General features: G+C 43.8%; 1 protein-coding gene across 3 annotated transcripts; it reads right to left on the reverse strand.

The window, feature by feature from the left end:
• Positions 1–9,251: 9,251 nt before the first annotated feature.
• SBNO2 (strawberry notch homolog 2) lies at positions 9,252–113,792 on the reverse strand. Of its 3 annotated transcripts, XM_088460357.1 has the most exons (32): positions 113,567–113,792; positions 94,185–94,343; positions 87,261–87,349; positions 85,382–85,472; positions 75,449–75,616; positions 61,487–61,573; positions 61,303–61,393; positions 58,938–59,098; positions 58,214–58,347; positions 57,623–57,713; positions 43,670–43,813; positions 40,109–40,226; positions 39,866–39,971; positions 39,489–39,642; positions 32,379–32,555; positions 29,072–29,169; positions 28,283–28,362; positions 27,892–28,080; positions 25,805–25,932; positions 25,596–25,727; positions 24,899–25,034; positions 24,641–24,753; positions 24,482–24,553; positions 24,213–24,321; positions 19,312–19,383; positions 18,927–19,070; positions 18,726–18,820; positions 18,545–18,637; positions 17,874–18,005; positions 13,209–13,285; positions 12,303–12,493; positions 9,252–12,152 (listed from the first exon to the last, which is right to left on the reverse strand). In XM_088460357.1, the coding sequence occupies exons 2-32, from the start codon at positions 94,308–94,310 to the stop codon at positions 11,716–11,718; spliced, it is 4,035 nt and encodes a 1,344-aa protein (XP_088316483.1). In that variant the 5' UTR covers positions 94,311–94,343; positions 113,567–113,792; the 3' UTR covers positions 9,252–11,715. The 3 variants fall into 3 exon arrangements, with proteins under 3 accessions (XP_088316483.1, XP_088316484.1, XP_088316485.1); XM_088460358.1 differs by lacking the exon at positions 75,449–75,616; XM_088460359.1 differs by lacking the exons at positions 85,382–85,472; positions 87,261–87,349; positions 94,185–94,343; positions 113,567–113,792 and adding an exon at positions 80,736–80,841.
• Between the last annotated feature and the right edge of the window lie 30,387 nt (positions 113,793–144,179).

The following is a 144,179-nucleotide window of genomic DNA, read 5'->3' on the forward strand; positions in this document are numbered from 1 at the left end:
GACTTTTTCCCCGTTGATTAAACGTCTGCACCCCGAAGAAGCCACAGTCATCCTGACCTGGCCGTAAAGTACCCCGGTGATCCCGCTAAGAGCAGGAGGCCGTCCAGGTACAGGAGCATTGGGATATACTGAACAGAAGAACTGTCAGAAAATCCAAAACGCTGGTAAACCCCTGTGGGGCTGAGGACAGTCCCAACAGGCAGAGCCCGAAAAATTGTAAGTGTTGCTGTGATACAGCAAACCTCAGCCCATGCTGAGGAAAGGTCTCTGTAAGTACCCGTCCTGTATATCCAGTGATACCCTAAAGTCCCCAGGTTCCAAACATCGTATGATGGAGCATAGGGATTTCCTCCTGAGCCCAGGTAGCTTTAGGAACTGGTTCAGGGAATTGAGACAGAGAATAGGCCAAAGAGGACCATTCAGCCACCGCACCAGAAAGAAAAACAGAACAACCAGTCCCTCACTGAGATAGTGGGGATGGCCTAATTAGCTCCGCTTACCGCAACAACTGCATAGCTTTCTGGATCTGTAAGGCCCTTGTAAAGAGGGCGTACCCTCCTACCCACGTAGCCGCGGCAACTTGACACTAATACCGGGCGAACTGAGAAAATCGGTATCTCCCAGTTGTAGGCCTGTCCCGTCAGACTGAAGAGATATCCGTAGGTTCAGAAGCAGGATCGGCTGGCAGTCCAGGCCTGCTCGGTACTGGATATGTCGGCCCTTGTAGATGCCGACAGTCTACGAAGAAACAGACCTTTAGGCTGACCCAGAGGACAAAAAAGACTTAACAGACTTAGTCTGAGGCCTTGTAGTGGGCATAGCTGAAAGCGGTAAACTTGTCGTTAGTAATACTGCCAATGTTACTACAATCTTGTCAAGGTCAGGACCAAACAATATCAACCCTAAAGATGGTATCTGCACCTCTGCATTCCCAGAGCGCAGCCATAGGGTATTACGGAGGATACAGTCGCAGCCGGAACTCTGAAAGTTAGGAGACTGGTATCCAATATAGGCATTTCCACCTATGACAACAGCATATATTACGTGAGCGACCAAATACATTTGAACCCCCGACGTGTTGGAGGGGAAAAAACGTTACAAATGCATCAACCCAATATGCAATAGTATTAACCAACCATGCTATAGCCATGGTAGGATGGGTAACAACTCCTGAAAGCAAGTATACTGATTTCAGGCAGAGTTACCACCTACGGATCCGAAGAATCCGACCACGCAGGAATGGGAGGCGTAGTAACGTCTGTAATCAGACGAGTAACACGCCCATCCCCCCCAGGAGGGGCTCGTGATGACCCTCAGGGAATTTGGGACAGGAGGCCAAACACTGTTGTAACACCTCCTATCTGGCAACAGCCAGAGTCCCGCTATGCGATCCACCCGCTAGTCAGCAACAGGTAACCCGAAGGCACGCAATACTGAGGGTGTATGATACAGGTGCAGGTCAACATTCACTCTAACCAGAATGGACCTGCTACCAGCCCTAAAGCAGGGATAATAATACCTGAAATAGGCTTCCCCCCGTGTAAGAGGGAAAGAGCCCCGAACAGTACCCAGTTCACGGCAGAGCCAACTGGGAAGTAACCACAGGGCGTCAACCACGCCAATTAGCATTTCGTAGAAAACGACATCCACCCAGGGTGGCTGTTGTGGTAATCCCTGCAAGGGGAATGACAGACTATTGTGGCACCAGGGGGAATTCATATACTGCGAAAAACCCCTGCAGGGAGCGGTAGTCTGTGTCACAGGGGAAGAGTGCAAGAAACTGCGAGATACCCTGAGATGAAAAGGGCAGTATGGTGAAGTAACCCCAAGTGAGGTACAACAATGGGGCCCGCCCGGCGATCCGCAATTGAGAGGATCCCGAGAAAACAAACCGCCCAAGGGGGTCGTGAAAGAGGCCGGCACCAGATGACGCCACATACAGAACCCTTTATGAGTCAAATCCTCCGCACTAACACCTGCAGCACATGACTTGCAGGATAGTAAAAATGGGTGCAGTATAACGCTCTATCTCCTGGTCAGACATATCTGACCAATCTTGGCGGAAATATTAAGCAGCACTATACTGGTCCTGACTGATGCCAAAAATTAGCTGCAGGGACCCATTTTCAGCGTATGCAACACACAGTTCCATCTAAAATATGGCAACGTGCAGCACGCAACAGTATGTGACAAACCACACAAATATTAACAAGTATATAAATGTGAGGTCCCAGAACCACCCTAAGTACAGCTGTATTAGGGCAGATAAAGAAAAGGGATAGATATACACTGACAGGTGAGAGAATAAAGTACAGTCAGCACTAGCATAAGTCACATACAATGCAGATATATACATATATACATAAACATGTCATATAATATACTGCACTATTACACTGCATTCAACTTACCCAGATTCAGTGTCTGGGAAGGCTACAGCGCTGTGTACACTGACCTGATGGTGAGGTACGCAGGGGGACTGGACTCACTGCCATCCTGAGAGATTTCTGCTGCACCACAGAGATAAAATGGCCGCTGGAGACCTCAGAGGAAGCGTGGCCCGCGGAGGAAGCAGCTCAGCGACGCCAGACTATGGATTCTGAAAGGCGCGCTGAGCTGAGGGGAGGAGCTGCTGTAACAGGGAAGGCTGTCTCCCCTGGCCGGCTATTAACCCCCGGGACGCCGGCTCCCTGCACCGATCGTTAAGTCCCTGGTGGTCTAGTGGACACACGGGGTATGGGGGGCCCGCCGCCACTGCCGGCGCCTCCGGTCTGTCCCCTGAGACCGGAGGCACAGGACTGCATTTGAAATGCGCGGATCACCGCAAGCGGTGATCCGCGACCTTACCTGCTCCCCGTGGATCCGGCAGCAGTCCTGGGCGCCCGCAGAGTCCGGCTAGTACAGACTCTGGGGTCCCGCTGAGATCCCCAGATCTGTACTGGCGTCTCAGCGCCAGCGGGGTGACGGAGCGGCAGCTTAGACGTCCTATGGACAGTCCGACGCTGCCGCTCTGAAGAGTCCAAAGTCCATGAAAAAACTTTGTCCCTAAAAAAATAAAATAAGCTTAGGGGCTGCTAATCAGCTCCCCCTGCGCTAACGGTGACCCGACTCCGGCCGGGCACCAACTTAAACTGAGGTGCCTCTGGCTTGGGGGTGGGGTTATAGGGAGAGTGGACCCAGTGCATCCTGGGAGCTAAAAGCTTTAACTGCGTGGTGCCCGGATTTGGTTCCCAACCTATACCCCAAGGTCAACCCTGTGGACCCCCTATGGACCCTGAAGTAGAAATATACATTTTTAAATTTTATTTACAAAGTAAATTTTTATGATTCGTGTGTGTCTTTCCATCTGTGTGCCCGCTCTCGGTCATTTGACCCTGTCTAGATCTAGTCACACCACTGGAAGGACCATACATATCCCTTGCCCCTGCACTATTGTACTGTAGGAGAAATGTCACACTTTACTGAAAATTGACCTCTGGAAAGAGAAACAATAGTAACTGTATTAGGGTTAGGTAAGGGATGCCGTCAGTCAGAAACCCGACACTGGCATCCCATCAGGATTAGGATAGCGACATCTACAGGTTAGTATCCTAACCCTAAACCTAACCTGCTCCCGTAGCCTAAACCTAACACCCCCCCCCCCACACCCCACACACACACACCGCAGTCTAACCCTCCCCCCCTAACCCAAAAACAGTTGGGATGCTGATGCCGGGATTCTGACTGGTGTTTTGATTCAGGCGCCGGCATATAAACTACATCCCCTGTATTAAAGTGAGCTTTGTAAGCATGCTAAGTAGCATTGAAACTAGGTAAAAAGTCAAATAACAAAAATATTAATGTATTATTTATAGCCCCTATACTTATCCACTATTTTGCATCAATATGAAAAACATTGTTACTAAGTGAAATAAAGCTGTATGTAAGCCATTCTTGATCATTGTAATGGATGCAGGTAAGGTCATTAGCCCAGTGACTACCAAGTTACATAGCGAAGTGTAAAACAGCAACCACCATAAATGGCTTTAGCAGCCAAACATTTAAAGCCTAAAGAAATATACTTGGTGAGCCAGCTCTTACAGCATTTTCCACACCAGTGGTTCCCAAAACTGTGCGCTGTGGCTCCTTGGGGTGCCTTGGGACACTTGCAGGGGTGCCTCAGGTTGGTGGTCCTGCACCAAATCAAATTATTTATGGTCAACATAATGTAAATATGTGGACAAACAGAAGCGCAAACTTGTCCACCACCACATAACTGAACCTGAGGATGACAGGTAGCTACTTCACTTTACTAGTTTACTACATTTTTCATGAATTTCTCAATAACAAACTTTTGGCTTAGGGGTGCCATGAAAACAATACTGATACTTTAGGGCTCCGTGGGTTAAAAAAGTTAGGGAACCACTGCTCCACACTCTAAAATTGAGTTAAGGTGTCTTGTGCTTTGTTAATAGCAGCTCATGTAAAATAAATAATAACAAGTGCCAAAATTAGCTCTTAAAAGGATATAATTAGCAGCATAATAATCATACAAACATTAATGAAATAAGAAAGTAATGTTTATAGTCTTTTTTTAGACTAAATGGGAGTAGTGGTTGCAGCAGTATAAAGTCCAGCAGTTAAACCGCATATATCAATAGTCAGTGATGCGGATGCCTTTCCTGATGGTTTCTACTTTATGGAAAGGTATAAAACCCCTTCAGATTTTGTACCTGGAAGTGACATGGACTAAGGGCGGAAGTGCAGTTTCCTAACCATACAGTCCACCAAAAAAAAGAAAGTTAGCCCCTCGTGGACTCGCTTCGCTCACCACGCTTTGGGCTCACTACGCTCACCGCAACATTATATTCCTCCTCTATGCCTACTTGGATGGTAGGGAATGATGTTGGACACTGGCTGATGATATCAGGGTACAAAATCTGCAGAGGATCTATCCATTTCCCCGACCATACTACCTATGGTATGCTGTCGTTCTTCTCCATTAAGTCTCGGCAGTGTTTGGTGGCTGCGGCGCTGGGTGATGACATCAGACGCCGGCCACCTTCACAGACCAAGCGGTGAGTTTACCGCTCAATCGTGTTGGTTGGCAATCCACTCTCCTTGAAAAAGGACCCAAACACGTTGGAGAGTGGCTTGCCAACCAACAAGATAGAGCTGTAAACCCACCGCTAGGTCCGTGAAGGCATCAGTCGTCTGATGTCATCATGCAGCACCGCGGCCACCAGACACTGCTAAATGCTATTCTTCATCACTTTTTCAAAGCCGCTAAACAGCACCTATTGAGACCATTTAAAGACCCAAAATACCTTCAACAGGGCTATTTGGGGGTACCCATAGTGAACCCCCATGTCACAACATCTTTAGGGGGGTGTCAGGCTGATTTCCTCCAAAATTACAGCACTTTTTACTCACTTCGTTTTCGACGGATCCCGTTTTTGCCCATTTGGAATTGAATTCAGAGATACGCGGGGACGAGCGCAATACTTTTCCGCACCCAAAACCTCCGATGTCGGCGAAAAGTCCTGCAACTGACTTTTTGCATCTAATTGAATATGGCTCTTAGTCTAAAAAGACTATAAACATTAAGTTATTTTATTAATGTTTGTATGATTATTATGCTGCAAATTTTATAATTTTAAGCACTAATTTTGGCACTTTTTAGCATTCTCCACAATATATTGATCCAGTGTTTCAAAAGCTTCACAAGCAGGGAAATGATTTTATATTATTCTTAACACCTAATGCATTTGACCCAGTTCAGCACCTAAATTAGGTTTACTTGTCATAAGAAAGAAACAAGAATGGAATTACAGCAATCAAATGAGTCATGGGTACAGATTCTTATTTCCATATTCCTATGGCAGCAAAATAACAAATAAATACCTGTGTCTTGTCTTGCATGTGCAACACTTCACTTTACCTTCATTTTAAGACTGCTACTTTTCTCAGGTTTTTTTTATTCCATTTTCAATAATCTGAAAAACATTTTATTAGCTGCAAGAAGTCTAGATGTGTTGGTTTCTCACTGCAAGAGTTGCAAACAACCTTAAACAAAAAATTAGTTGTCCTTCAAAAAACAGTAAGTCTTTCTGAGAGCCTGGGTTTGGTACAATTGGTTGACTTATCTTGTCAACATGAGAATTTCAACATGTTTGAAGTGTTGACATGCAGCAATCATCATGTCTACGTAGATGAACTGCCGACAAATGGTCACTGGTGGTCTAGTGAGGTCTTACCTTCTCCTAGCTCCAACGTCTTCTGGGTCTTGGCAGTCACAAGGAGATGGTCCAGCGGCAATGTCTCAGCAGCCTCACTCCAGTGAGTATTTTCCCCTTTCCCTCACCCACCCACAAGTGCCTTACATTCCCCTCCCCCTGCAGCCTAACGCTTAACTCTTCCCCCATACAGCCTGTCCTTAACCCTCCCAGCGGCACCATTCCCTTACCATCGTCATGCTCAGCATGTCGACATTACATTTTACATTGTAATATAGCTATTGGGGTATCGACATTGTTACGTTTGGCCTTCTGACTGTATACCTATTATTCACATAAGCAACTGTGATGCTGCACACAAAACAGAAGTTGTAGAAAATTTGGTATGGCATAAGTACCCTTTGAACTTCTTTATAAGGTCTATGCTGGTCACTTAGGGAGCCTCCTTGAATTTGATTTGGCTTAGAGATGGGCCACATGGCATCACAGACATCATCAAAAGCTATTTCAGAACAGTTTGGATAACAATCAATTTCAATGATATTCTGTTCAAAGTCCCACTGGCAACATCTGGATTGAAATTTAGATGGCAAGAATTTGGCAAAACGGTTCCCACTGCACTATATGCCAGCAAAACATTCTGACCCTACCAGATTTGGGTACAGCAATCTATTCTCAATGGGCTGAGAGGAAATTGCTCTAGGGTTCTTCCCATCTAACTTCCAATGTACTAGAACTCTAAAGTATCAATGGAAATTTAAAAAGATGTCCTTTTTGTTCAAGAGTAAGAACCCCTACAGTAGCCAATGCCTGTGTTCCAGAGAAGGAATGTAGTTATGATCCCTGTGCTTGGGATGCCATCGCAGAAATCCCGATACCAGTCACAATCCCGACGCCAGCATCCCGACTGTAAGTATTGAGGTTAGGGGGAGGGCTAGGGCTACAGGTGGAGGGTAAGGTTTAGGGCACTTACCAGTAGCTGTCGGCATTCTAACCCAGTCGGCATCCTGTGCCCAACCCCTTCAGAAGGGCTGTGACAAGGCCATAAATTGAGAAAATGTTTTGCTATTTTCTTGGGGCGAAACATTTGGAAGTAAATTTTGTTGTTCCTGTAATAAATTTGATAAATCTTCAGCGCCTACCAGGGATTTTCACTACTCTTTGATGGTTTAATGAATCACCCTCTTGAGCAAATATTTATTTCAGAAATTTTTTAGAATTAAAAACTGTACTGGTGGCAACTTTCTATCAGTCCAAGTGCTTGCACTGGGCCTTCACTCTACGTGAAAATAAGAATTCTATTTTACTATCGTAAAGAAATTAGTAATCTATTTCAATGCAAGAACCTGAAAAGTTGCAAACTATATGGATAAAGTCAATAATATATAAGTATATACGTCCAATAGTAACCTCACAGAATGTGACACTGTGAATCAGTGTGCTTCCAAAATGCTTCTTGCTATTTAAGCAGAATTTGTTAATTGCGTGTGTTTTACGGAATGTTATTAGATCCAAAATTTGGCAGGAATGTTTCCGGTAGAAAATTATGTATGGTAATTCCATAAATGATGCCTGCAACTCACCAGTTCCTGTTGCCACCAGTAGAATTTTAATTATAAGAAATGTCTGAAATAAATATTCGCTCAAGAGGGTGATTCATTAAACCATCAAAGAGTAGTGAAAATCCCTGGTAGGCGCTGAAGATTTATCAACTTTATTACAGTAACAACAAAATTTACTTCCAAATGTTTCGCCCCAAGAAAATAGCAAAACATTTTCTCAATTTATGGCCTTGTCACAGCCCTTCTGAAGGGGTTGGGTACGGGATGCCGATGCTCACAATCCCGACGCAGGCATCCTGACTGGGTTAGAAGGCCGACAGCTACTCAGAAGGCCGTGAGAAGAAATGTGTCCCCCATGCAGCTTTACTTGTCTGTACAGAGCAACAACTGAATTGCTCTGTCGGGCACCTATTCGTATATAGACGTCCATCAGGGGCGTCTATAAATTGAATCACCCCTAATGAATGACCTTCTGTTAACTTTAATGTACAATGTAAGCCTTGGTCTGAATATATGTTTTAGATAGCAACCCTGGGAGGGACTGAAACTGGATTACTAGGATTTTGTTGAAAGTTACACAATCTCTGGAAAATACAGCTGTATGAATATACAATTTACAATTATGGATTGGAGCATTGATTGAGATTTTTTGTTTTTACCCATCTGGAGCACATTCACAAAGTAGATGACCAACAAGGCCAATCTTCCTAAGAAACGGCTGACAAAGGCCTATGAAACGGATGGTCTGGACTCACCCAGGCTAAAATGAAATCAGAAGCTGCCTGGAGAAAAATAATACAAGGTCTTATACATCTGCATTCTAAGACCGTGCAAAGCGGATGTAGCCTATTTAGAAATCACTCAATAAAATGAGTCATATCATCCTCAACTTTCCCCTTGTACAATGCTATGCATTCCTTGTGGCTCCTTATAAATAAATGCTAATAGCTCCCTATTTGCACTCCCACTGAGTGAAGACAGGTAAATGGGGGTTTCTATATGCACTGCACAATTCGTGGAGCAAAGTTATTTCTAATGCATGCCACACATAGCCTGAAACCATTGTTCGGCCTAGCAACAGTTGGAAGTTTCTGCCAGTTCCAGTAGTGCCTGTCTGTGCGGTTAATGAGCAAATCGACTGATAGGATTATCGATCAGGCTCTGTTTGGTACCACATATGTAATGCCATTATAGAAGGATGTAGGATCAAGCTAGAGAGTCCATTACTATTTTGGTAGCAAGGTAGGATGCTTCCATAAAAATATTATTCCATAGACAAAGGGAATTAAGTATACTCCCTTTGTGGGCTCTGAACCTATGTTTCTAGTAAGCTCACATCTCTATGTTAAGACTGACAATATAGCAAGATGAGTCTTCCAGCCCATGCCAGTGCTTGTAGTAGAATTTCTTTTTACAACACAAAACACTTTCAGATTAAAGGATTAGACTCAGAGATTTGCAGTTACATTGAAAACTTTACTGAGTAGCTGTGAATGCAGCCTTCAGTTACAAATAGAAAATGTAGGAATTAGTTGAAGGCACATATTTCTAAATAAAACTGTATACATATATATATATATTTTTTACAGACTTATAAATATGTGTATAAGACCCGCGTGCGACAGGATGCAGAATCAGTAGCACACGCGCATCAAAATAACTTAATTGTAAAACCTGTCAAACAGATCACAGACATTGGAAAGTGATCTTACTGGGCACACACAAGATTAACTTGACGAGATGGAGGGGGCAGCAGCAGCTCCTCTTGACCCCTTTACTGCCAGAGGGGCATGCACTTAATTCCAGAGAAATGTGTTGCAGAATTCCCTGACAGTAAAAGGGGTTTAAATACCTGAGAAAAAGTTCGGCATTGAGTAAACACATAAAATACATTAAATAAGAGGTGCAGCATTCAGCAGTGGTGTACACAAATTACTCGTGTACAAGAAGAGCAAGGCACTGATTGAAGGACATTGCATAAAATGATTCACCATAGTGGTGTTCATGATACATATTGCTTTGACGTGTCGGCCACAATGACAATGATGAAGTTAGGGTAGAGGCAGAGCACAGACTTTGTCAATGGAGGTATCAGGAGATGTATACGTGAGACACTTTAATCTTTGGTTGATGCTTTCACTGAAGCGTACAATGGTGAAGCAGATGCCTGGAATTAGAAGCCCACTGGCAGACAGAGGGGTTACACAATGTGTCTGGGGAGGTTGGTAGGTCAATACAGGCAGGGCAGTGCTGAAAATGAGCAAACAGAGAAGTTCCAAGAGGACATAGTGAGTCAGTAAGAAATGCCAGCACAACATGCCTCACCCCAGCACCAGCTAAAGCATCACTCAGACATCATTTGTGTTGTGAAATGCAAACCATTGTAGGGAAATGGGAAAAGTGAAGCACTGAAATGCAACCTAAAACATAAACTGACAGAGTACACAAGAGTTCTTCATTGGTGTACAATAGTGATTGTTTACATTCCTATTTTGCCTATATTATTGTATTTTAATGACCATTCACTAACTGGACTAGGAGAAGCAAGTATTAAAGGTCCCACAGTCCAAAGCTTTATCATTACATAACATTCAAGATTTGTATTGCCAGATCTACCTCCACCCCCCAAAAGGACAAAAAAAAATAAATAAAATAAATCTATTCACAATGTAATATTGGTACATAAGGCTCAAATCAGAAAAATATAAATTGCAGACAGTGAGTATTTCCCGCTATTATAAGATCAATATACATTTGGTTCCTCTATTAAATCCAACAATATCTACACTGCAAATCTAATGTAATGTATGTCCTGAATGCAGTGCAGGATTTAAATGGATTTGATTAGTTCTTATAGAGGTAATAGATGTGTAGTATTCTATGCAACCAACCTGCTTCATGTGTCTTTCCATTTGCCCAATGTCAGTGTGCATTTGTCTACAGCTTGGTACTGCTATCGACTACAGAGTCATGCAGCTGTCCCTTTTTACAATTCATTTAATACATGGAATAGCCTATTCATAAGTGTAACCTACCAAACAGAGAGCACAAAATGCACAGACACAAGGAGCTTTGGAAGCTACATTTTCCAGAGACACATATTATGTATATATGTATATATATATATATATATATATATATATATATATATATAAAATTTCTTTGGCTTAAAACTTAAACAGTGCCTGCCTCTGTCTGGCAAACAGTACCCTGCCTGAGATATACAGATATGGATATAAATATATATATATATACACACACAAATATGCCCTGAGCAGACACCAAGGCCCTTTCTATCCACAGGGAGGTGGTCGTGAGGCAGCAAATAGTGCAAAGATTAGCAAGGGTTAAGATAACAATACACAATGAAAACCCAAGTGTGTCTCTCCCAACCTTTCCCCATATATATATTACACTGCTCACACATGCGCTATAGATCTGCCCAAGGCTCTTACAGCTAGCCATTTGTAAAGCTCTGCAGAGAAGACGTTAAAGTGCTGAGGCTGTGAGGAGTCAGCTCATGAACACAGAAAAACCTATATAAACTGGGAATAGAAATCCCATATCTATCCTAGATTGGAAAAGGAACTGAGGACAGAAACACAAAGTGCAGGGTTCCCAGTGCGCATTCTGCAAATTTCAGATCCCAAAAAAACAGGGACAGACTTCAGCGTGCAGAACCTGATGTGTCAGCTAGTCAATAAGTCTGCGTAACGGATGTGTTAGTAAGAAGATGGGCATGCCCCGATGAACATTGGCATGACACTTGGTCCTCTGAATATGATGAACAGTGCACTGCTTACTTCGGTCTGCGAGTCTCTAGATCTCATTTGTCTAATATCTCTGTAGAGCACTGCATATTATGATGGCATCAGACTGCTGGAACAGTGCTGCACGGCAGAGCTGCTGGTCTGATATCAAGGGTAAATCTTCAAACATTAGTCTGTATCCCAGAAGCTGTTGTGTTCTCCACCAAACTGGATGACACTCTGGCGATCTGAAGGAGTTGGATCTGGAGCTTTTAATTTTTGGAGCATCTCTTCTATGATTTCTCGAACATTAAATTGCTGGCTGGGACTAGGATCACTAGGGGAGAGAATGTTCCCTAGGCTGTCAGGGAAAGTATACCCACGCTGTCCCTGTGCACTTGTAAGTGGGGGGCTGTAAGTCAGGTCCAAAACATCACAACCTGGAAAGGGAGGCGGACGGTAAAAAGGTAAGGAGAGGTCCAATGGAGTGGCTGCTGAGGGCAGAGAGGCCATAGAGAGACGTTCAGCATTCTGTCGGGATTCCTCATGTCTGCGCTTGACATTCATGTCCATCTGTTTAAGCTCCTCCTGCACTTTATACACACACGATTCTGGAATTTTTATGCCTGATAGAGAGAGAGAGAGAGTGCAAGAGAGAAATAAATGATGCAGAGTAATACTCATATTCCCAGCACAGTCAGTGGCTACAAGGCAGATCGGTTGAAGAATAAGTATCTGCCTTTCGAGGTGCACTAATGTCAGTGCCAGCTACTTACCCACTTGTTTGTGTTTGTCCTTGGTTTTTAAACGTACGATCTGTAGGTAACTACTGCTGGTAATGTCAGATATCACAGATGCCATTCGACTCCAGACACGCAGCAGAGAACCACACAACATGTAGTAATGTCGAAGACGTAGTCCTTGTACACAGTCCTTACCCTGTTGCACCAACTTGCAGTTCCCATTCCTACACAAAACAAAGTAACGCAAGTGAAGAAAACGCAAGTAAAAAGAATGTAAAAAAAAAAAAAAAAACCAGAAAGGGAGGAGTGTGAAGAGTAAGGAAATTAAGAAAAAAAAAAGTTTGTTAAATTTTGCCTATATTTACTAAGCGACAGCTTTTCAGAGGCGCATGTCATGGTTCTCAATGCAGGATTTAATAGACTTTAATATTAAATGGAAAACACTCCCGGTTTTGCGCAAACTACTAATCAAATCAAATAGTAATTGGGGCCTGATTCAGAGATGTACGTTAATCTGATTATTAATTAAAATCTCTAATGTTGAGGAGTCTGCGCATGTGCAGAACGGGTGCTGCGATCTCGCTCGCAGATGCCCCCAAGCCGCAGCATGACGACATGCTTCTGTGTTTGGGGGCGTGCCTGGTCATCGTTGCACACCAAACTGAATGTATACCATCGGCCAAGGATCTATTATATGAACAGAATACAATACACAGCATGAATACACCATTTTTTTGTCGTCATTTCCATGCTATACATTTCATCACTATCCATATGGACAACATATGTTGCATAGCATAGTATAGCATAGGGATCAATAGATCTCTAAGCCATCTTACCGACAGTATATTTACATCACATTCAGTTTGGAACACAAAGTGCTTTCTGGAAAGAAATTTGTCTGGACAAGCCTTAAGGGATGAAAAACATGTATCTCACCACATGGTGTGGGTGCAATTGCTGAAGGAGAATATATACTGACGTTCCCAATGTTGCTGGGCCTCCTCTGCCGTTACCTGAAATATGCATGTTATTCAGAAAATGTGGTCAGTCACACATAATATTCTCAAATCACAGGTCACATCTAGTAACAGAAATAACACACAATACACTACTGGCCTTGGTACATGCATACTCAGAAAAGAAAAACATTTATAAAAGGTGGCAGGATACATTTGGTCTGTGGACAGTACTCCACCATTACTGTCTATATCTACTGTGCTATACTGTCCACTAAATATTCCCTGAGAAAATCACAGGCTGCAAGTTACACCAAGGTGGCCATTTGCAAAGGTAGTTTCTTGCAGACATAAAAGTTTTCTACATGCATACTTGCACCATAAGGTCCCCGCAGATCAAAGCACCAACTGCCCTTTTTATATTCTTACACTGATCATATGTAATCTGCATAATGACCCCCATGGCAGCTTGATCCATGAGTTATTGCCATATTGTTTATATGCAGGGGCGGATTGGGCGTTAACTTAATCGGGAAGATTCCCGGTGGGCCGACGCAACTGTGGGGCCACCTGACACTGGTGGCCCCGCCCTCAGTAGCACATCATCCGACCATCTTGCATGAGAGGCAGCCCCCGGCGCCTATCATAGCAAGCACTAGAGCGGCCCGCCCGTGGAGGAGCTGACATCGCGAGACTAGTCACTGCAGTAGTCGAGTGACAGTCTCACCAGACAGAACTCCTCCTCCATCACCCGTCCGGAAAGTATGCCTGAGAGACAGAGTGGATCCGCGTCCGGCTGCATGGCTAGTAGTAAGTATTATAGCAAAGCATACTGGCTTGTGGGGGGAGCAGAACGTAGACTGCTTTCTTGGGGGTGGAGGCAGAAAGGAGTCAGCCTTCTCTGTGGGGAGGCAAAACGGATGGTGCATTTGTGGAGAGGGAAGGTGGGCACAATGGAGACTGCCTTTGTGTTGGACCGGGGCTGCCTTCTCTAGTGGTGGTGAGGACCAGTGGTTGCTTTGCCTGGTGCCACATCAGCCAGGTCTCAATCTTGTAGCCATTAAAGTTAAAGGGGGCATGAGGTATTCACTCAGGGAAGGGTGGCTCCTTTCTACTGATGGCCCAGATGAGAGATGCCACAGTATTATTATTATAATTCTTTGACTGTGTACAGAGCTGGATATGTCTCTGGAGAAGGGGAACATATTCTGTAATGATTTACACATGCTTTACATTTGGTACAAAATACATTACACTACAATTAAATGGTCCCTATGTGCCCATGTGAAACTAGCAGCGCCAGTGCATCTATAGTCTAGCCAGGGCCTATGTAGTATACCATTGCCCCTCCTTATTATCCGTGCCATGTCACATAATATATGCCAACCTATGCCCCTAAAGTATAACAGAATCAGGGGACCATACTGTATATTCCACCCAGTGACTTCAGAAAATAGCAGAACCAGTACCTGTAATACTAACCAGTTCCTATGTACTGGTGCCCTCACATGACAATCTGTGTCCCTACAGTGTACTAGTGACTACAGTACATACCAAGCAGTGCTCCCACCATATACCAGCCTATGCTCTCCCATATATAAGTGAATGCTTGCATAGTAACCAGACAAACCTAACTATGCTCCATCATGTTATTCTGGTGATACTTATAATCATGTATCTGCAGACAATATTGTTTTGTTGGAGTTTTATTGCCACCCTTTATGCTTCTCTCCTTTGATGTATGAATCATTGGACCTGATTCAGCACAGATTGCTATTGTGATCGCGGCTGCGTAATTGCACGCAGTTCTGCTGCAAAAATATTCTAATGTTTGCAACTGCTCAGACAGAATAGAGACGTCAACTATTGCTTTCTCACATCCGTAATACCTTGCAGTCCTGCGTACACATCGGTAACATCGGCCCCTCACGCACAATTACAGCTCAGATATTGCATGTCTTGTCGCACGCAGTGAGTACACAAGCTGCATATGCATTCGCAATGGCTAATTTATGCATGCCCGTGCAACAGCGTTCAAATGGACTGGCACGCCTGCGTTTCTCCAACCACTCCCCCGTCACCACCCCAAACACTGACGTACCTTCACTCCCCCTGCTATGGCTTTCTGTGTGTGTGCATGATCGCAGTGCGATCGCAATGGTGCGGCGCACTGCGGTGCATACGCATGCACAGTACGCACCATCGGCCGATCTGTGTACGTGGTTGCAATTGCGATCCATGATGAATCAGGCCCATTGTTTGTTGTTTTAATATCATTTTTGGAGTAGTTATAGCATACTTTCCTCCTACTTTTGAAAAGGCATTTCAGGGAGATTGTGAAAACAGCACCTATGAGCGCACGGTAAAGTGGACGTGTACTGCTACATCTGAGAGGAGTGTCATAAAAATTATTTACAGTTAAATAATGTAAATGAGCCCCAAAGCAGTTAATAAGATCTACTTGTTGATGAAAACACACTGATACTTTTCAAAAAATGCATGTAGCCATAGGGATCATTGTGCTTGGTTTGGTTACTATTGCTTTGTGTGTCTCATGTAATCAATGCTGTAAAATTACAACATGTTCAACATCTTAAAGAAAAAAAAACACTAAGGGGCTTATTTAATAATGCGGTGCTCTATGTGCAGAAGTTACGTAACCCTCAGCAGAATTGAAACAAGTACTTTCACTCTATACAGTAAATTGTAATATAAATATGGCTGAATTTGATTGGCTGCTGTTTATATCACACTAGCTGTAATGCCCAGTGTTGTCTGGCTATTATATATTTTTCTATCTCCATCCCACCCTCTCTCTCTTTACCCCCTGCTACTTTCTCTCTCCCCCCCCCTCCCCCGAAAAAAAATACTGATCAGGTATTGCATTATATGGAACGAACATTACTTGTTTTTAATTGAGTATAGCTTGAAGTAGCTACAATTGCTATAAAAAAAATTTTTTTGAGTGCAGAGGAACAAACGTCACCCCAGTTTAATTTCTTAGAATTTAAAAATATGCTCCGCCTTTTATTGGTGTAACTCTGTCAACCAGGTATTGTAACATAGTTATCCCTACTTTTGGTTTTGGTTCCTCTTACAATTGATTTGGTGCTAGCCACATTGGGCCACTTCTAGAGATTTTTCCAGGGCCACTTTTTGTTCCCAATCCGCCCCTGTTTATATGTAACCCATATAAATAAATAAAAGCACACTGTAAAGTGCACAACAAGACAAGCACTAACTGTTTGGGGTAATAAGGGTGGCTTGAAGGATAATACTGAAATTGTATCTTATGCACATTATTATTAGCACTAAGCAGATGACTCTTCTGTTCTCCCAGTTGTATGCAATCGGGAAGCCGGCGGACGTAAGCCTGACAGCCGGCTTCCCGACTGCTTTATCCCGGCCAAGGTTGAATGACCGGCTTCTAATTCTAGACGCCTGTCATTTTACTGACGCCGGGAGACCAGCGCCCGGCATGCCAATCGAAGTGATGCCGGGCGCCGGTGCGGACAGCCTCGGGGGGGAGAGGGTTAGGTTTAGGGCTCCCGGGGAGGACTTTGGGTTAGGCATCCCCCCGGGAGGTTAGGGTTAGGCTAGGGGGAAGGAGGGTTAGGCACCCCCCGGGGGACTTAGGTGTAGGCGGTGGGGAAGAGGGGGGTGGGTTAGGTTTAGGCACTGGGGGGAAGGTTAAGGTTAGGCACCCGTAAGGAGGGTTAGGGGGGGTTAGGTTAGTTCATACTTACCTGCAGACGATCTGGATTTTCAGCAGTGTTGTCCTGTCGCTGTCGGGACACAAGTCCGGCGGTAATTCGTATGTATTCCCTCCCAGTTCACCCCTCTGAGCATGCAAGCTCTCACAGGCAGGGTTCCTGTGCCTCCCTCAGCACTATCCTAGCTTCCAAAGCTTCTGGTCCCTTGTCTCCTAGTCCATTTCTGTCACTCTGAGTGCTCACCTTTACATGAGTCCAGGCTGAACTGACTTCCCCCTACCAGTGTCTCACCTCTACTTGCGTGTCAAAATACAGCAAGTTACCCTAACCTTGCATCTAATCCACATTCTACCTAGTTTGACAATGTATTGCTCTGTGTTGTTCCAAAAAAAAGCAACAGAACCATTGATATATCATGTAAACCCTGTGCAAAACTGCATAATCTTTGTGGCACCATTAACACAAAAAATAACAACAAAAATTACAGACACATTAATACATTATTGTTCTGGCTATTTTTTTTAAAAGTTAAACCATTCAATTTAGTAGAAATGATTGGCTGCCCCAGGAATAGCTGGTGTGTTGCAGTCAGGATTCCCACAATTTTATTAGCTAACGTGGTGGACACGGGGATTCATTATTAATCTGTACCATTATTGGAGTTCTCCTTGACAGCAGTGAAATAAATCTACAAAACAGTATTATTTTATAAGGGGTTTAAAGTAAAAACAAAGCAAAACCATTCGTAGTCTGTTCCAAATCTGTGTCAAGGTAACTGTAATAAAAACATGGCGGAGCAAAAATATCAGACACTGCTTACATATAACACAATTGGCTGAAAGCACCAAATGAAGGAATCTACCACCAGAAGTATTTCCCTGATCTGAAAGCATCTTGATGGCTATGATGATGTGTAGCAGTATTTGCAGTACCTTGCAGTATTTGCTGAGTAGGCTATCTAGAGTTTCCGGCTGGCTCTGTTTCCCAATGTTCGGTTTATACAGATTAAATGACTTTCCATGTCTATGCTCAGCCAAAACTGCAGAGTACATGTCACCTCGGACCTGAGGATGAAACAAACGTGAAAAACTTGCCAAAATAGTACACAAAATCAAAACGGGATATAGTGAGTTTACCTACGATCGGGATGTCGGCGTTCGAAATCCCAGCACCGAAATCCCGACCCGTGGCCAGAACACCGGCGCCGGAATACAGACAGACATCAGTTGAGATGCCAGAATCCCGTGACATCCCGGGGAGGGGCGGAAGGGGGGTTGGGGTAAGGTTTAGGCTACGGTTGGGGGGAGGTTATGGCTAGGCTGCAGACAGGGGGGGGTTAGGGTTAGACATCACCGGGGGGTTGTTAGGTTTAGGCACTAAGGGGGGACGGTTAGGTTTCAGGGTTGGGAGGGTTAGGATGGAGGAAGGAGGAGTGTTAGGGGGTGAAGGTGAAAGGTTTAGGATACTTACCATCCCCTGTCGGGATTCTGAGCATCGGGATGCCACTGTCGTGTTTTGACAACAGGTACCATGACTGCTGGTCTCCCATACCCAACCGAACCAAAACAAGTCAAACTCCCAACACATATACAGATCCACACACCTTATAAGACAGGTAGAAGCCTTCATTTGAAGCTTGGAGAGGCCGGGATTTTTCCAGAGCTTTTTCCCAACTCATACCACGGTCTACGCTGATCTGTCAAAAGGTAATTGATTGGATCAGTGGTTCAAAGGGGTGCATAAAGGATGTCTGAGAATAAGTCACAGTGCTGCAAAAACATTACCTTGTAGAACACAACTTGTCCATCCTGAGGATGCCCAGGTGTCATAAAAATCTCTTTACTTTCTTGGTATATTTCATCCACTCCAGGAGCCAGGTCTGGGGGAGTTTAATGCAATCATTTCAAAGAAGCCTTAAAGCAAATTAACACTGACAGATTCTAAACTAAAGCTTCCAATATACATATTGGCCATGTAAGCCTTACCTAAAATACCCATGTCATATTTGCCATCCTTCTTGTCCTTCTCAATGAGATAGTCAAAAGTGTCGGAGAAAAACTGAAACAGACTGTTTTGTTTGTGTACTTCCAGGCCGAGCATCCGGTTCAGAAACTTTGTCACAGAACACTCTGAAAGAAGAGCGGAAAATAAATAAGAAAGTGATAGAAGGGGCAAAAATGTACATAAAGCGCCTCATGTAGTGATAATTCCTAGAAAATGACTGCATTCTCATGAACACTGTTTTAGTCACAAAATGGCTGCCAGTGCTGTGTGTAGCCAAAAGGGACTCTCTACCATCAAATGACAAACATGTAACACTGTGGATGCCAGCCCGCAGAGGGGAATTGGTTTTGATAATTTTTTTCATACCTTTATCAACAACAACATTGTACTTGGTCTCTCTACAGCAAATTCCCACAGAGAGTAGACCCATCTTAATATCTGAGGAGAGAGGAGAATAAAGTGAAATCCTGTTACGCTTGTATGAAGAAGAAAAACAAAAGCATAACATTATTCCATGTAGCTAGATTAACAATGGCTCTACGTTCATTCTGAAATGGTGTCTGGTTGTCAAACATATTTCACCACACAAATATGTAGCAAATAGTTTGTGCAGTAAGTATATAAAGCATTTAAACATACACTGAAGAGATGACACACCCACTGACCATCACAAACAGAAACCTTACTTTTCCTAAATGCAGGAGCCACTTTCAGTCTTTTAACCTGCCTGGTACACCTAAGTGAGCCTAGCAAAAATTCAGACTTACAAAGGGACACCCACATATACCCATTTACAGAACAGATATTATTGGGACTGTCCCAAATTCCAGCATCCAAAAAGAATGTGGCCATGCCAGAAACAGGCAGGGTTTCTTTGGATTGGAGGTTGATTTAAATTGTTGGCAGGTATGCGAGGTAAATATCAGAAAATGGGTATAGTGGATATCGTGGGATAGGCGAGTTTTCAGGAAATGCTTGAAGGTGTGGAGACTAGAAGAAAGTCTGATGGGAGGGCATTTCACAGAGTGGGAAGTCCTGTAACCATGAAGGCAGGTAATGCATGTGGATGAGGGAAACAGATCTTGTGCAAAGCGGAGAGGTTAGGCTGGGAGACTAACTTTGCAGCTAGACAAACAAACAAAATAAAAAGAGGGAAAGAATGCTATCCAGTGATTTATGAATACTCCCAGATAGGCTCCCTCCAGACCATACAGCAGTAAGCTGTGCCATGTAGAGGAAGCAAGTTCTGGACCAGTAACTCTACTCTCGCAGATCAACTTCATACTTCCAGTCAAAGGGCACTATGCTGGCTACCTATATCTTACAGCTCTACTGAGCACTTAAGGAAGCCAAGGAGAGAGTATAGCATGCACGGATAATAATCAGGCATGCCAAGGAGAGAGTATAGCATGCACGGATAATAATCAGGCATGCCTGTTACATTACTTACTAGCAGTGCTCAAGTCACTAGGTAGTAAAACAAATAACCACTAGAGGACCTTATGACAGTCCTGTTTTAAGATGTTAATACAGCTCAGTATATCCAGAAAATAACCCAGTAGTGGCATTCTGAATGCTAAATGCTATTATAGTTACGAAAATGTCCAACACATTGTCAATTTAAATAACAGTTTAATTGTATCAATAATAAATTTTTTACATACTTTTTAACCTTCTTTATGGATTTACATATTACAACAATTACTTTATTACTTTACAATAAAGGCTCCTTGTTCTAAAAATATTCAACACTGTACTTCCCACAAAGTAAGGTACCATGGCAGCCTTTAGTCAGTAAAAGCCAAGATAACAGGGAATATGTAAGTCAGCATAAAAAGGAAAAAAAAAAAAAAACACATTTATTGGTCATGGTTACACATACATGACGGTTACCCAGAAAAATGGAGTGCAAGCTTAAGCTGCATATGGCAACACAGCTATTGCCACTGCTGACATTCGCCCTCAGTGCGGAGTCCAGTATTGAGCACTGCCCACTTCCCCCTATTCCCCTGTACTGTATGTGTGCCAGGCCCATCTCAGGAGTGAGAGAAGATATTGTCAATTGCTTGAATTTTGCATTTGCGATAAAACTTACTTTTGTTAACTCTCTTTCTTCGGAGCCCATGGGGTCCACAGGGAGACCTTGGAGTGTAGGTGGTGGTTGAGGACCGAGCACCACAGTTAAAGCTTTCAACTCCCAGGATGCACTGGTCCAACCCCCTATACCCCGCCCCCGAGCCACCTCAGTTCGTGACAAGCCAAAGGCCGGAGGAGGAGAAGAGAGAAGGAATACTGGTACACACAAGAATCACACTCACACGTAAAAGGAGACAGGAAACTGGTGACCAGAAACATGGCCCATATGAAGCCAGGTGCGTCAGAGCGGGTACCCTGTGGACCCGATGGACTTCGAAGAAAGAGTTAACAAAAGGTAAGTTTTAACATAGCTCTCATTTTCTTCTTAAGGGTCCATAGGGCTCCACAGGGAGACCATGGGAATGTCCGAAAGCAGTCATTTAAGGTAGGGGATGCTCCTGTGCAGAGAGGAAAATCCAGCATCCAAATAAAACTTCCTGAGAGGCAAATGTATCAAAGGCATAAAACCTCCGAAATGTATGGACAGAGGACCACGTGGCCGCCTTACAAAGCTGTTCAGCTTAAGTGCCACGGCGAACTGCCCATGAAGGACCCCCACAGCGAGCAGAGTGAGCAGTAACAGTAGCCGGTACAGGAAGGCCTGCCTGCATGTAAGCCTGTGAGATAATCATGCAAAGCCATCCCTTCTAGTGAAATCCATAGAGCACAAATAAAGCGTCTGATCTCCGAAGGGAACTGGTACGGTCCATGTATATCCTGAGGGCACGGATCACATCCAAGGAGGCCTCAGCTGCCGATAGTTCTGGTGATTGAAAGGCTTAGACTACAATTTCCTCATTGGAAACCAGGGCGAGTCCGAAGCACAGCCCTGTCCTGATGGAATATCAGAATTGGAGAGCGACCTTGGAGCGCCCCTAAATCTGACACTCTTCGAGCGGACGCCATAGCCAGAAGAAAAAGGGTCTTCGCTGTTAGCCGCTTGAGATCCACAGAATCCAGGGGTTCAAACGGAGGACACTGGAGGGCATGAAGCACTATTGTGAAATCCCATGGAGCTACTGGAGGGACAAAGGGAGGTTGTATACAGAGGACACCCTGGAGGAAGGTGTGAACATCCGGAAGTGGAGCAAGTCTACGCTGGAACCAAAGGCACAGAGCAGAGACATGTACTTTCAGTGAGGCCAGGTGGAGTCCAAGCTCCAATCCAGCTTGAAGGAAGGCCAGTACTTTGGAAATCCTAAATACTTGGGGGTCGTAGCTTCTGGTATGACACCACTGGAAATATGTATGCCACACTCTGTGGTAGATCAGAGTAGAGGCTGGCTTATGCGCTCTGAGCATAATTTTAACTACAAAGCTAGAGAATCCTTTGGACCTCAGGAGGGATATCTCAAGAGCCACGCCGTCAAAGACAGACGACCCAGGTCCGGGTAAAGGCAAGGACCCTGAGACAACAGGTCCAGTCCTTGAGGCAGCAGGAACGGTGTATCGATGGAGAGACTCCGAAGATCTGAGTACCAATGACGTCTGGGCCAAGCAGGACAGTGCCTCCGTCTTGTTTTAACTTCCGAAGAACTCAAGGAAGAAGGGAGACTGGAGGGAATAGGTATGCAAACTGGAAGGTCCACTTCACTGATAATGCGTCTACAAAAGGTTGCCTCAGCATCTCTTGTTCTGGACCCATACACTGACAGTTTGTGATTGTGTCGGGAGGCCATGAGGCGCACCTCTGGGAGGCCCCATCTGCTCACTAGGAGTTGAAAAACCTCTGGGTGAAGAGACCATTCCCCGTGATGCATGTCGTGACAGCTGAGGAAGTCTGCTTCCCAATTGAGAACTCCCAGAATGAACACCGCAGAGATGGCCAGGAGGTGACCCTCGGCCATGTCACTGCCTGACATCACTGTGACCCTCTGTCATCACTGCCTGACTTAGAGTGCCTCCTTGATGGCTTATATAAGCCACTGTAGTGGCATTGTCGGACTGTACATGTACAGGTTTTCCATGACGTATGTTCTGGACTAGAATGAGAGCCCTATAGACAGCTCGAAGTTCCAATATGTTGAGTGGCAGGGTTGATTTGATCGGTGGACCGGTCACTGCGCCAGCTCCGGAGACTGGCGTCCGTTGCTAGGAGTACCCAGTCCGGGATCCAAAAGGCACGACCCTTAGTTAGATGAGAAGTCTGTAGCCACCAAGAGAGGAACAGACGCACCTCCGGAGAGAGTACCACTATCTGAGCTTTGATCCAATGGGGTAACCCATTCCACCTGGAGAGGATCAGCCTTTGCAAAGGCCTGGAATGGAACGGAGCATACTCCACCATGTCGGAGGTGGACACCATGGATCCCGGAACCTGCATTGCTGAGTGGATAAATACCCGGAGACTGCAGAGACATCTGCGCACTCGTAGTTGAAGTGTGGAGATCCTGTCTGATGTCAGAAAGATTCTCTGATCCTGAGAATCCAGCAGGGCTCCCAGATTAATCATTCTCTGTGAGAGATTCAGGGAGGACTTTTTCCAGTTGATTAACCATCTGTGCTTGTGAAGGAAAGCAATGGTTAGCTGCAGATGGTGGTGATGCCCTCCTCGGCAGATCCTGCTAAGAGCAGGAGGTCGTCCAGATATTGCAACAGTCGGACACCCTGACCACGCAGGCGGGCCTCCATGATTTCGGTAAACACCTGTGAAGCTGTGGATAGTCCAAAGTGCAGAGCCTGAAATTGGAAGTGTTGCTGTAGTATAGCAAACCAGAGATATTGCTGATGAGAGGGCGCTATAGGTACATATAAGGTGTGTACGAAGCTTACGGGTTACAGTATAAAGACCGTGGAGGGATCCAATTACACCATATAGACAAAGGACTGAATCATCACAAAGCTACTTCTACTGGTATTCCATAAGTTACTAGATTTAATTAGAGTGGAGAATAAAGGCCCATAGCATTGCATTAGATATGGTGCCTTGCTGTCTCCCCTGCTCTGGTTCAGTCACAATCACCAATGAGTTGGCCAGACAGATGACAGAGTGCCTATTTAGGCTGTTTCTAATGTAAGGAGAATGGCTAACAGATAATTCTTATACAGAACTGTATGTACATTATGACATGCATGAGCTTGAGAGACCCTATCACCACCATATGGGTGCCTCCCTTGTTATAACTACTCACCCTGGAAGAAGGCAGTAGGACCTCCTGGGTACCCAAGTGGGGGAGGCACATCCCTTTGTGTCTGGTTCAGGATTGCAGATAAGATCTGTTCCAGTGATCTTGAACCATACTATATGGAGGGAAAAAGAATGCTTACTAAACTGCCTGCCTACAAGCATAGCTGTAGACCACTACAAAACATACAACTGAAAGAGAAACACTTCTATGAACTATTTCCACCTTTGGAGAGTAAAAGCACACACTCCTTTCAGAAGGGCAGTCATTCTCACCTTGTTCTCAAAGTTGTACTTGCTGAGATCTCTGGATTCTGTAGCTCTCCTGTCCCCATGAGTAAGTGCGCCCTGTTTGTGCGGACACAGACTGTTAATAATCTGGCACTTGTAAGCAAGAGGAGAAAAAAAGTTTACATTGGCTTAATGTACACTCACCAGGCTCTCCAGTCTCTTGGCTACAATTGAAGCAAATCGCCTCTCTCCTGCTAGCTCTGAGATGAGGAAAAGGTACTCCGGAGCAGAGACCTGATTAGAGCGGTGAGTACGCCCTGGGGAGTAATGTGGTATACACTAAATATGGTAGCAGAGTGAGTACAAACAAGTAATCATAAGTAAGTAGGTTAATGCACAGTGTGAGCAAATGTGAAAGACATGAATCAGAAAAAAAAAAATCCCAAAAGCACAGGAACTTACCAAATTGTTGGATAGCTCTGTCCGCACTCCAGGGTAGTTCCAGTGTCATGTGTACTCGTCTGCGCTGATTTGGCACTCGCCGGTCAGCCTGTAGAGAAATACCTGAACTCGACGCCTCGGAAATAATCGCCACAAGCTTGAAAATGAGATATGTATGGGAGAGTTGTAAGTTGTGATTGGTGAGAGGAAGATATCTAGTTTAATTTCTGTTACAATTCTGAGTATAATATATATAATGCATCTATTTGAGGTATACACAGTAGTTCCAGTGTATGCTTGGTACTGACAAAGATAATGGGACTCCCATCTAGTGCAGTGCCATCAAATCCACAAACCCTAACATACATGAAGTGATACCACAGTGGCACAATGGCTGTCTTGCTTCCGCACAGCACTGAGGTCTTGGGTTAGATTCCCACAAAGGTCCTATCAATGTTGAGTTTGTATGTTCTACACGTGTTTGTATGAGTTTCTCAGGTTACTCCCACAATCCAAAAACAGCAAGTGCTTGTGTACATGTGGTAGGCAATATAAATTGTAAGCTCCACTGAGGCAGGGAGTGATGTGAATGACTAAATATATTCTGTAGAGTCCTGCAGAATGTTTCACAACAGGGTCACTTTGCTAATTCTCCTAAAAAGTCCAGTGTAGAGACATAGAAAGAGCTCTGTGATTGTAATAGGTTCCAAGACCTCACCTTGCTCCCATTCATAAAACGTTCCTTCTCCCGTAAGTTAATATTATCTATGGATAAGTTTTGCTCAGCTCGAGATTCAAACCCCACAGATCCATCACTGCGACGAATCATTCGACCTTTCCTTCCAGTCATCTGGGAAAAAGATATCACCATGACTACTTGGAGAAATCTAGCCTAGGGAAAGATGCAACAACATATAGTCTACATACCTCAGCCACCTTGTCTGGACCGCCAAGCTGGTCTATAAGCACATCTAATGTATTGAGTGGTAACACCTTTCCTAATTCCTCTACCTTGGCCAACAGCTCACTCTTCATGTGCGCCACATGTTCTGGGCCTAATATAAAAAAAACAAAAGTTAAGAAACAAAACTCCTCCTCATTTATGGTGCTTCTAAAACCCCTCCAGCTTACTATTTAAAATTACAGTAGACATGGCTGCAACAATATTTTCACCCTTTGTTTGCTATGAGGAAACAGAAACTGCTGAGCTTCACGGGTTTCCGGCCAAAATATATTAGCAATGCCCTCGGATAAAAGCACAACATTAATATCGTCCTTTTAAGCTACAAAAATAAATTTATAGAGGTAACAAAATAACAGAAAAAGGAAACAATACAGAAAAAGTTTCCTAGTTTTTCTCAATTTACCAAAAACACAGCACTTTTAAAAGGAAGCAGGGTATACACTCACAAAATATCTATAAACGGCATGGTCAGTGCAGTCTCCATTATGCAGAGTGGGAGCCGCAGTGGTCACCGCAGTAAAAAAAAAAACATTGACCCGACAAATGCCGGGTCCAACAAGCTAGTGCTCATATAAAAGAGCAAAATGCTTGCAAAAAGATTACTAGGTTTGTAACACACCGCTATGCTCCAACGTCTCCCTGACTAGTGTAGAGCCATTAACCTGCAGTGGTTGAGGGGTTGATATTCAAAGACTAATACAGTCTCTGCCTTGCCATGAGGCATGTCAGGTGAGGTCCCTCTAAAACAGAGGTTCCCAATCATTTCCCACCTGGCTCCCCCATGGCAGCCCATTTACATTATTTGTACACCACAATTTGCAAAGCAGAACATTTGTAACCAATATAATTGCTATTAGATATAATGTGTACTCACTGACCTTAAAAACAATATAAATGTCAAGAATAGAATAAATTCTACATATATATTTCTCACATATTAGTTTTAGAAAAATGTAAATTGACAAATGTAGTACATATATGCTTCCTTAGTATAATATTTTTTACCTTTAATTATTAGGTTTTTTTTACAACTTAAATTATTTGGAATCAACTAGAAACTGGAAAACATTAACATGCAATATCATAGGCTGATCTTTTTGTCACAAGTTCTGACATTAGGACTTCTGTGACAGAAGTGATCTGGGTTTCACTTAAACCATATAATTTATTTTATGCAGTGATCAGGTCACTGTGTTTTACTGCTTTTTATGAGGATCCTATTGTGATGCAAGGGCTAAAGATCACTATGACACTGCTTACCCTAATTAGCACCTAGATTCAATATTTTGTGTACCCCTGAACTTCACAGCTAGTACACCTGGTGGTGTTTGTACCCAAGGTTGAGATTCACTGCTATGTAGGACTGACTTTTCTTAGCTTTTAAAAGTTCTATGTCCTATATATTTAACTATGAAGTTTTCTGCAATGTTTCTTCAATTAATTAGTATTTTGTTATCTCCAACTTAAAAGATACAGATACCTTGGGATTTATACCATAATACAGTGGTTCCCAAACTGGGTGCCGTGGGGTACTAAGAATTGGTGGTTCAGGACTTAAGGGTCCTATACATCTGCAATGGATTGAGGCAATTCCCTGATCCACAGACGCCAGGGCATCGGTAAAATCCAACGTCGGATTTGCATGATTTGACGATCCCGACCAAAATATAATTGTGATCAGCAAATTAAGAATGTCACAGATTCCAAGATTGAACGGCAATTCCGACCAGCAGATCAGCGGTTCCGGTCTGATTGGGGAAACGGCTGGCAGATGCTTAAATCACTGCCATATTAATTTATGGTTAAAAAAAAAGGTTGTCCTTTACAGTAAAGAAAGATCCAAATATTTTTTTAGGTTTTACACTCCATCAACTGGTGCTTTGAATTCACACTTTCATTGGTTGATTATGCATATTTTTGTTCCATTGACTTTATGGGTTATATTTTTTTAATTAACCATAAAATATAAAACAGAAAAACAGAAAACCAACTTCTTCACTATCATACTGGTAAAATATAACTGGTGAAGTTCATGCAGAGAAGTGCTCACCATGGTCAGGCAGTATTAACCCATTTAATGTGTGTTCTACAAAGATGACATCATCATTGTCCTGTAAGGACTCGGGAGAGGAGTTGAAATCACTGTCCAGCGCGCCTTCAGAATCCGAGCTACTCTCTTCACTGATTTGGATTAATCCATCTAGACGAGACATTTTCCCACTACGTGGCTTTCCACGTCCTGTGGAGTGTAAGGAGAAAGTTCCATAGTACAGAAAGCAATTACATGACAACAGGTGTAGAATAGAAAAGGGTAAAGCGAACACCAGGCCATAGGATTATTGATGCGCCATATGATAAAAGTAGTAATGGAATGAGACACCGGTACAGAAGAGTGAACTTAGATGGAAGGTAGAAAAATTCAGACAAAGAAGGGCACACACTTTTCCTTTTCAGCAAGCCTTTCTCACGTTTCCTCTTGCTTGATGGGAAGTGCTTCAGGATCAGAGACTTGAAGACACCCCTGAAATGTTAAAGTGGTTTAATGTGAAAATTCCACTCTCTCCTCCAAATCCTCCAATGTAGTGACAAATATTACATAATTATCTAACTAAACATAATGCTGCACAACAAGGCCGGATTAAGGCTTGTGAGCGCCCTGTGGTAACCAAGTTGTGGGGGCCCCCACCAAGCCACACAGAGTCTACCCCCCTCGGTTACTTGCCTTCTGCTAAACACACAAATAAATATATATATATATATATATATATATATATATATATATATATACACACACACACATACACAGCAATCTTACATTTTATATATAACGTACACACATATACAGTATACAAAACACATGAACACATACAAAACACTAACACATAGATACACAGTATACATACACTAACACAAATTTAGACATTAACACATACATTCACACACTAACATACTGCATATACAATAACATATATACACACTTACATGCAGGAGCTGCTGGTTACTCATTAGGACGGGTACCTTACATAATAGGCCCCGCCCCTCGTGCCGTAATCCCGCGATTTGCGGGTGATATAGGGGCTTGCCATTTTGGCTATGCCCCCTCTTCGGCAGGTGCACTAGAGGTGGGGTCCCTTCTGTGTGTGGGGGCCCTGGGATGACTGTCTCCAGTTGCGCCCCCCCCCCCCCCCCCTTAATCCGGCCATGCTGTGCGGTTTTATTCTCACACTCACTCTGCAGCTGATACAAAGCGGTCAAGATGCCCATCATTTTCATCCATCACCTCACGCGTTCGAGCTTCTCCAGTAGATTGCAAACCAATAACCACACACTGCAAAGAATAAATATAGTTATTGCTACAATGCAACTTCCCAAAACTTAACATGATGTAAAATGTCCAAGGAGCCACGTGCAGTGACTGAATTGCTATAATGCTCGCACAGAGGTTTCACTTGCAAAATGAATGACAGGTAGTCAGCGTTTGGGGGAGGTAACGGGGTAGTTAGAAAAAAAACGGTGGCGTGTCTGAACATTTAAATGCCGTTTTCAGGGAGTGCATATATTAGCCACTGCGTCGTTGTGGGTCTGGAGACACAGTGTGTCGGGGGCATGTAAGGCTGGGTACACACGTAAAGATTTTCTGTCCAACCATCCACCTAGTTGATTGGTTGGAATGAAAATCTGGTAATGTATGGGAATAAATGATGATCAGCAATTTGCTCCTAAATGCCAGAAAACAGATGAAAATGGTCGTCAGACAAGTTTGTTAAATGTTTGATCTAAACCATTTGTCCAAACAACAGTTTTTGTCCATTTTCCGGCATTTGGGAGCAAATTGCTGATTGTCATTTGCTTTCTTACCTTACCAGATTTTCATTCCAACCAATCAACTAGTTGGATTGTTGGACAGAAAATCTTTACGTGTGTATGCAGCTTTAGACTTTATCCAGAAAGCTGATGGCTGCCTTATCTGCATTTGAGGTTTCAGGTTTTGTGCATAAGCGGCCAATGAGAGATACTTTCAGTGGGTGTCTCAAAACACTGGATGGCAAGTAAGTCATTAGCATACTTTCAAAATTGCGATCCATGAGAGATTGCAGTTGCGACTGCATTAGCGCCTATCTCTGAATCAGGCCCCAAGTCTTTACACAGCACAAAAAGTTTGGCAGTAATCAGCAGTTCAAGAGCTACTATATTATTACTGTCCACCAACAGGGGGAGCTCATTCAACACAATTTATATACAGTAATATACCACACAAAGTATTTGACTAATCATTCTAAAAACACTGCATTGAAAAATTACTTAAATTAAAAAAAACAAACACAATATGGCAGATACCTATGAAAACCATGTACAAAAGGGTATTGAACACAATTAGATGTTTGGTTTCATATTCTTATAGATTGTAAGCTTGCGAGCAGGGCCTTCCTACCTATATATCTGTCTGTTATTACCCAGTTTTGTTCTATTAATGTTCCAATTGTAAAGCGCAACGGAATATACTGCGCTATATAAGAAACTGTCAATAAATAAAATAATATTCAAACGTCTACTGGGAAAACAGATATATACAGTTTAAAGAAGAAAATGTGTTTGTTTGTTGGTGAATATCTTCCACAGCTCTCAAGGTTAAGCTGCCAAATGTTACATAGTTATATAGTATCAGAAAAGTAAGCTATTAGACCACATAGCGACAACGCTCCAAATCTTATATATAAAATTCAATAGTCTGTTTGTCTGTCTGTCTGGTTATGCATTCGGACACCCCTGAACTGATCAAGATGAAACCAATAGCGAGGTGGTCCAGTTGGATCCTGGCCAGGTTTTAAGGGGGGTAAGGGTCCTGGTTGGACCTCCCATTGGTGTAACTTTGACCCCGGGATGCTGGGCAGAACTTTGAACCGGGAGTATTTCAGCTAGTAAACAATAAAATTTAACTACTAAGAGTGTACATTTTTAATGCTTCTAAGCATTAATTATGACTACCTATCCGCGTTGGGTATGGAGTGCCGGAGCTCAGGCAGGAATCCCGGCAGGGTTAGAATACAGACACCTGTCAATCAGTATCCTAACCCTCCCCTTCCCCTAATCCTCTATCCCTGTTGCCTAAACCTAACCTTCCCCGCACCCTCAATCTAACCCTCCCCTTTAGGGCCTAACCCCAGTACTTAACGCCGGGATGTCGGTGTCGGGATTCTGACAGGTGTCGGGATTCCTGCGCCAGCATTCTAAGCGCCAGCATCCCGACTGTTGGTACTATGACCGCATCCCACCTACCCTATATGTGGTCATGTTGAATTTGAGCTTTATTGTTGTGTGTGGTGCTCACTATACGACAACTGGAGTTTAAGAATTATACACAGAGCTCATTTGTTATTCAAATACCATACATATATATTAGATATGTACAAAAAGGAGAAGATGTAACTTCAGCAGAAGGTTGCCCGTGTGGTATAGTAATACATCTAAAATTCATTCACTTGAGTTGATAACAGCAATGTTCAGCTAAACTGAAAACAACCTACTATCTGTGATCGTCTTACAGGAGTTGAAGGTTCTGTTTAATATGAATACATACCAAATGGCTGTTTTTGTAAATACCATACCACCATGCCTTTTACAAATAAGTGTCTAGTATGGAGCATCCAACCGACTTTTCAAAAGCCATCATTTCAAATCCATATTTAATGTAATTAAATGAGATTGGTCACTTAAGCTGGCCACACACTAGACCAACTTACATCCAACTAGTTGATTGGTTGGAATGAAAATCTGGTAAGGGATGAAAGCAAATGACAATCAGCAAATTTGCTCCCAAACGCCAGAAAATGGACAAAAACTTTTGTTTGAACAAATTGTTTTGATCAAACATTTAACAAACTTGTCTGACTGCCATTTTCATCTGTTTCTTGGCATTTAGGAGCAAATTGCTGATCATCAGTTACTTCCATTCCTTACCAGATTTTCATTCCAACCAATCAACTAGTTGGCTGGTTGGATGAAAGTTGATCTAGTGTGTGGCCAGCTTTACTCTATTACCTCACATTGGTATAAAAGTAAGAGAGGTACATCTTCTGGACAGTGGGCCTGATTCAGACTTGGGAATAGAGAGAGATATCTCTCTCAACTGATCATCTTGGTGAAACCATGCTGCACTGCAGGTGGGGCAGATTTAAAATGTGCAGAGAGATTTAGATTTGGGAGGAGTGTTTCCAAACTGACATCTAAATTGTAGAGTGATAATAAAGCTGTGCAGTATTTGTGGGCTACATGCAAAAGCAGCCAGTATTTACCCCACATGTAAAAAAATGTATGTATTTACACCCCTTGCATTGCAATATGGTTTGTTCAGGTTCACAGTTGAGAGAGATATCTTTCTCTATTCCCAACTCTCTCTATTCCCAAGTCTGAATCAGGCCCAGTGTGTCAATGTAATTTCTTTGTCGCTTTCAAAAACACAAGCAAGCTATCAAATACTTCTCATAGTATCATGTATACCCACACAATTCCCATGGTGAAAGATGCAAATTTACTCACCTTGCCCTTGGACAACTCCTGGTTAGCCAAAGTAACCAGCCGCTGGACTTTAGCTGCAATACACAAGTACTTGAAGAATCGTTGATGGGCTGACCAGAACTGACCCCATAGCGATTTGCGAGTCTCCAGCCCTAAACAATCTGCTGCTTTCTGGAAAACAGCCAGTGCTTCAGCCCACTAAGAGGAGTTGATAATAAGGAAAATAATGAGTGCAGAGTGAAAAATTAATTTTGACAGCTTCCATGAACAACACTGATTCCAACGCCCTACCCAAAAATCCTTCAGATTGCCTCAATAAGCAATGTCTCTCTATGCTGTCCACCTGCCAATACAGTATTTTCTCAGACTGTCTCCACCCACCAAAACAATAATTCCCTAGGCTACCATCACACGCCAATACAGCATTTCCTTAGGCTGCCTCCACGAACCAATACAGTATTCCCTATGATGCCTCCTTGTGCCAATACACTCTTCCCTATGATGCCTTCATGAGCCAATACACTCTTCCCTATGATGCCTCAACGAGCCAATACAGACCAGATTCTAAAGTGCACGCAAAAAGGCAACACAGGCAGTGTAATGGTTAGCATTACTGCCTCACAGCACTGAGGTTGTTGGTTCGATTTCCACTACAGCTCTATCTGTGCGGAGTTTGTATATTCTCCCCGTGCTTGCGTGGGTTTCCTCCGAGTGCTCCGGTTTCCTTCCACACTCCAAAAAGATACTGGCAGGTTAATTGGCTCCCAACAAAAATTATACCTAGTGCGTATGTGTGTGAGTGTACATGTGGTAGGGAATATAGATTGTAAGCTCCACTGGGGCAGGGACTGATGTGAATGGCCAAATATTCTCTGTAAAGCACTGCGGAATGTATGCGCTATTCAAATATAGTTATGGTAGACTTACCTAGATAACTCCTTTTCTTCGAGGTCCATAGGGTCCACAAGGATACCATGGGATTATTATGGTTGGAAGACCAGGCACCAAACAGTTAAAACTTTGGCTCCCAGAATGCCCTGGGTCCTCCTCCGTATATACCCCACCCCTAGCCATATCACTTCAGTTTAGTTAACAAGCCTCAAGGTAGGATAAGGAAAGAGCAGAAGGAAGAACAATCGTACACCAGAAACACTCTTACAGAAGATAAGGGAATCTGTGACCGAAAAAAATTCACCCAATGAAACCAGGTGCGTCAGGGTGGGTGCCCTGTGGACCTCGAAGAAAAGGAGTTATCTAGGTAAGTCTACCATAACTTTAAAATTCTTCTTTGGGGTCCATAGGGATCAACAGGGATACCATGGGGATGTCCTAAAGCAGTTCCCCTATGGTGGGGGACGATCTTGAGCGGAAATGAAAACTCATTGCTAAAAGAAGCATTCTGAGAGGCAAAACTATCAAAGGCATAGAACCTAAGAAAAGTGTGGACAGAAGACCACAAGGCAGCCTTGCATAATTGTTCAGCAGAGGCACCATGACTGAATGCCTACGATGGCCCTACAGACCGAGTAGAATGCGCTGTCACAATGCTTGGGAAAGGAAGATCAGCCTGTGTATACACCTGGGAGATAGTCATGCGTAGCCATCTCACCAGAGTATGTTTACCAACTGGCCATCCTCGTTTGTAAAACATATAATACAAAAAAGAGAATCCGATTTTCTAACAGAAGTCGAACGCTCCACATAAATACAGAGAGCATGAACTACATCCAGGGAGGCTTCGCCTACAGAAAGGTCTGGAGCCACAATTTCTTCATTTACATGAAAACAGGACACTATCTTAGGAAGGTAACCCTCCCTAGTACAAACAGCAGCATTATCCTGGTGAAAAATAAAAAATGGGGAATGACAAGAGCGCGCTGCCAAATCAGAGACACTGCAAGCAGAAAAGATAGCAAGAAGAAAAATTGTCTCTGCTGTAAACCACTTCAAATCTGCAGAGTTTAAAGGTTCAAATGGGGAAGCTTGTAACCCCTTAAGAAACAAATCCCACGGTGCTACTGGTGGAACAAAGGGAGACTGAACTCATAGAACTCCTTGGAAAAAAATTCTAGCATCTGGTAATGAAGCAATCTTCTTCTGGAACCAGACTGACAGTGCAGAAAACTCTCAAAGTGGCCAGGTGAGCAGTTACAGCACCTGGTATTCCCAGGTGGTCTCCCATCCAAGTAACAACCGGGTCCAACACTGCACAGCCTCCAAGATCAGACGAGATCTGGCATGTCCAGTGTGGCGTGGCAATAGGTAAATCCTGAACACCCTATGATCATATTCCTTATGGGAACACCATTGAGTAAAAGAATGCCAATCTCTGTAATAGATGCGGGCAGAAGCAGGCTTCCAAGCCCTAACATCATTTGAATTACAAAACTGGAAGACCTTTTGGTCTTAGGATGGATGATTCAAGAGCCAAGTCATCAAAACCAGACAAAGTAAGTCCGGATGTCGACAAGGAGCCTGCGTTAGTCCTATCCTCTTCCTTTATGGAAGAATCTGCTGTCTATGGACAGATTATGTAGGTCAGTGAACTAATGACGTCTGGGCCAAGCCCAAGCCACCAGTATTACCTTTCCGCCTTCCTGTTTGAATTTTCTGAGAACTCCTGGGAGTAGAGAAATCGGAGGCAATAGATACGCCAGCTTGAAATCCCATCCCAGTGCATCCACAAATGCCGCTGATGGGTCTCTAGACCTGGACATGCACTTGGGGACCCTGTGGTTGTGGCGTGATGCCATTAGATCTATCTCTGGTAGAGTCAATTTGTTTACATTGGGCTGAAACACTCCCGGATAGAGAGACCACTCTCTGGCGTGTATGTCCTGGCGACTTAAGAGTCTGCTTCCCAATTTAGCACTCCCGGTATGAATATTGCCAAAATGGCCGGAAGATGAAGTTCTGCCCAACTCAGAACCCTTGTCATTTCCTTCATGTCTACATAACTTCTTGTGCCTCCCTGATGATGGAGGTAGGCCACTGTAGTCGCACTGTGGGACTGGATCTGGACTGGCCTGCCCCTGAGCAGGTCATGTGCCCTGATCAGTGCTCTGTATACTGCTTGCAGTTGCAGAAGGTTTATTGGCAGTTACCTACAGCACCTGGTATTCCAAGGTGGTCTCCCATCCAAGTACTATTCAGGCCCAAAAAAGCATAGCTTCCAAGATGGGGCATGCCCAGTATGGTGTCGCTGTAGGTGGTATGACCCTCTTGATTTGTCCATCTTCCCTGAAAGGTATGATGACCTGTCACTGCCCTCCATCCGCTTAGGCTGACGTCCGTGGTTAGATCCAATTTGGAGTCCAGAACGGGCACCCTTTGTCTAGATGATGCTTTCTCAGCCACCACAGGAGGGAGTGATGAACCTCTGGAGTGAGAAGGATCCTCTGAGACCTTATAAGATGATGCTGTCCGTTCCACCTGGAGAGAATCAATCTTTGTAGAGGTCTGAAATGGAACTGGGCATATTCCACCATGTTGAAGGATGGATCCATGAACCACAGGACCTGCCTAACTGAGTGAATTTAGCCTCTGATTTTGGAGCAATATGCGCACTCGCAATTGTAAAACCTCCGTAGTCTGTCAATATCAGGAGGCCGTCCAAGTATGGCAATATCCTGACTCCTTCTGAGATGAGCAGTCATGACCGCCATTATCTTAGCAAACACCCAAGGGGCTGTGGACAGACCAAAAGGCAATGGTAATGTTGCTGACAAACAGCCAAAGCTCAGAAACCCTTGTTGAATAGTGCAATAGGTACATGCAGATATGATCCTTTATGATCAGGGAACCATGAAATCCCCAGGTTCCATTGCCAGCATAATTGACAGTAGGGTCTCCATACAGAACTTGGGCACACGGATGAACCTGTTGCAAGATTTCAGATTCAGAATAGAGCGATAACTATTTAGCTTCTAAATCAAAACACAAATCTAAGTAATAACTCCTTCCTTGTTAGTTAAAGGAACCGGAATTAACACCCCTGAATTTAGCAGGGTATAAATGGCCTTGATAGGATCTGATGGGAGAGTTGTGAAAACAACCTTCTTGGGTGTAACCCTATAAGAAGGTGTCACGTAAGAATTCCCAGTAGGGAGGGGGATTTCCCACTTAATGCACTCTCTCTGTGGGAGAGGGTAAAAAGATACTAATCATTTTTGGAATCTGAAACAGTCTACCTAGAGTGTTCCATGCTTCTCCTATAACATCAGTGAGCTGTTCAGATTGAGGGAATCCAGCCTAAATCACCTTCTGGTGTCTGAATACCAGGCTTATTATTCTTTAGGAGGCGGAACTTAATCCTCTATAATGAGGATTGAATTAATCGCCCCTCTAGAAAAGAACATCCACTGATGAGTGATGCTCCTCCTCCGAGATAGGCCCAGAGGGAGAAACCTGTGTATCCTCTGCCTCCTCAAATGATATATAAGAATCTGAAAGCAGGATGGACTACACTTGGGGACCCCAATCCATATATATGCTTTGACGGCTGGCGCCTTATTCGCCTGAAACATCTGCAGATAGTTATATGCTAAAAACCAGATTCTGAACTGAGTGGACATAACCCTCCATGCAGGAAAGATGTATGGGAAGAGGAAACATAGCAGGCAGTAATCACTGCGGGTAATCAAAAGTGGGAGCTGACCCCTGAACAGGTGCTGGCGAGGTGGACTGTTGTGGTGTATAACAATCAAACCACAGTCCATCCTGTATGAACTCCTGAGAGGCCATTTACATGAAACTAACACAAGGACAACAGTCTCCTGTTAACCTTTGTCCTGAGACATGGGAAATACTTCCAAGTAACGTACAACCAGTGTAGGGTTAACAATGCAAAGTGACCCTATTCACAGATAAAATTAAATGTGAACTGGTCTCTAACCCCTATACATCAGGTAGGGTTAGGAAACACAACAGAAAAAAAACCTCTTCTTTCCAGCAGTTAGCATAAGTCACATAGAATGCATATATTTGCAAAAGGGCATTAAAATCAACTACCTAAGTAGATAAGTATGGTAGAATCTACATGCCTAAATATTCTGCCTCCTCTACTTACAAGTCGGCACTGAATCAATAAATACAAACACAAAAGTTGGTAGGATTCCAGTGCTATATACCTTGGATGCAGGAGAAAAGGTATACTCAGAGACCAAATCTCCCTCAGCAAACATTTCCATGATGAATTTCAGCTGAGCGTCTCCAAGTAATTAGGAGCGAGGGGGATGGTATCTCAGTCTTCACAAATAAATGTGAAATACAATTTAACCCCTACAAATCTGGTAGATGAGGGTCAAATAGAGCAATAGCAGTGATATTTAGAACTGTCTGAATTCCTGTTTCCCTTTATGCTTAGTATATATACGTATAAAGGTAACAATGCAATGTGACTACCTTCACCAATACCTCTATGTCCTGTGTGGACACATTTGCCGTACATTATTTACATGAGACCAGCAGAGGTGGCTACCCTTCCTGTTTCTCTTTATCTTCTGACATGTTCAAAATAAAGGCTACAATCACAAAGTTTATGTGAGTCTTCACAAATCTAATGAATGTGAAGCACTCAAAGAAATAACAGTAATCGTTATATTGACAGTAGAAATTTGCAAATAGGCACTAAATCGCAATCACATTGGTAGGATAGAAGTGCAATGCAAACAGCAGCTAGCAAAACAGTCACATACAAAACATATGCAATATAATTACAATAGGCTCAAAATCAACTACAGCAATGCAAAATAATAGTAGGATATAGAGCACCGTATACCTTAACCAAAGGAGAGGTATACAGGGAGACTGACCCAGACCCTCCTGAGACCACAGCTACCAGGTGCACTGGACCGTGAGTGTCTCATACACGTGGAGGGTAGGCGAAGAAACCCAGATGTGCGAAACCATTCAGCGGGACTGCATCTGAGTCGGAGCGCCTACCTTCCCTAAGCTGCGTTAACCAGCCGGATACGCTGGCTTCGTGGCAGCAGATTGCGTCTGCTGCGGATCCCCGGTGTCAGACGACAATGCCCCGGCTGGTGTAGTAAGAACGCGGACAATCTCTGGTACTTACAACAGTGGCTTCTGGTGCGTCTCAGACACCAAAATGCCACGCGCGATTCCCCACAAGCGAGGAATCGCCTTACCTGACATCTCAGAGCATCCGATGCAGTCCAGGTCGCAGCATTGCTGCTAAGCTCAGCTGCGACCCACGGAAATCACCAGCACAATTAATGATGTTGCGGCCCGGCGGAGGTAGATGGAGCCGCAGCACATGCGTCCTAATACCGACGCTTAGTACTGCCAACTCAAGAAACAAAGTTAAATAACTCAAAAAATAAAATCTTAGTACTGCCTAAGCAGTCCCCTGTACAAAGGTGCGTCTGAATCCTGCTCCACCAAACGAACAACTAAACTGAAGTCCTATGGCTAGGGGCGGGGTATATATAGGGGAGGACCCAGGCATTCTGGGAGCCAAAGCTTTAACGGTTTGGTGCCTGGTCTTCTAACCATAATATCCCCATGGTATCCCTGTGGATCCCTATGGACCCCGAAGAAGAAATAACTGGTAATAAATAAGTTGCAGTTCCAGCAAACCGAAATCTATGCAAACAGCTGCTTGTATTCCCGTCCTCCGCTTGTGAGTACAGCAGTCATCAGTATTATCTGCATTTGCCTCAGCACAATCCTTGGTCCAGAAGTTCCAACTGATATTGGACAGATCTGTGCACAAGCTCATCTCTGAATAGCCCGCAACTCTTTCTATATGCCATGGGGACACTATGTGTGAATGCCCTGTTGCCACAAGGTAACACGGATTCAACCATAAAAGAGAAGCCAATGTGAAGCGTACAACTCTGTATCACTTAGTGCTCCAAGTTGCATATGCTGCAGGACATGCTCAGTTTGTTAAAGATTGCATCAGGAACTGCATCAGGCCCATAGTAATCCATATGCTGCATCCACTCACAAATACAGTATTCCCAAGGCTGCCTCCAATCCCTGCATTGAGCATAGAGAGAATGCATTCTAGCTCTTAAGCCACTGATGTGCTGTCCTTCAATGCTTATTAGATTCCAAGTTAATTGTGCATTTGCTCCCACAAAAATGTACTCCTACTATTCTCACCAATTGTGCAGCCCTGTTGTACATCTGTTTGAATGGTTCATCCAGGGGAATTTCTTCAATTCGAAAGTTGACACCAGTGAAACTTAGCTGTCTTGCAATGTACATCCCGCTCACCTTCATATCCATGGCAACAATCTCCATAGCACCCACACCTCTGTACAAAGAGGAGGAAATAAAACAAATAATAACCAAGGGAAGACAGGGTAAGGGGTATATACTTAAAAATCCAAAGATATTAATTTAAGATTCTTTGCAGTCTGCTTCCCACACTACTTTGAGCCAATAAATACACAGTTCTCCCATTGAACCCCACAGTCATAGTTCTCTCCATGACACCTGTGACCAAACCAATGTTCCCTACACTGTAAAAGGAGTACCTCTTTTCAATAGCGTGCAAGAACTCGTCAAAAGTGCCAAAAGATGTGCCCTCTCCCCAGATACCCAGCCGACTCATATAGATCATGTTCTTGGGCTCAGATGCACCTGTGATTGAATGAGAAGGAAACTGAATCTAGATGGTGAAATATTTGGTCTTGCCAAAAGAGTGAGACAGACTGCACCTCTGAGAGTGGATAGGAAGGGTCTAGTAAAGCACTAAGTAGTGGTGAAAATAAACTTACCTGTGGCACTGGCATACACCACTCGTGCCAAAGGCAGGTTGTTCTGTAGCTCCAGTACCGCACGACCCATTTTGGTGCACGAAGCATTCTTGGCTTTGTGACATTCGTCAAACACAATCTGTAAAGGTGAAGGGTCAAGGAAATAACCTACACAACAGTAACTACAGTTACCAATGACATTCTCTAATGTAAATATATATATATATATATATATATATATATATATATATATATATATATATATATATACATACATACATACATACATACATACATATACACACACATCGATTGGGTTGCACTAGCTCCTAAAGGCGGTGATAGAGGCCGTACGCTTTTGAGAAGAGAAGCGAAGCAAAATGGATCCACCAGTTGGGCACACTGATGCCAAGGGGCTTAAATGAGGTAAATCCCCTTAACATTTTTTTATGATTTTTGTATGTTTTTTTTATTATAAGGCGGTAATACTCAGTGACCCAAGTCCTTTTAATGACCATAGCACAATGTGATATTTATATGGACCTTTTTTGGACCTGTTGACCAAAATGTATATATTATGTGTATGTTATATGTGGTATGTCTTGGTATGTTGTCAGTCACGTGATCTGGTGATAATTATTATCCTGGGTTGCTGTGGTTACCCGCCTAAGGTTTTGGACAGCCCTTTAAGAAAAGTTGTTACATAAGCAAGTGTATAACCTCCCCTCTAGAGTAGCAGTGCTGGGATTTATTGAATATTCAACAGGTAACCGGTGCTATAAGTTTACTATACTCTGAGTGGCTATGCGTTCCAAAGTATGGAACGCAAGCCTGTGTAACTATAACAGCGAGTGACACCTGTGTAAACGTGACTTCCGGTTTTGCTGAGTCACGTGACCTCTGGCGCTAGCGCTGTCAGTGACACACGTGGCGCTCTTTTGGAAAGGAGCCGCGTGGAGGATGTAAGTGTTTAGATTTAAGTAGGGTGCTCTTGTCATGTGAGTGGAGGTCTGGTGACCGCTAATTAGGATTATAGTGTACCTGGCGCGATCGGCGCCGCCCCAGGGGATGTGTCCAGCCTTGGCTATGGGTACATAAGGCAATGGTGGTGGTGGTTAGCTACTGATTTTCTGCTCTTGGCGGTCATGATAAAGGTCCTACTTTGAGACCGAAACGTCGACCTGTACTATGATATAAGAAATTAAAAGAACTTTTTCCTTTTGGAATACAAGCCTGGTGAGTGCTCTCTTTTATGGACTATGATTGCTTGTTCTAGTTGACATTGGGATTTTTGCACCCCAGCATATGGCCACTGGTGCAGTTTTCTACTTTCATATTATAATATATATCTATATATCTATATATATATATATATATATATCTGTATCTATATATATATATATATATATATATCTATATATAATCCAAAATATCCCGCACTCACATCCTCATAGATCCAACTGTTCAGAACTTTTAAGAGACGAAAGGCTAAGGTATGCAGTGTCTAAGGAAGTGTATTTCTCCTGAAATACTGGGTAGATAACGCAATCTGATGAACTTTGAATGTGGAATGATTGTTGGAGTTTGCTGCAGCAGTGCATTAGCCAAATGGTTGCAATGGTGCATTGTTCAAGTGCGACATTTGATGAAGTGTACCAGCAGACAAAACAGGTCTGAGCACAAGGCTGGTGGTTGGAAAAGGCTACTGTGTGCTCTTAACCATGTTAGATGGGCAAGACCCCTAGTTTAACATTTGTAAGCCAACCCATACCTGGTTGCCACAAATGCTCTAACTGCCTGACATGTCAATACTTAAAGAAAGGTAGTGCATTTTATCATCCATCCACGGGGGAAAAGTTTAAAATTCGACATCTTGCATGCACGAGAAAACTCATAATTTTACTATAACATGCCATTGTGCACAACAGTATGTCGGTAAAACTGAGCGCCAATTTAAGGAGTGCATGGCGCTCCATCGCTTTGCCATCAGAGAACCAATTGCCAAAGGGACTAGTGGTCAACCCATGGCGCAGCATTTTGACCTAGCGAAACATAACCTTTCTAGTATAAGATACTGTATCATACACAAAGTTTCAGCATTACCAAGAAGTGGCGATAGGGGCAAGAAACTTACTTCAACTTGAAACAAGATGGATTGATAGATTGGTCCCATGTGGCCTAAATGAAACTTTGGGCTTACAAAGTTTTTTTATATAAGCCTTAGCCTTTTTATGTATCTCAGTCTACTCTTTCAACACTGCCGTAAATTCGTCATATTTGTCTATTTGCTAGTACTACATTTATTGCAACCTTAGAGAAGTGTCACTCAGAGTGACTAGAATTGTTTTATGTAGCAGTATTGTGTAATATTTATAAACCATTGCTATTTCCACGATGTATCCATTCTGCTAGTACTTTGTGATTGTGTATACACTGTAACTTAGCATTGTCTTAGTTTATATAACAATGAAGGATAGTAATAAACAAAATTAAATATAATTTATAAAAAAAACAGAAAACCAGTTTTATATAGATTGAAATTGAGATGCATCAATTGGCCAATAAACACAATCATATATAAATCTAATTAAAAACTAGCACAAATGCAGTACTAAAGAACAATGCTCAAATTGCATATAAGAGTACATAGTTGATATTATCAGAGGTTGTATCAATTCGTAAAAATGTTTCAACCTTGTTAAGATAAAAAGTCTCAATGTTCCAATTTAGCAAATGTAGCAATGTATCGCTTATATATTTATGAAAAGTCCTACGGCATAATCCGTGAGATCAAGTCTGTGGGTAATCCACTGTGTTTAAAAAGCACACCGTAACATTGATCCAGTATTTATAAATTGAGTATATATATATATATATATATATATATATATATATATATATAGCCATAAATTACCTATAAGGTTAGCGCCTATTGTTTGTGTATTCTGTCTCACAGTTTAACCTGTGTTTGTATTGCCTATATCCTATGTTATTTTTTTCACTTTTTTAGCCGGGTATCCTAGCAACTTGCACACTTCACTCCCCACTGACGTCCAGCGTGACTGGAAACCGGGAACGGCGTCCAGCAAGCATGGTTGATGGGGTATTTAGAGCTGAGTGTTTTGTTATTGTATCATGTATTGTTGTTCCTGATGAAAGTGCATTAAAGTGCTGAAACGTTCAAAACCATAACACAGCTGTGTTATTTATTCATTTATCCAAAGTGCAGCCACTCTCCTGTATCTAATTGTTTAATATATAAAGAGAGGAGTAGTTTGAAGCGCCATGCACGACAAAACAGACACACGGCACTGCAGAAATCTTATACTTCAACGTTTCAGGGCTTCCATGCACAGTCATCAGAAAGACATAAGAATAAGAGATAGATAGATATCAAAATTGTAGGGCAACAATGCAAATATAGTAATATAGTGAAAGTATGTCAAAATTTGTAAAATAATCAATGTTGTTAATGTTTTGTGACTACTCCTGTATACTAATCTCTGTTTATGCAGGCAATATACTAATTTATCTAAATCGTCAATAATGAAACAGAATGTACTAATTTTGAATAAAGGATACAACTCCATCAAAGTTTTCCCCACACCAGTCTATTATTTGTTTAATTCGGGTCCGATGCTGACCTCCAGCCTGACTCTCCCCAATCAGTGCTGAATAAGTGGCAAACAGGACACCTTTAGATGCGGATGTGTCTCCATATTTGATCTGTAAAACGGGAAAGAAAATAAAGTCTGTTAAGTGTTTAGATAAGTGTTTCAATAAGGTCGTGAAGAAAACAGTTTTAATAAAAGCTCATGTAATTGGCATTAGATCATAACCCAGAGCCCACTCTGCAATCATAGTTCCTAAAGACAAAAATGAGAGTTATGGTAAGAACTTACCTTTGTTAACTCTATTTCTTCGAAGTTCATAAGGTCCACAGGGAGACCTTGGGGTGTAGGTTGGATCTGGATCCCGGGCACCACACAGTTAAAGCTTTTGCTCCCAGGATGCACTGGTCCATCCTCCCTATAGCCCGCCCCCGAGGCACCTCAGTTGGTAAGTAGCCAAAGGTCGGAGGAGGATAAGAGAAGGAAGACTGGTACACACAAGAATCACACTCTCACAGAGAAGGAGACGGGAAACCGGTGACCAGAAGTATAGCCCAGGTGCGTCAGGGTGGGTGCCCTGTGGACTTCGAAGAAATAGAGAGAGTTAAAGGTAAGTTCTTACCATAACTCTCATTGTCTTCTTCAGGGTCCATAGGCTCCACAGGGAGACCTTGGGGATGTCCCAAAGCAGTCCTTTAAAGGGTGGGGATGCTCCTGCGCTGAGAGAAGAATCCGGCGCATAAAGGAAGCATCCCGAGAGGCGACGGTATCAAACCTTAGAAAGGTCTTAATAGAAGATCACGTGGGTGCTTTACACAGCTGAACAGCCAAGGCGCCACGGCGAGCTGCCCACGAGGGGCCCACAGACCGAGTAGAATGAGAAGTAACAGAAGCCGGAATCAGCAGGCCTGCCTGTGTGTAAGCCTCCGAGACAGTCATACGAAGCCATCTGGCCAATGTTTGTTTATTGGCTGGCCATCCCTTTTTGTGACATCCATAGACCACACACAAGGAGTCTGATTTCCGAAGGGAACTGGTAGGGTCCACAGAAATCCTGAAACCGCGGACCACATCCAATGAGGCCTCACCAGCCAAGAGATCTGGTGACTGAAAGGCCAGTACTATAATTTCCTGACTTATATGGAAATGAGAAACCACCTTAGGAAGAAACTCAGGGCGAGTGCGGAGCACAGCCCTGTCCTGGTGAAATATCAGAAAGGGGGGGGATGACGACAGGAGAGTGCCCCCAATTCTGACACCCTCCTGGCAGATGCAATAGCCATAAGAAAAAGTCTTCGCTGTGAACCACTTCAGTTCCACAGGATCCAGGGGTTCAAATGGAGGCCCCATGAGGGCACTAAGAACTACTGACAAATCCCATGGAGCCACTGGAGGGACAAAGGTAGGTTGAATCCGGAGGACACCCTGGAGAAAGGTGTGGACATCCGGAAGTGGGGCAAGTTTACGCTGGAAGCAAAGGAATAGAGCAGAGACATGCACTTTCAGTGAAGCAAGGCGAAGTCCAAGGTCCAATCCAGCTTGAAGGAAGGCAAGGAAAGAATAAATACTTGAGGATCGTAGCTTCTGGTACAATGCCATTGGAAATATGTACGCCACACTCTGTGTTAGATCCAACCAGAGGCTGGGCTTACATGATCTGAGCATAGTGATGACTACAGAGCTAGAGAATCCTTTTGACATCAGGGGGATGTCTCAAGAGTCACGCCGTCAAAGACAGACGATAAAGGTCCGGGTAAAGGCAAGGACCTTGAGACAACAGGTCCGGACGTTGAGACAGTAGGAACAGAGTGTCGATTGAGAGACTCCGATCTGAGTACCAGTGATGTCTGGGCCAAGCTGGAGTCACCAGCAGGACAGTGCCTCAGTCTTGTTTGAACTTCCGAAGAACTCGAGGAAGAAGGGGGGACTGGAGGGAAAAGGTACGCAAACTGGAAGGTCCATTTCAATGGTGCATCTACAAAGGTTGCCTCGGCATCACATGTTCTAGACTGTACACTAGCAGTTTGTGATTGTATCGGGCAGCCATGAGGTTCACCTCAGAGGCTCCATCTGTGAGCTAGGAGTTGAAACACCTCTTGGAGAAGCAACCATTGCCTGGGATGCACGTCGTGACAGCTGAGGAAGTCTGCTTCCCAATTGAGAACTCCCGGAATGAACACGGCAGAGATGGCCAGGAGGTGACCCTCGGCCTATGTCAGAATGCATGACACTTCTGTTATTGCTGCCCGACTTAGAGTGCCTCCTTGATGGTCCATGTAAGCCACCTTACATTGGGTGGCATTGTCGGACTGAACCTGTACAGGTTTTCCGTGAAGTATGTGCTGGGCCAGGTTGAGGGCCCTGTAGACAGCTCGAAATTCCAATATGCTGGCTGGCAGGGTTGATTCGACAGATGTCCAACAGTCCTGAAAAGAGCGTGGACCGGCCGCTGTGCCCCAACCCGGGAGACTGGCGTCCGTCGTTAGGATTACCCAGTCCGGGAACCAAAAGAGGTCGTCCAGGTATGGAAACAGTCGGGACACCCTGACCACGCAGGAGGGCCGCCGTGATAGCCATAATTATGGTAAACACCCGTGGAGCTTAGGTACGCGTCCTGAATATCCAGACTGCATAGCTAGGATGATGGAGCGTAGGGGTTACCATCCTGAACTTTGGGACCCTTAGGAATTTGTTCAAGGATCTGAAGTTGAGGATAGGCCGATGAGACCCATTCGGCGTCTGAACGAGAAAGTAGAACAACAACAATAACCAGACCTTCACTGAGATAGTGGGACTGGCACAATTACCCCTGCTTGCAGCTAGGACTGCATAGCTTTCTGGATTTGTAAGGCCTTGTTCGGTTCTGAATGAGGGCCTGTGTAGAAAAACTGGTGGGGAGATCGTCTGAGAAATGAGAGGGCGTACCCCTTTGAGACCACTTCTCTTCCCCACGTATCTGTGATGTTTTGACACCAGTACTGGGCTAACTGAAGAAGTCAGCCTCCCACTCTGGGATATCCCAGAGGGAGGCCCGCCCCATCAGGCTGAGGGTTTATCCTCGGGCTTTGAAGCAGGGCGTCTGGTGTTCCAGGTCCGCTTGGTCTTGGGTTTGGCGGCTCTAGTGGAAGCCGACTGCCTAGGAAAAGACTGACCTTTATGCTTTCCTAGGCCTAGTAGAAGTAAATACAATCTTGTCAAGGTCTGTGCCTAACAAGATCTCTCCATTGTAGGGTACACCTTCTAGGCCTTTCTTGGAATAAACATCAGCCTTCCATGAGCGTAGCCACAGGGTACGGCGGGCAGACACAGCCGCGGCCAAGACTCTGGAGGTTAGGAGATTGGCATCTAATGTCGCTTTCCAAAATAGGCTGCATCTCGTATGTAAGCAACAACAAAAAAACATCTGATCCCTAGAAGCATCTGAGGGAAAAGAGTCTTCAAGCTTTAGCCACCCATGCAATAGCCATGATTGGACGGGCAACAGTCCCTGAAAAAAAAAAAAAAAGTATCGATTTCAGGCAAGCTTCAACTGTCCTATCCGTAGGATCCTTCAAGGAAGTAACTGTAGGAATAGGCAACGTAGCGCTTTTAAATTAAACGCGTAACATGTGAATCCACCGGTCAGTATGAAACCTCTTACCAAGCAACTGCCAGGCTGCAGCCATGAGTTCAGCTAGATGATCCGATAGAGGGAATTCTGCCGGAGCTACTTTCTGTTGTTTAAACAGAAGGTTCTTGGATTTAGGGGCTGGCTCTTCATCTTCTATTAATAAGATGGATCTGACAGCTCGCCCCAAGGCAAGAATATTAATTTATGACCGACTCTCATCCTCCTCTGGAGGGGAGTTAGGGTTAGAGAGAGATGAGCATCTGTCCGTGGACTGTGACGTTAACACAGGACGTGTCAAGGATTTACTGGGTAGAGGTTTCCCACCTTGCAACCTGGTTTGAAAGGCATTAGATGCAGCCATCAGACTCTGTACTGAGTTAGAGAGTACGTCTACTCATGGTGGGGGTACAGGAGGTACCTGTATCGCCTGAACCTGATGTGACAACCCCAAAGGGGGCATTACGTCCTGCTGTGATAACCCCCTCGGGGGATATATTATATATATATATATATATTTATATTAGGGGTGAGCGGGTTCGGATTTCTGAAATCCGAACCCCCCCGAGCCCCCCTGATCCGAGCCCGATCCGAGTCAGGCTCGACTTTTCCCGCCTGACTCGGATTCTGAAATCGAGGCAAAACGTCATCTTCCCGCCTTCCGAGTCTCGCGGGTTTTGGATCCTATATAAGGTACCCACGTCGGCGCCATTTTCTCACTCGGCTGTGGACAGTGAAGAGGGAGGGTGGGAGTTAGGGCTGTGTAGTGTAGTGTAGTGTAGTGCTGCTGTTGTCCACTACTTCAAAGTCCATAGGGGCTGGCTGTGTTGTGCTGTGCTGCTGTTGTTAATAGGGGCTGTGTCCACTACTTCAAAGTCCATAGGGGCTGGCTGGACTGTGTTGTGCAGTCAGTTCTCCATAGGGGCTGTGTCCACTCCAAAGTCCTGTGCAGTGTCCCAGTCCTAAAGAGGTGCTGTAGTGTTGTCCAGGGGGTGCTCTGTCCATCAGGGGTGCTCCCCCCAAGTGCTAAAAAAATAACATATTTTCTGTGTTTGTGAATTGTGTGCGCAGTAGCCGCACGTGCATCAACAAAGTAGTGCCAAGCGTGCGCCTGTGTCATAAGTAAAGGGCCGGCTGGCTTGACCGTTAAAGGGTGCTGTAACCCCCAAAGTACACTCCAGTCCAAACCAAAAAAAAAATTATTTTCTGTGTTTGTGAATTGTGTGCGCAGTAGCCGCACGTGCATCAACAAAGTAGTGCCAAGCGTGCGCCTGTGTCATAAGTAAAGGGCCGGCTGGCTTGACCGTTAAAGGGTGCTGTAACCCCCAAAGTACACTCCAGTCCAAACCAAAAAAAAAATTATTTTCTGTGTTTGTGAATTGTGTGCGCAGTAGCCGCACGTGCATCAACAAAGTAGTGCCAAGCGTGCGCCTGTGTCATAAGTAAAGGGCCGGCTGGCTTGACCGTTAAAGGGTGCTGTAACCCCCAAAGTACACTCCAGTCCAAACCAAAAAAAAAATTATTTTCTGTGTTTGTGAATTGTGTGCGCAGTAGCCGCATGTGCATCAACAAAGTAGTGCCAAGCGTGCGCCTGTGTCATAAGTAAAGGGCCGGCAGGCTTGACCGTTAAAGGGGTCTGTAACCCCCAAAGTACACTCCAAACCAAAAAAATATATATTTTCTGTGTTTGTGACTTGTGTGCACTGTGGCTGCACGTGCATCAACAAAGGAGCAGCGCCAAGCGTGCGCCTGTGTCCCATAAGTAAAGAGCTGGCTGGCTCATTTCTTAAAGGGTGGTGTAACCCACAAAGTGCACTACTCTCCAGCAAAAATAAAAAAATATTTTCTGTGTTTGTGTGCGCTTTAGCCGCACGTATATATATCAATATAACATAAATGGAGGACCAAACTTTCTCCGATAAAAATAAAATAGGGAAAGATCAAGAACCACTTCCTCCTAGTGCTGTTGCTGCTGCTGGGAGTTGTTCATCATCCCAGAGAGGAAGTAGGAACATCACTACTTTTACTAAACAATTGACCCTCCAACAGTCCCTAGCGATGAGGATGAAGTACGACAGCAGTCATCCTGAAGCAAAACGTATAACTGAGGCCTTGACTGCTATGCTGGTGTTAGACGTGCGTCCGGTATCCGACATTAGTGCAGTGGGATTTAGACAATTGATGGAGGTAGTGTGTCCTCGGTTCCAAATCCCGTCTAGATTCCACCTGCATCCTCAAAGCAGCAGCGACAAGCGTGCGTCTGTCTGTTAAAGGGTGGTGACACCCTCAAAGTGTGCTACACAAACAATAAAAATATTCTTCTTCTTTTTTCTGTCTTTGTGAATTGTGTGGGCTGTAGCCGCACCTGCATCCTTAAAGCAGCAGCGACAAGCGTGCATCTGTCTGTTAAAGGGTGGTGACACCCTCAAAGTGTGCTACACAAACAATTAAAATATTGTTCTTTTTTCTGTCTTTGTGAATTGTGTGGGCTGTAGCCGCACCTGCATCCTTAAAGCAGCAGCGACAAGCGTGCGTCTGTCTGTTAAAGGGTGGTGACACCCTCAAAGTGTGCTACACAAACAATAAAAATATTCTTCTTCTTTTTTCTGTCTATGTGAATTGTGTGGGCTGTAGCCGCACCTGCATCCTTAAAGCAGCAGCGACAAGCGTGCGTCTGTCTGTTAAAGGGTGGTGACACCCTCAAAGTGTGCTACACAAACAATAAAAATATTCTTCTTCTTTTTTCTGTCTATGTGAATTGTGTGGGCTGTAGCCGCACTTGAATCCTCAAAGCAGCAGCGACAAGCGTGCGTCTGTCTGTTAAAGGATTACATCGGTGACAGCATCCAAGTAGGCATGTCAGACAGTCCGTACCTGTACTGGCAGGAAAAAGAAGCAATTTGGAGGTCCCTGTACAAACTGGCTCTATTTTACCTGAGTTGCCCCCCCTCCAGTGTGTACTCCGAAAGAGTGTTTAGTGCAGCCGGGAACCTTGTCAGCGAAAGGCGTAGGAGGTTGCTTCCACAAAATGTGGAGAAGATGATGTTCATAAAATGAATTATCAACTCTTCCAGGGAGACCAGCCTCCAGAACGTACAGAGGGACCTGTGGTTCCAGCAGGGACGAATTAATACTCTGTGAGGATGAGGATGTACACACTGAAGAGGGTGAGGAATCGGTGGATGAGGAGGATGAGGATGACATCTTGCCTCCGTAGAGCCAGTTTGTGCAGGGACAGATAAATTGCCAGCTTGTTTTGTGGGGGCCCAAACGAACCAATCATTTCAGCCACAGTTGTGTGGCAGACCCTGGCGCTGAAATGATTGGTTTGTTAAAGTGTGCATGTCCTGTTTATACAACATAAGGGTGGGTGGGAGGGCCCAAGGACAATTCCATCTTGCACCTCTTTTTTTTCTTTGCATTATGTACAGTTTGGGGCCTAGTTTTTCAATGCCATCCTGTCTGCCACTGCAGTTTCACGCCTAGATGGGTCACGTGTTTGTGCCGCCCACTCGTGTCGCTTAGCATAGTCATCCAGCTACCTCGGTGCAACCTTTTGGACATAAAAACACTATTGTGAGGTTTGAGGTATTCAGAATAGACTGGAAATGAGTGGAAATTAAGGTTATTGAGGTTAATAAAAGCATAGGAGCAGAAAAACCTACAAATTCTGTGATTTTAGCTGTTTTTATGCTTTTTTTCAAAAAAATACAGATCCAAAACACAAAACCCAGAACCCAAAACACGGAAGGGTGGTTTTGGCAAAACCAATCCAGATCCAAAACACGAAGAAAGATCCAGATCCAAAACCAAAACACGAAAAGTGGCCGGTGCACACCCCTAATTTATATACCATAACTTGCCTGATAGCAGTATGGGGGCAGATGCCTGTTAATACTCTTGCCTTTGCTAGACATAGCTGCAGAGTAAATCGCACTGGGTATAATGCAACCACTCTGTATGTAGGATACTAGTACAGGTAGTAAGCAATATACTGGTCCTGTCTTATGCCTGGGTAAGATGCAGGAGCACACAGCCCAAATATGGCACAGTGCAACGAATGTAGGTGACAAAACCTCACAGATACTTAGTTCTATAAAGGTGAGGCACAGGAAAACCTCTGAATACACCTGTGTGTTAAGGTAATAGTCCGAGAAAAAACACTGGTCCTGACTGATGCTTGGATAAGCTGCAGGAGCCCACTGCCTAAGTATGCGACACACTGGTCCTGTCTGACACTTTGGTAAGCTGCAGGAGCCCTTTGCCTAAATATGGCACAGCGCAGCAAACAACAGTATGTGTGAGACCTCACAAATATTATCTTTTATATATGCGAGGTAACATAACCACCTTAACTACCCCTGTATTAGGGTAGAGTTAGAGGAAAGGTATAAATATATGCTGACAGTTAGGAAACAAAGACACAGACAAGCAGTGCTAGCATAAGTCACATACAATGCAGAAGTATACTGCAAAGTGGCACTACAATCAACTGCCCAGATTCAGTGTCTGGGAAGGCTATAGTGCTGCATACTCCAAACCAAGGAAGAGGTATGTAGGGGGACTGGACCACACGCTGGCCTGAGAGATCTACGACTGCACCATCCAAGAAAATGGCCGCCGGAGACCTCAGAGGGGGCGTGGCCCGCAGTAGGAAACAGTTTAACAAAGCCAGGCGGCAGTGGAAAGGCGCACTGAGCTGAGGGGTGGAGCTGCTAAACAGGGAAGGCTGCCTCCCCTGGCTGGCAAATAACCCCCGGTACACTGGCTCCCTCACCAACTACAAGTACCTGGTGGTCTAGCCAGCACCTCCGGTCTATCCCCTGAGACCATACATCCGGCTGCAGTCCGGGATGTTCCGCGGGGCCCGGCTAGCACAGTTCGGTACTGGCGTCGCGGCGCCGGCAGGGTGACGGAGCTGCAGCGCAGACGTCCTATGGACAGTCTGCTGCTGCGCGCTTTGATAAAAGAAAAATCTACAAAAAGAATAAAATAAAGTCAGCTTTGGGGCTGCTAAATCATTTCACACAGTGTGTCTCAACTGCTACTACAATTCTAACACATGAGCCGTACGAGTTATCAAGGATTTTTGCTCACACTCCGTAGCAAAAACAAAAAAGCTCAACTCTGACTCAGAATTAGGTTCTCTTTGTATACAGTGCAGGATAATCATATAATATTGGTTATAGAACAAACCATGAGAGTCCATACAAGAGAATGAGGAAACAGGAATATGAAAATATATATACAGTCAGGTCCATAAATATTGGGACATTGACAGAATTTTCATATTTTGGCCTCTATTCACCACCACAATGGCTTTAAAATGAAACAAACAAGATGTGATTTAACTGCAGACTTTCAGATTTAATTTGAGGGTAATTACATCCAAATCAGGTGAACGGTGTAGGAATTACAACGGTTTCTATATGTGCCTCTCACTTTTTAAGGGGCCAAAAGTAATGGGACAAACTAAACAATCCTAAATCTAACTTTCACTTTTTAATACTTTGTTGCAAATCCTTTGCAGGCAATTACAGCCTGAAGTCTGGAACGCATAGACATCACCAGACGATGGGTTTCATCCCTGATGATGCTCTGCCAGGCCTCTACTGCAAATGTCTTCAGTTCCTGCTTGTTCTTGGGGCATTTTCCCTTCAGTTTTGTCTTCATCAAGTGAAATGCATGCTCAATCGGATTCAGGTCAGGGTATTGACTTGGCCATTGCATAACATTCCACTTTTTAGCCTTAAAAAACTCTTTGGTAGCTTTTGCAGTATGCTTCAGGTCACTGTCCATCTGCACTGTGAAGCGCCGTCCAATGAGTTCTGAAGCATTTGACTGAATATGACCATATAATATTGCCCGAAACACTTCAGAATTCATTCTGCTGCTTTTGTCAGCAGTCACATCATCAATAAATACAAGGGAACCAGTTCCATTGGCAGCCATACATGCCCACGCCATGACACTACCACCACCATGCTTCATTGATGAGGTGGTATGTTTTGGATCATGAGCAGTTCCTTTCCTTCTCCATACTCTTCTCTTCCCATCACTGGTACAAGTGGATCTTTGTCTCATCTGTCCATAGGATGTTGTTCCAGAACTGTAATGGCTTTTTTAGATGTTGTTTGGCAAACTCTAATCTGGTCTTCCTGTTTTTGTGGCTCACCAATGGTTTGCATCTTGTGGTGAACCCTCTATATTCACTCTTGTGAAGTCTTCTCTTGATTGTTGACTTTGATACATATACATCTACCTCCTGCAGAGTGTTCTTGATTTGGCCAACTGTTGTGAAGGGGTTTTTCTTCACCAGGGAAATAATTCTTCTGTCATCCACCACAGTTGTTTTCTGTGGTCTTCCGGGTCTTTTGGTGTTGTTGAGCTCTCTGATGCGTTCTTTCTTTTTAAGAATGTTCCAAACAGTTGATTTGGCCACACCTAATGTTTTTGCTATCTCTCTGATGGGTTTGTTTTGATTTTTCAGCCTAATGATGGCTTGCTTCACTGATAGAGACAGCTCTTTGGATCTCATATTGAGAGTCGACATCAACTGATTCCAAATGCAAATGTCACACCTAGAATCAACTCCAGACCTTTTACCTGCTTAATTGATAATGAAATAACGAGGGAATAGCCCACACCTATCCATGAAATAGCTTTTGAGTTGATAGTCCCATTACTTTTGGCCCCTTAAAAAGTGGGAGGCACATATTGAAACCGCTGTAATTCCTACACCGTTCACCCGATTTGGATGTAATTACCCTCAAATTAAATCTGAAAGTCTGCAGTTAAAGCACATCCTGTTTGTTTCATTTCAAAACCATTGTGGTGGTGAACAGAGGCCAAAATCTGAAAATTCTGTCAATGTCCCAATATTTATGGACCTGACTGTGTGTGTGTGTGTGTGTGTGTGTGTGTGTGTGTGTGTGTGTGTGTGTGTGTGTGTGTGTGTGTGTGTGTGTGTGTGTGTATATATATATATATATATATATATATATATTAGTGTCAATTTTATAAACCTTTTTACTTCCATATTTTCAAACAAATCAGTTACAGATATTTAGGAAACTGTTCAATGGAGAAAAATAAACCTTCACCAATGCCTAGCAGACAAGGACAATTCAGTAAGCCTCGCAATAGCGATTACTCACGCAGTCTCACGGTGAAGATATGCTAATGATTGTAATCGTAATGCCATACGCAGCCTAACATAAGGACACCCACTTTACCGTAATACTTAGCAAGACTGTGAGACCATCGAAGCTTCACACACACTTGCACAAGGTCTGACCTTACTCAGGAATTGCTAACCTCATCGTACTCAAGCTGCGTATAGCATTGCTGTGGCTAATATATGCACACCCTTTAACGGCATTCAAATTCACTGGCACACCTCAGTTTCACCCGCCCCCACCCCCAAACAGTACTTCTTGTCAATCACTCTACATATGTCTGCGTAGTCACTGCGATCGCAGTTCCGATCGCAGGAGTCTTTGCACACATGCACTGCGATGCATAGACAACAGTCGTCTGAGTGCGTAATCGCAGTTGTGATCCTTGCTGAATGAGGCCCAAAGATGGCAAACCATCAATAATGAACACAAAACAGAACAAAATAAAAGAAAACAGCCCACACAAGCAGCACATACACTCATTGGCCACTTTATTAGTTACACCTTCTTGCTTATGCAAATACCTAAATCAGCCAATCATGAGGCAGCAACTCAATGCAAAAAACATGCAGACATGGTCAAGAGGTTCAGTTGCTGTTCACACCAATCTCCAGAAAGCGTAAGAAATGCGATCTAAGAATGCAATAACTTTCGATGCTCAAGGGTGCCCGGCTGACAGCAATTATATATTTATGTCATCAAGTGGATTTTTTTCCTGGTTAAGAATTATTTCTTATGTGGATTATTGGGACTTATTCAGAGATGGACGCGTTTGCAAAAATATGCCAATGCCTGCAAGAAGTGGCTGAGGGAAAAAGACACCTCCTACAGACAGCTCAGATCTGATACCTACGTTAAAAGACGCAGCATCGGGTAAAAAATGCAACCATCGGTCGTGATGTTTGCAGTATCAAGGGAGTAAGCTTGCGAGGCCAGTAAATCTGCATCTGAATACATGGACATTGGCCTCGGCACTCCCAGAAACGGGGCCAACACACCCCAGTTTCCTGGAAACGCAGGCAGCCCTGGCTGTATAGGACTGGTAAAGCAACTGGTGATAGGGTGGGAGATTCTGACATTCTCCCATATTTTAATGGGAGCACATGCTGGAAACCCTATTGAATTAATGGGAACAGCGACATGACTCTGGATTACTTGACACATTGGGAAACTCATTCGGATGCGTCCAGTGACAGTGCACCGCAAGTGAACTACATATCAAAAAATATTTTATTCACATGAGTTTTCAGGACAGCTAAACTCTCCAGGTCACAAACGAGTTGTTTAGTAAAGAGTGAAGAACATGCTTTTTTTTCTTTTTTTAATGAGAATGGAGCAAAAAGTTAATTTGCAAATCACCTTTATTTTTTTTTAAACTGGTGAAAAAATTCTTAGCACGAAGAAAAAAATATCCAGAATTCCTGATTACAAAAGTAAATAGTTAACTGTATTATAAATGTAGAAAACACTTTGTGGGCCAAGAAGGAGTTATGTAATTATAAATCAACCACAAAAATCAAATATTCATCACAACTGGAAACATATCATTTATAATTCCACTTTAGCGAATAACTGACTTTTGCAAAAATAACATGACAATTACTTTTTTTTTTTTTTAAACATACACGGGTTGCTTATGAATTATAGATATTTACAGCGTCATACCATATATAAATTATGGCGTCAATTTAATTAGCTCGCTGCTAAGTCACACCAGTGAGTAAGTGAGGCTATATGGTACCACCAGACTTGCAGATTCCGGGGTGACATTGAGCTGTTAAGGGAGTAAGTTGCGGGGCTGTTGGTGGGTTAGGATTCTGCTACAATGGCAAATTGCCTCCTCGCTCCTAATTGAATTGACCCATATATATTTTGAATAAATATCTAAAATCGGGTTTGGCGTTACAAATACCTAAAGGAAACACCATCAAAAGTTTAGCACAAATCCTCAAAGTGTTCCATATGGACAACGGAAATCGTAATATAAAACTATTGTCAAGTAACAGCAGCCAAAGCCAACATGACAGCTGCTTAGTAGGCTCAGGGGAAAGAAAATGATCAGCTCTGTTTTGAACATGTTGGACTTTAGGTTGTGTTAGGACATGTGTAGAAGAAGTGCACAGTGAGAAAAGCAAAGTGAGGGACTTTTATTTAGTGCCTGGAGCTGCATTGTCTAGGACTGAAATGAGAGTCTTGTAGTAGAAAATAAAGCAGCCAGAGATCAGGGCAGGGTCGTTATAGTATTGAGGAGTAGTTTCAGTGAAGATTAGAAGTAGATGTAAAGCTGGATACACAGTAGTAGATGTGTACTCAGCGCGATATCACGGACGACGGGACCTGGCATGCGGCAAGTGTATTCACACTCGATGAGGTCAGGTCAGATGGGGGGGATGGATGTGTCATGCTGCATTTTGCGGGAGTGCGCATATCATGGGTACACACTAGTCGATATACCCAATATGTCGCTCCAATCCGTAGGATCAGACGACATATTGCCTAGCGTGTACCCACCTTTAGGTGTTGCACTGCATATTGATTTGGTGCAGGGGCTGATGGAAATGAGGTTGTGGCTGGAGAGTGCGAAAGACCAGTTGGAGCTACTAGTGGAGCAGAAACCGATGCAGACAAGGTCAATGAAGTGCTCATAACACTGGGTGGGGGTCTACTGAGAGAAACCAAAGGAGAAAATGAAACAAGTTTTATGGCAGCAGGAGGATATCAATGGGAATGTTGAAATCACTTAGCATGAGACAAGGCAAGCCGAAGTATAGGAAAGTAGCGAACCGTGCATCAAAATTGTCAAACAGGAAGAATTGGTGGGTGGTGTGGAGATCAAAGTATGGAGAAGGAGAGAAATGGCTCCAAGGGTATGACACGGAAGGTGCAAGGGAAGTTTGGAGGTGGAATGAGGAGCAAGAGCAGATCGTGCAGTTTGCGCAAAGACCATAGTTGTATGAGATGTCACCAAAAGCCATGAGAAGGAGCAGGGTAAGGAGGAGGACGTGCACAGATGATTTGTGTGAATGAAGCTAGTTTCTGCATAGGCTGACGGGTGCAGGAAAAACTGTTTATGGGTGCAGACAAGCAATGAGTAAAGTAATGAAGGGAAATGGAAAACAATGCAGCAATTAACACTGACCTTGCTGAGAGCATGCACTGGAATACCGCTGGCCTCAATGTCTCGTAAATCTCGCTCTGCATCACAGCGCAGATCATTGGATACACTAAACCTGTAGGAAAATACACATGAAGACCACATTCTAGGAACAGATGATCTAAGAATTCACTGAAAAAGGTTGAAAGGGGGGCAGAGCAACATTTTGAGAAACAGGAATGGGTATATGTCTCCAGACAGGGACTGAAGGTAATTCATTTAGTGCAACCTCTTCAATTAGAGGCCCAGGTCAAACTCTCTACTCAAAGATATGTATATGAAGAAGTTACTGTTCTTGAATAGCAATTTTACTGCTGCTAGTTTTCCTTAGATCTCATTTTCCAGGATGAAAAACTGAATTATATTCGGGTCTCTTTAAGGCAGAAATAGGGGGTCCCTGAAATGGTTAGCTGGGGTCTTCCTAATTTATGGGAAAGCAGAATATCAGAAAGTGTACACATTTAAATTTCTGGCCTGCACAAGTCTTCTGACGGCGAGAAGCCACCAAGTTATCAAATATGACAGAGAGGGGAAAGGGTATCAAATAAAAAAAAAGAAAAATGAATTGGAACTTACCAAAGTGCTTTTTTCCTGTCCTTTAGGATGTTTTCCAGTATAATTCCTGAAACTGTCCGTCCCTTTCCCACACCAGCTCCGTCTCCAATGAGAAATCCTGCCCTTTGTCCACTGGGGAGGATAACTTCATGTTGCTGTATCAGAACAGAGGGCCTGATTCAGCATGGATCGCTATTGCGATAGCAGCTGTGATTACGCACGGAGGTCCGCTGCGAAAATATTCTAATGAATGCAATCGCAAAGCCGTCGCACAGCCAGCTACCGCTATCTCACATCTGTAATACCTTGCAGTCCTGCACATACACCAGGCGCATCGAGTAACATCGGTCCCTCACGCACATTGACAGCAGGTCTGACCTGCCGCAGAACATGCAAGTCTTGTTGAACGCAGTGAGTACACAAGCTGCATATGCCATCTCAGTGGCTAATTTATGCACGCCCATGCAATAGCGTTCAAACAGACACGCATGCGTTTCACTGACCACTCCCCTGTCACCACCCCCACATGCTCACAGCCTGTCACTCACTCTGCGATGGCTTTCATTCTGCTTGAGTGATCGCAATGCTAACTCACGCACGCGCACTGCACTACATATGCAGTACGCAACTTCGATCGATCTGCGTATGCTGATGCAAATGAGATCCATGCTGAATCAGGCCCAGAGTACACATAAAAGATGCACAATCACAACAGTTACATTGTCTTGTTAGTTCCAGCACTCACCTGACAGGCATACACTATGGCTTCAAGCTGCAACGCAGACAGCAGGCCCTTATCAATAATAGAGCTGGGGAGGGAGAGAGAGTAGGTGATGTCTGGAGGAGGAACGCTGGACAGGGTGCTAGTCTCTACTACTCGGTCAGGGTGCTGTATACCCAGTTTAGCTGACATGAGACAGGAAAAAAACAAAACATCAAGTAAGGGATCATACATGCTGGCCATCGGTAGATGCAGATGAGTTCCAATGTATAAGCACTAAGACGTGGTGCAATTACATGTCAGATCATTGTATTTGATCAGGCACTCAAAACAACTGTTTCTAGTCACTAGCCTAATTAAAAAGGATTAGGTTGAGTGTTTTAATTTTGTTTGCAGAGGGCTGACAAGTCTTCACTACTCTTATATGCTAAGGGAACTGCAAGCTGCGATTCTTTGGTACACTCTTGAATGTGTTTTGTTCAAGCCATTAACTGCAGTCTAAAGCTGGACACACATGTTAAAGATCATCATTCCAAACTGACTAGTTGGCTGGTTGGAATGAAAAGCTGGTAATGGATGGAGATGTAGTTTAAATCCCGGCTGTTCGCATGCCTGCGCGCAGAATGCAGACGCCGGAATACCAACACCAGTCAGAATCCTGGCACCAGCATTCCGATGGTAAATATTGGGGTTAGGGGAAGGGTTAGGTTTAGGCTGCGGAAGGGAAGGGTTAGGGTTAGGCTACTTAACGACAGGTGTTAGTTATCCTAACCCTGTCGGGATTCTAATTGCTGGCATTCCGCATCCAACCCAATAGATGGGAGCAAACGACAGTTGGGCACGTGCTCCCAAATGCCGGAATAAAGAAGAAAACGGTTTTCCAGACAAGTTGGTTAAATACATTTGATTTTACCACCTTGTCTGAACGACCATTTTCATCTGTTTTCTGGCATTTGGGAGCAACTGCCCGGATGTCGTTTTCTCCCATACATTCCCAGATTTCTATTCCAAGCAACCAACTAGTTGTTTGGTTAGAATGATACTCTTTCAATGTGTGACCAGCTTTACTTTAGTGAGAAAGAGCTACAATGTTAAATGCCCAACATTTAATTGCTGAAAACACAAGAGTTTAGGATAATAATTTATGCAAAGTACTAAATACTAGACTAACACAACAATCTATCAAATTAATTTAGGGTCTTGTACCAATAACAAACTTGATCAATCTAGATTAAAAAAAAAAAAAGCAACAACTTTTATTGCGATTAAAATCATTAGGACCAATAACTTTAGCATTAATAACCACGTCCCCGGCATAGTTGCATCAGATGCAACCACACCAGACTGTTGCAGACTGTATCATATGCAATGTTGCATATGATACAACCAGTGAGAAATGCCCACTGGGTGGCTGCCAGAAGACAATCTTCCAGCGAGTTGGGTAAAGGATGCCGGCACTTGGGATTCAGGTAGTCAGAATCCTGACGCCGGCATCACGACAGGGTTAGAATACAGACACTTGACGGTAAGTATCCTAACCCTAGCCCTAACACTCCCCGCACCCTAAACCTAACCTTCCCCCCTAGTGCCTAAACATAACCTCCCCCCTAGTGTCTAACCCTAACCCTCCCCCCCTAGCTAACCCGAACACATACTGTCAGTATGCCAGTGCCCCCATGCATGTAACGATAATCAAAGAATATCGATTCGCCGAATATTATTTTAATATCTGTATTAATACAAGCTAATTTCATGCATAATTTTGTTATTCGTCGGACACCAATACTGCTCCATCTAGGGCAAGGAAACATTGGTGGCTGCGGTCTGCGCAGAGTTTAACCATCAATAGCTAAACCATCAATGGTTTTGTAATAATGGTTTAAAGCCATCAGCCATTGATGGTACAGCCATCGGTGGCCATCACTACAGTAAACCATAAACATTTTTTTTTAAATAAAATCATGTTGGATATATATTAAATAGATGTTCTTGTCCTAATTCAATCATAAAAAAACAATAGTTTGAGCGTTTTTTTTTTGTTTTTTTTTTAATATTAGCCAGTTAAGTAGTGAAGTAAGGCCAGTGTCATGCTTTAGAGACTGTACATGTGTAAAGAAAGCAAAGTCACTTTTAATGGTAGTATGTGATTATCCTTTTAGTAGTGACAAGTACAAACAAAGTAATGAAAGCTATATAATCCATGTGCGGTAATATGGCATGTTGTTTAGATTTGCCATTTTGCAACTCATTCTACAGTAAATACATATTCTTTTCTGTACTTGGTTATGATGATATTCTTTGCTTCGATGGTTCTCAAGATTATATTGGTAAATGCAGTTAGTATTAAAAATAATTATTTATTTGTCTGTTACATCTGTGAATTTCTCACATTTAGAAGGCACATAGTCTGCGTAGGTTTCAGTGTGTCCCAGCTCCTCAGCGTCTTCATCATCCACCTCTTCTTCTACTGGATTTGGAGCCTGATTCAAGGGGTATTAGAGAAATAGTTTTAATTTAAGCAGTATAAACAAACAAGCCCTCATTAAATCATTGCCGCAGCCTCTCTGTCTTACCCGCTGCTGTATTGGTGTTGTATTAATTATTGCCTGCAGGTCCTCAAACCTGTCCAGTCCCCGAAATGGACGACTAGCAGAAAAAAGCTAAAAGGAAGAGAAACGATGTAAAATAAATTGTGTTCCTGCAAATTAAAGACTAGCACAAACATATTGGTCTATACTACTATTTAGAAATGTAACAAGTGAGGATATCCAAAGCCAATAAGTGGTGCAGCTGAAATGCGTAGAATGCACACTATACATCAATATTAGGCAATGATCTGTCTCACACACATCCTAATACAAACCCTAGACACTACAGCAGCCCTATTAAACACAAAGTTGTCTCACTTCTCCATCACATAGATACTATTCCCCAACGAACACCACAGGTGGCAGAATTTCTGCCAGAAACTCCTGGCGCTCATGTAGTTAATTAGGAATAGCAGAGAAAAACTAGCAACTAGTGTAAAAAGTTTAGTGCAAAACTTCAACAAGAATAAATTGTAAAACCAGAAAGAACATAAACTGTGCTTAGTCCCTTGCTATAGATGGATTCTAATAGGTGTCTTGAAAAAGTTTCTGTGGCTCAGAGACTAAACGCATTGATGCCATTACCCGCTGTTCTAACCTACCAGCAGTCTGATACCGGTTTTGCCTGGAGACCATCAGGAGATTACATTCCGCTGCACTCAGAGAACGCACGCACGGAGGTGAATTTATTCTCAACAGCACCGCTAGCTTCGAACTATGCCGCATTATTCAAGTTATACCAGCCGTTTGACTAATATTGAGCTCGAGGCACATAGAGCTAAATACAGCAGCAGCGGCACCACGAGCCCGGAATTTACTCCGGTAAACTATTATTCCATCAGCCGCTGGAATTCACACAGATGAAATAATAAGTGAGGTCCCGGGACCTTCTAAGTGCTACTCTGTGTGAGAAATTTGATTCCTATACTGGGACGCCAGCACTGGTACCAGGCTTCACTTCATAAACAGGCACTATTATTCCAAGACTGCTCCTGCTTACTTGTTAAAAACTGACATTTTTGTGGAGATATTTATATCCAGTGCAAATGCACCCAAAAGCACATTTGGAAATCCACACTAGAAGCCTTTTAAATGCCCATTCGCAATTGGAGATCCACATATAGTGCCTAATTAGCACATATAAGAACTCATTACTTTTTTGATATACCAGAAGACCGCTCTCTATTACCACCCAAATTGTATTTTATTTCATTTTATTTCCATTTTTAATGTGAACTGCATTATAGTGGTAGTACCTATTTCTGGTACATTTTATATATATTTCTATCCTATTAGTAATAGTATTTGCCTGTTAAAAATATCACTGTTCATAGTTTTTATTTGCAGTCCATGTTTTACACGCATTTTATGTGTAGATACCCAATGAAATCAACAATTACTTACATGAACACCACATGCAGAAAAAAGAAGAAAATGCAGGTGCACAATCTAAGCACTAAGAATACTGATTGTCAAAACATTTATGACAAACTCTAACATGGAGTTTAAATAAGGTTCTTAGCACGTTTGGCCAAAAATGCATGCCCACCTACCATATCAAGGTGAACCTCATAAGGTGGGTCCCTTAGGCTGGGTACACACTAGAGCAACAAATGCCTGTGAACAGTGATTGTGTGCACACGCTGGATGACTTTAATGAACAACAGAACGATCACATGACGTTATTCATTGACAATACACTTGCCGCTAGCGATATCGCTAGGTTTGATGTGCAGCACATCAAACCTGGGGAACATCAGTAGCAAATGCGGGAGTGTGCAATCATCGGTACACGATGTAGGTGATTAGTCGTTCCAAAACGGCAAATTGGCCCGACATTGCTCCAGTGTGTACCCAGCTTTACATCCCTAATACTGACATTATATAAATGTATCCAGAACTTACCTATAATAGTGCCCATTCCAATGTGTAGTGTGCAATGCAAGGACCTATACTAATTAAAATCACTTAGGGGCAGGTGAGTGGGGTGCAAGCCCAGGCTGAAGGAGTCTTCCCTTCAAGTGTACATTATGTACACACATACAGAGGAAAATAAATAACACCACATGCCCAGCTGAACGTGCATGTCTGCACACTTCTGTCCTGAGCTCTGCCCTGGCATCACATTCTGCCCTTTTCAGTCACCCTTCTGTTCAGTCCCTCCTATCCTCCATGTGCCCAAGAAATGTCCAAGCACAATATAACTGTCAAGATCAGAACACAATTTCCAGGGATATGTTGCTATTGGAAATGTGCATCTTAATACACAGTGCACCCTAAGAATCCCAACCCTATCACAGATTTACTGAACAGGTATATAACTGACCAAACAATAAGGAATAAAATAAAATAAAAACAAATGAATGTTATATAAAGAGCAAGTCACTTTACAACTATCTAGCTGAATGTCTTTACTTGAAGAAAAATAAATGTAGCAGTTTGAGAGAGGTTTTAATATTTATAGTACAATACCCCATCATAGCTATATTAGACAGAGATTAAAGAGCGGAGTGTGTGTGGGGTGAGAGAAAGGGGAGGATGGGAGTCAGATGAAAAGGAAGTGAAAGAGTAGGCAAAAATGGAGAGAAGGGGTTAAAACGTCAACGTAAAAAAACCCATAGCTTCTTAATATAATATATATATATATATATATATATATATATATATATATATACACACATACACACACACACACACACACACACAGTATATCTTCTGCCGATGCCCTCACTATTGGAAGTAATAGGAAACGAAGGGTGCAGCACTCCTGGAATGTTAAGTAAAATTAATTTAACATGCCAGGAGTGTCAGGTGCCAGAAGAAATTGATAATTTATGTGCAGAAAGGAACGGCACTCTGGAACCAGCAGTTCTTCGGGTCTGCTCAGGGCCCTTTAACAAGCCTTACTTGGGTCCTGAGCAGACCTGAAACTGTGCTGTTTCAAGCACTAAATAAATTCAAGTAGTTGATACATTCAAACTGTTTCCAGAGTGCCGTTCCTTTCTATACACACAAACAGCTTTTTTGTGTTGGCACTTTTTTTGATGGCATATTTTGATCTTTTTTTTTTTTTTTTTTTACATACTATATTGATTGATTTAAAAAAAAAAAAATGCATTTGCTATAATCACATGGTGCCGCATCACAATGTGCTAACTGACTTTCTCATTGGAACATTGGAATTGCGAGTTGCAATTTTCTCTGAGAATTCACATTGCGAATTCATTTTGCAATCTAATCAGCAACTCGCATTGAACCAGTCAGAGTACACCCGCATTTTTCCATTCACACCTACCTGATGGTGAGAGATGGTAGGGAAATCTTTATGTTAAGGTTAAAATGTTAGGATACCACGCAGAACACCTTGGACAAAAGTTTGCAGATTGTTTCTAATGCTTGTAAACAAAGTGTCTATTTTAAATTTGATATTATTTCTATCTTCAGACTGTTGCAAGCACCAGAGAAGTTACCATATGCTTCTGGAGATTATGGACGCTTGATATATAACAAATATTGATGTCTTAAGCTGGGTACACACTGGAGCGATGTAGTTCCGATTTGGCCAAATCGTAACGACAAATTGCGCAGTGTGTATGCACGATATGCCGCTCATGCGGTCGCATGCAACATTGTCAGGTTTGATGTGCTGCACATCAAACCAGACGATATCGCATGCAGCCCCATGCATGCTATTATAGGACGGAACGAGTGATCGTTCCCATCCTTCATTAATCGCTGTAGTGTGTACAGGCAATCATGCGACGTCCAGGGTGAAGGCAAATCACTCTGAACATCGTCACGATTGCCCTTAGTCTTAGCGTGTACCCGGCATTACTAAAACTGATTCAGAGTGCCGTGTGTGTTATCTATACTAATATTATAAGAACTTTGTATTTGTCTGTTTGTTCCAAGTTGGCGCAAAAACTACTGAACCGATTTTCATTTAGTATTGGAAACGCGTAGAAATAACCTGCACTTTCTTTCATTTCGATCCGTCAAGTTAAGGCTGAGCAATAAACAAACTTCATTTACTGACAAGAGATAGGTAAGGGGTGGGGAGGAGAGGTGCTTTGGCCCAGCGTTCACTTGAATAGTATAGGCTTCATAGCAGTCGGTGCACAGGGCACACAGTGATATTGGTGCGAGTGATGGGTGAATAGTATAGGCTACATAGCAGTCTGTGCACAGGGCACACAGTGATATTGGTGCGAGTGATGGGTGAATAGTATAGGCTACATAGCAGTCTGTGCACAGGGCACACAGTGATATTGGTGCGAGTGATGGGTGAATAGCATAGGCTACATAGCAGTCTGTGCACAGGGCACACAGTGATATTGGTGCGAGTGATGGGTGAATAGCATAGGCTACATAGCAGTCTGTGCACAGGGCACACAGTGATATTGGTGCGAGTGATGGGTGAATAGTATAGGCTACATAGCAGTCTGTGCACAGGGCACACAGTGACATTGGTGTGAGTGGTGGGTGAATAGCATAGGCTACATAGCAGTCTGTGCACAGGGCACACAGTGACATTGGTGTGAGTGGTGGGTGAATAGCATAGGCTACATAGCAGTCTGTGCACAGGGCACACAGTGACATTGGTGTGAGTGATGGGTGAAGGAGCTGCTGTCAGCAGTCTGTATAGCTCTTCTGGTCACGTGGGCCACTCCCGTGACAGGTCCCCTATTCAAAGCAATACAACAAGAACAGCTCAAATAAGATACAATGTTGGCAGAAGCGATTTCATTGTAATTGCCAGACTTTTAGGATAGATAGGATAGATACCACAGCTATACAAACAAGCAGCGGCACTCGATGTAGTTTCAATATGGAAAATTTGTGTTGATTACGTCAAAATGATATCCGATGTTTCGGGGCTCAGACGCCCCTTTGTCAAGGTGAAGAGGTGATAATTCTCACCTCTTCACCTTGACAAAGGGGTGTCTGAGCCCCGAAACGTCAGATGTCATATTGATGTAATCAACAGAAATTTTCCATATTGAAACTACGAGTGCCGCTGCTTGTTTGTATAGCAGTGGTTTACATTGTGCCAGAAGGCACCAGTAGACATTGGTTTAGCTGTAGGAGTGCCGGACTGTTGGAGATGAGATATATAGATATATATATATATATATATACACACATACACATACATACATACACACATAGATGATTATATATATATATATATATATCAAAGTTATCAGCAGCCAACTGCATAGGAAATACGAAGATGGCCGCAGTTATGAAAAATATGAGATATGGTAAGAACTTACCCTTGTTATCTCTATTTCTACGAAGTCCATAGGGTTCCACAGGATACCTTGGGGTATAGGTGTGACGTCAGTCGCAGGGCACCAAAGAGTTAAGCTTTCAGCCTCCCAGGATGCACTAGGTCCCCCTCCTATACCCCGCCCCCGGGCCAAGGCACCTCAGTTAGTTACCAAGCCATAGGCCGGAGGAGGAGAAGGAAGAGAGAGAACAAAGATCTGGACACATACAAGAATCACATTCTCACCAGAGGGAGACGGAAAACCGGTGACCAGAGCAAAGCCCATCTGCAGCACAGGTGCGACAGGGCGGGAGTCCTGTGGAACCCTATGGACTTCGTAGAAATAGAGATAACAAGGGTAAGTTCTTACCATATCTCATATTTTCTACTTCAGGGTCCATAGGGTATCCACAGGATACCTTGGGGATGTCCCAAAGCAGTATCCTTTAAGGGTGGGGACGCTCCTGTGCAGAAAGGAGAATCCGCCGCCCGAAGGAAGCATCCTGAGAGGCGAAGGTGTCAAACCTGTAATACCTCACGAAGGTATGGACAGAAGACCACGTAGCAGCCTTGCAGATCTGAACTGCCGAGGCACCACGTCGAGCTGCCCACGAAGGACCCACAGACCTAGTGGAATGAGCCTTCAGAGAAGGAGGGACCGGTAGGCCTTCATGAAGATAAGCTTCAGAAATAGCCATACGGATCCAGGCTGCCAAAGTTTGCTTTGAAGCAGGCCAACCCTTTTTACGGAAGCCAAAGAGGACAAACAAAGCGTCCGACTTCCTAAACGAAGAAGTGCGGTCAACATAAGTCCTTAAGGCCCGCACAACATCCAAAGAGGCCTCACCCACGGAAAGACCCGGTGAGTTAAGGGCCGGAACAACTATTTCCTCGTTAATATGAAACTGGGAAACAACTTTGGGAAGAAACTCGGGCCGAGTGCGGAGCACTGCCCTGTTCCCATAAAAAACCAAGAAAGGGGGTCTACAAGAAAGAGCCCCTAACTCAGAAACACGTCTGGCCGAAGCAATGGCCAGAAGGAAAACAGTCTTAGCTGTTAGCCATTTAAGATCCACTGAGCCCAGTGGTTCAAACGGCGGTCCTTGGAGAGCCCTCAGGACCACAGCCAAATCCCAAGGCGCCACAGGTGGAACAAAGGGCGGCTGAATGCGGAGAACACCCTGCATAAAGGTGCGCACATCCGGGATTGTAGCAATCCTACGGTGAAACCAGACAGATAGGGCCGAAACCTGTACCTTCAAAGAAGCAAGGCGAAGCCCATGATCTAGTCCCGCTTGCAGGAAGGCGAGAATCCGAGACAGACGAAACTCCCGCGGTGCATAACCTCTCGGTCGACACCACTGGAAGAACGTATGCCACACGCGATGGTATATCCTCGCGGAAGACGGTTTCCGAGCTCGCAACATGGTACGCACCACAGAGCTGGAAAACCCCCGGGACCTCAGCATGGCCGTCTCAACAGCCACGCCGTCAAAGACAGCCGAGTCAGGTCCGGGTGAAGGCAAGGACCCTGAGACAGAAGGTCCGGTCGTAGCGGCAACCGCAGAGGAATGTCCACGGACAGACCCTGAAGGTCTGAGAACCAGTGCCGTCTGGGCCACGCGGGAGCTATCAACAGGAGCGTCCCTCCTTCCTGTTTGAATTTCCGGATTACCCGTGGAAGAAGGGAGACCGGAGGGAACAGGTATGCGAACCGGAACGTCCACCGGACGGACAGAGCATCCACCAGAGACGCCCCTTCGTCTCTTGTGCGAGACCCGTACACCGGCAACTTGTTGTTGTGCCGGGACGCCATGAGGTCGATTTCTGGAAGACCCCACCTGTCCACCAGTAGTTGAAAAACGTCCGGGTGCAGGGACCATTCCCCCGGATGAACGTCCTGGCGACTTAGAAAGTCCGCCTCCCAATTTAGCACTCCCGGGATGAAGACCGCTGATATGGCCGGAAGATTGCGCTCCGCCCAAACCAGGATCCGAGAGACCTCTACGAGAGCCGCCCGACTGCGAGTTCCTCCTTGCCTGTTTATGTAGGCCACGGTGGTAGCGTTGTCCGACTGGACCTGCACCGGGCGACCCTGGAGAAACCGCTGTGCCTGCTGGAGAGCATTGAAGACCGCACGGAGTTCCAAGATATTTATTGGAAGCTCCGCTTCTGTCGGCGTCCACCTGCCCTGGAACAAGTGTGGACCCGAAACTGCTCCCCAGCCCCGAAGACTGGCGTCCGTTGTCAACAGGACCCAATTTGGAACACAGAACGGACGTCCCTTGTTGAGGTGGGTCGTCTGTAACCACCACGTAAGGGACAGGCGAACCTCCTGGGTGAGCACAATCGTCTGGGACTTCAGAGACTGAGTCAGCCCGTTCCACTTGGACAGGATCAGGTGCTGCAGAGGTCTGGAGTGAAACTGGGCGTATTCCACCATGTCGAACACCGACACCATGGAGCCCAGTAACCTCATCGCCGAGTGTAAGGACACCCGGCGGCTGTGCAGACAACTGCGCACCCTTGACTGTAAAGCAGAGATCTTGTCCTCCGTCACGAAGATCCTTTGCTGTCCCGAGTCCAATAAGGCTCCAAGATGCAGAATCCTCCGAGACGGGATTAGAGTGGACTTCTGCCAGTTGATTAGCCAGCCGTGCCGTTGCAGCAGTGCAATGGTCAGGTCCAAGTGGCGTAACAGGAGCTCTGGAGATCCTGCCACCAATAACAGGTCGTCCAAATACGGCAACATGCGGACTCCCTGCAGCCGCAGAGAAGCCGCCATGACCGCCATCACCTTGGTGAAAACACGTGGTGCTGTTGCCAGGCCAAAAGGTAACACCCGAAACTGGAAGTGGTCGCTGCTGATTGCAAACCTGAGGAACTGTTGATGGCGCCAAAGAATAGGGACATGCAGGTAAGCGTCCTGTATGTCCAATGACACCAAGTAGTCCCCAGGTTCCAGCGCCAGAATGATGGACCGTAGGGTCTCCATCCGAAACTTCGGGACCCGCAAAGACTTGTTGAGTGCTTTGAGGTTGAGAATCGGACGATATGACCCATTGGGTTTCTGTACCAAAAATAGATTTGAATAGAAACCCTGGCCCCTCTGGGAGAATGGAACCGCCACTATAACTCCAGCCTGGAGCATAGTGTGCAATACCTTCCGCAGCTCCGTAGCCTTGTTCCGGTCTGATGGGAGACCCGTGGTGAAGAAGCGAGCCGGGGGTCTGTGCCGGAAGGAGAGGGCGTATCCGTGAGAAACCACCTCCAGAACCCAAGTGTCTGTCTAGTGGTCGACCAACACTGGGCGAACTGTAGCAGGCGGCCTCCCACCCTGGGATCCCCCAAAGGGAGGCCCGGACCGTCAGGCCGCAGGCTTGTCATCTGGCTTGGGGGCCGGACGTCTGGTACTCCATGCCTGCTTCCGGGGCTTGACCGATTTCTTAGGGCCAGCCTGTCGAGGAAACGACTGTGGTTTGGGCCTGCCCTGGGCCCTAGATGACCGAAAGGACGATGGTCCCGAACCAGAAGGAGCAGCGGCCGACGGGAGACAGGCAGATTTGGCTGCCGCCAGCGTGGCCACAATCTTATCCAGATCCGGACCGAAGAGAACTTCTCCGGTAAACGGCAACGCTTCCAGACCTTTCTTGGAATCTGCGTCCGCCTTCCAGGATCGCAGCCACAAGGTGCGACGAGCAGCTACCGCTGCTGAAGAAATTCTAGACACCAGAGTACTAATGTCTAGAGCCGCCTCGTTGATGTAGGTGGCCGAATCACGGAGATTGCCAATCAACTCCGCCTGATCGGCCGGACAGTCGGATTCAAAAGAAGCCTCTAATGAATCCGCCCAGCGCTCCATCGCTCTGGCAACCCAGCAAATGGCCATAGCCGGCCGTGCTGCCCCCCCTGCAAGGGAATAAGCGGACTTCAGGCAGATTTCTACCTTGCGGTCCGTAGCATCCTTAAGGGAGGATATGGATGGCATCGGCAATGTGGCACTACGGACAAGACGGGTCACGTCAGAATCCACCTGTGGAGGGGATTCCCACTTCGCAAAATAATTATCCGCGAACGGATAAGCCACCGCCAGGCGTCTCTGCGGCTGGTATCTTTTGCCAGGTTGTTTCCACGCCTCCTCTAAATGGTCCACCAACTGACCCGAAAGAGGAAAGACTGTGGCATCGCCCTTCACATCTTTGAAAAAGGTATACTTAGATTTAGCCGCTGGGGGAACTTCGTCCTCAATCACCAAGGCTGTGCGGACCGCCCGAATAAGTCCAGGAATATATACTTTGGACTTAGCATCAGCGTCCTTAGTATGGAGAGGTTCCTGATCGTAAGGATCTAGAATCTCCCCATCATCAGACGTCCCTTCGTCATCCTCATAAGGAGCGGACAGAGACGCCACCGGCCTTTTATGAGACCGCATCACAGACTCCCCTTGCAACACATCCGACAAGTGCTGTACAGAACTCGTCAGGGAGTTAACCCACGCTGGGTCCTGAGAACCCGGGAGCGGGGAAATAGGGAGACTGTGGGGTACCACCAATTGTCGTGGGAACCCCTGCATGGGTGACGACACCACAGACTGCTGGGACAAACCCATCGGAGTAAACGCGGGCTGCGGAGCTAACTGGCCCACTAAAGCTGTTAACGCCTGAGCGAAACAAGCCCAGGGCGGCTCCTGTACCGGTGCTGTAACCGTAATAGGCCGCGCCATGGACAAACACTGCCGGCAAAGGCCCTCCGCGCTACCCTCCCCCTCCGCTAACGGTACTTTGCACGTGGTACACTGTAGCCGGAGGGGAAAATCACTTTCAGACATGATGGCACCACGTATGTGACCTCTCTCACCAATTAAGTATTAAATAGGCGAGAGACCACCCTGCAGCACCGCACCGCAAGGGCTTTAGCAGAAAGAACAGGGACAGTAATAAAGCTGACAGTTTAGATGAAGAAAAGATTACAGGCAGCAGCGCTAGCACAGTCACATACAATGCAGAAAAATAACAATTCCTGCACTAACAGCGCTGATCACTCAACTACACAGACACAGGGCCTGGTAGGACACAGCGCTGCATACACAGACCTGACCACAGCGGAGGAGAGGTATGCGGGGGGACCCAGACCACGATGCTTCCGTCCAGCGCTTCCAGCAGCGTTCACCATGCGTTCTGGAGAAGATGGCCGCCGAGGAGCAGAGAGGAGGCTGGCCTGGGGGAGGAGCGCTGCCACAGGACCAGTCGGCAGCATGCAGAGAGGGCTGTGTGCAGCGGGGGAGGCGCCGGCTGTGAGACAGGGAAGGCGCGCTCCCCTGGCATGCATTTAACCCCTGGGACGCCGCAGCGCTACCGCTCTGCTGCGGTCCGCTGTCCCAGGGGGTAGTGGAAGCGCAGGTTGGTCGCCTGGCTCCACGCTGCAGCCAGTCCCCAGGGAGCCCCCTGCCTGGGGACTTAGGACCATGTGATCAGCGGGGACCCACCGCGGGACCCCGCTGCTTACCTCTGTCCCCCTTGAATCCGGCCATGGTCCGGAGCATCTGGGGTCACCGCTAGCTGTGACCCCAGACGCCCACCAGCATCCCCGGATCAGTACCGGCGTTCTGGTACCGGCGGGGTGTAGGGAAGACAGCATGGACGTCAGGACTGACTGTCCATGCTGTTCATCCAGTTGTGCAGCCACAGCTGCATGAAGAATAAGCTTCAGGGGCTCTTCTAGCCCCCACTCCAACAGGTGCACCCGACTCCGGCCGGGCACCAAACTAAACTGAGGTGCCTTGGCCCGGGGGCGGGGTATAGGAGGGGGACCTAGTGCATCCTGGGAGGCTGAAAGCTTAACTCTTTGGTGCCCTGCGACTGACGTCACACCTATACCCCAAGGTATCCTGTGGATACCCTATGGACCCTGAAGTAGAAAGACGCATGCGCAGGAACAGAAGGGTGGAAGCTGTATATGGAGAAGACGGGCGGAAGTATCGGTGAATATCGCGGGCGCATGGACGAGACGGGAGGTGGACCGCAGCGTATTCAGTGGACTGGACGTGCCGCATAGTGCTGAGAGGACGGAAGTTGTACCAAGTGTAAGCGCGGAAGTCGCCGGACATTAACATCCGCCCTGCAATATCGCTATTACATTTAATAACATACACGATTACCTATTTTGGACTTTTAACGTATAGGATATTATCGGACTGATGTTTTTTTCAATCTATAATTATAAAAATATTAAATAATGTGTTCAAATTGAATTCGAATGAATTGGTCACAGGAAGTGATGTCATAATGAGCGGCAATTGTCCCTAGTAGTGGGGTTTAAAAGCTGGAGCACACTACTGGCAATGTATTCCCTTGATGAAGTTATATAGCTGATGAAACGCGTTGGGAAGGTTACTCTATTCTACCTCCATGAACTTTTCAATCATCTCTATTTAAAGATAAGCATATTGCAATTTATCCTCAATTTCTTTTTAAAAGTATTTATTTCCTATAATATCCATGTGTATTTTTCTCCTATCAACCAGGTTGGCCTGCATGCACAAGTGATGATCGACATCGATCTTCCGAGCCCGCGCATCGACAATCATTTGGTCGTTTGCGGGGTTAAAAAAAAAAAAACAATATAAAAACGATCAAACTATATAATTACCATTGATATTGTTCTTTTTATCTGACCGTGTGTTTGCACAGTTATTCAATCCTTTATGTTACCAAATAAAAGCACTTGTTCTTGTGAAAAAAAAGAGAGTTGTCAACAAATGTACAATTAAACTGCAAAAATAGTTTCCACCCTTATGGTGCCAACTACCTCCAGCCATGTTTCGTGTATATCAATTATTGCATAGTGCTTTACTGATTGTATGTGCAGATGTGTTCTCATACACCTAGCCTCAATATGCTATGCAGTGTCAGAGAGCCTCCAGGTTCTGTGCGATTCTGTTTGCGCTGAGCATCTTTTTCGCCCGAAAATGCATCTTAGTTTCAATGTGATGCTACTAGCACGCACCAGGAGACTGCATGGATTAATTTGATATGCAACACTTGTAGATCTGTTTGCAACTGCGGCAAAGTTGCACTTCGTATACAGATTCGTACTCTCTGGTACGAGATAGTTAACTCTTTCACTGCTGAGGCATTTGTCACCCCTTTGCTGAGCCTAATTTGGTAGCCTTTGTGTTAATCACATTCTAACATCAAAATCCGTATTTGTACCATTTTTAAATAAAAAAAAAAAAATCAGCAGACTGAGTTTTAGAAAATAGCATTAGTTTGCTTTTATATCAACAGGGAAAATCTACTCAAAATGGTCAAAAAAAGTGTTAAGGTGCATACACACAACGATTTTTTGAACGATTATCGTTAAACGATATCGTTTAACGATAATCGTTTGAAAAAAATCGTTCACTTTCTGAGTCAAACGATGAACGATTATTGTTCACGTTAGTAGCTTGTAGTTCAGTCAGACTTGTCAACTCAACGATTTTCATTAAGTTAATATTGAAAAAATCGTTTGTAGTTTAGAAAAATCGTTCATTACATCATTGTGTGTGTATGCACATTTAGTCTTTTTATTGAAATTGCAAGAACATGTTAAAAGCAAATGTGTGTATTTTGTTCGCCAGTAAAAAGTGGGTTTCTATACATAGATTTTCATAAAACTTGCACTTAAAGATGATAATGCCCCACCCAACCTGAAGGGATTAAAGAGTCTATAGATCTAGCCGTTCATCCCAAAACCTCACATCTATGCCTCGTATCAATGGTGACCTGACAAACATTTGGACCACATATTCAACCAATATCCAGCAACGCCTGGTAGATTTCAATAAAATGTTTGTCAAGATCAGGAAAAATTTCAGACTGATGAACACAGTGATTTGTAGCCAATTAGGTCAAAATAGGGTTAATTGGACACCACAGTGTGTATTGGTACTTTACAAATGATGCAGAATACACCCTTAACATTTAGTAAACATATAAGCAACAATCACAGCCTGAAAAAATATAAAATCTTAACCTGCACACAAACCAAATTACAGACGAGGACGTGACTGCACTGGTTACACTGTGACTGGCAGTGGCTTCCCATTGGAAGCTCTGCCTGCCAGTCACATACACAACAAGCAGTCTCAGGGGGAGTAGACACCTCCCCTGAGACTGTCAGTCTGGGCTGCTATTAGCAGAGAGCAGCTTCCTCCAGCCCTACCCGGCTCTTAGGGGCTGCAGACGATGCAGCCCTTTGGAAGCCGATGATATGCACGTGTGGCTCCCCACCGCTAGTGCGGATGCGCCGGTCCCAGCACCTGTCAGAACAAATTGTGCAGGCGCCCGGACCCAGCAAGTAGCCGGTGAGTGGGGGGTTTTTTTCTCTCCTTCTCGGCGGCAGCCCCCCCTCATCTAAGAGGGTGGGAGCCGCCGCTGGTTACATACATAAAATTTTACAGAGGCAAATTTGGACACACACACAGATAATAGGAAGGACACACTTTTAGAAGAACTCACATTAAAGTAGCCAAACAACCAGGCATCATTGTTTATATTACATTCAACTACTCACTAACAAGATCACACCAGGAAAAGATCTCAATTTTGCTTGATGTGCAAAGAAAAAAAAAAGGGAGATAAGAAACATGTAACCGTGACACTAAAACAGAATGATGTGGCTCTAACACTCACTGATGTAGTGCTTGGGTCCTGAGCAGGTGTGCTGACATCCCATATTGTCGATACATGGGTAAGACTGTCGATAGGCAGAAAATCCTGGGTGTCCGTGATGTCAGATAGTGAATCCGGGGAAGAGAGGATGGAGTGGTTGGATAATTCATTAAAGAAAGAAGGCGACTCCTTAGGAAAAAAAAAAAAAAAAAAAAAAAGAAGATTATGGTAAGAAAAATAGGAATGCCGTAGCTGCAAAGTAGATCATTACCTAGAGATAACAAAAACTTCAAACCATCATATCTGGTCTCCTTTTTTCTAACTTAAGTTTGTGAATAAATAGAACTTAAAAGTACTCACTTCAGGCACTGCCTGAAGATGAACGCTACCTTCTGCCAATACAGACACTCGCCGCGTTGTTGTGATCGCAAGTAGCAATAGTCTCTGAGTTGGGCTATATTATATAGGATGGGCTAAATTTACAGAAATGTAGCAAATTGGGCAAATAAATAAATGGACAGATCAGTGACCCAAAGCAATAGAATAGAATAATAAAACAGACATCTGAAACAACTACAGATCATTTCAAGGGTTGGTGCAGACATCCAAGTTTCAGTATACATATATTTCTGAGGACAGCATCCACTAGAATAGGTCAACTTACAATGTTTACAAAATGAATTCACTCTGAAACCGCTTTCAAAGTAGCGTAGCATTAATAAATATCTTCATATATCATAATGACGGTGAAAAAAAAAAAAAAAACTTCATTATGAGCAAAGATAGAATGTCAAGAAAGTATTAAGCAGGGACCGACATGTCACTTGATGCTACTAGTATTATAGAGCTGTTTGAAGTATACAATAAAAGAAACACCCCATCACTCATGATATTGCAGACCGTACAAGTACTTGGTGTCCTGTATGATCTTACTGGAAACAGATTTCAACAAACCAGATATTTTCACTTTGAAATGATTTTAATTTGTAAATTAAGTAAACAAAAACCTACAGAGGGAGATCATTTCAAGCATATTGAAAAAAAAAAAAAGAACCCACCCCTAGCCCTTGTTCCAAGTCACCACTAACCCCAAAATAATAAGCTTGTGTCAGATGGACGTTTTTACTATGCAGCTTGAAAAGCACAACTATTGCTGTCTCGGAAACGCTTCTCTACTGGTCACACGGAAGCAATTAAACAGACTGAAGATGCTGCATGCAATACTGTCTGAGGACAGTATGTTGTGGGACCGGAGAAGTCCCTGTTCTCTTCAATGCATCAAATGGTATGAGCGCTAGTGACGCTTCCGCTTTTCTTGTCAGAAACCCACTAGAATTTAGAGCGACTGTCAGACACCACCCTAAAGGGGGTACAAGTGTATATGTTTAAATTGGAAAAGAAGCTATACAAATTAAATAAATGTGCAGAGATGTAGAAATGGCACCTCCATTCTATAACTACAACATGCAACGGTCAGACAATTCAGCAAAGTAGTCACAGAAGTACAAAAAAAAAAAAAGTGTACATGTAACAGACAATAAATAAAATGCTCGCAATGTTTTTAGGGAAAGTATAAAATATAGCTGACTACTACATGAAAATTGGTATCCACTGTGCCATTTTGTGTGAAGATATCAAACCCACTCACACAAGAGTACCCTTCCCAATCACTAAGCATTTCCAGTGTGTACCAACGACTTTGTTCACAGACACATCGTATTGGCTGTGCTGCACAGCCAATGTCAGATATCGGTAGATCTGTCCATCGTGCTTTGTGTATTTGTAGTCCGCCGACCCCCCCGTACACTTGCAGCAGAGGCCGCAGGGAGGGGGGCGCCACAAGCCCCTCGGCCCATCAGAACCCGCGGCCAGATGAAGGTTTTTCAGTATGTATGAACAACCATTATCTGCAGATATATCTGCCAGGTGTGTACCCAGCATAAGTGTTTAAAAAGCTCCATTAGCCCTAACACTAAAGTCTAGGCTTGGAAAGTGTTAGGGTTAACACACATGATATTATATCCCCACAACTCTGCCCCCTTCCAGAGTGTCCCATAAACCCCTTTAGAATGTAGGCTCTCATAAACGGTGATTATGTGTATATGTTAATTTGTGAATGGTCTAATGTTATCACCTTGTACATATATATTGTTCCTGCATGTTTTTATCCCCCTATGTACAGTGCTACAAAACCCTTACTGTGCCATATAAAAATCATTTAGTGATATACATAAATATATACCTATCATATATATTATTTAGATATATATATATATATTATTTTTTTTTATATATAATTTTAGACACCTATAGAAATATACACACAGACACGCCTATCTATAGATTACACTATGTCATTAAAGCTAAATGAGCAAAGACAGGAAAAGCCCAGGAAGAGGATTAGTGAATATTGGTAACAGATGTCCAACACACCACACCTAAATATTGCTTTCTGTTCTAGCGACCCCTATTCCACAGTGTAATCCAGAGGCAGTCAATAAAGGGATTCATAAAATGGTAATGTCTAAAATGTAGTCATAATGAAAACAAAAACATTACTATAAATAATAGGGTACACATACAGACATATAAAAAAAAAGACTTGGTAAAGTTCAGAGAGGGACAAGTGCTGTAACACTTCCTGAGCAGGCTGTACAAGCTTGGCAACACTTTTAAAAAACGCTGGATAAAGATAAAACCATAACCAATATTTCATTAAAGTAAATATGGTATGCGTATTCAGGAATGAAACCAAGCAGGATACACTGAACTATTACCATAACTACTGTATAACACTATCATACACTTAATTGTAGACACTCCACACACACAAATATATATACACACACATACATACACAGGTTGAGTCTCCCATATAGATAGTAAAACCTTTGTTTTGATGGTTCAATGTACGCAAACTTTGTTTAAAGCACGGAATTATTAAAAATATTGTATAAAATTACCTTCAGGCATTGTGTAGAAGGTGTATATGAAACAAATGCATTGTGTTTAGATTTGGGTCCCATTCCCAAGATATTTCATTATGGTATCAAATATTCCAAAATATGGAATATTCCAATATCCAAAATTCCCCTGGTCCCAAGCATTTGGATATGGGAGACTCAACCTGTATATAATATTTTTTTATGGGTCCCATGATAAGACTTAAAAGATGTGTTATTCCATTATTGAGGACTGGCTTTTAAGAAGACTGCCCTTCATATTTCAAAGAAAGATTTCAAGAAACAAATGACTGGAAAATGATTACCAAATACTGAATATTTCAAATACTCATATTATCCGAGAGCACTTGGGACTTCAATACCATGTTACTGGGAGAGTGAGCAGCCCTTTATGTCCAGAAGTAACTTTAAAAGTACTTCTAAACTCTTCAATACTACAGAAAAATAAGACACTCAACACTACCATTAAAGCAAGTAATGCCTACTGAGTGTGCATAACCCTGAGCAATGAAATGTCCCTCCATTTAGAGTTTATTTAAAAAGAGTATCTTAGTGACATATGCCAATTCAAGCATTTTGATTACATGCATTGGTGAGAACAAAAAAAGACATCCCGAAAAACAGATGACAGTCAGACATCCCACCTGGGTAATAAAGATTTAGCTACTTGTTTATATTGCTTACCCCATTCCTGCCAGGAAGATGCTGGACAGATAACTCATTTACATAAATGCAGTGTATGATACTACATCATATTTATTGTGAGAAAGATCCCTGTTTTATTAAGAAACACCTCCCTAATCTAGATATTACTGGAAGAAAGACCCTGCCCACGTACATTATTGGCAGAAAGAGCCCTCCCTTATTTTATTGCCAGAAAGATCCCTTGTTCCTAATATTACTGGAAAAGTGAGAATCCCCCCTCTCATTGATAATGCCGAGAAATGGTCTCAATATTCAATTTACTGCCCCCACACACACAACACAACATATTTTCAACAATTAGTACGCTAACCTTCATATGGACCAATGTACCCCAAAATAAAGATGCATATGTCTTAACTATACAAAAAAAAATAATGACAAAGACTTTGTACAATTTAAGTGATAAACAGGTACAACTGCATCCTCATGTACCTACAGACCAAGGTTACTAACCATCCCCTTCCAAAATCATATTTATACTGGTAACTAACAATGCAATCAATACCATTCATTTAATAATATGGCAATGAAAATAATGATGTTACATGAGAAGATTTAGGCTTGTAAGGTAAGGTAACCTCTTCCTCCAAAGACAATGAAGACAATAGGAAAGCATTAGCTTTCCAGGGGAGTTTGGGAGTTTTACCATGTCACTGGTGCTCGTCAGCATCACTCGATCATCAAGCAGGGACACCTCTACCGGAGTACAAGTAGGAATTGATCATTCATGTACAACATAGAGGGGATATATTAGCATTATCTGAGACAATAAGGTTAGACTGATATTATTCTGATCATGTGTTTAGTATAAAGAACAAAGTAGTAACTAATAAAGTGGTACCTAAAAACTGACCCATTTCCTACAACAGACTCCTGCCTCACTATATACCTATATTATAAAGGACTTCACCGCTACAAAAACTGGTGTCATAGATGACACTATTAAATTGGCAGAAATACCCCAAAAAAAAAAAAAAACACAACAGCATGGGCTTTATTGTAATTATATGTTACATTTATGACAATAACTCAGTTTTCGCTCTTTTGTAAAAGTTTCACAGTAGAAAAAGCAATTGAGAACACTTTTTACACACGCACAGAAAAATAAAGATGCAACTAACAAGTTAAACTGCAATATACAGTACACAGAAAAACAACAAGCACATAGTAGCAATAGTGAAAATGGAAATACAGTAACATTTCTTCTGTCGTCATGACCCAAATGTCCCAATGACCGTATGCCACTGAATAGCTGTACTTCTATTTTCATCACCAACAACTTCTTGCCTCAACACATTTCCTTTTCAGCAAAGGTTGTGTTTACTGCCCTGTGATGTGAGGGACATTCCCAAGTCTGATATGAAGGAGGAAGAAGCTAGATATATAATGGTTTATACAGCCCTAACTTTATAGTGGCTTGAACATTGCAGATAATAACACTAAGTGAAACGAAATCTGTGTCTCTGAGTGGTCATGCCAACATGGTGAAAGCTTGAGGAAAAGAAACCTCATGCAAATACTTTTCGGCACAAACGATCAAGTAAAACACTTTACAGAAACTTAGTCAATTTCACATTTCACCCAGAGTAGAGAAACTGTGACCCTATGTGCTAGTAGGATATCTGAATTAGGAAGAATACCTTGTTCACTGAGGAAACCTTCAGCCAGAAATGCAGTTGTGACATGCCAGCAGAACAGGAGCTGGAAAGCGGATGACGGGCTGAAGGCAGAGACTTACACATGACAGCAGAACATCACAACAGCTGGGGGCCCCCCTCCTCCCTTCTTTCTCTTCTCCAGGGATCTGCCCCCTAATGCTTAATTTTCTGCTGTTCACTCTCCTCCCTCCCTCCCTCCCTCCCTCCCTCCCCCCCCCCAGGGCATGCATGGCCAGCCCCTGATCCCACTTCCTCTCAATGCTCTTCTGACTTTCAGGAAATGATTCTATGCGAGGATTCCTGGCAGTCACAACACTTACTGTGCCTGGCAGTAAGCTCCACCCCTTATATACCTGTACCTGCAATGAAAACCAATCACAACTTGCCGATTGCAGCTAATTTAACCCTTCAACTTCTATAACCCTGAGAGCTACAATTGTGCTGCAAGACAGCGAATAGGTCGCTACATTATTTCATTAACCTCTTCCTTGCTGGAGAAATGTAATGTACCATTAATAGGTTTGAGCCTCTCTTTCATTAACCCCTTCAATTTGTTCAAGACTACTTATTCTTAAGAACTGATTATTCTCATGTTCAATGCTCAACTCCCCCCCCCCCCCACCCCCACCCCCTGCACACACACACACTCAAGGGAGCAATTGAGTTGAGGGGAGTGGTGTGGATTCCAGGAACTTAAAAATTTACAGCAGACAGTGAAGCCACATTAACTTTAGCACCAGCTACAGGAACCAAAGATAAAGACCTCTCCACAACAGGCTGTACAGTACATGCCCCCACCCTCACATAAATGTATAATAATCAAGTTATGCACTCTTACATCAAAGATGTATGCACATCTAGGACCAGCATCAAACCTGTAACAGTGTTCTCACCAACACTACAACAACAAAAAAAAAAAACCTGAACCACACCACAGGCTGTGGGAAAAGTAACATCACTGCACATAAGTAATGAATATCCTGTGGCTAGTAATATGGCCACCAAATATTTACTAACATTCAAATAGCCTTAACTGAAATATAGAAGACTAAAAATACATACAAATTTACAGTGTCTCACAGGTTTGTGTACATTTAAAATTATACATAAGAAAAACCCAATGATCCTCTAACTGGGGCAGGATTCATTTAAGCATGAGGTACTACCGGAAAATCACGCTGCCCGCAATGCTAATACTAACTGAAGGGGAAACCTTGCCTGTTTTTGAATGCAAAGAAAACAAAATGATATTCCCACACCAGTTAACCACTTAATATCTATTATTTGTCTAAGTGGTTTATCGGGGGTATTAATGTCTTTTTCTTGTTTTTGAATGCACCTTAATAGGCTGTGAGCAAAAATGAGTGAGAAAATCCTGTGTTATAGTATCGTGAAAGGTTCCAATCGAGCTTCATCATTGATTGGATCTACCTCACTTACTAATACACTGACATTCTGGCCACCCCTTGTATACACATACACAGTAAGGTTCAGAGATCCTAAGAGCCTACACAACAATAATAAGAGTAATGCTGGCAAAACAGATTAATACCTTGTCAGTCTGCACCAGACCCAAGATCAGTGTCTAATTAACTATATGTATGTAGCAAAACTAAGCAAGAAGCAGCAGCTCCTCATTAGGGCCAAGTGGTATTATCCACTCCAGTTTCAGGGGCCACACAACAGGCCAGTACGTGTCATATACAGTCTATCTCTGAGCTTATTTACCAACGTTCAGAACAGAATGATCTATTCTGATTGCAATCTGCCCGATTTTTAAGAAAGCATTGCCAGCATAAAACACTTCTAACAACTAATACAAACTAATAAAAGATGGATGATGTGAAGTCACACAGTGACTACACAGAGTTAGTAGTGACTAGTCTTTTTTTAGGTAAAAGAGGGCAGCAATATGAATCACTTCCTATAGGAAATTCCAGGTTAGGTCTTGGGTAACTGCAAAAGTTTTAAAGGTTTACTTACTTATTAAGAGAATGCAAAAGGTGCAAAAATGCTTTAACAAAATTCCCAGCTATGTTTAATCAGTTTACCATAGCATAGAATATAGTGATAAAATGAGATTGCGCATTAATTTAATAGACAGAAAAAGAGGAAAGAGAACAATTGGTCTAATATGGCAGTGTGTGGACTGAAAGGTACAGCTATCCACATGTAGTATATGATAAACACTTTGCTCAACCGTTGGCTCCGCCTGCAAGACTGGCTTTGGTTGAGACAAATTTAGACAGTTAAAGCTTATCTTTACATGTAAGCAATACTTTAGTAATCAGTTCTCAGCAGGTGAACACAAAGGCACTGCAAAGCAGTTCCCCTTCCACTTGTACACAACACACACCTTCCTGGGATTTTCCACATCAAGAAGCCTGGAAATTTAGGAAGATTCTGAATGTATTCTTGACACAAAGAAGTTCAGTGAGAAGAGATGTATATACTTAGATTAGAGAAAATAATGCATCTCTTCTCTGCTGCAGCTCGGTCTGATCACAGATACATTACTGGAAATATCATTGCACAACATTACGCAATACGCACCACAGGTCGCCAGACAGAGAAAGGGTCAGTCGATGGGAGGGGAGAACGAGCAGTGGGGACACAAGTAAGAGAGATCAAGGAGGAATTGTTGAGAAACGAAGGGGCAGAAGAAGGGTACAGATCTCAAAATAACATTGTAGAATAGACAGTGTGTGAAATGAGTAAAAAGTTAACAAGAGGCATAGTAGCCCTAAAATAATGAGCAGGTAAATGCATTTGACAAATAGCGTATTAGTGAAACCTTCTGGATTTACAAATTGCAGACTCTTCATCCTTAAGGATTAAATACGATGCATGAATTTAATGATATGGACTGATCTAGATAATAAATTATTAACAATAGACAGTTTATTCTTTTTAAGTCTATTTATCTCCTATGAAGACAGCATACAATATAGCCTATAGAGAGAAATGCTGTATCAATTTATATGTTGGATCATATGTTTAGATTTATTTTAATATTCTTATTAAATTAACAGATTTTTTTGGGAAAGAGTATAAATAGATTCATTATTTTAATTTATATTTTAGTATAAAATCCACTTCACGAAGGTGACTATATAGAAGTTAGGCTAAATTCATTGAAAGAAATAACATACTATGCTATATAAAAGCACAAATACACTTATGCTTATTATATACTTTACATGTACAAGTCCAGATGTTTAAGTATGTTTTATAATTTTTGCTTCAATATAGGATATTGTATCTAAATATAACATTGTATGCGGTTTCTAGTTAGAATTGGCTAAAAGCTTGCATATATTAAAGGGTATAAAATGATACGTGGACTAATTTGCAAACTCACTTGTGGAAAATGTCTAGTTATTACTAGACAAAATGCGTCAGTGACTGATAACTGTGGGCTAATACTTATTTGGGCTGCTGCTTGTTGTAACTGATATGCTATGAAAGAAGTCATGTGAATGTATGTTGGTGGAACTGCCATTTAAGATCACGGTTGCTATTCAGACACCTGATTAGAGTGGTCCCTTCAGCAGGTGTCCTGCACTGGTAATTACATGGTGCCATGTACCAAACCAGCAAGATAATACCACTAATCTAACATGCCGGTATGTGTCTGATGTTCTAGAGACTGTTTGGGGTGGGAGGGGGGGAGGAATTCAATTGTTTTGGGCACTCATCGCTCCTGTCTGACGGGAGATATTCAAAGGTTTGCCCGACCAGCCCCACGCTGGTTGCGATGGGCGTATTCCGGCACCCAAAATGCAGGGGATTAGCTGCGTAAAGCGATTGCGAGCAAAATCTGCAACAAGTAACAGGCACCCAAAACAAGTGAATAGCTCCCGGTCACTTTAAACAGGAGCTACGGGCACCCAAAACATTTTGGATTCCACCCTATAAATTCAACTTTGCTCTATTATAAGGCTGTGGCTAATCAAACTATCATATAGTGTCGGAGGATTTCTCTCTTATTACATCATCTAACATTGCTATTTAAATTTAAGGAGAACAGTGGTTACTTAACAACTAACCAGGATATAAGGAGCAGTTTCATTAGCAACAACCATCTTCATCTATATATGTTTTTAAAGAATTGGGGAGATTTTCTCCTAAAAGGACTGTATAGAAGTAACGGATTATGCTGATATATATTTTAAAGTCCTTGAATACAAGTGGGATGTAATTAATACAATGGTTATAGTGCCGTTATGTGTATATAAACATAACATTTTTATTACATTTATTTTCAAATTCCACATTGCAATTCCTTTTTTATGCACAGTCTGCCATTTCTAGATATTAAGTAATACTAAAATGTTATCACCGTATCTCTTCACTGGTTTCTTTTTTCTCATTTTTGTGGTTGAGAATCAGCAGTACTTCTGCTTACTAGCTGCATGTATACCAGTAACCTTGCTCTCCCCAGAAAACGTTGCCAGCTAAATGGCCGAGTGGGGGCAGTGTAATCTGGCTGGACACATCATTTTTAAAGACTTGCAGATATCGCACACTTGTTGGATGGCCACAAATATAACTGTGTACAGCAATGCATGCTGAGATATAGTGCACATCAGCACTCTCCGTCTACCCTCTAAAGACAAACAACTCACCTGGCCGTAGGTCTGACTCTCGGTAAAGTAGTTAGGGAATTGCGTTGCGATATTCCGACCATAATAGTCTGGGGGACTGTTAAAATGTAACCTGTGGAATAAACAGAAATGCAATATAGAAAAAGGAAAGCACAGAGAGCAAGATACATAGGTAAAAAAAACACGAAGACCTAGAATAAAGAAAGATACTTTTTGAGTAGTGACAGTGGTGTGTGTTTGCGGATGGCCAGCAACAGGAAATGTTGGGATGGGAAGTAATAGAACCTGTGAAAAACTAATAAAAAGAAAATGAGGGCATTTGGCAAGTGATGGGAGAGCAAGGGTGAAGAGTTAAATTACAGGGGGTCAACTCCAAGGGTATACATGGTTGCGTTGACAGTCTATTACCTCACAAACTAAAATTATGAGTTTGCCATGTGCTGTAGAGTGGCCCAAGTGTGCATTTAATGTGTGCCACATGGCTCACAGATGCTAAAACACAATGGGCAGAAAGTGCCCAAGAGGCTGGCATAAAGAGAGAGCATAGACTGGAGAAAGGCATGCGGAGGGTCTGAGCCGGCAGAGGAGAAGTGCACACAATCATTGAACAAACAACATAGCAGGAGATGGAAAAAGCATGCCACAGAGATGACTGGGATCCATACAGTGGGCCTGATTTAGAGGTGGATGCTAATGCAGGAGCGACTAAGTTTTTTTCCCGCAGCGCGTCTACATCTACATGCTAATGCAACAGCTGTTGGGATTCATACAGAGAAGCCCACTGGCTGTGGCACTAATCCACTGCTTTGCATATTAAGACTCACTATTGATCGCACCATTGAACATTGCACCAGCCCTATAGAGGAGCATTGGGGAATTCAGTAGATTTTTTTGAACGTTCTAAGTATAGGGTGCCCGACGGAGCAATTCAGTTGTTGCTTCCAAACGGCCACGAATGCCGTGGGCCCCCACATCTCTGCTCACAGCCTCCTTAAGTGGCAAGAAGAAATGTGAGCGAAAAGTATGTCTTTTGATTTTGCCATTAGTTTAGATGGTTTGTGCAGCTAAACCCGATGCTTTTGGGCGCAGCAAACATAATAATTAATGGCCGCCCAAAACAATTAAATTGCTCCGTCGGGCCCATCAATTATCACCACCCAAAAAAACCTATTTAATCGCCCACAGAATGTCAGTTTTAACATGGCAGTCTAAATCAGTCCAACTTTGGAAAAAGATGCAGTCACTGACCGCAACACGCCCGTCACTAGCTACACCCGTTACTACTCAGGTACGCCCACTGAAATTGTCTCTCTCTGAATCCAAATTCATTCTGTATCCCCGGGCGGTAACCATGTCCATGCGTACACTGAAAAAATATCGCCCACTTGTGTCTGACATTGACACTGCTTCCACCTCTGAATCAGGCCCAGTGTGAGATATTACAATGCAGGCTAAATGTGAGCAACCAACATTAAGTGTGGTGCAAGAAAGCAAGATGACAGTAACCGAAGGGTAAGTGGTGTTGCAAGTTTCAGTGGTTAAACAACAAGGTTAAAATACCATGGGGGGATTCAATTCAGAATGATATGCCTTGCTGCGTGCATATCGGCCAATAACAGCAGCGCCAACATTGCATGTTTTCCCTCACACCTCTATGGGATGCAAGGGTAAACACGTGACACCAGCAGGACACAAAGTGCCTTTTCGGAACGGCATACTGCGTCGATGTCGGGCATTGAATCCTCCCCATTGTTCCATTTAAATTTTACAGAAGTAAACAGCGTACAAAGGATTAGCTTACCTTAATAGGACAGGGCAACAACACATCAACCATCTACATGCTGGATATAAGCAACACATTTTGGCAAGCAGAAAGTGAAGAGGGAGAGGCGGAACTTACGGATCTAGGCTGGTGAGAGGAGCATGGGGCAAGCAATGAGCAGGTGAATATGAGAAATGTGTCCACTGGGTACCAGCCAGCGCCGGGGTCTGAAATCACAGCAAAGGTGCATCAAAAATCAATCATTACCCATCCCTAATTTTTTTATGTAAGCTATAAACACAATGAATTTGCTAGTATGGCTTTATTATCGCTTTATATTTCACTATAGGAAAAAGGCTACCTCAAAATATGCAAAAGCCAATAACCCATTTTTTGCTACTGCACACATACATGAGCAATCTACCATACAGAGGACAAAGCAGCTTTGGAATGGATCTCTGAGTAAGACCCATTCGTTTAGCCTCAGACCACCCCTAACAACCTCAATTACAGTGTTAAGACAGACAGATGGGGCAATTCAATTATTTTAGCCTTGGCTATTTCTCTTGGGCACCCGACTGAGCAATTCAATTGTTGCTCCATTTGGATGAAAATAGCCGCGGATGCACACATTTCTGCTTGCCGTCTCCCAGGGTGACGAGCAGAAAGGTGTGAGAAATCGGCTGTTTGAGCAACCAAAGCAGGACGTTAGACGTGGTTAGCTGCTATACGCGGCTAAAATCAGTGCTTTTGGGTGCACACACATGGCACTGGCGTCCGAACGGAGAAATAATTGAATGGCTTCGTCGGGTGTCCAAAAACCATTTGGATCGCCCCCAGAAAGTCTCTGCACTTCAGAGGATTAGTAAAACTAAAAAAAGATGCTTACATGTTGCTAACACTTTTTCACAGCACAGCGGAGTCATTAGAAATGTACCGGCTGACTCCAGCTTCAAAATAAAAACTAAATATCAGGCAATAAAGCATACTGTAGTGTTCACTCTAGGGTGAACAGCGGGCAGGGCGCCGTTGGAGCGCACTTTCGGAAAGGGGTGTGGCCACTCCAGGAGGGGCATGGCTTCATGACATGCCTATTTCCCGTCACTCTAGGGGGCATGCCATGAGCGTTAAACCGCAGCTTTTTCCAGCCACAGGACACTGCAGCACGCGAGTGGGACGGCTGAGGGCAGGCTGTTTCAGCAGGGTGCCGGCATAAGGGCAGGGCATTTTTTTTAAATCCGGCACAGCGCAGTGCCCCGCTGAAACAGCCTAGCGAGAACACTGTAAACATGTACAGACATGTTGGTAGTGGTATAGGGGAGAGGCTAACGATGGCCCTGATTTGGAACTTTTTGAACAAACAGTGTAGCACTGCAACAGTGTGCAAATGTGTGCAAATTATTTTTTTTTATTTTTTGCTTTAAATGAAAATACTGCATGATTTTCAATCTAGGCAACCTGATAATTTATGTGGTGGTGATGACAATGCCTTGTGCTATCATTTTACTATAGTAAATTTTTTATAAAATACATTAATATACCATTTGCCATTCATGAAGGAGTCGGATAGTTGTAAAAATAGAGTCGTCAAAGGTTTGGCGTACAAACTCCACAACTCTGCTGCATCGGATTATCAAAAGGAGAAGGACATTTTTAATTTCTACCACAAATGTCCAAACATAGCAGGGTTCAAAAAGAGAAATAAGATTTTTGGTACGAACCAGTTAAATCTCTTTCTCCAAGTACATCTGGGGGACACCTCTTGACCATGAGGAAAGGTTGAAGAACTAAGGACAGGATTGCATCCTAGTCATACGCACAATCAACAAGGGAGGGATTGGGTGTCCCCCAGATGAACTCAGAGAAAGAAATATAACTGGTAAGTACCAAAAATCTTGGTTTCTCTTTCCTTCATCTGGGGGACACTTCTTGATCACAGGGATGCACAAAAAGCTGCCCCTAGGGGAGGGTTAGTTCAGTTTTATCTGAACATAATATCTTGCGTCCAAAATTAGCATCTCCTGGAATCTGTGAAATTTGGTGAATGTATGAACAGAAGACCATGTAGATGCTCTACATACCTGCTCCACCATGCCATGCCACCCACGAAGCCCCTACCGAACAAGTGGAACTATCTAAAATCCTTGCTGAAACAGGCCCTTCAGCCCCCCCCCCCCCCCCCCCCTCCATATGCCAGCATAATTGTGGAAGTAATCCGCTTTGATGCTGACCAACCTCTTTTCCTGGCATCATAATGAATGAACAAACTTTCTGCCTTCCTTATACTGGCAGCCCTGTCCAGGTATATAATTCGTAATACTCTAACTACATCCAACAGTGAGCTGCTAGCGTCTGCTGATTAATTTGATATGTGTATATCTGTGTGCACCTGAGTCTGTATATTAAGCACAACAGAACTTGCAATTAAAAAGTTGTGGCCGCTACATTGTAGCAATTCGTATGCAGATTCAGGGACTCCGTCGCAAACAGATATACAAGTGTTACATATTACATTAATCAGCACAGTCTGCTTGTGCGTCCTAGTCACATCGCATTGACAAAAAAAAAAAAAAGACGACGCCCGGCTCTAGAAGAGTCTCACGACACCTGGCTCATCGAGAGGGTCTTTTTGGCGTGACTGCAGCAAAGATGTGTAAGGACACATCTGTAGTTTATGATTGGACCCTGACTAACTCCTTAGATATATTTAACAGAATGCAGTCTTGCATACTAAATTGCTTCGAATGTAAATAACATTTTCCATGGTCATTTCATACAAAAGAGAACAGATGGGCTTCAGAAGGTCCAAAATCTTTCTGACTAGGATTTGAAGGTCTCTGGCCAATTGTGTATTGAACCTCAGGCACAAAAAATCCATCTGACTTGCTGGGGACCAACTTGGATTTTTTCCAACTGATAACCCAGCCACAGCATTGTAAAGACATCTAGTGCCCTTAAAAGGTTTGCCTGAAGTGAAACCTCAGAATCTGCCTTGATAAATAGATAGTCTAAATAAGGAATTATATTTATTCCCATCCTCCTTAGGAGGCCTGCCATGACTTTTGTAAGAATTCGAGGAGTTGTTGCTAAGCCAAAAGGTAGGGCCCTGTATTGGAATTCTGGCTGCAAATCTTAGCAGCCTGAAGGCCTTCCCAAATAGGTACATGAAGATTGTCATCTTTGATGTCTATACAAGCCAAAAGTTTGTTTATCTCCATTCCATTTATGACTGACCTTGTAGACTACATACTGAATTTGTCTATTCTCAATTTTGTATTTAAATATTTTAAATGTAAAATGGGTCTGTAACTCCCAACTGGTTTTTGGACTAAAAACAGATTGGAATAAAGCCCTATTTTTCTATGAAATTTTGGTACTGGGATGATCATCCATGAATCTTGAAGAACCTTTATTGTCTGACCTAACTCAAGACATTTTTGTCTATCATTTGGCCATCTTGTTGCAAAAAACCATTTCAGTGGTGGACCCGAAGACTCATAAAGTAACCATTTACTATTACATTTGTTATCCACTTGTCTGAGGAAGATATCCTCCATTGGTCCTTGAATGACAGCAAACCTACCCAAGATACTTCTGGGTGTCATACTGACTTATCCTGCAGCTTGGAAACCTGTTTTCTCTGCTCCTTTCTATTTGTCCTAGTTTGTCATCCCTTATAACCAAAGCCTTGGAACGCAGGTAACTATCCCTTGGGCTGAAGGACTGGGCAGAATGCTGTTTAAAAGGCCAAAGATTACAACTTTTGGTCTTAACGACCTTAATGGTAAGAAAGAACTTTTTCCACCTGTGGCTTCTGAAATTCTCTAATCTAATTCAGAATCGAACAAAACTACCCTCAATAGGCAAACCTTCTAAAGACGTCTATTCTCTATATCCGCATCCTACAATTTTAACCACAACACTCGTCTAATTTTAACCACAACACTGCTAGCGGCATTTCCCTGCTCCTACTTTAAGTTGCTCTGCCAAAGACAATAACTGGGACCTAGGGCTGTCTGACTGGATCCCTTCTAATAAAAGGTCGATCCACTATGTATTTCAACGCTTTCACATTTACGGTCTTAGCTATCCTTAAGAGCTGCTCCATCTGGAATAAGGAGAGCCGTAGCCTTAGATAATCTTACTATAGGATCATCTACCTTTGGTTACTGTTCTTTATGTGTAATATCACTATCTGAAACAGGGTAGTGTGGCACCTGAAACTTCTTTTACGGATTTGCCTAAGGTTCTGCAATTATATTTTATAATTGTGAAGAGTAGGTAAAAACAATGGACCATTTTTTATTTTCTTGTTCATTAGAGAAATTTTCCGGATTCTCACCATCTTCTAGGTCAAGGACCTGATGAACGGTTTACACCAAATCCTTCTACCATAAAGGAAACTAAATCCTCCGCCTCAGAACCTTAAACTTGCCAGATTTTGACGACCGCCGGCTTCCCGACTGCTTAATCCCGGAGAGGGTTAAATGACAGGTGTCTAAATCTAGACGCCTGTCATTTTACCGACGCTGGGAGACCAGCATCCCGATCGAAGGGATGCTGGGCGCGGACAGCCGCGGGGAAGGGGGGGGGTTAGGCATCCCCGCGGGAGGTTAGGGTCAGGCTAGGGGAAGGGGGAGTTAGGGTTAGGCACCCCCGCGGGGAGGTTAGGGTTAGGCACCCCCTCGGGGACTTAGGTGCAGGCGGCTGGGAAGGGGGGGTTAGGTTTAGGCACAGGGGGGGAGGTTAGGGTTAGGCACCCTAAAGGAGGGTTAGGGTTAGGGGGTAGAATTAGGACGATCAGGATTTCCTCCTCTGTCGGGCTGCCGGCAGTAAATCATACCGAACCCGTATTTAACAGCTTGGGAGACACACTGAGCCTAAAACTGAATATTGCAGAGGAAAAGGTCTTGCATTTCCCTTAACAATATCGCTTCATGGAATTTGGAAATGTTTAGACATGGGAACTTTTACAATGTTACAAGATGCCTCTTCATAGTGGGCCAACTTGTATTTTTACAATCCATCTTTAACCAGACATTACTGTATAAAGCAATGGTTCCTAACTGCATGACATAACACTCTGGAGTGCCAAGAATTGGAGGTGCAGAACCAAATCAAATTATTTATTGTCAATACGACTGGCAGTCACAAGTACTGGTTTTGCCTATCATATTATATGGCCACGATTCAATTCAGCGCGATGTTAAATAGCCCCAGGAGGGAGCTCCGGGGCCTATTCAATTCAGCGAGCTGTTAAGTTGGAGAATGCCGGTTCTTGAGACTTAAAATGGGTGTTTAGTCACGAGAACCGGCATTCACTGACTAAAGTACCAAACACGAGGCTGTTGGCACTGCACTAAGCCAGCACTTTTGTTGGAATTCTCCATGCAATCCCAGGAGGGTGCGAGAAGAAATCCTTTAGTCGGGCCAAACATCGCGATGAATTGAATAGCTCCGGGAGCTCGCTTCCGGGGCTATTCATCATCGCTTTGAATTGAATCACGGCCTATGTGACAAACAGAAGGACAACTTTGTCCACCACCTCATAACTGAACCTAAGGGTGACAGGTAAGCACAATTTACTTAATTTAATATTTTGCTGAATATCTCAATAAAAAACATTTGGTTTAGGGGTGCCATGAAAAATACACGAATACTCTAGGGTGCCATGACTCAAGATAGCTTGGGAACAACTTGTATACAACATTATGCTTGATATTACATGAAACAAAAAAAATCCATATCATATAGATGTTTCTTCTTACACTTAGTGTCTATACACCATATGGCATGAGACACCCAGCAAGACAGATGCTCCAAGAGGTGTAGCATACAGTTTTTCTTTAAATTCTGTGTCTTATTCGCATCGCAGATGCAGTGAAACACAACTCAAAGTGTACTAGAGACGCTAGGTTTTAACCGCACAGGAACTGGTTTTATACAGGTACAAAGTCACAGATTAAGCACAACAGAAGTTGCCTTGAGATAAAGCTGTGGCCACTCGCATCAGAGCCCTTCTCACACAGACTCAGACTTGGTCACACACAGATATACAAACGTTGCACATCAAGTTGATCAGTGCAAGCTAGCAATGAAATTTTGTTGCCCACCGTTTTATTTATGCAAATAAAGACACATTTTGAACGAAAAAGACGCTCAGCGCGCAGGGTCGGCCGGGATCTGGTGTGCAGAGAGGGGCTATTTGGCGCAACTTCAGCAGCAGTGTACGAGGACACATCTGTATATATACACATCATCTAACATAATAACCTCCATATTCACTGGCGGCCTTGTCCATGTTAGGTTTTACAACCATGCCTTATAATCCACTTACACCCAACTATAACTATAGCTGCACAATTAACAAAGAAAGATTATGTCCTGTATCCCCCTTTGATTATATTAATTTAGGCTGAGTACAGTCTTCTATCTTTCACCCTAAGCTGGGCTGCAGCTTACTTGATTCCGATACTCAGCATTATGATAATATTACTGTAACTAGGGGACATTTACGAAACCTAGTGCACATCTAACTGTGAAAATTGTACTGTAACACAACTGTCAATCAAAGTATTTTCATTTTGTAAAGAGCCCTACAATAACTTAGACTCTAAGGGAGCGATTCATTTGTTAGCGCTGGCAGCTGTCAGTGCTGGACGCCCAACGGAGCAAATCAATTGTTGCTCCGTACAGGCTTGATAGCTGCCAGCGCCAGCATTTCTGCTCGTACTCTCCTGAGGAGTGGAGTAGAAATGTGCGATAAGTCCTGGTTTTGGGCAGCCTAACATGGACTTTCGACAGTTTTAGCCGTTTTATGCGGCTAAACCTGGCGTAATTAGGCACGGCAAGTTTAATAATTAAAGAGCGCCCAAAAACAATCTAATTGCAACATTGGACGCCCATTAATTATCGCCTTTAAAATAATTAAATTTCCCCCATAATAGTCTGCTCCAAGTTTAATACACCTTTTCAGCAGAGATATCTGTGCATCAGTTTCCATCAATGTCCAACATAATATATAGCATCCAAAAATTCAGACACTGCTGTATAAAATCTCACTTCAATCTCAGACAGGGTAGGCTGGTATTGCATGGCGGCTGTTGAGCACATTCCGTTGGCTCCGTGTTGTGGCTCAGGCTGTGGGTATCCCCCCCCCCCGTCCATCACCGAGAGTGTGCAGGGCATTAGGGTCCTCGAGTTTGCATGGCGTCAGTGGATCTGGAAGAGAGAGACAGAATTAGAGTGGAAAAGTAAGTGAGCAAGAGCAAAAAGGCAGAGAGTGAGCAAGAGAGATGACCGAGTGCTGGTAATGCTTAAATTACACATACCAAAAAAAAAAAAAAAAAAGTACAAACGTACTAATCAATACAGTAATTGCAGAAGCTCACATGGAAATGAAAAGATCAGGCATCCGGTAAATGTTGGACATACTGGAAAGCATTTCAGAGTAAAATGTACATGTTTGGAGGAGTATGGCACATTAAGGCTAATGATATAGGTCCTGGTTTGCAGAAGTTGGAGGAGTTTATACAGCATCTCCTGCACCTTTCAATTTACCTTTAAAAACACTGCAAAATGGTCTTGTCCTGCTCATAACACTGATAAAATCTCACAACCACACTTCATCACAGTACAGAGCAAAAACATAATCTGAATTATTGACAATGTACAATGTTCCTCTAGGAGTATTATCAAAGTCATAAATCATCTTTTTATTAAATAAAGATCTGATGGACACTATGTGCCATTCCAGATGGCACATACTCCCACTGGCATCACAAGTTATCGCGGGATGTAGGTACTACCGTAACTGGCAGATATGCTCATTAGACGGTCATTGCAGCAAATTGTGTGTAAATTTCCTATTTTAGTACATTGAGCAAATTAGTTTTTAAAGATACCCATAAATACAATGATTAAAGCTTTGCAATGAGGTCATACAGATAAGCATTTCTCCTAGCATTTTGTGTTTGGAATATTATTGCTGAGCTTTTTCCTGTATGTGGAATCAGTGTGTACTTTCATTTGGCCTCAGCCATAAACAATTTATTTGAAAATAGATGGCTATAGAAATGCTTGTCAACAGGGTGAAAGTGTTCATTAATGCTTCTGTAAACCATTCATCTTATTTCAGTGAAATACTGCCATTTAAACCATTTGTCAAATGGAAGTGGTAAACGCTTGTGATACACACATTCCAAATGCATGTTCACAATTATGCCCATTAAGTTTAGGCCATTAAAGAATGATGTGCATTCAAGTACCGATAATCTTGGAAGATTCAGAGGATTCAGCGGGAGACCGCATAAATTGATACCTTGGGCACATGTGACATGATTTCTAAGCGCTTGTACAGGAGAGATAAAAGTAAAGACATGGCTTAGTGCACGTGCAATGTAGGGTTTAAAAGCCTGCATCTACTCTGTAGGTATGTGGGGTTTATCAGCTGCATTGATCACACTGGTGAAAGCAGCTTTTGATACTGATAAAAATAAAGAACACATTTCTCTGGTCAATGTATGGTACACACAATTTTATGTTTTGTTCCATGAAAGTGCCTTCATATATCTAAAGCAGTGATTCCCAAACTGGGTGCCGCGGCACCCTGGGGTGCCTCAGGGCACTTGCAGGGGTGCATCGGGTTGGTGGTCCAGTACCAAATAAATTATTTTTAGTCAGTGTGATAGACAAAACCAGTGCTAATGGCTGCCAGTCAAAAATATGTAGACAAAAAGAACCACAGCCCTGACACCCACCACATAACTGACCCTAAGGGTGACAAATTAACCCAATTTACTTAATTTAATTTTGGCTGAATTTCTCAATAAGAAACGTTAGGGCTAGGGGTGCCTTGGAAAAAATGCTAATACTCTAGGGCGCCGTGATTCGAAAAAGTTTGGGACCCCTGATCTAGAGAATTGAAAGTTTAAAAAAAAAAAAAAAAAAAAAGTGTCATTGCCCACCAATACGGTTCACTACATAAATCTTTTATCTATAGTTACATGGGTCCGGATAGTGTTTAACTGTGATGTAAACACTGCAGCACACGAAAAACGACATATCGTAAGATAACCAAACACAGGTTAAACAGATACTAGTCATTGAAATTAATAAAAGGCGCCTGGTTTAGAGGGTTGGTAGTCAAATAATTCAAGAACATATTTGAAGAGTGAGGGGAGTGTTTCATCGGGGGACTATCAGGGGTATTCAATATTGAGCGAAAACTCTGTTTTTGCGATGTTTTCGCACCGATTACGTCATTTTCGCAGGTTTTGGTTTTACACCGTATTCAATTCAAAGACTTTTCACAGGTTCGAAAAGTCTTGAAAAAAAATGGGGATAACTTTTCACCACTGAATAGGTGGCGAAAAAAAAGTGAAGAATTGGGGTTTAGGGGTGCAGGCTTAAAAAAAATAGCCCGCATCCCTGGGAATGTAATTTTAAAATAAACTGTGTAAAAAAAAAAGTTTTAAAAAAAAAATAGGGACACCCCAAAAAAAATTATTGTAAATTTGGGGTGACAAAAAAAAAAAAAAAAGGGGAAAAAAGTGTTTAAAAATAGGGAAATAGGTTCAGGGCTATTCTGCAAGTATGCAGCAGGTGTATTCTAGAATAGGTTATTAGCGGCAGGTGCATATTTGCAGAATTTTTAAATAAAGACTTTAGGGACTTATAAAATATGCTAGTACCCATTTTCATGTACCCCAAATTTGATGGGACCACTAAAAAAACCAAAAAAAATAACCTAAGTGCTCTGCTGCAACACTTCTTCAATGTCGTGGGAAAACACCTGCTGCGGCTATTTAAATCCCCGACTTTCATTTGCAGGCAAAAACGGGGGTACCCATAGTGATCCCCCATGTTTTTACAGTTTTAGGGGGGTCCTACAATTTATTCCATGTAAATTTCGTTTTTTTACGCAGATCCCACTGCGCAGGTTCCCGTTTTCGTAGCTTTTATATTGAATACCGGGATAAAGCGGGCGCGCGCCCGATACTTTATCACAGGAAAATCTCCGATGTGGAGCGAAAAGTCCAGCACGGACTTTTCGCTCCCATATTGAATACCCCTGTATATCTTTTATAATTTTTTAGAAAAGTAGTTGATAAATGCTAGCTATAAGCCGATTGGTTGCTAGGGGCAACTTATCCGTTCTTTAGATAGCTTGATATATCTCCCCCTTTACATGACAAAGTGCCCCAAGGTGGTAGTAGTAAATTAATATAATGTATCTGTGGAATCCAATTAACCACTATAGTAAACTATGAATTGAAAGGAAGCAACTAGTAAAATATAATGCATAACTTAAAGTTTCACATCATGCATGGTAAAAAGAACAAAAGAAAAAACACCCTACTTTGGCCCAGGGGCTGCTCCTCTATGTAATCATTTTGTACTAAGACTCTGTCATTCATGTCAGGCTATGGGCCAATCTAAGTCAGCGAGCTGCTGATAGCACCGGGGGGGAGCTCCCGGGGCTATTCAATTCAGCACGCTGTTAGGGAGACTAAATTATTTATCGCACCCAGGCTGATTTCTGGCTTAGCGCAGCGCTAAGAGCCTCGTGGCCAGCACTTTAGTTGGAGAATGCCGGTTCTCAAACCTAAACATCCAGATTAAGTTCTGAGAACAGGCATTCTCCAACTTAACTTGTAACTGTCGAACTAAACAGCGTACTCCCTCTGGCGCCATCAACAGCGCGCTGAATTTAATCGGCCCCTATGTGCTGTGACCTCATGGACTTATATCAATCTGCAATCACTTTTAACATTTTCAGCATGGAGTTCCTGAGACTCCACTTATGGGAAAACTGCCTCTTTAACCCCTTCAACTGCTGAGCCTATCATACCTTGTTTTTATGAAAAGAGCATCAGTTTGGTTTTCCCATGTGAGGAGAAATAACTAATCTACCCAAATTTAACTAAAAGCAAATGCGTATTTCTTTAACAAACCAAGAAAAAAAATGTGTGTTTCTTGCATAATGTTGCACCTTGGCAAAACCATGCAGCCCTGCAACTGGGGCATCTTTAAAATGTAAAGGCATTTAGATTTGGGAAGAGTGTGTCATAGCTAATATCTAAATTACAGTATAAAAATATAGCTGTCCAGTATTTGCCTTGCATCAAAAATACTACATGTAAATTGTACCCCTAGAAGTCCTAATGTTTCTGCTTTGCTCCTAACTCAGAATCAGCTTCTTACTCATCCAGCTGGTTTTCTTGCATTTCTGCAGTACAAGTTGATATTATCTGGTGATCAGAAAATAACTACTAAAGGCCACATCATTTGAATGAGAGGACAGTCCTCTTTTAAATAATTGCCCCTCAGTTTATTAAGGCCAGAATAGGGGGAATGCTCCACCATCACTGGACTTCCTAATGGTTTGTACATCGTAAGGATGTTCTCTAGTCATCACAAATGATCGCAATGGAATAAATAAAGGCACATCCACATGCCAAAATTACTGAGCTTTTGCATGATTACGACATCATAATCGTGCAATCGCTCAGTAATCATGCACTTTTATGTGGGAAACGAACAGGGATGCGCGCTCCCGCTGGTCATTTCCGACATCAATCATCAGGTGAACATGCCGGTCAATCTGTCGATAACGACAGATTGGGCATGTTCACAGATGATGGAGGGTGCTTACACTGAAGGACTGCTCGTTCAGTGTGGGCACAGCACAGACTATTAAACGACTGCACGATTACAATGTCAATCATGCTTTCGTTTTTTGGTCTGCTAATGGATGTGCGGCATAACTCATTCAAAAGAGGGTACCTCTGTCAGTGGGTGCCAAATGAGGGAAGATATAGCACTCAATACTTTCTCCCTTATTTCCTTGTTTGTAAAAATGTATGCAGCGTTTTCCTTTTAGAGGATGGGGCTTAATGACAATTTTGTTCTTGGAACAATTACATCAAGTCTCATGCAACTACAAGGGGGACATATAGGGAATTCCCACTGTCATGATTATGGCATGGATCACAAAATATTAGGCACCATGTAACCCTTGTGTTAATTAACTGTATTATTTGAATTACCAGCATTGTTACCTGCGAATGACCTTTGATGTGTACTGTTCAGCTGCAGGGTTAATTATTTGTCTGACATGATGCCATGTGAGGTGGAAGCTGGCAGACTTATGTATAGGTCATTAGGACTGGCAGCACATGATCCATCAAACAGATAATGGTGAAATTATGGGGTATTATACGTTCCAGGCTTGCGCCTTTCACCAACATGAGGTTGTCCTGGGCAGTGTCACCCTTCCATACCTAAGTGATAGCATGCTATGAACAAATGGTCATAAAACCTAATTAGCATCTGCACAAGCCCGTGAGCCAGAAGAAGGGGACAGCCCAGGCCGGCATAAAATACCATGCAGAACAACTTTGTAAACTTCTTGGGAACCAATTTCCCCACAAACTGTTTCATGTAAGGGAGACTGTTCTGTTAAATTTTTCCTTCTTGTTTATAAGAAAATGATTTGCCTAAGACTATCTTTGTATGTCATTATTATTGTTTGCATATATAATTTAAGCATTGTATCTTTCTCATATTAAACTTCATTTAATACGTTTGTCTCTTGATTCTTACGAGATGAGTGTAATCAATTCTGTAGACCAGGGGTGGGGAATCTTTTTTCTTCTGAGGGCCATTTTGATATATATATATTATTATTTGTGGGCCAGGTGCAGGCCACGCCCCCTCCGTGGGATGTCACATGGGGTTGGGCCACAATCTCCGATGATTCCAGCAATGCCCGAAGCTGGGCAGCGGTGTGACCATCTCATGCGTCCTAAGGACGTTCAAGGCGGCATTGCTGCATAGATTCTGGCTGCAGGGTGCCATTCTAGGAACCCTGCTAGCCAGATGAGGCTTGCAGAAAAAAGCTCAGAGGGCCAGACCAAATGATTCCAGGGGCCTTATACGGCCCCCGGGCCTGAGGTTCCCCATCCCTGCTGTAGACAATCAGGTGGTTGTTTTTTTTAACAACTGTTTCAGACACGCAAGACGCAGACTCAACTGAGTGATGATCTTGACAGAGATACGGACAGCAGCTAGAGATTGAGTGATGAAATCGGGCCCATCACACCCGCCTCCTTCCCACCCATATTCTTACCCCAGCAGTTCTGAAGACAAATCCCATTAGCAATGAAAAGGTTAAGCAAGATTGTGATTTGTAAAGAGGTTGACCATGTATATTTAGAGAATGAGAACTTAGAAGTGGATGCTGGTCATTTAGAAACTGAAAGCAGCAATATTACCATTAGACCTGTTCTATAAAAGAAAAACAAATCAGATGTAGTTTCTCACTCCTGTGCATTATCCTCAGTTTCATAAACTAGTAAATGGGTTTTAACAATTGTGTCATTTGCAGAGAACATGCAAGATCATCATTAATATAAACATAATGAAAAAATAAATACAATAGACTGAGGGTTTGCACTTCATGCCCAACTGTATATAGTATAGACTTTTTCTTTATTTTCTTTTTTAAGAATAAAGTATTATGCATAATGTTTAGGCAGCTGTTTTTCAAAATAAAAGGTTCTCTAATAAACCCTTCCACAACTTGGAGCACCATAGTAAAACGTTCACTGCCCTGAAATTTTTCTCCTTTATAATTTGTCGAATACCCCTTTTACACTTGCCATTAAACCTATGTTATTGCCATGTCAACCCGGGTCGCGGCTCAGTGTAAACAGGTCCCCGTCAAGTGATCTGGCAATCCAGGCACGATAAACAGGTGGCCCGGGTCATCCGACCCAGGTCCAGTTTGGAGAGTAGGAATAGCTGGCTCACCGGCACTTGGAGATTAAGTCATTTTCAAGTGCCAGAAGAGGAGAAGCCCCGGTAATAACCCGGGCAATAACCCGGGTCCAGACATTTAGTGTAAACGGGTTTCAAGCCGCTATGACGCGGCTTCAAACCAGTGTTCAGTAACCTATGCTGGACCCAAACATATGCTGTAAAAAGGGGTATAACTGGGCTCCTCATAGTAACTACTCAATGGGCTCAATTCAATAGCGCCGTGAAGGGGCTCCCGAAGCTATTCAATTCAGCGCTGTATTGTGGGTTCTCGCGGCCTTAACACGGTGTTTAGCCGAGAGAACCGGCATTCTCCGACTAAGCTGCCTGGCGCGATGCTGTTTCCGGAGATAAGGGCATTAAACAGCATTGCGCCTGGAATTTTATCTAATTTCTGCTCGCACCTCAGGAGGGATGCGAGAAGAAAACCTTAGCAGCGCGCTGAATTGAATAGCTCCGGGAGCTCCCTCCCGGCGCTATTCAATTCGCGTTGAATGGAATCAAGCCCATTATATCTGTGAGTATATTATCAAAGAGCAACAAAAAATATTTTCTTCTTTCTCTTTCTAGATTTCGGGACTTCCTGGATAACTTTCCCACATATAAAATCCAAAACTTTTATTCTCTCACCCCATATCACTTTAATAAATAAACCACAGGGGTAAAGGTTTTTTAGAGCAGACTCTTTTTCTTATATAGAAGTCAGTCAATTTAGGACTCGCTTGGTCGTCTCAGGGCAGGGTTGGTTTGTTCTTGTCAGCATAAGAAACATTGGGGAGAGGGTCAGAAATAAAGTAATGGAGCATACACACGGTCAGATTTGTCAGACTTGTCAGATTTGTCAGATGAACGATTGAATGATTAAACGATTTGACCAAAGTTTTGAACAATTTGAACGATTTTTGACTGCATTAAAATGAATGGAATCGTCCAAGTCTGACTGCAAACACATCAGATGTCAGATATCATTATCTGACCATCGGGAACGCGCATCGTTGATCGTCCATCGTTCAGGCATGTCAGATATGTACGATTTTCCTTCAGATATGAACGACTGAACGATTTTTAAATCGTTATCGTTCATATCTGAAGGAAAAATCTGACCGTGTGTATGCACCGTAAAGGTTACTGAACTCTACATTCCCTAGGGACAATATGGATATGTCTTACTCACTGGATTTTTAGAGGATAGCAAATGTTTCTAATCATTTTTCCCATTTGCTTTTTAGGGGGGAAGTTAAATTTCTCAGCTGGAAGGTTTGAGGATAAATAGTACAAAACATGTTGTGTTAAGTGGAATTTGTATTTAAAAACCGATACACAAACTTTTAGTGTTTATTGTAGCATCCTGAACCTGTCACAACCTGTACAGTTCCTTTTTCCTGTCTAGGGTGTTGACCTCTGCTCTGGTGCTTCTAGCACACTCATATGATGCAACAAACTGCTGAGATACAGACCAGAGTGTGCTAGAAGCACCAGAGCAGAGAGCAACATCCCAGGAGGGAAAGAGGAACGGCACGTGTTGTGACAGGTGCAGGGTGCTAGAACTGAACACTAAACACACACACACACTCCTGGGACAGCAATATTCATAAGAGCTACATGCCAGTGTTAATAGCAGTGTACAGCCATCAATATTTGGGTCATACTTCCTTCCCTTATAGGCATCCAATCAACAGCATCATTTTATTTTCATCTGGACAGCTAATATATAAACATGTTACACAAGCAACCGCAGCTCCCACTGACCATGTACACAGCAGCTTTCTGTTCTTTTACTAAGATACTGCTCATGCACAATATCTCAGTACAAAGCCAGTGTTGTGCCTTGCATCTACAAATGGGGGCATCTTCTGGGTACTGCATGCCCCAGTCACTACTAGTCATTGCAAATGTAAGCACTGGTTAAATATCACAAATAAGACACAATCGCGTTTTGACATGTGGTCTCATGGTCACTATCTTAGCACTAGGGAAGTAACCTTACTGAATGAAATTATATATACAAATAAAAATCCACTGTATTTCATAACACACTGCCAAGAAGTAGCAAGGTAACATATAATCTAGAATACCTTATCTGGGTGTGGTACTACAGAACAGAAACAGAAAGTAAAGGAATAAAAGAGATGGATGTTAAACACTATAGGGCAAATTCTACCCACTTCTGTAGGATTTGCGTTACCACAACAAATAAAACATAAGGGTAGAATGTAAAGTTACAACACAATAGGAAAATTGTTGGTAGTTACTGTATACCTTTCACCTGTCACTGTACTGCATATCAAATAGAGTGATGGTGAAACAGTTACAATTACATAACCTGCCTATGGCCAGAGATAAAACATTTAAAAAACCTAACAAAATCCTCTAGTATGTACTACCTGAAAAGTCAATGGTAAAGTTAAACCAGGCCAAATCTGAAAATGGGTGCAGAGAATTAACATTTTGGGGAGCGATTCAATTGTTTGAGCCAGAGGCCGTTAGTGCCGGGTGCCCGATGGTGCAATTCAATTATTGCCCTATTAGGGCACCAGCATTTCTGCTCGCCCTCTCCTGAGGAGGCGAGCAGAAATGTGTGAAGTCTGTAGTTCAGAGGACTTTAGGCGGGTTTAGCTACTATACATGGCGAAAACCTGTCAAATTGAACTGCTACTTTGGGCGTCCATTAATTACCTTGGTGCCCAAAACAATTGAATCACCCCCTTTACATTAAATTGGTTACAATTAAGTGCTCAAGAGCGTCAAATTTTCTCCTAGCTGTGAGGCTCTAAAATTTCTAGTTACAGCTCTGATTTAGAGGACTTAATACCAACATACAGTAAATGTGTAACCAAGCTGACATGTTCTTACAAAGCATTGCTAGCTATTGCCACCGTTTCCAGAGACATCTGAAACATGGACAACTAAATACTTCTTCCACAAACACGATACATAAGTAAAACTTTCCCAGCCAGGTGGTATTAATAATTAGCCGGTGGGAGCAGTATAAATTGGCTGAACAAAGATATGCGAGACTCTTGCAGATATTGCCCACTGACTGAGCACAGATATAATTGAGTTTAGCAATGCATGCTGAGACACAATGTACATCTGCAATCTCCTTCTGCCCACTCTACAATGCTCCTGCGGTCCAAACCCTGTCTCTTAAAAATGGGTATGGATCTCTGCTATTGTGCCTGTCACAGTAACATAAGCACAGCGCAACTCTGAATTTGTCTGTCAGCTGCCTGGAACATGATTTTTTACTACTTAGTAATGATATTCCACGCATTTTAAGCAAACCCTGTTATCCAAGCCGGACATTGGTTTTGTGATGTTATGAACAGATGGCACACTAGTAACAGATACATTTACAAGGAAAACTTAAAATCAGAGCTGCTTTGGCCAGGTCCCTCTCCCAAGTGCAAACTGGCTCCTGCCGTACACAACGGGTTAATGGTCACAGCCACAACAGATAATGGGTTAACACTGATGTGCTGCACTGTTGATAGCACCAAGAATTTGGTCCCGGAGCTATCCAAATCAGCGCGTTGTTTAGTCCGACTACTAGAAGCACTTTAAGCAGAACATGCTGGCAGGGGCGGATTGGGAATATAAAGTGGCCCTGGAAAATATTTTGAATGTGGCCCCATGTGCGTGCGCCGAAGGCGCGTGCCCGAAAAAGTAGGTGTGGCCACGTGGCAAGGGGTGTGGCCTTATGCGAAATTCCTGAAGGCCGCTCTCCCCATTTTTGTTATGCTGGGGGCATGCCCACCGCTACATTAGCTGATGGATATGCCCCCCATATGCAGGCACACACACAGACATACATACTGTCACACACAGATACTGTCACACACATACTATCACACGCATAAACATACATACTGTCACACAGACATACATACTGTCACACACATAGATACTGTCACACACAGATACTGTCACACACAAACACACAGGCACACACAAACACAGTCACACAGACATACATACTGTCACACACAGACATACATACTGTCACACACATATTGTACACATACATACTGTCACACACATAAACATACATACTGTCACACACATATGCAGTCACACATATACACAGACACATAGTCACACTTATACACATCTATATAGTCACACACACATACTGTCACACACATACTGTCATCCACAAATGCAGTCACACATACATACTGTCACCCACATATGCAGTCAAACATACATACTGTCACAAACATATTGTACACATAGATACTGTCACCCACATATGCAGTCACACATATACTCATACATATATACAGACAGTCACACTTATACACATCTATATAGTCACACACATACATACTGTCACAAACAAATGCAGTCACACATACATACTGTCACCCACATATGCAGTCACACACATACAGTCACACACACAGACATACAGTCACACACACAGACATACAGTCACACACACAGACATACAGTCACACACACAGACATACAGTCAGGTGCATAAATATTGGGACATTGACAGAATTTTCATATTTTGGCCTCTATTCACCACCACAATGGCTTTGAAATGAAACAAATAAGATGTGCTTTAACTGCAGACTTTCAGATTTCATTTGAGGGTAATTACATCCAAATCAGGTGAACGGTTTAGGAATTACAACGGTTTCTATATGTGCCTCCAACTTTTTAAGGGGCCAAAAGTAATGGGACAAACTAAAGCATCCTAAATCTAACTGTCACTTTTTAATACTTTGTTGCAAATCCTTTGCAGGCAATTACAGCCTGAAGTCTGGAACGCATAGACATCACCAGACGCTGGGTTTCATCCCTGGTGATGCTCTGCCAGGCCTCTACTGCAAATGTCTTCAGTTCCTGCTTGTTCTTGGGGCATTTTCCCTTCAGTTTTGTCTTCATCAAGTATTGAAATGCATGCTCAATCGGATTCAGGTCAGGGGATTGACTTGGCCATTGCATAACATTCCACTTTTTAGCCTTAAAAAACTCTTTGGTTGCTTTTGCAGTATGCTTCGGGTCATTGTCCATCTGCACTGTGAAGCGCCGTCCAATGAGTTCTGAAGCATTTGACTGAATATGAGCATATAATATTGCCCGAAACACTTCAGAATTCATTCTGCTACTTTTGTCAGTAGTCAAATCATCAATAAATACAAGGGAACCAGTTCCATTGTTAGCCATACATGCCCATGCCATGACACTACCACCACCATGCTTCACTGATGAGGTGGTATGTTTTGGATCATGAGCAGTTCCTTTCCTTCTCCATACTCTTCTCTTCCCATCACTCTGGTACAAGTTGATCTTTGTCTCATCTGTCCATAGGATGTTGTTCCAGAACTGTAATGGCTTTTTTAGATGTTGTTTGGCAAACTCTAATCTGGTCTTCCTGTTTTTGTGGCTCACCAATGGTTTACATCTTGTGGTGAACCCTCTATATTCACTCTTGTGAAGTCTTCTCTTGATTGTTGACTTTGACACATATACACCTACCTCCTGGAGAGTGTTCTTGATTTGGCCAACTGTTGTGAAGGGGTTTTTCTTCACCAGGGAAATAATTCTTCTCTCATCCACCACAGTTGTTTTCCGTGGTCTTTGGGGTCTTATGGTGTTGCTGAGCTCTCTGGTGCGTTCTTTCTTTTTAAGAAAGTTCCAAACAGTTGATTTGGCCACACCTAATGTTTTTGCTATCTCTCTGATGAGTTTGTTTTGATTTTTCAGCCTAATGATGGCTTGCTTCACTGATAGTGACAGCTCTTTGGATCTCATATTGAGAGTCGACAGCAACTGATTCCAAATGCAAATGTCACACCTAGAATCAACTCCAGACCTTTTACCTGCTTAATTGATAATGAAATAACGAGGGAATAGCCCACACCTGTCCATGAAATAGCTTTTGAGTTGATAGTCCCATTACTTTTGGCCCCTTAAAAAGTGGGAGGCACATATAGAAACCGTTGTAATTCCTACACCGTTCACCTGATTTGGATGTAATTACCCTCAAATTAAATCTGAAAGTCTGCAGTTAAAGCACATATTGGTTGTTTCATTTCAAAGCCATTGTGGTGGTGAATAGAGGCCAAAATATGAAACTTCTGTCAATGTCCCAATATTTATGCACCTGACTGTACATACTGTCACACAAATATGCAGTCACACATATACTCATACATATATACAGACACAGTCACGCATCTATATAGTCACACACATACACATACTGTCACTCACAAATGCAGTCACACACACATACTGTCACACACACATAGACATACATACTGTCACACACATATACTGTCACACAAACAAACATACATACTGTCACACACAAACATACATACTGTCACACAAACAAACATACATACTGTCACACACATAGATACTGTCACACAAATATGCAGTCACACATATACTCATACATATATACAGACACATAGTCACACTTATACACATCTATATAGTCACACACATACATACTGTCACCCAAAAATGCAGTCCCACACATTGTACACATACATACTGTCACACACATATATATACATACATATATACAGACACAGTCACATACATACTGTCACACACATATTGTACACATACATACTCATACATACATACATACAGACACACAGTCACATACACATACATACTGTCACACACATTTGCAATCACTCACATATACATACATACTGTCTGTCACACACGTCACAATTACACTTAGACAATACTATAGTGTCCCACTTACCTTACACTATATAGCTGCTGCTCCTCCTCTTCCTCTCAGTGCTCCCATCCATGCTGCTCCTGGCCCTGACTTCAGGCATTGCCGTGTAGCTCCGCCCCCTACTCTTGACTCCGCCTCCACCATTCTTCTCAATTAATTTCAGATCGCAGCTACAGCAGACTGGGGGGCCTTCAGAGAGAGGGGGGGGGGCACACAGGGGCACTTGAGCAGCCTCCCGACGTCTTGCTGCACCTGCTGGCCTTATGTTTACACAATGCACGAAGATGGGAGGAGGGCGGGGCGATGTACCGAACCTGTGCTGCTGCTGCTTAACTTACCTTTCCTGCCGGTCCTGGGGCCTCTCCACTTCTTACACGATCAGTGGCCCGGGCCTCTGCACTGCTGGTGGTGACAGTTCAAGAAAGAGACTAATAAGCTTTGGGCGGGTGACGTTTATAGGGGGCGGGGCCACAGGTGACAAGCGGCCCACCGGGAATCTTCCCGCTGTAGGTAAGGGCCAATCCGCCCCTGCATGCTGGTTCTCGAGACTTAAGCTGGGTGTTTAGTCGCAAGAACCAGCATTCTCCGACTAAAGTGCCGGCGTTGAAGCTGTTAGCGCTGCGCAAAGCAGGAAATCAGCCTCGCGGCCAGCATTTTAGTCGGATTTCTCCTAGTACCCTCAGGAGAGTTACAGAAAAAAATCCTTTAGCCGGCTTAACAAAGTGCTAAATTAAAGAGCTCCGGAAACCCCTTCCCGGCGCTATCAACAGCGTGCTGAATTGGTTTGGCCCCTTTGTATTTAAGCCCAGGCGCCACGTACCAGTATAGCAAATTACAAAGTGACCTTGGCTGCAGCTCCAGGCGTAGGAGGATATTATGACATTACTTCAAGTTGTGTGTGATGTATGTGTATATTCTGGAGACATTTCTTAGATGTATGTAACAGGATATAAATAACTATGGACAACTATAAGATAGTTGTGGGAACTAAAGACAGTTCTGAGTCATGGAGAACACCTAGGCAGCGAGGTAAAGGGTTTACACCCAATACTATTAACTCATTTAAGATGGCTAAACGCACACACACACACACACACACACACACACATGTCAGCCAACATTGTAGTAGGTATGGCCAATTCAGTGACGATTATGTCCAATTGAGAACCAATTATAAATTATCAGAATTGAATTGACAGAATAAAAATTTGTTGAGTCACTAGCCCTTGAAAAGCTGTGTATTGGCTGAATTACACTGTGCAGGTGTCAGCCCTGGTAAGCAAAAACTTCCATTTTAAGTTACTGAAATCCAAATTATTTTATAAATGGTCGTTCATAATCATGGAATGTGTACTACAATAGAAGCATAATTATTGTTAAAGAATATACTCTCTATTAAATAATCAGCTGATTTCTGATATTTATATTTTAAGATGTCAGAGTTTCCCTCCTTTACCTAATCAGTATACAGTGTTCTTCCCATGCTTTATTTCTCGGGGCGGTCCAGCCAGCAAAATCCCCCTGCCATCCGGTACTGTTAGCACAGTAAGGTGACGAGAGGATATCCATTTTGAATTGGCAGAAAGGCATTCATTATCACGGGTCAACACAGATGGGTGAGACATCTGTTGAGGACAGGAAATTTGGGTATCATCTGTACACAGATGCTATTGAAATCCGAAAAAGCTTAGCTTGCCAAGAAAAGAGCAGAGGACCTAGGACTGAGCCTTGTAGTTCTCAAACCGATAAGAGAAACAGAGATGAAGTGGACCCAGACAAACAAACTTTGAAAGAGCAATTGAATAAGTAGGATGAGAACCAGGATGGGGCAGTGTACTAAAGACCAAGAGATTGCATGGTGTTTGTATGGAGAGAGTGATCAAAAGCGTTAAAAGCAGCAGAGATCCAGGAAAATTGGAAGTGACTAATGACCTGTAGATAGATGTAGCACTGGTCAATTCATTGACCATCTTAGTCAGTACACATTCTGTGGAGTGATGGGAACGAAAGCCTTATTTAGGGGACGGTAAGCAAGCATCTCAAAAAGCTTGTAGGGACAAGCAAGCTCAATGATGGGACAGTAATTTGAGAAAGAGTTTCGGTCAGAATTTTGTATTTGTCATAGGAGTAATTAGGGCATGCTTGAATAATAATGGAAAGGTACCAACAGACAGATCTCCTACAAACATCTGATTCACAACAGTATAGACATGCAGCAATCCTCAAACATATCTATTTCCAATCACCCTGCAATTCTTAAATGTGCCCTATGGAAAGCATGCTCTGTGCATCCATCCATAACTTCTTCCTCTCAAACAACCTCAAGCTTTTGCCAATAACAGAAACATGGCTCTCACAAGCAGATACCTGTAGCCATTTCACATGCTGGTCTGCACTTCACCCACACCTCCAGGCTTGAAAGCAGTAAAGGAGGTGGGGGTTGGCTTACTCCTTTCCCAAGATTCACAGTTCTATTAAACACTCACATTCACATTTTTTGTAGTACATGCGATCAGGTTTTTTAACCCACTGTCTCTGTGTTGCCGTGATCTATCGTCCCCCTGGATCACACCAACAATTTATTGAACATTTCTTTAGCTGGCTCCCTCATTTCTTATACTCCGACATTTCCACAATCATCGTGGCCGATTTCAACTTCGCCATTGTCAGTCCACATTCTCCTTGTGCCTCCAAACTACTTTTTCTAACCTCATCTCTAAGGGGTTTATTTACTAAAGTGCGGGTTTTTAGAAGTGGAGATGTTGCCCATAGCAACCAATCAGATTCTACTTAACACAGGGCTCGTCAAATTGCGGGCGCCAGGTCGCCATGGCGACTAAGATTTTAGTCCTGGCGACCGGGATTTCCAAGCCATCCCCCCCACTGCAGAGAAGCTCCATTTGTCGGGCGCCCACTGAAATTTTACCAGCGGGCACCAGACTCCCTGCAGCTGCAGCCGGAGCTCACTCCTGAGCTCCTGCGTCAAGCTTCCCCACGGGCACTATGGGAGAGACGTCATGACAACCAATCAGCGCACTGCTGAAACACTCTGCCAGGTGCCGTCCACAGGGTGGAGCGCACGGAATCTATTCACAGTGAGGTGAGAGCTTGGGGGCAGCCCAGTATGTCCGTAATTGCTGGGCACGTCCCCAAGAGTGATGAAAAAAGGGCGCATCTTTAGGACATGTCCCTTTTTCGGGTGAGCGCACAAGTGCCCTTTTTTACGGTCTGGTGACCTGCCCCGCATTGGACCTAGAATGTACACTACACTGCCAAACAAACATAGATCTAATCTATCATCTCTGCTCAATTTCAACCCCAAACTCATTTTTAATACATTTAAATCTTTTCTGATCTCTTCCAGACCGAATCTACCACCAGTGTTTAAGATTTCTTCCTACTTCATCGACAAGATTGAAAAAAAATAAAATAAAAAATCCAGACATGAACTTGCTCAATTTCTTCCCTGAACGCTCTGGCACCTTCTTTACATTTGATCCCACAAATAAGAATGAAGTATCTACACCAGAAGTTCCCAAACGCGGTCCTCAAGGCTCCCTAATAGGTGTTATCCATGGTTGAGCACAGGTGACTTAATTAGTTCCTCGGTCAATTTGATTTAACCACCTGTGCTCAACCATGGATATTTCTAAAACCTGAACTGTTGGGGAGCCTTGAGGACCGCGTTTGGGAACCTCTGATCTACACTTTTCTCCTCTTCCTACTCAGCTACCTCTCTTGATCCTATACACTCACAAATCTTCCGCAGGGTGGAGTGCTCACCGCCGGTGAATAGATTCCGTGCGTATGTCTCCTACACTCATCGTAACCTTAACTCAGCTCTAGATTATTTCATACATATGCAAAAAAAAAAAAATATATGTTGCTTAAAAATACTATATATTAAATAAATATTATTCTTTAAATTCAATATCAAAATGAAAAGAGGCTGCCAGTAATAGAATATTGATTGCAAGGCCATTAGAAGTCTGTCTGCATACAGACTTTAAGAGATAGTGTAGCCAGGGACGTGACACACATGACCAATATGGAATACACTGTATTAAAACCTCCATTTCTCATTCAGAGGGTTAAAATCGATCTGGCGTTTTTCCCATGGACTTTACCTCGCTGCTCCATAAACTGCGAGGTTCAGTCTGACTGCGGGGACATCCCAACTAACTGAATAGCTCTGGAGCGGCAATTAGCCATTGGGTGAATCCTACGGCTAATTGAATACCCCCTTCTGAATATGTATTTGAACATTTTGCCATTTTACCCTGCAGCATCGGGAAAGCTAAGGCCAGGCTGCAGGTTGTAATAAAGGGAGACTGATGCAGATTTATTTGTGCACAGTGAGGACCAGGAGAGTAGCTCCCATTAGTGCCAGCCCTATAAGTTTAAGTACCAGCATGATGCGATGGGACTAGTCTCTACATGCCCTCCAATAAAAACATTTAAATGTATATTTAAAGAGCACACCCCATCCAGTGGGGAGGCTATAGCAGCAGCCCCAGAATACACCCCCCCCAACATCTACAGTCAGTAAAATACCATAGTTCATATGAACTGGAGTTCCAGCCTGAAAAAATCCACACTAGAGCCCTGAGGGATCGATGAGCAACAGCTAGGGAACGACTGCCCGGAGATCTGGTCACTCTGCCTCTGGAGCCCAAATTCAGCCAGAGCAGGTGATCATTCCCCCCAAGCAAAGTCCTGGAGGAAATTCTAGGGTGGAGATATGAACTCAGCATCCCACTCTCCTAGAGTTCCAGGAGCCTGGGAGTGACCAAGCAAGCCCTGGGCACAGAGGAGAGAACACTGTCAACAATGTTAAACTTCCCCAGGAAATGCACATGCACAGTGCATGAACTGCTTGGACTAGTTAAACAGACCAGGGTGGGATTATTGTGTATCAGAATTGTATAAAAGGAGGGCTCTTATGTGATCCTCTGAACATCTTTGAAAATGTGTAGATCTTCTCAACATCCATACTGTAATATTCTTAGTACCTTCAGCTAAGAATATTGTCTTTTAAATATGTTTTACTGAAGCAAATAAACATATTCCTGCTCTAAAGGGCGCCAGCATCTGTTTGTATCCTGTGACTACCATATAAGAGTACAACGCACATCAATTCTCTAGCTATCATGAAGTTGCACTTAGCATTTGAAAGCTGTGCCTGCTACCAAGCGCTGCACTGGTTCATAGTAAGCAGTCAGTGCTGAATTAGCCAACACCAAGCATGGGGTGTTGCAGTAGCATAAACTGGTCGATAATCTAGTCGACTAGACAATGTGTACCCAGCCCAACATCTTCAGCTGACATGTCACTGACGACGTACGGAAGCGTGCATCTTCTGCGAAATAGTGGGTACACACTAGACAATGTGCCCAATATGCCACTCTGATTCGCTGGATCGGACAACATATCGTCTAGTGTGTACCCAACATAATCAGAATAAGTTAATATCTCACAATTATTTATATCCAGAAAAATGTACTTTCATATCCTCGACTGACATTTTACTCAAATGCTATTAAAGTGCCAGCCAAACATACAAGCAGAAACTGCAGCCCTAAGTAGTGCAGCCACTTCCTCATACCACATCACCTGCCCAAACATGCCCAGCGATCCACCAAGTCTAAATGTACCCCCTTGCCATTCCATGTCACCACAATCATTACACTCTATATCAGGCTGAGGCAAACTATGGCTCCTCAGTGCCTGATGAACTACAAGTAACAACATGTCCTACAAAAGCTCGCTAGGATTAACAGACCCACGGCAGTTAGAGAGATACGGGCTCCTCCTGCTGCTCTAAAATGAGCACAACTTGATACCCGCCAGGGCCCTATACTCCCCCTTTAGCTATACAGGACGGGTCACAGCACACAGCTCTCACCATGGATGTCGTAGCTCCCTCTGCTTCCGGGACTGACGGCTCCTGAGCTCCCCGTCTCACAGAACGCGGGCACCGCCCCGCCACACCGGTCCTTTTTCGAAATACGTTTCCTATAAAAGGGGTATAACTCCCGGTGTATTTGTTTACAACTCTTTTTTTTCTCTAACACTTCCGGTCTGTGGAACCGTGTACCCAGATTTCCGCTCCTCCTCGCTGTCACTTCCTCCTTCCCGTCGCCATTTTAATTTTACACGAACGTCCGGTTATTTTACATCACTGGGTGTGACGCTAGTCACCATGGTAACGCGGGTACCTCGGGCGGTATGACGTCATGTCAGTGTCATAGCTGTCTTATGTTATCCAGCTGCCAGATTACTGAGAGTCTAGGTTCCATCCACTCCACTGTTTGAGTCACATATGTGGAATCCTGACGGGATCCCGCTATTGTCCGGGGATGGGGATGTCTTTATCTCCCTCTAGTGATCAGGCTTATGGAACGGTCATTATAGTAATCACTAGGAAGCAGCCCGTAGTACTATTCAAACTAATTCCTAGTGGTTACTATAAATATTAAAACCGCCACGGCCCAATGGCCAGAGGGAGCTTCTTGTACCCTTATTTGATTGTTGAGCACAATAGGGAAAGCTGTAGCTAACTAAGTGGGCATAATGATAGCTATATGGGGTATTGGTCCTGATTCAGCAAGGATTACAACTGCTAATGTGTACACAGACGCATACCTCCCAACGGGATGCAATCGGGAAACCGGCTGACGTGATCCCGACAGCCGACTTCCTGACTGCTTTATCCCGGCGTGGGTTAAATGACAGGCGTCTATATCTAGATATAGACGCCTGTCATTTTCCCAACGCCGGGAGACAGGTGCCCGGCATCCCGATCGAAGGGATGGCGGGCGCTGCGGGGGGGAGGGTTAGGTTTAGCGCACCCGGGGGGAACTTAGGGTCAGGCACCCCCCGGGAGGGTTAGGCTAGGGTGAGGGAGGGTTAGGCACCCCCGGGGGGGACTTAGGGTTGGGCAGCGGGGAATGGGGGGGTTAGGCACTTACAGGGGAGATTAGGGTTAGGCACCCCTAAGGAGGGTTAGGTTAGTTATTACTTACCTAAGGATGATCATGATTCCCACCGCTGCCGGGATCTGTTCATCTGTCGGGCTGCCGCTGCCGGGAATCGAACCGGCCAGCGGTATTTCATACCGATTCCCTCCCAACTGTCCCACATTCAGCGGCACAGTACAGTTTTTCTCTGAGTGTCCCCCTGCGGGCTGCTGTGTCCCGCGTGTTGGGGGAAGCTTACACCACAGCAGGTATGCAGGGCGAGAATAGATGCCGTGTGCACAGCATCTATTCACAGTGCAGGGGGAAGCCCGGGGTAGCCCAGCATCTTGGAAATGCTGAGCACGCCCCTTAGTGATCTAAATCGGGGCGTGCCATCAGGAAGTCTCGATTCATCTTGGACAAATATGTTGGGAGGTATGTAGACGGTCGATTGTTGCGTATTGCGCATGCATAATATGCCTCACTGCGATCGCAGTGAGTGCGCAGACCCATCGCAGAGTGAGTGACAGGAAGTACCATTTGGGGGTGGTCGGAGAAACGCAGGCGCGCCAGTGCGTTTGAACGGCGTTGGAGGGGCGTGTATAAATTAGCTACTGCGATGGCCTACGCAGCTTGAAGACTCACTGCATGCCGGAAAGTTAGCAATTTAGTAGTAGGGTCAGACCTGACTTAAATGTGCGAGTGGCTCAGATGTACTTCGATGTTTCCAATGTTTTGGCTGGATTACAAGGTATTACGGATGTGTGGGAAGGGAAGTGGGCATCTGCATGTTGTCCGTGTGAGTGCTTTGCGATTGCAGTTATTAGCATACTTTCGCAGCAGAGCTGCGTGTGCAATTGCACCAGCAATGCATACAAAATATGAGGCAACTAAAGCTAATTGTGTTTATTATACACATGTAGCACCACTGCTGGGATGCGGTCGGCATGTCAACATTCATAATGTTGATTGTCATGATGTTAACATTGTTCAAATATTGACAGCTTACATGTCGACATATCCAAAATGGTGTCATGTTCACAACGTCGACACGTCAAATGCCGACTTTTTGCGTAATACAGACATTAGGGGCAGGGACATACTTACTGCGGCAATGGCAGTTTTTGGGACAGATGTCCTAAGCTCTGGAAAGTGGTAAAGTACCAACCAATCAGCTCCTAATTCATTTTTCAACCAGCCTGTGACATGACAGTTAGGAGCTGAGTGGCTGGTAGTTTATCATTCTCCAATTTATCACTTTCCAAAGCTTAGTACATCTCCCCCATCCTGGGCCACTTGAACATTAGCCATAGCGGCTGGGATAGGATACTGCCATGCTTGTCAACATTTTTCAGTGTCGACCTGCTCAATGTCAACATGGTCATTGTCAACATGCTGAACATTATGACCATGTTGACACACTGAATGCTGACATTCTAACAGTTGACAAAATATATGAACCCCTGTTGTCGTTTTCCAAAACTGACAGTGTCCATGATATGGCATGATTAGACGTGGCGTGCTCTAAAATATTTACCATATCATCTTCCTGCAGCACATTGTGAGACCTGTTAAAGTGCAGCAATAAGACTAATTCTTTGCAAGATTGCTTTATAGAAAAGCACTACAAATAATATACAGAAAAATATAAATTTCAAAGTTAGGGGCACTTACCATATTACCAAGTTTTCTGTACAGTAAGTACGTAATTGGTCAATTCAGTGAATAGACATAAAACATTTTTTATTGTTTCATTCGCCATATATAATCACTAATTTACCCTATTTTACAGCTTTTAAATAATTTTAATAAAAGTTGCATTTTATTAAATTCAATCCTGCATGAGTGCCCAGTTATGGATAGTATTTTTTTTTTCCTTAAATTAATATGTTTCTAATTTGTGAGCATCACCCACATTAGTTCCAGAAGCACAATTGAAGCAGACTGCAGGAAGCACTAACTGGGTGCTGGAGCACTAATAGAGCAGGCTGCAGTGATATATACCGTGAAACAATACAGGAGCAGGTTAACTAGAGTATACTGGACAAGAGTGCTGTGAAGCAAATACTGGAGCTGGTGTGCTGGCACACACTGAGGCTGAATGCTATGACGCAAATATTGGAGCAGGTGTGCTGAAACACACTGAGGCTGAATGCTGCGAAGCAAATACTGAAGCACACTTGCTGGAACACACTGAGGCAGAATGCTGTGAAGCAAATCCTGAGGCAGAATGCTGTAAAGCAATACTGGAACAGAAGCTGAACCAGGAGCCAGGGTACTGATGCTCTGAGAGACAGCAGTTTCTGGTTTATATAGGGTGCTCTAGGCGCTGATAGGCTGGATGGAACATGTAACTGAAATTGCTGGAAGCTGGTATGCAGAGTGAATTATGTGATACAATCCAAGATGGCAGCGGCCATGGTTCAGAACGGCAGGAACCACCTGGAGGAGAAAGCCAACCACAGTAACAGATGTCTCTAAACACTTTGGGGGTGCCGTAGGCAGCCAGTGGGTACATGGAGAGCTGCAAAGTGACGGCGCCGGACCCGGTAACTAGGTCCTGGACTCCGGAATGTGACAATAACAATACAGTATAAGGCATCCCTTTCTCGGTGGGTAATGCAGAGCTAAGTGCTGTTGATACCACATTATTCAAAAGAAACTACTGCAAATTGCAAGATAACTTGACCTGCTCAAAGCCTATACATTTCTCTGATGGAAACACATTGCTGCCAGTGCATTTTTTCTGTATTAAAGGACATGGAGTCCTTGGAGAAGTAAAACTATTTCCAGATTTTTCTGCAACTACTGTATCAATGTGAAAAACATTCCATTTACTACAGCTCTGAGAGAGGATAGGCCTTCCCTGTGAAACCACTTTTCTGGGGAAACAGCACTGCAACTGTCATACAAACCCCAATGGTAGGGACAAGGACCCTTAAAGAGTGTAATCCTATCCAAGCCAGGTGGACCAATAGTTTCTTCCCCCTTTGCAATATTAGAAAAAAATATGGGCTGACAAAACAAGACAAGCTACGTATAATACCTAATAGTAGAGACTACCTACCTATACTGTTAATTGTTAGGCCTCTTTTTAACATTGTTTTGCATCAAAATTGTGGGGATTCGCTGCAATACCAGCTACAGACTGGTAGCTATTGATAACTGCAAATTCTTTTTGATTTACTATAATCAGCACTTTGCTAAAGGTCAAGTTAGATTAGATTATCAAGACCTCAACTGTATACAGCCTTAATGAGGGCCTTACTTCTCTAATCATTGCATGGGTAAAGTTAGAATTTTGTTTCTCTGCCATTGCTTCAAAAGTCTTGCTTTGTTTGTATGTTTATTGACTTTGTGCCTCTATGTGCTTAGCTTTGTCCCTTTCAATTCTACCTTCTCCAACCCATCAACTTTAGCTTTGTGTCATCCTCTCAGGATTAAGTGGCTTGGTGTTACGCTTTCCAGTGACCACTCCTAGTAAGCCATCTAGAACTCAGGCTACGAGAACTTCCGTCACTAACAACTGCCAAGACTTACTGCTCGGAGTAGTAGCAGCTTACAGGAGTGTCGACTGGAATCCTGAGATTAAAGAAAAGTCTTGTACAGGAAGAACAAATGATACAGTTGGAGAGATGCGTGTGAAGTGCGCCAATGGTGCGGCTACTGTGCTGATGGTGCGGCAAATGTGCCGATGGTGCGGCAATAACCGGTGATAGACAGTTAATAGTAATGCTGTAGCTTTGGGAGGTGATGGTGCGGCAGATGATGCGACAAAGGTGGTGATGGTGCGGCTTGTGTGTCGATGGTGCGGCAATAGCAAATGTGGCTTTGGGAGCCGATGGTGAGGCAAATGTGCCGATGATGCGGTAATAGCCGGTGGTAGACAGTTTGAGAGATGTGGCTTGGGAGCCGATGGTGTGATGTGTGCCAATGGTGCGGCAATAGCCAATGATAGACAGTAGAAATGTTGTGGCTTTGGGAGCCAATGGTGTGCAGCAAATGTGCTGATGGTGCGGCTTGTGTGCCGATGGTGTGGCAATTGTCGGTGGTAGACAGTCAACAGTAATGCTGTGGCTTTAGGAGCCGATGGTGCGGCAAATGTGCCGAAGGTACGGCTTGTGTGCCGATGGTGTGGCAATAGCCAGTGGAAGACAGTCAATAGTAATGCTGTGGCTTTGAGAGCCGATGGTGCGGCAACTGTGCCGATGGTGTTGCAATAGCCGGTGGTAGACAGTAAACAGTAAATGCTTCGGCTTGGAGAGCCGATGGCAGCACAATGGTGTAGGTGCGGCTTGGAAGCTGTAGAAGAAGCTGAAGAGCCGGGGACAGCACGGAAGCTGTTGGTGCGGAAAATGTGCGGCAAGAGCCAATGGTAGAGGAGTAGGTAGTCGGTGCTGCAGCTTGGAGAGCCGATGGCAGCACGGTAGTGTAGGTGCGGCTTGGAAGCCGTAGAAGAAGCTGGAGAGCCGGGGACAGCACAGAAGATGTTGGTGTGGCAAATGTGCCAAAGGTGCTGCAAGAGCCGATGATAGAGGAGTAAGAGGTCGGTGCGGCGGCATATAGAGTCGATGGCAGCATGGTAGTATAGGTGCAGCTAAGAAGCCGTAGGAGAGTTGGAGATAGCACGGAAGCCACTTCGGAAAGGCCACAATCTGCACCACGAGGAGGAACAGAAAGCTGACCAAGCAGCCAAGCCTAGGGAACTCACATATATACGCTATAGTCGGCGAGGCGGCAAAATTCCAGTGTGTACAAATACACTAATCAAGCTGCACTGTGGATGACACATCACTTCCTGAGGCGTGCAGATTGCCTAGCAACAGGAGAAAATGGAGTAACCCCATCCTGACTGGGTAAATTGCTCAAAAGAGACAAGTCGTGACCACAACTCAAAACAGTACCCCCCCCTTGACGTGAGGTTGAAGGACCCCCAGAACCTGATTTGTCTGAAAAATCTTGAAAGATACATCTTCTCAGCCTGGGAGCATGTAGAGCAGTCTCAGGAAGCCAGGAGCGTTCCTCCGGACCATAGCCCTTCCAGTGGACTAAGTACTGCTGACGACCCCTGGAAATTTTAGACTTCAAAATCTTCTCTACTACAAACTCGCGTTGGCCGTGAACCACAAATGAAGCAGGCCTGGATGAGAACCTAGGTTTGAACTTGGCTGAACAGAAGACCGGTTTGAGCAAGGAACAGTGGAAGGTAGTGTTGATATGGAGAGAGTTGAGTAATTAAAGTTTGAATGTTATCGGGTTCACCTGTGAAATGATGCGAAACGGACCAATAAACCTAGGACCCAACTTCTGCATAGGTTTGCGGAGCTTGATGTTTTCGGTGGAGAGCCAAACCAAATCACCCTTTTTAAATCCACATGATCTATGATGTTTGTCAGCAGAACTTTTGGAGCGGAGAGATACCTTCTGAAGGCTTTTATGAACCTTACTCCAAATATGATGGAGCCGAGAGACATAAAATGAAACTGGTGAACTGGAGTCGAAAGAGTTTGCCCACGGATGTTGCCATGTAACACAGAAGAATGGGGATACCGAAGATGCAGAATGGCATGAATTGTTAAAAGCAAACTCAGCAAGCGGTAGATGGGATACCCAGTCATTATGACACTTGAAGACATAACAGCGTAGATATTGTTCCAGACACTGGTTAAAGTGCTCAGTTTGTCAAATGGACTGTGGATGGTACCATGTAGAAAGGCTAAGGTCAATACCCAGGGAAGCACAGACTGCTCTCCAGAACTGTGCCACAAATTGTGTTCCTTGATCCGACACAATATCGACGATAAAATCCATTTCAATGTGGGTTCAGTTTCTTCTAGGTATGGAAAGCGGAAGTAATAGCCCTGAAGTTACTGTCCGAGGTGTTTTATCTCGGGCACAGACCTCATATGCCAGGGCAAATTCACGCACATCTTTGGTCAACGAAGGCCACCAAACAGAGCAGGAGAGCAACTCTAAGGTCTTACTGATGCCTGAGTGACCAGAAGCTCAACAAGCATGAAAATCCAGTAGAACTGATCTTCTAAATTTCTCAGGAACGAACAGAAGGCTTCTCCGGAGGTGACTGATTGATAGGCCCGAATGAGATCAGACAGATTTCGGGTGATGGAACAATGGAAGGAGTCCGGAATGATAGCTTTGTCTGCACTGGAGACCTGTTGTATAGGTGTCAGCCTTGATGCTCTTTGATCCAGGACGGAAGGAGATGAGAAAGTTGAACCGGGTAAAAAATAATGCCCAACGTGATTGCCGTGAGTTCAACTTTTTAGCAGACTGAATGTAAGACAGGTTCTTGTGGTCAGTAAGAACCATAATCCGGTGTTTGGCCCCTTCCAGCCAGTGTCTCCAGTTGTCAAAGGCCCATTTAATTGCTAGCAACTTCCAATTTCCCACTTCATAGTTGCGTTCAGCAGAAGAAAATTTGTGAGAAAAGAATGCACATGGGTGCAACTTATCAGAAGGATCTTTCTGTGACATAACGGCTCCAGATCCTACTTCAGTGGTATCCACCTCTAGGACAAGTAGAAGGTCAGGATGTCGGAGTACCGGTGCCTGAGTGAATGCGATCTTGAGGGCTTTGAAGGGACTTTGAACTGACCAATTTTGGTTATCCGCTCCTTTCTTGGTCAGTTCCATAATGTGTCACAATGTTGGAGAAAGACTTGATGAATCGGCTGTAAAAATTTGAAAAGCCAAGGAAATGCTGGATAGCTTCAAGGGAAGTTGGTTGGACCCACTTCAGTATAGCCTCAACTTTACCAGGATCCATCGAGAATCCCTGGGACAAGAAGGTATATCCCAGAAAAGAAACCTGAGTGACATCGAAATCACATTTCTCCAACTTGGCATACAGGTGGTTCTCCCGTAGTCTTTACATAATCTGACATACGTGCTGATGATGTTGATCCAGCGATTGAGAAAAAATGAGGATGTCGTCCAGATACAGTATATACGACAATGAATACTCCCAAAATCTCGGAGGATGTCATTGATCAGGTCCTGAAAAACTGCCGGGGAGTTGGATAAGCCGAACGGCATGACCAGATACTCGTAATGTCCCGAGTGAGTACTGAAGGCCGTCTTCCACTCATCCTCATTTCTGATTCGAATCAAGTTATATGCCCCTTGAAGGTCAATTTTGGAGAAGATGTTAGTCTGGTGCAGCTGATCGAACAGTACCAGGATGAGAGGTAACGGATATGAATTTTTTCCTATATTGGCAATACATCGACGAAGGGATCCATCCTTTCCCATGAAGAAAAAGCCAGCTCCCACTGGTGACTTAGAAAAGCGAATGAACCCTTTAGCCAAAGCGTCCTTGATGTACTCTCTCATTGCCTTTTCCTCCAGTATTGAAAGGGAATACAACCGACCTTTGGGTAATTTAGCACCTGGAATTAAGTTGATGGCACAGTCGTAGGGCCTTTGTGGAGGAAGGACATCTGCAAGTTTTTTGGAGGAACCTCGGCAACCGCAGGTTGTACTGACCGAACTGGAATGGTCAAGCAATGAGTTTGACAGGCATGACTCCATCTGATTATCTCTCCAGACTGCCAGTCAATAACGGGATTATGATCCCTAAGCCATGGAAGACCAAGAATGACAGAAGCCAAGGGACAATGGAGAAGATAGAAAGACAAAGGGGTCAATCCTATTAATTGCGAGTTGCGGCTTTCACTTTGAAGTCGCATAGCGAATTCATTTTGCAATCCAATTAGCAACTCGCACTGATCAGTCAGACTGAATTCTCAAGTTTCCACTCGCACCTCCCTGAGGGTGAGAGATGGAAAGGAAAATCTTTATTTTAAGGTTAAAATGTGCTGAACCTCTTGGACACCCCCATAATGCCCAATTAGGCAATTGGAAGTTTCTAATAAGCTTATTTAGTCCAATAACTACATGTCATTTTTTGTAGGTAAAAAAAAATTTCCTCAAATTACCCCAAAATCTACTTTTTCGTTAGGTTAGGCACCCCAAATTTAATTACAATAATTTTTTTGCTGAAAAATAATTGTTTTTATGATTTTTTTCCATTTTTCAAGGTGCCTTCAAAGTACCCCAAAATCACCCTTTTTCCTAGTTTTTTGGGCATTTTTCATTTAATTAGTTTGAGATTAAACAAAAAAAGTTTTTTTTTTAATCATTTTCTTGCATTTAAAAAAAAGCACAAATCAGCCATTTGACATCATTTCAAAACCTACAGTAACTTCCTAATGGCCACAAACAGCTTTCTATATGGTCCTACTAATGAAATTATCCATTTTGGGGGGTCCAGGATGGTCTCCCCTCATTTTCATGCATTTCTCGCAAATCTCATTTGGCAGTTAATTCGCAACCCTCCGCTGCGAGTAGTGCGAATAGGCATTTTTAATTGGATTGGAGAATTGTCGGGAGCTCGCTTCGCGGCAAAGTGTGCAGGTTTAAAGAAACAAACTCGCTACTTGCAATTCGCACCTAATTGGATCGAGCCCAAAGTCTCTGAGTGCAAAATTCCGAATGACAAATGTAGAGGAGGTGTTCTAAACTTAACATGACCTGATGAAATTAATCCTCCATCCAGACCACAAATTGGAATTTTCTGATCCAAGGGATAGCTGGTACACCCAGTGTGCGGAAGAAAAGGAAATCCATGAAGTTGCCAGCCGCCTCACTATCCGAAAATGCTGAGGTAGTCAGAGTGGAGTTAGCCAGTTGGATGGCTGCTGGAACTACAACTGAGTTTTTTGAGGAAATGGGAGCCAGGCCTAAGTGCAATTCCTCCCGAACACCTAGGTCTTGCCTTTTACTGGTTTGAGGGGACAATTATTCATTGTATGCCCCTTGTCTCTGCAATACATACAGAGGCCGAGAGAAAGTCTTCTGCATCTCACTTCAGACGATAGACAGGATGCACCAATCTGCATAGGCTTTTCTAAATCCGAAGATGGAACATAACTGAGAGAACGAGGCGACCCTGTGGTAAGGTTCTGTTCTCATCTTCGTTCCCGTAGACACCGGTCAATCCTAAAGGCCTGTTGCATGAGATCATCCAAGGACTCAGAAGGAGAATGTTGAACGATAATGTCCTTGATGGCCTCAGAAAGACCAACACAGTATTGGTTGCATAGAGCCGGATCGTTCCAACCCGAGTCGGTTGCCCATCTGCGGAATTCTGAGGAGAAATTCTCCGCCGCCTTCTGATCCTGTTTGAGGGAACGCAATTTAGACTCTACCAGAGCAGTCCGGTCCTGGTCATCATACAATAGGCCCAAGGGTGTAAACAAGGCATCAACGGTCTGCAATGCAGCATGGGTTGAAGGCAATCCGAAGGCCCAAGTCTGTGGATCCCCCTGAAGGAGAGAGATTACCAGTCCCACTAGTTGCAACTGTGTCCCTGAATAGACTGGACGAAGCCTAAAATAAAGTTTGCAACTCTCGCAGAATTTTAAAAACTGTTGGCGATCCCCAGAAAACCAATCTGGCAAGTTAATTTTCGGCTCTGTTCAACATGTAAGGAGAGCTCCTGAACTTTCTGGACGAGAGCTTGAATTTGAGCTGCAAGCACCTGAGCAGGATTCTGCCCCTGTTCCATATTAGCTGGAGCGATCAATCTGATAAAACTCTTTAACTTATATTATGGGCCAACTATAATGTTATGCCGATGGCAGCACGGTAGTATAGGTGCGGCTAAGAAGCCGTAGGGAAGCTGGAGAGCCGGAGATAGCATGAAAGCCACAGCGGAAAGGCCAAAATCTGCACCACGAGGAGGAACAGAATGCTGACCATGCAGCCAAGCCGAGGGAACTCACAGATACGCTATAGTCGGCAAGGCGGCAAAAGTCCACTGTGTACAAATAGGAGGAACCACCAATCACGCTGCACTGTGGATGACACGTCACTTCCTGAGGCATGCCGATCGCCTAGCAACAGGAAAAACTGGAGTAGCCCTGTTCTGACTGGGTAAACTGCTCGAAGGAGACAAGTCGTGACCACGACTTGTAATACTTGGCCAGTCACGGTATATCTCTGATAGTTATCCAAGCCAAGTGGTTCTTGTAGCAACCAATCCTTTGACATGTTTACTGTTACATATAGGTGTGTATACATCTAGCCTCAATGCACCACACAACGTGACTTGCCATGCGTCAGTCACCAGGTCCCGTTCAACGCCTTCTGATCCTGTTTGAGGGAACGCAATTTAGACTCTACCAGAGCAGTCTGGTCCTGGTCATCATACAATAGGCCCAAGGGTGTTAACAAGGCATCAACGGTCTGCAATGCAGCATGGGTTGAAGGCAATCCAAAGGCCCAAGTCTGTGGATCCCCCTGAAGGAGAGAGATTACCAGTCCCACTCGTTGCAACTGCATCCCTGAAGAGACTGGACGAAGCCTAAAATAAAGTTTGCAACTCTCGCAGAATTTTAAAAACTGTCAGCGATCCCAAGAAAACCAATCTGGCAAGTTAATTTTCAGCTCTGTTCAACATATAAGGAGAGCTCCTGAACTTTCTGGGCGAGAGCTTGAATTTGAGCTGCAAGCACCTGAGCAGGATTCTGCCCCTGTTCCATATTAGCTGGAGCGATCAATCTGATAAAGCTCTTTCACTTATATTATGGGCCAACTATAATGTTATGCTTTCCAGTGACCACTCCTAGTAAGCCAACTAGAACTCAGGCTACAAGGTCTTCCACCACTAACAACTGCCCGTTGTTCCCTTAGAGAAGAATAGCTCACCGATACTTAGGCGGCTGCCTGAACTTATCGCTCGGAGTAGTAGCAGCTTCCAGGAGTATCGACTGGAATCCTGAGATGAAGGAAAAGTCTTGTACAGGAAGAACAAATTATACAGTTAGAGAGATGCGGCTTGGAAGCCGATGGTGTGAAGTGCGCCAATGGTGCGGCTACTGTGCCGATGGTGCGGCAAATGTGCCGATGGTGCGGCAATAGCCGGTGATAGACAGTTAATAGTAATGCTGTAGCTTTGGGAGGCGATGGTGCGGCAGATGATGCGACAAAGGTGTTGATGGTGCTGCTTGTGTGCCGATGGTGCGGCAATAGCCTATGATAGACAGTTAGTAGAAATGTGGCTTTGGGAGCCGATGGTGCGGCAATAGTTGGTGGTAGACAATCAATAGTAATGCTGTGGCTTTAGGAGCCGATGGTGCGGCAAATGTGCCGATGGTGCAGCTTGTGTGCCGATGGTGTGGCAATAGCTGGTGATAGACTTTTAATAGTAATGCTGTAGATTTGGGAGTTGAAGCTGTTGGTGCAGCAAATGTGCCGAAGGTGCGGCAAGATACAATGGTAGAGGAATAGGTAGTCGGTGCTGCGGCTTGGAGAGCCGATGGCAGCATGGTGGTGTAGGTGCAGCTTGGAAGCCGTAGAAGAAGCTGGAGAGCCGGGGACAGCACGGAAGCTGTTGGTGCGGCAAATGTGCCGTAGGTGCAGCAAGAGCGATGATAGAGGAGTAAGAGGTCAGTGCTGCGGCTTGGAGAGCCGATGGCAGCACAGTAGTATAGTTGCGGCTAAGAAGCTGTAGGAAGCTGGAGAGCCGGAGATAGCATGGAAGCCACAGCGGAAAGGTCAAAATCTGCACCACGAGGAGGAACAGAATGCTGACCATGCAGCCAAGCCGAGGGAACTCACAGATACGCTATAGTCGGCAAGGCGGCAAAAGTACACTGTGTACAAATAGGAGGAACCACCAATCAAGCTGCACTGTGGATGACACGTCACTTCCTGAGGCATGCCGATCGCCTAGCAACAGGAAAAACTGGAGTAGCCCTGTTCTGACTGGATAAACTGCTCGAAGGAGACAAGTCGTGACCGCGACTTGTAACACTTGGCCAGTCACGGTATATCTCTGATAGTTACCCAAGCCAAGTGGTTCTCGTAGCAACCAATACTTTGACATGTTTACTGTTACATATAGATGTGTATACATCTAGCCTCAATGCGCCACACAACATGACTTGCCATGCGTCAGTCACCAGGTCCCGTTCAACTCTTCTAAAATTGGGCATCTTATTCTGCCAGAAATATGTCTAAATTGCATTTCGATGTGACTAGGACGCAAGAGCAGAATGTGGGCGTAACTAGACCTAGGAGGGCCTCATAGCAAACCTCTCACTCTCAATGAGATTCCTAGCCTTCTTGCTGTAAGTCTATTTGAATGTTAATGGATTCATATTTCAGTTGGTTTGAGAGAGATTATCTTCCCAAACTGACAAGTGCCAAAGTCATCAACAAAATGAAAAGGCACTTTAATACACATACCATGCAATCTAATTACTGACAATATCATGCAGTTCATGAGTGGTGAGTTCTAGACTTTCACCAGTAAAAAGGACATTTCACATGTCACCATCAATCCTCGCTGTCCAGAGTCCAACGGACTAGCAGAAAGGGAAGTATGTTCTGCAAAGCTCCAAATGTAATCGGGATGGTTCTGATGTGTTTATGGTGCTACTCAATTTGAGAAATACCCTGAGAGATGGACTTTCCTTTCCTGGTCAACGCCTTCTGTCCAGGTGCGCAAGCACCTTCTTTTCCACCACCAAATTCAAACTTAGGGCAGACTACGCAGTTGCGATCACAGCTGCGATTTCATACAGTACACAGCTGCAAAAATATGCTAATGCCTGCCATAGCTCAGCCAGCATAAATATGCCGATTTCTGCTTTCTCATATCCGTCCAACCTCACACTCCCGCATATACATCGATGCACATTTGCCCGTCATGCAGCATTTACACCAGGTCTGACCAGCCGCAGAAACTGCAAGTCTCGTCGCACACAGTGAGTACTCAAGCTACGTATGCAATCAGTGGCGTCACAAGGGGGGTGCGGTGGGTGCGGGCCGCACCGAGTGTCACCCTCCAAGGGAGTGACACCAAAATCCGACTCATCCCCGCTCTCCGCTCAGCAGAGCCTGCAATGCAGGGAGACGCCAGGCTGGAGAGGCGCTCTCCCTGCAGCAGCTGCTGAGACAGTTTTTACATCTGCTGGCTGCCGCTGCGCCTGTCACACTGAGACAGCCAGCGGCAGCCTACTATACAGTAAGTGGCAAGTGCGGCTGTGCTCTTCATACAGTCCCCTACATGTGGGGGGGGGGAGCACTAGAGGCACGGGGCTGATTACCTACTGTCAGTGTAAAGATGATCAGCCTGACTGAAGCCGCTGGGGTGGATGGCAGCTGAGCTCCTGCTCCTCCTCTCTTCAGTGAATCTGCTCACTCCCTGCCTTACAGATCATCACGCTGGGAGCAGGCAGGGACAGTCTACAAAACATTTGCCAGTTTACAAGTGTATTCAAATACTGTTGATTACACTTGAATACTGACAAGTAGTTTGTACACTGTCCCTGCTTCTTCCCAGCGTGACCCTCTGACCTCCCAGTCAGAGAGGATGAGAAGGAGCTGGGAGACAGCATGCAGTGCAGCAGCCAGCACAGTGACTATGGTCTAATGTATACAGTAGGTGTAATGGGAAGTAACTAATTCAGTGAGGAGAGAGTGTCTATGCTGGGGATGGTGTATTAATGTATGTGCGTGGGTATACTCATTGTGTTTCTGTGTGTATAAGGGGTGTATTCATGTTATGGGTTATATGTGGGTAAGTGATGGTCTCTGTATTATCTGGCGGTTACTACGACACTCTGCATTATCTGGCGGTTACCATGACGCTCTCTGCATTATCTGGCGGTTACTACAATGCTCTCTGAATTATCTGGCGGTTACCATGACGCTCTCTGCATTATCTGGCGGTTACTACAATGCTCTCTGCATTATCTGGCGGTTACTACGATGCTCTCTACATTATCTGGTGGTTACTACAATGCTCTCTGAATTATCTGGCGGTTACCATGACGCTCTCTGCATTATCTGGAGGTTACTACAATGCTCTCTGCATTATCTGGCGGTTACTACGATGCTCTCTGCATTATCTGGCAATCACTGTTACACTCTATGCAATACAATAGGGGGCATTACTTCTGGGGGTAATATTATAGGGGGCATTACCACTGCCATTGTGGGCACTATTAGGGGGCATTACTAATGGGGGCACTACTACAGGGAGCATTACTTTTGATGGCACTACTACAGGGGGCATTACTACTGAAGGCATTACTACTAGGGGCACTACTAATGGGGCATTACTACTAGGGGCATTTCTACTGAGGGCATTAATACTGGGGTCACTACTATAGGGGGCACTAATACTATAGAGGGCACTACTATAAGGGGCATTACCACTACCACTGGGGGCACTATTAGGGGGCATTACCACTGGGGACATTGCATAGGGGCACTGCATAAGGGGCACCACTACTGTGGGCACTACATAAGGGGCACCACTACTGGGGGCATTGTGTAAATGTGTCTGCTGGACTGGTATTTGGGGAGAGTTTGCGGAGCTGCGCATCAATTTATTTAATTTTTTTGGTGGGGGGTGTCACCATGAGTTATAGCACCGGGTGACACCAACACTAGTGACGCCTCTGTATGCAATTGCAGTGGATAATTTATGCATGCCCATGAAACAGCGTTCAAACGGACAGACACGCCTGCATTTCTCCGACCACTCCCCTGTCACTACCCCCAAACGCTTACAGCCTGTCACTTACTCTGCAATGGATTCCTCTGTGCGTGCGTAATCGCAGTACTTTTGCAGCACATGCAAAGTAAGCTTATATGCATACTCAATGGCTAACAATCGCTCGATCTGCATACGTAGTTGCATTTGCAAATGCTTCTGAATCAGGCTCTGAACAACGTGGAAAATGCTTTGCTAAACTCCAGGCTGCGACTCAAAGCCACTCATGATTACACATCCCATCGTTCAAGACTGTTGTCCCCTGGACAGTCTGCCTGCATCCATACCCCTGTCGGGTTTGTGCAGGAATCTTCCAACAGCTATGTGGTGCAATCTGACATGCCTTGTATGAGCACAACAGGTGTCACTTCTTGGTGGTGTGTGAGCCAACACCTCCACCTGACATTGACTAGGGGTGCAAGTACAACCATTATCATGGATAATTAGTCCCCTGTTTTATCTAAATGAATAGGGGCTAAAATGGTTTTAAGTGACCTATTTTTAAGGAAGGTGACTCGAAGATAGAGAGGTAGCAAATCAAAAAGTATGTTATCCTGTTTCAGTACCCTATAATTCCTAGATATGATCTCTTTAATTTCTCTGAAGCCATTATTATATTTGCATATGAAGGCCAGATCTCTATCCTTCCCTCCATCAACATCTGAGGTCTGATATCTAGCTGATCCCATTGGACGTAGGAGAATATCTCTGTCCATACTCAGAACCTCTGTATATGTTTTCTCCAATAGTGTCTCAGGGTAACCTCTTTGTTTGAAGGTATTGATCATATCTCTGGTTTGACTAGAAAACACATAAACCGTGGAGCAGTTGCGTCGAAGACGCATTAGGTGCCCCTTTGGTATGTTGCATTTCCGCGTTGCAAAATGATCACTTTTAGAATGTAAATATGAATTTGTATTGACAGGTTTTGTATAATTGGACGTAAAAATTCTCCCTTCATGAGTCTGGAGGGTCAAGTAAAAAAAATTAACCAGGTTCCTGTCATAGGAAAAAGTAAAATGAAGATTGTAAGAATTAGTTTTGAGAGAAGCGATGAAAGAAGGGGCAGAAGAAAGGTCCCCATCCCAAACAAAAAATAAATCATCAATATGATGGCCATAGAAGACCAGGGGCCTGATTCAGAGCCGCTCGTAAGCGGCCGCTCGTTCGCTCCGAGCGATGTTCGCACAACTGCGCATGCATATGGGTTGTAATACGCATGCGCGAACCATTCATTGCGGTCGGAAATTGTGTGCTCGCAAAATAGCGAATGCCTGCTAATTTGAGTGACAGAGTGAGGCGTTTGTGGGTGGTAACAGGGGAAGGTGCTTGAAATGGGGAGTGGTGATCCGAACGCAGGCGTGCCAAAAGGTCAAAACGGGCGTTTTAAGGGTGTGCATAATTAACAAAGCAACGTCATCGACCACGTCACTTGGTTGTTTCTTAGCCTGAACTGTTCGCATGATTGCGGTTGGAAAATCCAACCACAAGCACTGCAAGCAGTTCAGATGCCTTTCGATGTACTCGATTAATCTAATAAATAGCGGAGATGACGTATGATGCGAGCGGCCAGGGGGCGTCTTTACAAAATAGAGAGCGCATATTTTGTTCGCTCGCTCAGACATAGAGGCGTCAACAGACCGCAAAGAGCAAGCGCTCAATTTAAATAGTCGGCCCCTTTTTCTGAACGAGCAAGCGCAAATAGCGTCCGGCTCTGAATCAGGCCCCAGGTTCGCTACCCAGCTGCTTCACCACACATAGTTCTCTTCAAAGTCGCCTATGTACAGCTTAGCATAGCTAGGAGCGAGCCTGGTCCCCATGGCCATTTCCATCAACTGGAGATAATGTGTGTCAAGAAAAATAAAATAATTGTGAGTAAGAATAAAAGAAGCACATTGTAATAGAAAAGTCTGGTGTTCCTCTCTGAGGTCTCCATCTAGGTTGTCTTTTACCAAGGGCCTCTACACCTCTGAGGTGTGGAATGTGAGTATATACTGCGGTAACGTCAAGAGTTAAAAACAAATCAGAAGATTTCCATTCTAACTTGCTGATCTTGGTAAGAAAATGAGTGTTATCCTTAAGATGTGACCTCAGAGAGCTAACACGAGGCTGGAGAAAAGAATCCAAATAAAAAGAAAGATTAGAAGAGTTAACACTGGAAAAATCAGAGAGGGATCTCTCGTAAGAGTTGCAAGGGCATGTTTTTCTTGCCTTGTCAGGTTAGAGTTTTTAGTGCTACCTCGTTTCTGTATACATAGTGTTTTAAAATACTCTAGGGTAATTTTGTAAAAAGCTTCAATACTGCTACCCTTATCTCTGATGGGAAAGAACTCCGACTTGACTTTAAATTGATTTCTACTTTTATTCAAATCAAAGAGTTTAACAGTAACTTCATCATTGTTTGTCTCAGTATTCTTCTCTTCCCAAAGTTCCTCCAAGGTTGATAACATAATATCATCTCTACTGTCTAATATTATGGGGATAGAGTCATCATTGTATTTAACTGTTCTTTTTTGCAAAATACCTTTTGCAACATAAAGTGTGAATGAAACAATTGAGGTCCACATATACTGTAGATCATAAATATTCGGTTCATTAGTGGGGGAGAACTTAAGACCCTTATTAAGTAGGTACAGTTGATCATCTAGTTTTTTTGGAAGATATGTTAAAAACACTTTTAGTTGCTGATTGTTTACTCACAGTCTCCTTGCTTTTTTCTGGATGCAATACACATTGTTGCTGCATCTTTGGACACAGCAGCTTTGTGTACATATGCAAATGCTGCAGGAGGAGTCTGAAGGAAAAAAGAGCATCTTTGATCCAAGTGCTGCATCCAAAGATGCAGCATCGGATCAACATCCTTCTCCACCAACAGAGATGTAAGCAGAGGCATAGTGAGGGCAGAGCTGGTGGAGCTCTTGCTTTATTTTTTCCCTCACAGCCACTACTGACCACCGTTGACCGTTTCCCCCTGGCTCCATCCCTCCTTCTGGTCCGATCCGCCTTTCCCCTAGCTCCGTCCTTTCTCCTTCTGGTCCACTCCACCTCAGTCCCTCCTCTGTTCTGCTGCTCCCCACCTCCCCCAGCCAGCCAGGTCTCTGACCTGACACCACCCGCCGGGGTCCCTGCAGTGCATGTAACAGGCAGCAGCTGGACTGGGAAGAGAATAGAATGGACATAATCGATGTCCATACTGTGTGGGAGGCTGCAGGATCCCGGGAGATGCATGCATGGTAAGTGTTTGTGTTGATCACCTGACAGTGGGTGTATGGACATTGGGGGTGTAGTGCATGCAGAGTGAGGGTGGCCTGGGCTGATTGTGCCCAGTAAAGGAGGGGTTCCTATCCAGTGGACATACCACAGTGTAGGGAAGGTAGGCTGCAGCACATATTTGGGGGATGGAGTGTAAGTATGCCTGGCACACATGCACAGTGAAGGGTGCCTGCCCAGTAGTGGGAGATAGTAAGTGTGCCCGGTAGGAGAGGGACGTAAGTGTGCTCAGTAGGGGGGTTAAGTGTGCTCAGTAAAGGTTGGTTAAGTGTGTTCAGTGTGTGGTGTCGTAGTGAGTGCTAGCTCCTGGTGCCACTGATCCATGCTACACCACTGGATGTAAGTAAACCATTGAGTTTACGTACATATCTGAATCATGCCCCTTGTCTGTTAACCTGTGCTGGAGGTTACTAGGCGTCACCTAGTTTTAAACAAGGTGTTCCAAATTGACCACTTCAAACAAACCAATCCACCTGGATATATTTCTGTTTGTACATGCCGGTGCCCACTAAAGGCTGTTGAATACAAACAGCTATTAGTATTATTATTATTTTTTTAAATTAACAGATTCAAAAAGTTTTCTAAATAAAAGTCACTGTTGCAAAAAATGGGTGCAAAACAAACAGCACCCATTATGATATATATATTGGCACCAAGCCAGAGTCTAATGTGCTGCCAGAGAGGAGGCAGCCCACACAGAGGCTGCACATGGGCCCTCTCCTCTCTTAAACCACTCCTGTGGGTACATGTAGATTATCTAAGGAAGAGATGTCACCAGGATCAAGGGCATATCTATAATGGGTGCAGGGCACACCCTGCACCCATATTTTTTATTACTCACCTCCGAAGTTCTGCGTCGGCTGTCGCAGCCCTGCATAAAATGCCTGGAAAATGGCCTCAGCGGCTATTTTTCCGGCATTTTGCACATGCGCAGTGGGGAAATTGCCAAGAGAATGGTGGCCACGCCATTTGCCCCATGACCTGCGCATGTGCAGAAGACTCATGGCACAGACCAATGCCCAGAGTCTACTGCAGCGGTCAGTCTGCTGCTGGCCACCGGGGAGAGAGGAGGGCGCCCTGGATGGGGAATGCAAATATTCCCCCTCCTCTCTTAATACGCCCTTCACCAGGATGCACTATGAAAAAAAAGGCAAGGTGGCAGAGGCCATGGTATGCTCTGGTAAATGTTCTGCTGGGAAACCTTGGGTCCTGGCATTCATGTGACTGTTACTTTGGGGTCTATTCATTAAGTTAATTATCGGGGTATGAACGGACCCTAATAATTAACATTTCATCTCGCAGTGAGCACCGGAGCAATTCATCATTGCTCCAGCGCGGAGACAGCTGATCCAAAAATCATCTGTCTCCCCGAACTCTTTCACTACTCCTTTCGGAGCAGTAACACAAGAGTGCATGCGTGATCTACAGGTCAGGCATGTGCACAAGAGTCCTGACGTCTGGTGGAAGGAACCGGACAGGGGTGGAACCCGGACCTCCTTCCCAAAGGGAAGGAACAGTTTGCTTGCAGCAAGAGGAAGCAAACGCCATTTGAAGATGGCGAATGCTCCCATACAATATTGTATTTTTGGAGCTTGATGAATTCTGTCCCCATACTAGTGGGGACAGCAGACCATTCCGCAAGAGGAAGGTAAGTAGGATATATTTGTGATATCTCCTGTTTTACCTTCTTGATGAATGGCCTGATAAAATTTTAATTTTCACCTGCCTTTGTAGAAATTAAATGTTGATGAATAGGCCCCATAGACACGTACAACCTACCTAAACATTGTTACAGACCAAGTACGATGTCCCCTTATGGCAGTGACCTCTTACAGCAGGATAATGCACCCTGCCACACACTACCAAAATTGTCCAGTAATGGTGTGAGGAACATGACAAAGAGTTCAAGGTGTTGACCTGGCCTCCATATTCCCCAGATCTCAATCTGATCGAGCATCTGTGGAATGTGCTGGAAAAATAAGTTCAAGCCATGGAGGCCCCACCTCGCAATTTGCATGACTTAAAGAATTGATATCAGATACCACAGAACACCTTCAGAGGTCTTTATGGAGTTTACACCTCGATGGGTCAGAGCTATTTTGGAGGCACAATATTAGGTGTTTTTAATGTTATATATTGTGACAAAAACACTGGAAAGGTTGTCAAGGGGAAATATATATGCCCCAGGTTTTTAACTTCTGCCTGGTAGACATAAGCTAATTATCAGTCTTGATTGCTAGGCCAACTCTGAAAGGCTGATAAAGGGTGTGTCAGTCTCTGTAGTCAGTCTCAGTGCCTAGAGAACAGTTCAGAGGCCTGTTGATAGACACTGTGATTACTGAATAAAAATGCTGTGCTAAAGACTTCTGTTTTGTGAGAGAGAGATTAGGGCCTTGAATTCGAAGAGAGGGAATTATATTGTTAAGTTAGAGATGGACAGGCCAGGATTTACTTTTATGTTTTGTTTATTTTTTTGTGCTGCTAGTAAAACTAGCTTCAGATTCTTGTACCCTGGATTGGTGCACTATTACTTGGCTGCTGCATGACAAATGCAACCGTATACCCAAGTAGACAGCACCCTTACCCTGATCTTGCCACACAAGATGGAGAATGCAAGCATTGCACTTAAATTGCAACCAATAAAATCTATGTGGGGATTTTAAAGTGACAGACACTCATATTAGAGTGGGTTTGTTTTTTTTGGGGGGGATACTGTTATATTGTGAACTTTTTGGTGTTATCATCAGCAGATGCTTAGGGAAGTCAGATTCTGCTTCTCATCTGCACGAAGAGATAACATCAGTGTAGCTGGAAGCCAGGGCTCAGCAGGAAGGTACCAGGACTCAAAAGGAAGCCAATAGGGTGTGGCAATTAGCTATTGATAAGGCCCAGAGGCAATAGCAATTGGATGTTGAGGAGATCAGGGGGTGTCAGCACCAAAACCGAGAGGCCTTAAAAAAGGTGGTGCTGCATCTTGCAGCCCTGTCTGAAAATGCTTCCATGGATGTCACAAATAGCTCTAATGCAGAAACAAGGGGAAAATGCAGATGCACACTCTAAGCACTAGGAATACAAATTATCAAAATATATTTATATATGGTAGGTCGGCAAATATCTCTGGCCAAACATGTACTAAGAATCTTATTGTAAAACCTTGTTAATTGTTGGAGTTTATTATATATAATTTGATAATCAGTATTCTTGGTGCTTAGAGTGTGCATCTACATGTTTCCCCTTTTTTCTGCATTAGAGCTACAGGTCTCAACATGGTAGCACCTCTTATTATGTTTAAATTAGGATGTGCAGCAGAGCCCCCCTTTTTCCTATGTATGTGTGTATTTAAGGTACACTTGAAGATGACACCCTTTCTTCTGGGCTAGCACTCCTCCTACCTGCCCCAGGTGATTTTAATTAGTATAGGTCCTTTGCATTACAGTGCACACATGTAATGGGCACTATTATAGGTAAGTCCTAGATACATTTATTTAATTTGTCAGTATTAGGGATGTTAGGGACCCACCTGATGAGGTTCACCATGATGTGGTAGGTGGGCAAACATAAACAGTATTCTTAGTAGAGATGATCAGGTCCGGTTCCCCGAGAACTGGACCCACTCGAACATTGCAATTCCTAGTTGGATCCCAGTCCGGCTCGAGTTTTCCCGCCTGACTCGAATCCGAAAACAAGGCAAAACGGCCTCCTCCCGCTGTCGGATTCACGTGGGTTCTGGATTCTATAAAGGTCTCGGTGATCTGCACCATTTTCACTCCGGCTGTACAGAGTGTACAGAACAGACATGCTCTGTTCTTCTCTGTTGTTCAAGGGTGCAGTGTTGTAGTTGTTCAAGGGTGCAGTGTTGTCGGGCTGGGACTGCACTACATAAAGTGGGGGGTGCTGCTGTGTCACTGTTATCCTGTCAATCAAGGGGCTCTGTTCTTCTCTGTTGTTCAAGGGTGCAGTGTTGTAGTTGTTCAAGGGTGCAGTGTTGTAGTTGTTCAAGGGTGCAGTGTTGTCGGGCTGGGGCTGCAGTACATAAAGAGGGGGGTGGTGCTGTGTCACTGTTGTCCTATCAATCAAGGGGCTAGGGCTGCAGTTCATAAAGGGATGCTGTGTCATCCAGAGGTGCTCTGTCAATCCAGGGGTGCTCTTCCCCAGTGTAAAAAAAAAAAAGTTAAGATTAATAATGATCATTCAACAAAAAAATATAAAAACATATTTTTTTTTCATCTTTATTTTGTGTGTGCTAGCTACGATATTATTGTTCGGTGACACTGCCGGCCAGGCCGCAGTTTATCAATCACGTATTTGTGACTCTGCAGGTGGTCCGTCCAACTCTGCAGGGGTGCTTTGTTGTCCATAAAGGGGTGCTGTGTTATTCATCAAGGGGCTGCTGCCTTGTCCAGGGATGCTCGTCCCCAGTTTAATAAAGAAAAAAGTTAAATAAAAATTAGCATTCCACAAAAATTTTTTACAAAAATATTTTTTTTTTCAGATTTTTTTGGGTGCTAGCTAAGCTATTATTGTTCGGTGAAACTGCAGGCCAGATCGCAGTTTATCATCAACGTATTGTGACACCATAAGTCATAGCGCAGTGTGCTATTCTTATTCATAAAAAATATTGTGAAACTAAGTGGTAGCGCAGTGTGTTATTCTTTTCTTATTCATAAAAAATATTGTGACACTGTACGTCATGGATACCGCAGTGTAATAATTTAAATTGTTACAAATTGATGTGTGTGCTGTACCCCACTTCATTTGTGTTTGTTGATATGGAGAACGATCTGTTGAGAGGAGAGAAGGAACCACATACTAGTGCTGGAGCTGCTGCCAGTGCCACCAGTCATGACGATACTAGCCCGTCCACATCATCTACTAAAGCCAATGCCCAAGGGCATACAGGGCTTAAGTCAGGGCATCTAAAATCAAAGAACCAATCTTTTACAGTGGTAAAGAAAAAACATCAAAAGGAAAGTTAGCTGCAGAAAGACATAATATTGGCAATATGCCTTTCACCACACAAAGTGGCAAGGAAAGGCTAAGGCCTTGGCCTTTAGTTATGACTGATGGTTCTGCCTCTTATGATGATGTAAGCCCTTCTTCGTGTAGACGTTTAAAAGAAATGGAAATTGTTAAGGCACAGGAACCAACTGTGCACTCAGAAATGTCACAAATCCCTGAGCAGAGTCTAAGGCAGGGTACACACCTAAATGACTGGCAATCGTGCCGATGTTCAGGGCGATTTGCCTTCACCCTGGACATCGCATGATTGCTAGTACACACTTGAAAGATTTAATGAAAGACGGAGCAATCACTGTTCCGTCCTTCATTAACTTGTACAGGCTCACATGCGATATCGTATGATTGACTGTGCAGCAAAGCCAATCGCACGATATCGCATGCGACTGGGTACGCGCAAATTGGGCATACACATTGCACGATATGCCCAATTTGTTCCAATTTGGCTAAATCGGCCAAATTGGGCCAATATCGTACAGGTGTGTATGCACCCTAAGTGTGTTTGACGGGTGCCATGTGTGAGCCTGACCTTTCCAATACTGTACTGGAAGAGGAGCCTCCTTCCACCACTTGTGCACCCTCTGCAAATGTGGGGATGAGCAGCACAAGTCAACATGTTGACATAAAATTTGAGAATGCTTCTGTGGAAGTGCACCAGGATGAGGATATTTGTGTAGCTGATGCTAATAAGGATGATGAGGATGTTGTTGATGAGGATGTTGTTTGTGTAAATCAGGCCCCAGTGGAAACAGTTGTGGCCCATGAGAAGGAAAAGCCCATTATCATGCCTGGGCATAAAACAAAAAAATACACTTCTTATGTGTGGAAAAATTTCTACCCAAATCTGGACAACAATTGTCAAGCCACCTTTACACATTGTCATGCCAGAGTAAGTAGAGGTAGGGACCCAAACCATCTAGGAACCGCCTCCCTGTTACATCATCTACAGTGCATGCATCAAAAGTGTTTGCAAACTTCAGAAACTTTGGCTAAAAAAGTAACAACAAGCAGTCCACCGTCAGCTAGCTCCCTTCTCTCTGCTAGATCCAAGCACCTGGCATCTTCACCACCAACACCTTCATCAACCATGATCGGAAGTAGTCCTGCATCCAATTTGATATGGCCAACTCAGGCCCTGATGCAGAGCCGGACGCTCTTTCAGAGTGCTTGCTCTGAATCAGGGCGGCTTTTTTTTTGGAGCCGGCCTCCTGGCCGCTCGCTAAGCTGTGGGTGACCACCCACAGCTTTAGCAAGTGGCCAGGTGATGGTCGTGACCATCGGGCTTGCGACAGCTCCCTTGTGGTAGGGTCTCGTCTACCGCAAGCCCCAGTGAGCTTCTGGCTCTAATAGAGCCGGAAGCGCACTACTGACATCACAAGTGATGTCAGTAGGGCCGCCCACAAATGGCAGGCATTCCTTCGGGAACGTCTCTGTTTGGCCAGCCACCCCCCCCCCGACCCGCCTACCAAATGGGGCAAGCTGTCAATCAACTTCGACAGCCGCCCCTTTTGGATGCGAGCACTGGAGCGAGCGATTTCTAGCTTGCTCCACGGCTCATGCACACGCAGTGCGCACGCCGCGTGTGTGCACAGCCCGGCCATCAACCCACTTGCAAGTGCTAGGCGCTCGCGAGTGGGTCTGAATCAGGCCCACCGTCCTCCCCTATACTGGATTCCTCAGAAGAATCCTTGAGTGCTACGCCTGCTGCTGCTGGGAGTGGATCTTCATCCCAGAAGTGGGCCAGTACTAAAAAAATTGACTGTTAAACAATCCTTTGCACGGGGGAGCAAGTATGACAGCAGTCACCCAGTTGCACAGCGGATCACTGATGCCATAACATATATGCTGGTATTAGATGAACGTCTGATATCCGCCATTAGTGCAGTGGGTGTTAGACAGTAAATTGAGGTCCACTGTCCCCGTTACCAAATCCCATTTAGGTTCCACTTCACTAGAAAAGCAATTCCCACCCTGTACAGGGTCATTAAAAAAAGTGTCCTCCAAAATGCCATTGTACTCACTGTCCACTTAACCACAGATATGTGGACAAGTGGAACAGGGCAAACACAAGATTACATGACTGTAACAGCCCACTGGGTGGGTGTATTGCCTTCAGCAGGCACCAACAGCAACAGCAGCATCTAAGAAAAAGCAGCTTATTCAGAGGCAGGCTACTCTGTGTATAACCGGTTTCACTAAGAGGCATACTGCTGACAACCTCTTACAAAAACTCAGGGAACTGCAATATGGCTTGCCCCACTTGGACTCTCCTCTGGATTTGTGATTTCTGACAACGCCATCAATATTGTGAGAGCATTACAGCTGGGTGAATTCAAAAACATCCCATGTTTTGCTCACACTATTAACTTGGTGGTGCAATTTTTAAAAAAAAAATTACGGGGCCATGCAGGAGATGCTCTCTGTGGGCCGCAAAATTTTGGGGCATTTTTTGCCATTCAGCAGGTGCATGTAGAAGATTACAGCACCTGCAAGAAATGATGAATTTGCCCTGTCACGAGCTGAAGCAAGAGGTAGTTACGAGGTGGAACTCTACCCTTTATATGTTTGAGTGGATGGAGGACCATCAAAAAGCCGTTCAAAGCTACACAACGAAGTTTGACATAGGAAGAGGAGGGGGACTGTACCTTACTCAAGCTCAGTGGTAAATACTTTCTGAGTTGTGCAGAGTGCTGAAACCCTTCGAAGTAGTCACCTGTGAAGTGAGTTCAGACCCTGCCAGCCTGAGTCAGGTAATTCCCTTCAATAGACTGTTGGAAAAGTAGCTTGAGAAACTGAAGGAGTAGCTGAAATGAAGCGATTCCGCTAAGTATGTTGGACTTGTAGATCAAGTCCTTTATTCGCTTTGCCAGGATCTTCCAATTGTAGCAATACATTTTGGCAACCATGCTCGATCCTAGGTTTAAGTCATATGTTGTGTCTTTCTTCCCAATGGACACAGATCTGAAGGAAAAAAAATTGTCAGCCTAAGCGGCACGATGCAGCAATGGCTCCTCCTTCAGTTTCTCCATCAAGTGCAGCTGCAGGTAAAAAACTAAACCTTCCCAAAAAAAAACACTGGTGATGCAGCTGAGTCAACATAACCAAGTTTTGACATCTGGTTCGGTCTAAAAGAGTTGCCTACAATTAATGAGACCTCTACCGTGACTCCATCTGAAATGGTCACCATTCAAACAATGGTTGAGGACTATTTTAATGATGGTGTCTAAATAGGCATGTCAAGCAGTCCGTTTCACTACTGGCAGGAAAAAAGGCACTTTGGAGGCCCTTGCACAAACTGGCTTAGCTTACTTGAGCTGCCCAGTCTCCAGTGTGTACTCAGAAAGAGTTTTCAGCACAGCCGGGAAACTTGTCAGCGATCGGCATAGGAGGCTTCTTCCTCAAAATGTGGAAAAGATTATGTTCATCAAAATGAACTACAAATTTCACGAGGAAGACCTTTACTGGCAGTTACATCCAAAAATGATAGAGGCATCTGAGGCTGTAATGGTGGATTCCAGCGGGGACGAATTAATATTGTGTGAAGATGATGTACACACTGATGAGGGTGAGGAATCAAAGAATTGATGGCAACAACATCTTGCCTCTGTAAAGCTAGTTTGTGGATGGAGAGATCTTGCCAGCAATGTCAGCTGCCCATTGGTAGCTTGTTTCGTGGGGGCCTAAACAAACCAATCGCTTCAGCCACAATTGGCAGTCCCTGTTGCTGAAGTGATTGGTTGTTAAACTGTGCATGTCCTATATACATAACATAAGGGTGGGTGGAAGAGCCCAAGGAAAATTCCATCTTGCACCTCTTTTCTTTGCATTATGTGCTGTTTGGGGCATTGCTGCCTTACATTTTTAATATTATAGTTTATGAAACTGCCATCCTGTCTGCCACTGCTGTGTTACAAAAGTTTAATAGATGTCCTATATTTTTTTAAACTGCAGTGCTTTTGTGCCGCTGCTCTGATGCTTACCTTTTTTTTATTGTTTCATACTGTATTTATTTCAACTAAAATCACAAATAGGTATACTTGCAAAATACTCTTATGACATTTTACAACCTTGCTTTGTAGATGCCAACCTGTTCGGCTTGGTTTTCCTTGATCATAACAGCCATGTTTGGTCAGATGCAACTCAAACACCAAATGGAAAGGCTATTTTGTGATGGTATCTGGAGATGTTCTCTCTCCTCCTCTCCCAACCTTCCCATCCATAATTCCAGAAGCACAATGATAAGTGATGTTTAGTACTAGACTTTAAAATCCCTCTGCCCCCTTCCTGTTCAGAGCTTCTGTTTTGTGTGCTGCCACAGACAGCATCTCCTGCATGCTCCTTTCATTATTTTAAAATAATGCTGGACCACCACAAGAGCTCAACTGGGGCAAGGACTGATGTGAATAAGTCAAATATTCTTTGAAAATGACTCCCCACCTCCCTCATGAATTTGCTTTGTAATCCAAAACTTAAATGTATTATGAATCAACCCTTCCTTTCCCTGCCTTCAACTACATACATGCTCCTTCTCCCTCAGGCCTCTTGATTAATGAAAACATATGTTTCCTTATGTGCCATGTTGAACTGCCACATGTTTGTGCCTCCCACTGCTGCCGCTTAGCTTATTTAGCCAGCTAGCTTGTTGCAAATTATGGGCCTAAACTGGATGAAAACAATATTGTGAGCTGTGAGGAGGTCAAAATTGACTGGAAACGAGTGGAAATTAATGTTATTGAGGTTAATACTGTAGGAACAAAAAGAGGCCCAAATTATGTGATTTTCGTTTTTTTTATGATTTTTAGAAAGAATACAGATCCAAAACCAAAACACGCAAGGGCAGTTTTGCCAAAACCAAATCCAGATTCAAAACACAAAGGAGATACAGATCCAAAACAAAAACATGGGGGTTGGTGCACATCCCTAACTCTTAGTGCTTAGAGTGTACATCTGCATTTCCCCTTTTTTTCTGAAAGTCACAAATAGTTCCAGATCCATACGGTCGAGTCAAATACTACAAAAGATGACAAAGAATGATGATGTTGAAGCCTTTGTAACAACTTTCAAAAGAATAGCCAGATACTCTTAACAGGGCCACATATTGTGGAAAATGTCATTAGGGCCAATATCTACAATCCCTGTCTGCAGTCTTGTGCAAGTGGGTGAGCCACTGGGACCATAAAATAGCAGACTAGCTTATGAAAATGGTGTAGAGGTATGGGGCTGCCGAGGAACTGTTGCGTGTTCTCCAATGGTCCCCGGTTCCACAACAGCAATTTCCAGTGACTTCTGGCAAGACTTTTCCAGGAGAAAAGAATGCTGGGCAGTGGAATGAACTAAAACATCCAGAGACTGTAGGCTTGGAACCTGGAGATTGGCCAGCTGTGCCAGGAAGGTTTTCGCCTCATATAAGACTTGATAAAAATAAATTCAGATGTTTTAGATGTGGTGGCTTGGGCCATGTTGCTGCTATTTGTCAACTTACCTCTGAACTTATGCAATGTGATACTACTTATGTAAATCACAGATTATTGTTCTTTGCTCAACTAGCCTGCACTGCAGACAGACAGGCTGAGCCAGATAAACAAACGTGTATAAATAATGTAAAAGGCAAACGGGTAGAGACTTTGTGAGATTCTGGTAGCCTTGTTACTCTTGTAAATGCTAAATTGGTGAGCCCCTTAAAATATCAAGGGAAAACTGTTGCAGTAATCTGTATACATGGGGAGGTATGTAGTCAGGCTTCCCGACTGTCAAATCCCAGCATGGGACTAAAGAAAGGCGTCAGAATCCCGACGCCTATCATTATCCATCTGCCGAAATCCCGACGCCCAGCATACCGAACGAAGGTAAGCCGGGCGTCGGTGCTCTTAGTCGCGGTAGGGGGGTTAGGTTTAGGGACTCCTGAGGGGACTTATGGTTAGGCACCCCTGCCCGGGAGGGTAAGGGTCAGGCTAGGGGAATATGGGGTTATGGTTAAGCACCCCCAGGGGTAGGTTAGGGTTTGGCACCCCCCAGGAGGGTTAGGGTGTGGAGAGGGGGAGGTTAGGTTTAGGCACCCATAGGGGGAGGTTAGGGTTAGTCACTAGTGGGGAGGTTAGGGTTAGGCACCCCTAAGGGAGGGTTAGGGGGGGAAAGGGGTAGGGATAGCCTACTTACCTCCGCTGTCGGGATCTTCACTCATCGGGCTGCCGGCGTCGGGATTGTGACACAGGACTCCGTACCAGGAGCTATTTTTGAGGAAATGTGGTAGCATTCTCTTCAAACAGTTACAAGTGATCTGCGTTGTAGATGAAGATGCTGCTGCTATAGACTACTGCATGTGCATATTATTGAAGTAACAAGCTAAGATTTGCCAGCAATAAATGAAGCTATGTAAGATGTGACCCATCCTTCTTGCTGGGTAATAATCATTATTGTTCAGCATGCAATCACTGTGAGATTGTGTAAAGAGAATATTATTGCAAAGAGAATTTGTATTGGATTTTGTCTGCCTTTGTTATTGGTAACATAAGCAGCAAAAAGCCATTTTGTTGCACTTTCATTATAGATTCTGATTTAAAAGTGAGTAACTACTTAAAAATGCCTCTTGGAAACATGTTATAGCCTTCACACTTTATGTCAGAGTTATATTCTCAGTATGAGATTCATTCACAATATAATAATAGAAAAAATATAAAAAAAAA

Source organism: Taudactylus pleione, unplaced genomic scaffold (genome assembly GCF_031769625.1).
Source record: "Taudactylus pleione unplaced genomic scaffold, aTauple2 ptg000044l, whole genome shotgun sequence".
Classification (NCBI taxonomy): domain Eukaryota; kingdom Metazoa; phylum Chordata; class Amphibia; order Anura; family Myobatrachidae; genus Taudactylus; species Taudactylus pleione.

Excerpts from the sequence above, each read along its gene's own strand:
- SBNO2 (XM_088460357.1), bottom strand. The coding sequence starts at position 94,310 with ATGCCCTGCACACTCTCGGTGATGGACGGGGGGGGGGGATACCCACAG. Across the intron at positions 39,643-39,865 it reads TTGCACGCTATTGAAAAGAG|AGGTGTGGGTGCTATGGAGA; the intron begins GTACTCCTTTTA and ends CTCTTTGTACAG. Across the intron at positions 25,933-27,891 it reads GTTAATACTGCCTGACCATG|GCCCAGAACATGTGGCGCAC; the intron begins GTGAGCACTTCT and ends TTTTTATATTAG.